General features: G+C 55.4%; 3 protein-coding genes and 1 long non-coding RNA gene across 4 annotated transcripts; 1 reads left to right on the top strand and 3 right to left on the bottom strand.

Moving 5' to 3' along the window:
- Window positions 1-21258: 21258 nt before the first annotated feature.
- RTN4R (reticulon 4 receptor) lies at window positions 21259-23079 on the bottom strand (the record flags this gene model as incomplete). Its single annotated transcript, XM_082667948.1, has 2 exons — window positions 21259-22721; window positions 23022-23079. The coding sequence occupies 2 exons, from the start codon at window positions 23077-23079 to the stop codon at window positions 21259-21261; spliced, it is 1521 nt and encodes a 506-aa protein (XP_082524074.1).
- Window positions 23080-72163: 49084 nt separating this feature from the next.
- PRODH (proline dehydrogenase 1) lies at window positions 72164-90818 on the top strand (the record flags this gene model as incomplete). The annotated part of the gene is made up of 14 exons (XM_082667573.1): window positions 72164-72436; window positions 76127-76335; window positions 80101-80135; window positions 80510-80659; window positions 82478-82542; window positions 82742-82858; window positions 83281-83360; window positions 83909-83990; window positions 85072-85164; window positions 85253-85399; window positions 85908-86083; window positions 86665-86763; window positions 90458-90546; window positions 90625-90818. The coding sequence occupies 14 exons, from the start codon at window positions 72164-72166 to the stop codon at window positions 90810-90812; spliced, it is 1803 nt and encodes a 600-aa protein (XP_082523699.1). The 3' UTR covers window positions 90813-90818.
- Window positions 90819-92064: 1246 nt separating this feature from the next.
- On the bottom strand, window positions 92065-100130 carry LOC309830782 (protein DGCR6). Its single transcript, XM_082667574.1, has 5 exons — window positions 99975-100130; window positions 99728-99888; window positions 93741-93841; window positions 92734-92874; window positions 92065-92202 (listed from the first exon to the last, which is right to left on the bottom strand). The coding sequence occupies exons 1-5, from the start codon at window positions 100082-100084 to the stop codon at window positions 92119-92121; spliced, it is 597 nt and encodes a 198-aa protein (XP_082523700.1). The 5' UTR covers window positions 100085-100130; the 3' UTR covers window positions 92065-92118.
- Window positions 100131-107402: 7272 nt separating this feature from the next.
- LOC309830596 lies at window positions 107403-119964 on the bottom strand. The gene is made up of 3 exons (XR_014297495.1): window positions 119791-119964; window positions 109959-110172; window positions 107403-108987 (listed from the first exon to the last, which is right to left on the bottom strand). It is a non-coding gene; the product is annotated as an uncharacterized lncRNA (long non-coding RNA).
- Between the last annotated feature and the right edge of the window lie 21140 nt (window positions 119965-141104).

Raw genomic sequence — 141104 nt, forward strand, 5'->3', positions numbered from 1 at the left:
AGAGCAGGGGTCCCATTTGAGGTTCCACAGCAGCTCCTGGCTCCTCGGTCAAGACCCCCATCGTCGAGCCTCAGTTTCCCCTCATTAAACGGGGCATCATCACTGTGTGCCCTCCACCCTCTCCAGGCTTCTAGCTTCTGCCTGTCCTGTGTTGTCACCCCCAGCAGGCAAGGCGCCCATCTGGGGATCCAGGACCTGCTTCACTGGTGGGCAGGGCTACTGTCTTCTGAGGTGGGGTCCTCCCTCAGACACAGGATGTACCTGTCCTTCCCCAAGTGACAGAATCCGTAGCTCAAGTGCTTCCCAGGGCCTGGTTACATCTGCCTGTGCTGTGGCCTCAAGCTTGGACTTGGGGTGTTGGATGAGGGGGCCCTGCCTGGCCTCTGTCCTCTTGCACCCGGGCTAGGCAGGGCGCCTTGCCAGTGCGGGGCTGCCTTGACCTCTGCCCACTTAGGAATCCGTTCCCACGATGCTCCAAGTATATGATGATACCAGGACCTGGGGACAGAGCCTCTCCTGGGGCTGGTCCTCAGGGCAGCCACCACGGTTCAAACGTCTGCACACCCACACATGTTCGTTCACATGCCTGTTCACACACATGTGCACACACGTGCATGTACACGCACACACAGGCACACACACTCACACACACGAGGGGCTGGTGGCAGGAAGGTCAGATGGGAACACTGGCCAGCGGTGCCCAGGGAAATCAGGCCTGGTGGTGGGTTGGGGCTGGCCTGGGCTGGCCTGGGCTGGGCCCGGCCCTCCCTCTGCCCTCCCTCTGCCCGAGGCGGTCTCTGCGGAGGCAGGGAGCCCATAGGGTCAGGATTTGGAGTCCGAATCAGGGATTTGAATCCCATCTTTGGCCTGGGGATGGCAGGGGTCCTTCTGCCTGCCCAGCAGGGGCAGAAGGCACAGAGGAAGTGCCTCAGGCCTGGTGGAGGATCCCCGAGCTCAGGAGGGGCAGTGTCTGCGGATGGACCTGGCCTGGGCCCAGCGAAGCCAGGGCTCTGAGGGCTGAGTGCCGCTGAACACAGAGACCCCTGGGCCACAGACTCAAGGGCCACCCCAGGAGTCGGACCCCACTGCTTGTCCACCCAGCCACCCTGTAGGTAATGAGGCCAGTCAGTGGGGTCTCCCTTGTGTCCACCAGGCCCAAGGACATGCTCAGCTCCTGGAGGTCCACCCAACAGCCTGCCCTCCTGGCCAGCCTCCCTGCACTGCGTCGGCTGTGCTGCAGGCGCCCCTCCCCCTGCCCAAGACCCCTCATGGGGACTGAACCACCAAGACCATGGCTCTGAGAGGCTGCCAGGGGCCAGGTCAGGTGTACCTGCGAGAGCAGCTTGTCCCCTGACCTCTCCTGCCCACTCACAGCCCGGCCTCCCTTCTGTCCCAGCTCTGGCCCAGCCCCACGCTGTCCTTGAGCCTGGGCCCTGGGCATCCCCCACCTCCTCGTCTCAGCCCACTGGGGCTTCGGGCAGAGTCCCCTGCTGTCAAACATGCTCCCATCCGGCAGCCTGAGGTGAGGGGGGAGCACATCCACACTTGCTCCTGCCCACCTCCCTCCCCAGCCCTCGGCCCCCAAGTGCCCAGGCTCTGCCCCCGAGCCTCCATTGGCCCTGGCTTCTCTGATGACTGACTTTCCCACCGATTCCTTTCGGCTCTGCCTTGGCTGCTCCACCCGCCTGACACTGTGGTGGAGACAGATTCTCCCGCCTGTCAAGCCCAGGATGGGGAGGCCCCCAGGGAAATCGAGGCTATATAGCCCCAATGGTTATTACTCTACTCAGCCCACCACGTCCTTGGCCTCAGAGATGCCGCCTGTGCCTGGCAGACATGGGAGGACCAGACCAACAGGGCAGCTGATTGGCGTCTGTCCCTGGAAGGTGGGGCGCCCAGGGCACATCATGGCCTCCACTCCCTCCCACACACAGACACCCTGCCTGGCAGAAGTCTGGGTGCCTCCAGCAGCCCCACGCCCACTGGCATCTGTGTCACCCTGGGGAGCTGGTGGTCCCTGGGAGGCCCCACCTGAGGGAGGAGCTGCCCCGGAGGGATGGGGCCTCCCATGCCCCTGCCCACCCCTGCACCTGGCTGACCCGAGAGTCGTCGTGGGCTGCCGGTTTCAAATGTAGGTCTTGTTATTAATATTATTTAGGCATGGCAAAGTCAACAGATCAGGAGACGGCCGTCATTGAGCAGAGAGTTGTTACTCACAGATCCCAAGAGGAGGGGCTACACCAGCTCCGGGGGCCACATGGGGAAGCTGCAGGGTCAGTGAGGCAGAGGGACGGGGGAGCTGTGGGCAGGACCCTGTCTTGCCGCTTCTGAGTGAAAGAACTGTGAAGCAGGTGAGCAGGCTCAGGGTCAGCTCTGGGGCACCGGCCCTGGGTGACTAGGGCAGGTGGGAAGTGGCCTGGAGTGTGGGAGCCCTGGGGCGGGGGAGGGCTGGGGGTGGGCTCTGGATCGGCTGGTTTGTATATGAAATGTGCAGACCGGGGCACGTTTGCTCTTTCCCAGGGCTGGGAGCTGGCTAGCCCAGGGCACGGGCAGTCCCTCCAGGGTCAGCAAGGACCAGGATGACAAAGCATCAGAATACAGAAAATAAGGACTTCCCTGGTGGTCCAGCGGCTAAGACTCTGAGCTCCAAATGCAGGGGGCCCGGGTTCAATCCCTGGTCAGGGAACTAGATCCTGCATGCCACAACTAAGGCCCGGTACAGCCAAATAAATAAATATTTTTTAAAAAATACAGAAAATAAAAGGCATGGAAAGCCAAGGGCAGGGAGTGGGGGTGGCCAGCAGTTGCTGACACCCAGGCTCCCATCTGCCAGGACCCCAGGGACCACCCTGGCTGCCTACCCCACTGAGCCACCTGGGCCTGTCACCCGCTAGAATCCCTGAGGGCCAGCGACCTGTTTGGGAAGGGGGGCAGGGCCTCACGAGGACTGGCCCCCTGTTTCAGGCCTGGTACCTCCTGGCAGCCGGCTGACCTACCTTCACGTGCTTTCTGGTTATTGTGGCTTTTCATTACAACTTTTGTTTGAGGAAATTTAAAAAGTATGAGAGAGCTTCCCTGGTGGCACAGTGGTTGAGAGTCCTCCTGCCGATGCAGGGGACACGGGTTCGTGCCCCGGTCCGGGAAGATCCCACATGCCGCGGAACGGCTGGGCCCGTGAGCCATGGCCGCTGAACCTGCGCGTCCGGAGCCTGTGCTCCGCCAAGGGAGAGGCCACAACAGTGAGAGGCCTGCGTACCGCAAAAAAAAAAAAAAAAAAAAAAAGTATGAGAAGGAGGAGCTGTCCCCTCGGAGGGCAACTCTCTGACGTGGGGCATTCCTGCTTCTTGGCCCCATCTGTGTCCCCCTGAGAATGTCTTGTCTGCCCCATTAGTCACTGTGTCCCGGAGCCTACCACGAGTGTGGCCGCAGAGGCCTCTCAGGATGAAGCCCCGCATGTCCCCCCACCAACCCCGACTCCACCGCGTGGGACCCTTCCCCACGGCAGTGCAGGCAGTGGGGATGGCGTTCCGAGGGCTTGTCCCTTCTGAGGGTGTCCTCCTTCCAGGAAGCTGCTGTGGACTGTGGTGCCAGGTCCGCTTTGGTCTCCAGTCCTGAGGGTCCCGTTTCATGCTCTCCCCCTTCAACTGAGATGACCCACGTGTTGAAAGATTGCGTAACCAGGACATTTTCTCTGCAGGTGATCCTGCGCAGTCAACCTCGAATGAAGCATAGAACTATTTTTACGTACTTTAAACGTTAATGTTTAAAATACATACATACAGACTTACAATGTTGGGGGTTTTTTGGAGGGAGGACATTCCTTTTTTCTTTATTGTGGTAAAATACACATAACACAAAGTTTACCATTCTAACCTTTTTTTTTTTTTTCTTGCGGTACGTGGGCCTCTCACTGTTGTGGCCCCTCCCGTTGCAGAGCACAGGCTCCGGACGCGCAGGCTCAGCGGCCACGGCTCACGGGCCCAGCCGCACCACGGCATGTGGGATCTTCCCAGACCGGGGCATGAGCCCGTGTCCCCTGCATTGGCAGGCAGACTCTCAACCACTGCGCCACCAGGGAAGCCCCATTCTAACCATTTTAAAGTGCACATGCACAGCTCAGCAGCATTGACATTCACACTGTCCTGCAGCCATCACCTTCGTCACATCCAGAACTTTTCATCTTCCCAAACTGAAACCCTGCCCCTGTTAAACGCTGAGTCCCCCTCCCCTCCCCCAGCCCTGGCAACCTCCATCCTACTTTCTGTCTCTGTGACTGTGAAGACTCCAGGGACCTCATACGAGTGGAGTCATGCAGCATTGGTCCTTTGGTGTCTGGCCTATTTCACCCATCTGTTTCATGCCTTTTTGCTGCCTGGCACCTGGGTTTTCTGGGTCCTGCAGCCACGGGTGGTGAGGCAGACAGATGTCCTGCTCTTAATTTCGAGGACTCAGGTCTCGGTTTTCAAACACACACCTGCCTCTCTGGTTCTTCAATTATCAGGCATGTGTAATGAGGCGATTCTTGCGACTTCCCACCTTGCAGACTCTGGAATGACATCCCAGACAACATCCGGATTGAGCCGGAATCCCTGGGCCCGGCACCTCTGCAGCCCAGCTCCCGAGTTAACAGAACCTCTGAGCTGACTCTCGTGGGCCAAGAGCTCAGGCTCTGCTGTGAACCCCCCAGGCCCAGGGACGTGTTTCAGGATGGTGTGGGCTCCAGGCGGCCTCAGGACACAGAGTGCCCGAAAGGTGCCCCCAGCCCCTGTTGCCACTTCCCTCCACGGTCAACCTTCCCGACTAGTGGGTACCCGTGGCCCCAGAAATGCCAGGCTTGTACCTCCAGACCAGGTGGAGAAAGGGTCTCCACCTCCTGCTTCAGTGTGAAAAATTCCAGGGAAGCATCTGACTCGGGGCATTTACTGCTTCTTGGCCCCGTCTGTGTTCCCAGCCAGCCTGGCTTGGGTCATATGACTCTCCCTCCACTCAGTCACTGTGAAGTGACCAGCAGAGCAATGGTTGTGGCTGGGCTGCCCCCTGCTGTCATCCCCTCGCTGGCCTGTGCCCAGCCGCATGCTGGCTCTCCCAGGTTCCCACCAGTCTTTCCTCCTCGAGCCTCAGGGCCACACAAGCCGGGCCAGCCCTGCTTCCTCAGCTGCCACCCTCTCACGTGTGGGGCAGGCCTGCAGGGATGGACCAGCCTCCTGTTTGCCCGTCGGGACCAGGCTGGGCGCCTGGAGCCGCGTGGAGCCCTTGGCCTGCAGTGCGGGGCCCGGGCTGCTCCTCCTGCCACCAACGGGTCCAGGTCGCCTCATTACAACCAAGTCGGCACCTGTTTTGTAAATTATGAACATTTGTGAGTGTTTGGGGAGCCCTGGTGTGACTTTGGCACGTGCCATTGATGATTCGGGGTTGGGGGGCATGTGGAAACGACAAGCCTTATGAATGGGAATCCGCTGGAATGCCCCGTTACGGAGATTTACACTGATCCTTAAATACTGGAGATTAATTTTTTGAAAACATCTATAAAATAAGAGATTTATACCTAAAACAATACCATACACTATGACAGGAAGGGATTAGAGTCAATTTATTCACGTATTAGTCAAAAATTCAATTTCATATATTGTGAAGAAAAATTAAACCCTTTCTGCATTTTATTACAAATTATGTATTCTCCATATATGGAGATAAATAATTGATAGAGTTACAAATACTTAATCTAGAAAATATTTATTAGGAACAGGCAACTCTTTTTTTTTTTTTAATTTTTGGCTGCGTTGGGTCTTCGTTGCTGCGCGCAGGCTCTCTCTAGTTGTGACGAGCAGGGGCTACTCTTCGTTGTGGTGCGCGGGCTTCTCATCGCGGTGGCTTCTCTTGTTGCAGAGCACGGGCTCTAGACACATGGGCTTTAGTAGTTGTAGCACGTGAGCTCAGTAGTTGTGGCTCATGGACTCTAGAGCACAGGCTCAGTAGTTGTGGCTCACGGGCTTAGTTGCTCGTGGCATGTGGGATCTTCCCGGATCAGGGCTTGAACCCCTGTCCCCCGCATTGGCAGGCGGATTCTTAACCACTGCACCACCAGGGAAGCCCCAGACAACTCATTTTTCATGTGTTTTCTTGAGGACAATATTGCACACTTTAAAAAATTAATGACGACTTTTTGCAAGAAAAGAAATATCTACATTCTAATTCTTTGGTTCAGCATCATGTTCTAGCTAAGGATAGGGAGCTGGGCAGCAGGATGAGGGTGTAGGCTGTGATATCCACCCCTTGACTCCGGCTGTGGGCAGGCCGAGGGGCTCCAGCGTGCTGGCACTCAGCCAGCAGAGCCTCAGACCAGGGAAGGTGCCTTTGGAGACTATTCTGCTGCCCGAATGCTCCGTGGTTTGTAGTTTAAGAAATCAGTGTTTCTGACTGAATCCCCGAGAAAGCATCAAGTAATGGCATTTGAAGATTGACTTGCAGAGCTGAGAAATCAACGCCCGCGGACTCTTGGCCCAGGATCTCACGAAGCTGAATCAACCAGGCCACCAGCTCCGGTCCCAGGCTTGGTGCGTGTAGGAAGGCAGGCCTCACACGTGGCGTGAAGCAGGGCTCGCCGGGGGGCCGGTGGCCTCACATCCCCAAGACCTGCTTGGCCCACGCTCCCCACACGTGCTGTCCTGCCAGGAGATGCCCAGCCCCCACCTGGAACTCTGCTGGGGCCACCCGGCCCTGGGCTCCCTCCACACACCTATCATCCCATCCCGGGCCTGCAGTGGGGGACATGAGAGGAACCGGGGGGGCTCTGGGAAGTGTGCACCTTTCCCGTGACCTCTGCCCTCTGCCCTCTGCCCCACTGTGTGCTCAGGAGGCTGGGCCAGTGGGGTGCGGGCTGACATTGCCCCTGTGTCAGGCCACCTCAGAGAGCCTAGGGATTGAATAAATAACTGCCGTGTTTATTAAAGAATAAATTTGGTGCCTAACGGAAGCGCTGTTTCTATACATAGAAAAAAAGATTTAAAATAAAAACCAAAAGAGTTTCAAAGGTGCTGTGGCATTAATTATTCATCTCTTGCTAATGAAAACATACATTTGCAGGCAGCATGCCCCTCATGGGGTCTCAGGGCTCCCAGATAAGCCTGGCCAAGGGCAAGGGCCCTGGGGCGATGGCCGCGGTGTGGCAGACATTTGGGGCCGGGGCAGGTGGCCTGAGACTCGGTGTCCCCTTGTGTAAAATGAGGGGACCAGGTACCCGCTCAAGGCTGTTTAGTGAACACCTACTGTGTGCCAGGCACGGCTGCTCTAGCACTCAGGACCCAGCAGGAGACAAAACAGACAGCCTGGCCTGGAGGAGTGAACAGTGGGTGCTAGTCATCAGGATCCCCACCCTTCCACAGTCTGGTCAGGGAAGCAGGGAGGGGTCTGACCTGGAGGGGGAGGAGGGAAGCGGGGATGAAGGCCGGTAGCTTCGTCCTGATCACATGATTCAGCCCCGAGGACAGTTGGGTGCATGTGCCACTGAGCTGGCCCGGCTGGGCCACGGGGCTGCGCCTCTTGAGCGAGAGACTGACCTCACTGAGCTGCAGCCCAAGGCCCTTCACTGCCCTGCAAGGCCCAGGGGACTGTGGCTGCAGTCCGTGCTGCTGGCCTGCCCATCAAGTTACCCCTCATGGGCTTCAAGTCTGCAGACTGCTGGCCGACCAGCTCGGACTTTTGCCTGGGAGGGGGCGTTACACCCGTGCCTCCCCTGGCACCCTCAGACCCTGCTTGTCACCTGTTTCTACGTCCTGTGCTTGTCCCTTGTATCCATCAGATGGACGTGTTAAGCTGACAAATGTAACAAACAGCCCCAAACCTTAAAGCAACAGAGGATGGTTTCCTTCTCACATGAAACCCATGGTTGGCGGGGGACCCAGGTCTACATCATCTGTTGGCCCAGGCTGACGGGCAGCCACCACCCGGGACGTCACTGGATCCCGGCCGAGGGAGAGAGGTAACCTGCAGGCCTTGCACGCAGCCCCGATGTGCTCCACCTGCTCCTGCTCACAGATTGGCCAGAACTGCACACAGGGTCACCCTGTCAGAAGGGCCAGCCTCCTGGGCAGGAAGGTGCTGATGGGAAATGCTTGGGGAGCATGACTCTGCCCTCCACAGGCCACACAGCGTATCCAGCCCACCTGGTACAGAGGGTGGACCCAGGAGGCCCCGGCTGCAGTGGCCAGCAGGTACTGACAGAAACCCCAAACAAAGCTGGGTTCAGGGCCCTCCACGGAGCCCCCACCTGTGGGGCCCTGGAGCTCTTGGATCCTGCTATCACCTAGGGCAGGATGATCCCTGGGGATTTGTTTTTTTTTCCCATTCATTCATTCACAAACACCCCTGAGCCCCCAGCACCACGCAGCCTGAGCTCACACTGGGTAGGTGGGTCCCCTGGAGGATAGAGGGTGCTAATCCCATTGGCCACCCCTCTGGGCCAAAGGGCCTGGGGGCCAGAAGAGGAGCATCTTCAAGCTGCACTCACAGCACAGGCGGTGCAGGTGGTGTCTATGGTGACGGCTCCCTGTGGAGATGAGATGTGGCCTTGGGCGGCAATGGAGGGGGACCCTGGAAGGGGCCTTTGAAGATCTGCCAGCCGTGGAGTGGGGGGGGTGAGGAGGGGCCTGCCAGGGCCCTGTCCTGGTGCCTCTGTGCTGGGGCAGGCAGTGGCGTGGTAGCTATGATCTGCTGCCTGCTTGCGAGGACCTGACCCCAGGGTTCATATGCCGGTGCCCCCCAAGGGCAGGTGGAGCCTTGCAGGTCCTGGCCCTAGGACGGCCCAGCTTAGTCTACAGAAAGCACGTCGGGCGCTTGCACAGACGCTTCCAGCCTATGAGCGGGTGAGAGTAGGCAGCCTGGCCCACTCTTCCTTCCGCCTCCCCCGCCCCAACCAACAGGTCTGACCTCGCTGGAAGCATTGCTCAGCCCAGTATGGATTTCCTGTCTTCGCCGAGGCAATGTGCTGTGAGCAGGCGCTGAGCTGATGGCCGGCCCGGGGATGGTTTTCTGTTCTTGAGGGGAGGGCCGGGTGGGGTGAGCTGCCCAGAACTCAGGCTCCTCTTTCTGCCCATGACTCGGGGAAGCCTCACCCAACATGGGCACCGAGCGCCACCCTGCAGTGCAGGCAGCTGTCCAGCCCAGACCCCTTCCCGGCTAGGACACTCTGCCCATCCCCAGGGCACCACCGCAGAGCCCTTTCCAGAGCTGGGGTGACCAGGACACAATCTCTGAGCTTGGCGCACATGTGGCCCCATGTGGGGGACAGTGCAGTGGCAGCTTGCGACCAGGCCCCTGGGGGAAGTGCCCCCTGCACTTGAAGGCTGGGGTGCTGCGTGGGGACACAGGGTGAGAAAAGGGAAACTGGGCAGATACCACAGTCGGGTGTCTGCCCAGGAGGGCTGACTCCACGACCTCACAGGTGTGCCCACTCACGTAGCGAGTTCATGGATACACACACAAAACTTTCTGTGAAGACTGAAGTGAGGACAGCAGAAGCCTTGGGCAGGCATCGGAGCTGCTGCAGCGATAATTGGTCCCTGGTAATTGGGCCTGACTCACCCTCTCCAAAACCAAAGGGCAACAACAGCCTGCAGCTTGGTGAGGGGGCTCTGAGAGCCCATCCCCACCCAACAGTGTTCTTGGGAGCTGTGGGGAGCCCCCGCAGCAGGAGCCTGGGACGTGGGACTGTGTGGTGTGGTCCCCGAGGTGGGGCATGCCCAGACCTCCCAGCTCCCATGTCCCCAGATCCCCCAGCACAGCAGTGGTGGGGTAGGGGTGTAGATGGAGGGGAAGAGAGGGAGCTGCAGGCCAGGACCATGTGCCCATGGCAGGGAGACAATAGGGCTCCAGGCCTGGCTCGGGCCCTGTGAGGGTCTTGGGGACTCAGCCTAGGCCTGGGCAGGATCCATCACTCGCTGGACAGGCTGACCCAAGGCCCCGAGGCTGGCTGGGCTGCCCCACTCTCAGGGGCGGGGCCAGGGCAAGGGCCAGCTAGCAGGGCGTGGAACTCCCGAGGCCCTCAGCCCCAAACTGCACAGAGAATAACGGCTCTGCTGTTAAAACAATTTATTTTGTTCTCCAAGAGACTAACAGCTGTTTACAGTCAGCATGTCTGAGCTGCTCCCTGGGGTGGCTATTCTACCAGAGCCAGCCTCCCCTTGGCTTCCTGGCTTCACGTGTGAGGAAGGGCCCTGATGGGCCTGAGGCTCAGGAGGGGTGGAGGATGCCACAGGGGGCCAGGCCATGTCCTTCTGAGCCACTTCCATGACCCTGAGGCATCTCAGAACCCCCAGGTCCACTTCCCCTCAGCCGAGGCCTCTGGGAAGCGTCCTGGCGCGGACAGCACTCTGTGGCTTGGACTGCCTTGGGGAGAGTGTGGGGTGCAGCTGGGGAGTCGGGGAGGCCCTTCAAGACAGTGGGCTGTGAGCACTGGCCCAGAGGAGGAGGGAGCTTGCGCCCAGAGGGAGTGCAGTGGGGGTGCAAAGGCCCGGGGTCCACGCTGGCCATGGCCAAGGCTCTTTTAGCTCCACAGCCTATACCTGCCACGAGGGCTACACAGCACCGCCCTCAACTGTGTGCATACAAGGTAAGTGCTCAAAAAATGCTTGCTGAATTTGGAAAGTGACAGTTGTGGAACATGGGACTGGGAAGCACGGGGCCATGCATGCGCGGGGTCTCCTGCTGCCTGGAGCCCTGGGCTGCTCTCCGGGTGAGCCCTGTGCGCAATGGCCCCAGGTCACTCCCACCGCACTTGCTCCTGAGCTCATCTCCGGAGAGGCCCTAAGCTCTCAGGAGGCTCTGGGTGTGGACACTGGCAGCTGGGCACCCGCCCCAAACCCATCCAGCCCCTCTCACCACGCTCCCGGCTCACTGAAGTGACTGCCCTTTGGGGCAGCGATTTGCCTGAGGTTCAGCAGCAGCTTGTAACCTTAATGCCAAGTGAACTGTGAACAACCCGCCACAAGGCAATGAGGGGCAAGTGAGCTAGGAGCAGAAGCCCTGGCCCCTCCAGGCCACCCTCGCTCCCTTAGCTGAGTGCAGGTACCCCACAGCTGGGTGGGTGGTTCCAAGGAGAAGGAGGGCGACACTGCAGACCCACCCAAGCCTGAGGGCAGCTGCTTGGGGTCAGGTTATGAGGTGGCCTCCCGCCCAGCACCGTGTCCCAGGGCTGAGCACCAGTGAGCGTCTGGAGCTGACAGTGCCCAGTGTGGGCTCGAGGGCTGTTCCCAGGGCTGCGTGGTCAGGCCTGGGCAGCTCAGGGCTTGGGGGGTCCCTGGGCTGACGATACGTCTGCTGTCAGTAGCTGCTGTGGGCTGTGGGGCGATGGGAGGAGGCCTTAGGCTGGACGAGGGGAGACGCGGATACGCGATCCTCGGAAGAGGGTGGAGAGCTGGAGGGCTGGGTGACGTGTGGGCGCTGTGCTCTGTGCACTGTGCACACGTGTGCATACATGAGAGTCCGTGTGCACACGTGAGAGTCCGTGTGCACGTTCGGCAGGCCCCTCCCGGGCACAGCCCATGCACGCAGTGAGTTCCTTGGAGAGTGTGCACTGCTGGGCTGAGGAGGGCAGGTCCGGGGCTTTTTGGTGATTCCCTGAGGAGGTCTCCCTATCACCCCATTTCGCAGAAGAGAAAACAAGGCCTGGGTTGGTGAAATGGCCCCCAGGGTCCCCCAGCAGCGGGAGGCCAGGCTGTCGGCCCCGCCCAGCCTCCTTGCTGCCCCCTGTGCTCCCTTCGGAGCCTTTGTCTGTGCTTTCCCCAGCAGGCAGGAGGGCAGTTGATCCTGGGGCCTCTCGTGTCCTGCTGCTCAGGCCAGGTGCCCAGAGACCATAACCGTGCACATTGGCTTGGCGCAGTGGCCTGAGCAGGGGAGGTCCAGGCAACGTCTGTGGCCCCAGGCTGTCCCCACCACACCTGGGATCCATGCCCCTCCTGCTCCGTGGCTCCCAGGGACCAGGAGCTACGGCGGCTGCACTGGCCTCTCGGCTCTGCCAGACTTTGGTGAGCAAAGATTGTGCCGACGTTGACAGAATGGGCACCAAGCCGCGCGCGTGGGCCCCGACAAGGCCCAATTAGAGGGGAAGTGTGGGGGCGAGGCAGGCCTGGCCAAGAGTGGGTGAGCCCTCAGCCCCAGCCTGCCAGGGGCGGCCACACGCGGCCACCAGCTACCAGTGCCAGCGGGTGCACAGCACACCCTGTGGTGACAATGCTGGGCACTGGAGAGGGAGCCTTTCTCCCCAGGAGCCCACTTGGTACCACGCCTGCCAGACCCTCAAGCCAGTGTGTCCGAGTGCATTCTGGGTGTGGGACCTGGGTGCACAGACTCCAGCCAGGTGCAGAGGGGAGGTGGAGGGTGGGCACGGCGTCCCTGGGCGGACACAGGAGGACCAGGACCTCCTGTGGGCAGCCGCACTGGGGGTCAGGGACCCCCCTCCTACCCACTCAGCATTGCTGGGAAAGCGCTCATGGGCTCAGAGCTCTCCCAGGTGCCGAGTCCCTCCTCATCTTGCTCCCTGGTGCCCCCGCCCAGCTCCCCTCTGGGCAACATGCACGCAGCCAGCTCGCCAGCCAGTCTCAGTGACAGAGCTGTAATTGGGGAATTTCCTTATAAATGAACAGTGGGCCACAGCGACCAGCCTGGACTGTGCCCTCATGGGCACGTGGAGCCATGTTGCTGGCGTTGAGATGTGAACGCTCTGGGAAGGTAGAGGCCTTGGCAGGGTCCCCAGCTGACCCCCTCCTCCCTCCATCCTCCTCCCACTGGCACCTCCCACAAACCTCCCACGCTGGAGGGGTGCACGAAGCAGCTCCTTGTGGCTTGTGGCCCCGACTCGGGCAAGGCCTGCCCTGCCCTGCACAGGGCCCAGGGAGGGGTCCTCACCCTGCCCCCAGCCTCGTGGCTGCAGCTTGTTCTGTGGAGACATCTAACCCTGATGCCCTCCACACTACCCTCGGGTCACTCCGTCTGTGTGCCCAGCTCAGCCCCTGCTGAGGTTGTCAGCTCTCTGTCCCCTCAGGCCCACCCTGCCAGCTCTGAGTCCCTATGGGGGACCCAGAAGGGGGGGGTGAGCTGCTATTTTCAGGACTGAGGACCACCCACACTCAGAGCCACAGCAGTCACAGCCACACTCAGAGCCACACTCTGTTGTGAGGCCCCCAGAGCCAAGATGGAGTATGGGAGGGGTCAGGCAAGAACCCCCACCCCAGACCCCTCCCACAAGGGCACAGGGAAGGGCTGGGCCTACTTAAGTCTCTGGGATTGGCAGGTGGGGCACTGTCCCTACAATTTGGGCTGCCTACCTACTCACAATACACTGTCCTTGGCCCTGAGCAGGCAGGGGCCGAGGTGACAGGCCCAGGGTCCCCTGAGCCCCACTTTCTCCATCCTCACGAGCACCCGGGCCAGACCTGGGTGTTCTGCCCTGATGCCTGGATTTCAAGTCCCTGCCCCCACCCCATGTGAGCCCGTCCTCTTATTAGCACTGTTTTGCCGATTTTGCAAGTCAAATCCTTCATTATTGAGTCCCTAGCTTGATATGCAGCCAGCTGAGCTGGAGGCTAGCTGGGAACAGGGAAGGCTTGGCATCACGTGACAGCAGCCGCCCATGATGGGGGCCTGGGGACCCCAGAGGCAGGTGCAGCAAACCCTCCAGACTCATCCACGGGTGCCCAGGGTCACCTCCCTCTGCCCTCAGCCTCACCCTGCCCGGCCTAGCACCCCTCACTGGGTTCCCTGGGGAGACCCTGCCCCCACCCCTCACGGGCTACAGGTAAGCCTGACAGGTGAGCCCAGGCCCCACCCAGGCTGCTCAAGCTCAGGGTAGGAGGTCAGCCTCTTGCTTTCCCGCACAGTCTGTTCCTTCTGCCAGGACCTGCTCAGCCAGGGTGGGTGTGGGGTATGAGGGGGAGAGCGCCCCTTCCACGGTGCCCTCAGGGACTGAGAGCTGAGACACAGCAGGAGAGGGTTCCACTGCCACAGCATGGCTCTCCACCGGGCTGAGTGTATTTTTAGTTTCTCCAGGGCCGGAATCTCCTTGACTGAAGGCTCAGCTGCTCCTTGGCCCCTCTGGCTTTCGGCAGCGTTGTGGGTGGAAGGTGAGGGGTTGGGGGTGCCAGGTCCCTGGACGTGAGCTTTCTCCTGTCCAAGAGGCATTGACCCCCACTGCCTTCCCCAGCCTTTCCTCCTCTGTAAGTCCCAGTCCCCTCTTGTACCCTACCGGTGACGGTGACGGTGACGGTGACGGTGGGGCCCAGCCCAGGGGCTGCAGGAGAGAGACCCTCCCTGGTCCAGGCAAACGGCAGGTACGGTGGTAGGCGGCTCCAGGCTGGTGGAGGCCAAGGCCCCCTCAGCTGTGCTGTCCGTCGTCGGTGCTCCACTCTGCCTCAGACTGCCCTGTGGTCCCTGGAAGGGACCAGGTGCTGTTCCAGGCATCACAGTTGTTCCCACGTTCCCTCTCCAGACCAAGGAAGCCTTTCTGGGGAGTGGGGGTCAGCCCATGCCTGATGCTCGCTTGTCACAGGCAGGAGACGGGGTCACCCCAGACCAAGTTTGGAGGGGTTGAGTCAAGACCTAACAAAGTTAGGGCTCTTTCAGGAGGCGAGTGAGGGCTCAGACTCCAGGGCTGGGTGGATGCAGTCTGGGCCGGCTTCCAGGAGGAGGTGGCCCCAGATCCAGGTGTTAGAGCATCCATAGGACTCATCGCGGTGGAGAATGCTGAGTGCCAGACACCGTGCTTGCTGCCTGGATGCCCACAACAGCCGGCGAGGACACAGAGGCTCGCTGAGATGCTGCTGTGGGGACAGCGGATGCCAGGCGCCCCCTCACTTCACCGCATGGCAGTTCTCACCCCGGCGCACGTCCTATTTCTGGAGTACAGAGCTGGGTGCTTCTGTGTGGTGGTGTTAATTAGGGTTGGTTTCCACAGAACACGCCTAATGTGTGGGAAACCTGCAAACGTCGCTGTGCTCAGTTCACCTGCACGGAAGGAGTGGGTTTGGGGGCCATCTCACTACTTGGGCACACCAGTCCCCAACAGACAAGGTGCATGTCCCCAGCCTGGGCCCCTGAACAGTCCAGATCCAGCAGTCGGCATGGGGGGCGGTGCACAGTCTTCCCTGGGCACGGAAGGCATGGGGGCGACAGTGACACTGCCCCGGCCTGGGTGGTCACTCTGAGTCAAGCTTGGCCCGGGACAGGGCTTTGGGGCCAGTGTGTCCCTCTGCAGGTCTGGAGAGGTCCAGGGCTGGAGCAGGGTGTGTGTCCTGAGTGACATTGACCTGGGGATAGGAGAGCCTTCGTTCCCCCACCCCACCCCACCAGGGCCTGTTGAGGGAAGAGCAGAGGAGTGTGGCTGGACAGAGTGGGACAGACAGAGAACAGGTGGACGGGTGTGTGGATGGGGCCTTCAGCAGTCAGGGAGAGTCAGATGCTGATGGGCGGGTCCAGTAGAGGGGAGAGAGCAGAGGGGTCCTGGGGTGGAGGGGCAGGATGGGAATCAGGGATGGGTGGTGGTTGAGAGCCTGGAGGTGGGCAGGTGTGGCTGCAGCCACTCCTGGGGGGCAAAGGAGCCCCAGGAAGGGCTCAGCCATGAAGTCCCCCTTGGTTCTCAGGAGCCCCAGTGGTCCTAAGACTGAGCCCCTTGAGCTCCTGAGGCCCTGAGACCCTCCTCCCCTTTGCGGCACAGCGACTGCATCCCAGAAGCCCCTGGTATCCTGGAGCCTGCAGCACCCCCCATACCCCCACCTCTGCTCTTTCTCTGTTCCATCATTTTTCAAAAATAATTGTGTGGCATCAGGCTGTCCCTGACCTGGGTTTGTTGGCTCTCGTCCCCAGGCCCACCCAGGCTGGCCTCACGTGATGTGTGTGTCAAGGTGTTTCCCCTGCAAGGCCTTCATCGTTCCCTGATTGCTCACATTAATTTTTCTCCCTCCTCGGTGATCCTCCCCTGTGCTGTGCTGGTTGGGAGGGGGCTGCCTCCCCCCATCCTGCCCGGCTGCTGCTCCTCTGCCCTCCCCTAGATGAATGTTCCTTTATTGTCCATAAATCTCTGCACAGCCCTTTGTGAAGACAGATCAGAGGCCTCCTGCTCCCCAGTGTTTGTCGGCGGTGGGTTTAATTAGCACTCCCCCCAGAGGAAGGGAAGGGGCTCTCCGCCGCCCCCGGGCTTCTTCTAGGGGACAGAGGCTGGGGCTCCATCTGTGTGGATTCAACACGCCAGACCACATAACCGGCCTCCCCACGTTCCATCCCAGGCAGCCCCATCTCCCTAGTGGCCCAGGGGGTGGAAGCCCAAAGCCCAGCAGCACCACTACCAGCCCCCAGCACACAGTAGGTGCCTAATAAACACACAATGAGTCGGTAGATGCCAGGATGAAAGGCCCCACCTTTCATCTGACAGTGGCTGCTGGCTGTGAATCTGTCTGCTTCCCGTTGCCCGGCTGGGGTGTGCAATAGGCTGCAGGAAGGAAGGGAAATTCTTGGGGTGCTCCCAGCCGCCAGCTCCAGCAGCCCCGAGGGCGAGGTGCACTCAGGTGGCCCAGCCTGGCCCCACAGCATGCCGCCCGGCCTGGGAATCCAACTGTGTGCTCTGTGCCGAGGTCTGAGGGCCAAGAAGACAGGCCTGTGGGGGGTAGGCTGGGGGGTTGGCTGGAGGGACGACCTCAGGATGGTGTGGCAGGAACATCCCATCCGCTTCTCCACCGGCGGCCGCAGCCGTCTCAGAGGCTTGGGAGTCCCTCTGGTGCTGGTCCAAGCTGAGAGCCTTTCTCACAGCGGCTCCATGAGCCACGGGGACCCGTGCCATGAGGGTTTACTCATTCCTCATGACAGGAAGGAAAACCGAGGACCAGTGAGGTGTGGTGATCTGCCCCGACCCAGGACCCAATCGTGGACTTCCCCAAACCCTGGCCGTGTAGGTCTGGGCACTGTGGATCCATTCCGTGACTGCCTGGCTGGGTGGGAATCAGCCTGGGGGGATCACAGAGGGCTTCCTGGAGGAGGGGTTTGTGTCGGAGTTGAGTGTTGAAATAAATAGAGGGTGCTGGGTGGAGGATCCTGCGGCACTTTGTGGCTGGGAGCTGGGGTGGGCAGTAGTGGTGGGGGGGGAATGGGGCAGGGCCCCTGTATTCCCACAGGATTCCAGCCTGGCCACGTGGGGTGGGCTGCATCCAGAATGCTGCTGTCCCCCCAGGGCTGCCCAGGCTTCACGTGCAGAGCCCGGCCAAGCCCCTGGGCTGTTACGTGCACCGGCCGGGCCAGCTGTCCAGGGCTCTAGGGCAGCTTCAGCCCAGCGCAGGGTGGGAAAAGAGGGGGGCAAGGCAGGACCAAAGGCAAGGCTGCCAGAGGGGCCAGGCACAGCGCGACACATCATGCCAGTGGGGTCAGGATGTATCCACGTGCCGTGTCAAGTGATGCTCTGGGCAGAGGGACACCCCCAGGCTGACTGGCACAAGGAGGAGAGATTTATGCCAGGCCTGTGCAGGCCCAGCACTGGGGTGAGGACACTGAGGCTCAGGAGGGAGCCACATGGCGCTCTGGGGCAGAGCCACACTGGCCGTGGGCGGCTCTGAGCGAGCACGGCCTCAGGCAGGTCTAATGCTCCAAACGTGTCATTTCACACCTCTGGCCTCAGTGTACTTGTGTGCGCGCAGGGGACGTCAGCAGCCTCTTCCTGCGAGGGTGTCGTGGGGGGTGAGGGTGGGCTGGGTCACCCTGGCTGTGAGGAAGGGCCTCTGCCCTGCAGCCCCTGGGCCCCAGCTCATCCAACAAATAAATACTTCCTTTCCATAGACACACTCCCGACACGTTCTCAGTCTCACTGGACATCGGTCTACAATCAGCTGCTGAATATACTGCTGCTTCTATTATTTCAGCACTAATTTAAGGATTAAAAAATAATTCTACCAATTACTGTGCAAAGCCCTGGGCACCAGATAGACAGGGGTAGATTTTCCTGTCCGAGGACTTGGGCCAACCCTGCAGGTAGATGGCAGGACAGGGTGGCCCCAGGGGCCCCTTTGTCCCCAGTGGGCATGCAGTCATGCCCCGCTGCCCTCCCAGGGCCCCAGGGTCAGGACTGGCAGAGAAGTGACCTGGGAGGAACCCAGCCTGAGCCCAGCACGCTGCTCACCTCCCATTCACCCCTGCAAGCACAGGCCCCAGGTGCCACCCTCCACTGACTCCTCTCGGTAGCACCAGCCTGGCCGGGCTTGTGACACAGATGGACCTGTGAGCTGGGAAGGATCCCGTGCACAGGCTGCCCTGTGGCTGGCCTGGCATCGTTGCCTGAGGGCCAGGAGCATCCTGGTAAACCAGCGGCTGGCCTGGGGAGGTGGGCACTCCCAATGTGCTTCTCGTGGTCTGAATTAGCTTCCTGCCCAGCCAGGTCCAAGGGTCCGGGAGACTGAGGCTGGACATCGGTCACCTCCTGGCTGGGTCCAGTGCGCCTGACCCCAGGGGACCAGCACGTCCGGTGAAAGGTAGGGGTCAGGGTTGGGTGGGGCAGGCAGGAGCTGAGCCTGCCGCCCCGGGCCCAGTGCCAGCTGGTGATGTCATCGCTTCCTGGGCTGTAAATATCACCCAAACTCACAACTCCCAAATTGTCCTCCAGCCCGGGCCCCTCTCCTGAGCTCAGCCTGCACAGCCCACGCGACACCCCCACCCAGATGTCTCCTGGGCCTTGACAACGGGGGCTGCTGCTCTGGGGGCCCCCACCTCAGGGACAGGCTGCTCAGCACAGACGCTGGGAGCCCTGCCCACCTCTGCCTTCTGCTGGGTCCAACTCAAACACGGCCGCAGCCCTCCTGGTCCCCCACCCGACCCTCCTTGGGCCTGGCCAGACCTGTGTGCCCACTCACAAGTCTTCACTGTGTTCGCAGAGGCCAGATGGGTCTATTCAGGAAATCAGAACCCATCTCTGCACCTCAGAACAAAGTCCCCGAGATCTGTACCCCACCCCACCCCCAGGTCCACCTGCTTCACCCTCAGAAGGCCTGTATGGCCCCTTGTCCCCATTCCCCACTGTGGCCTGGGTTTCTCTCTCCTGGGGGAGGGGAGGATGTGGGACCCCAAAGGACGGGCTGGGGCTCTGGCAGTGCCAGGAGGAGCATGTGGCCATGGAGCCATGGCATCTGGGGGTTAGCCAAGTCCCAGCTCAGCATGGGGCCCTGCAGCCTCCTGAGTTGCTGGGGTCTCCCAGGCCCCACCTGAGGGCCAGCTGGTGGTGACAGGCACAGTCAGCCTGAAAAGTGCCCTGAGGGCAGATGGGTGTCTCTCAGTAAGAAGCAGGCTCAATAGAGGTAGTGAGCACCCTATCCCAGGAGGTGTGCAAGCTGAGGAGCTCAGGTGTGCCTCAAAGATCTTCGCAAATGCGTGTCTGCAGTTTCCTGGCTGCCAGGAAGGTGGTGGGAGCCCAGGGGCCACCATGCTGAGCAAGAACCCTGCACCCTCTCCAGATTTAGCAGCTTGGCTGTGTCTTCTTGGGCATGGCAGGGGCTGCTCAGGATAAAACTGGATAAAGAAACTCCTGCCTACGCTCCCTCTGCCCACCAACGCCCAGGCGCAGGCTGGCAGACTCCCGGCCTGGCTGTGCAGTCACAGGGACGGTGTCCGGGGGTGCTGATGGTTGCCAAGGCTGCCCTATACCTCCACACCAGACGGCACGGAGCTGTGTGTGTGGAGGCTGTCCAAGGTGGTGATGGGGTCTCCTGGCTCAAAGGGGACTGCCCATGCTGCCCACTTGGAGCCTGGGGGCAGTGCGGCCTGGTCTTGAAACTCAGATGTACCCGCGTCCACAGTGCTGAGGGGCAAACTGCCAGGGCTCACACAGGGGGTACCAGGGGCCCCAGGCCCAAGGGTCCCTTACAAGAAGAAATGGGGCATGTGGGAGGACCCGGCTGAGGAGGGGGAGGGGCCGGACAGGAGAGGCAGCGACCCTCCCCCAGCAGTGCCCTGACTCTGCCCTGGGCTGGGGCAGGGAGGGTCTGAGCTCCCACCATGGGCACAGAGGGGCCAGGTGGGGGAGCGGGGCCTGGCTGCTGAGCACACTCCCTCCCCTCCCCCCTCCCCTGGGCTTCTGGAGCCCTGGCCGCCCCCACGGCCATCTGGCTCCACCAGCAACGTTCCCCCACTCCCTCGCCCAACTCACGGTGTGTTCCTCCCTCTTCCTGCTCCCCCAGGCCCCTGTCCCGAGGGGGATGGTGGGATGGCCACGTGGCTTCTTTTGTTACTGAGTCCTCATGCCCAGTAAGGACTGAGAAAATGTGCATGTGCATATGTTTGCCTGTGCTGCGTGTGAGCACGCATGCACATGCATTATGTGTGCACACAAGTGGTCCCTGCCCTGCCTGTGCGTGCATGTGTGTGCGGTATGTTGTAGGTATTCGGCACCCTGGGCACACGCCAGAGCAGGCATGGCCACAGCACTGGCATGAGACCACAGGCAGTGGTATGAAGGTGGCACATGGCCCCTGCCAGGCCTTGGAAGGTGGGGTCAGCCTCACCACCCAGCACTCCATCAGGACCACCCTAGCCCACCCACACAGGGTCCTCCTGGACCTCAGGCTCCTCCTGGGACCACCTCAACCCACATGGGAGAGGGGGGCAGCCGAAGCTGGGCTGGAAGGCTGGGACCTCTAGGGACTCTGTGTGACCGCAGAGCAGATGTCCCCACAGAGGCAGCCTTGTCTGGCTGGGCATGGTCTGTGCTGGACACATACCTCTCTCAGACACCGCTGTCAGCCCAGCCAGGAGGGAGGGAGCCAAGGCACACTGAGGTCAGTCTTCATGGCCACCACAAGTGCTGGGCTGAAAAGGGTCGAGCTGCCTGCAGCTCAGGCCATACCACCAGGCAGCTGCCTTCCCTTCCTGGGACTCTGTGCCATGACGGGGGCAGGGCTGCACCTCCAGGGCCCACCTGCCTCTCACGGCTCACAGCAACCCCTAGCCTGAGAGGCCACAGCTTAGGAAAAGAGCTCTTTATTCCACATCGTCCAATATTTTTACACAAGTAAAATAAAACGCATATCTCTATATATCGCGATCCAGGCGGGAGGCGGCGTTCTGGAACAAACGCCCCAACCACGCCCTGTAAACATGACGGGGTGGAGATGGGACGGGCAGGTGGGCAGGCGGGAGGCGCTGTCAGGGAGGGCCTGCCACCCGGGGCTGGCTGGCAGTGGGAAGGGACCCCGTATGTACACACACCTGGCTGTTGAGAGAGGCTTTGCGCTCAGTGGCTGGTCAACAGGGCCCGAGCACTGTCCACAGCACCAGCGCAAGGCCCAGGGGGACGAGGCCCAGGGGGGCGAGGCTGCAGGCGAGGCCAGGCAGGGCACCCGAGCCCTCCACCCCGCCAGCCCCGCCAGCCCCAGCACCCCCGCCACCCGCCTGGCCCAGACGGCACTGGCTGCGTGTGCGGTTCTTGCGGGAACAACCTGGCCGCCGGCGAGGGCCCGTGGTGGGGGGCTCCAGTGGCTGGGAGCCCTCAGGCTGCACCGCGGTCAGTGGGGGTTCGGCCGAGCCAGGCAGGGTCCCGAATGGGGAGTCGTTGATGTGTCGTGGGCCAGAGCCGTTGCCTGGCGGGCTGTCACCAGATGGCACACGTCCCTTTAGTGCGTTGCCAGCCGAGGCCGGACTCCCAGCCTCCAGCACCGAGGCCTTGTCCTCAGCGTCCGGCTGGCAGCACTTGGGCAGCCCCAGCAGCTCCTCATCGGCAGGCCCGCCGGTCCAGAAGGGACGGAACGGTCTGGCGGCCACAGCGCAGCCCTCCAGGTCGGCAGTGGCCAAGCGCTTGAGGTCGCGGCCAGCCAGGCGCGGGGGCAGGCTGCAGGGCAGCTCGGATGAGGAGCCGCGGAATTGCTGCAGCCAGGCCCAGAGCGGGCGCGCCCGGCAGTCGCACACCCAGGGGTTGTCATTGAGCCGCAGGTACTGCAGGGCCCGCAGTGGTGCCAGGGCCTCCGCGGGCAGTGCAGAGAGGTTGTTGGCAAACAGGTAGAGTGTCATGAGACGGCCGAGGTCCCGGAAGGCGTGCGGGTGCACGCGGGCCACACGGTTCTGGTGCAGCAGAAGGCGGTCGAGGCTGTGCAGGCCGCGGAAGGCGCGCTCGGGCACGCTGGAAATGCGGTTGCCGTGCAGGAAGAGGTGCGTGAGGTTGCCCAGGTCGCGGAAGGCGTCGTCGGGCAGCGCCTGTAGCCCGTTGTCCTGCAGGTAGAGGTACTGCAGGGCAGCCAGGCCGCGGAACAGGCCGGGACCCAGCTCCTGCAGGCCGCAGCGGTCCAGGTGCAGTGTGTGCAGGCGGCTCAGGCCCCGGAACGTGGCAGGGTCCACGGCATGCAGCTGCGCGTTGTCGCTGAGGTCCAGCTGCTCCAGGAGCGCCAGGCCAGCGAAGGCGGCGGCGTCGATGTGGGCCAGCGCGTTCGAGTGCAGCCACAGGATGGTGAGGTTGCGGCAGGCATGGAAGCTGGCGGCTGGCACGTATGTGATGCGGTTGCCGTGCAGGAAGACGCGCTGGCTGGCAGCCGGGATGTCGGCAGGCACGGCCTGAAGACCCTGCTGCGGGCAGCTTGTGGTTACCTTGGGCTCGTTGTAGCACACACAGGCACCCGGGCACGGCGCCGCCACACTCCATGCCTGCAGCCACAGCACCCAGGCCAGCAGCTGGCTCCCTGTGGGCAGAGCAGAGGGCAGTTCGTGGGCAGGGGCTCCTGCAAGGCTGGGGTTGTGCAGGAGTGGCTGGGGCTGGGCCCAGGATATGCTGCCGCCCCTGGGAACTCAGGTGCTGTGATCCTTGCCCCACCCGCCAGGTGGAAGCTGCTGCACAACAGCCCTCCAAGGGATCGAAAGCTCCACACCAGGAAACGTCGCCTGCAGACGCCCACGTCACCCTGCCTGGCACTCAAACACACGAGCTAACATATCCGCACCCGCCGCCACTCGGGGTTAGCAGGTCACCACCAAGGCCCAAGTGAAGGCCTCCTGGGATGGACATGCACACCTGCAGATACCTTCTCGGACTCCAGTGAACACCAAGCCCCCGTGGGCCTGCCCGCTGTCCCTGTCCATCCCAGCACTGACCCAGCCTGTCCCTGTCCCATCAGCCCACAGGCCAGGCAGAGAGAGAGGCCCCGGTAAACACTGGAGCACCAGGCCAGCTCCACTCATGCAGAGGAGCCCTGGGCCAAGGATCATGGCCAGGCCTGCCTCCTGGCAGCTTCCGCAGCAGCCCTCCCAGAGGGTCCTCTCGGGCTGCAGGAAGGGTGGGGCTGTGACTCAGACCTGGTGCCCTGCCCAGGCCCCCAGAGCCCCTGGGGCCAAGGCCTGCCTGGATTCTGAGGGAGCCTCCCCACCTCGGGGAGCTGTGCTTTAACCAAGAAATTGCAGGGGCCTTGGTGAAGCCGGGAGCCACAGCCCCAGTGGCCCTCCTGCAGGAGTCTTGGTCCCACCAACAGGACACAGGAAACTGCCACAGCAGCCCCAGGCTCCAGAGCAACTCTGCCAACACAGACCAGGAGCCTAGGCCCTGAGGGCAGGCGTAGCAGGGCAGGCAGGTCCAGGGCTTGGGGGCACTGCAGTCCTGCCCCGTGAGCCCCTCAGGCAGGCTGCTCCCTCCTGCACATGCCCTCCTCACTGCCGCTTACTGCTTCCTGGCCTGGCTCAGAACACCTCCTGCAGCCTCCTCCCCTCGGCCTCATTCTCTGCTTGGTCTCCTCCCTGGGCGAGGAGCTTACTCCTTCCCGGCCAATCTCTGCACAGTCCAGCTGCCCCCAACCCTCCTGCCAAGACACGCTCCCAGCAGGTTCCGCCCCAGCCCAGGGGGCTGCAGCTCCCCTCTTCCCTCCCCGGTCTCAGGGCCTCACCAAAGACCTAGACCGGGTAGGAGACCCCTCCTGGGGTGCTGTATCCAGGCTGGGCTCACCAGCAGGGCCACATGCCCAATACTAAGCTCCCTGCCTATCATCCCACCATTAGAGCCACTGCTTTGAATGCTGAAGGTTCTTTCCGCCTTCAGGAGTAAGTCTATTAAAATGTGAATCCCCCTGGGAGGGTTATGGCTTATCAGCTAACACTTGAGTTATCAGCTAACACCTTCGTTGACAGCTAACACCTGCGTTGACAGCTAACACCTTCCTTGGCAGTCAGCTGAGAGCAGGATTCTGCAGACATAAGGCCGGCTAAGTGCTGGGGCTGGAGCCAGGAGGGAGAAAGGAGGGGCCCACAGGCCACCTTCCCCAACCCAGAACCATGACCTTGGGCCCCGAACCCCCACTAAGTCCTCTCTGCCAGGGCCAGTGCAGACGCTTGCCCCAAGCCCAGAGGCCCAGCAAGCCGGGCATGTCCAGCGGTCACAAGGAATACGCCCTCCCAGACTCTGGTCCTCCGGGACTGGGAGCACCGTCCCCACAGCCTAGGCGCCTCCTCTGTCCCCTGTGCTCTGGTGGCCACTGAGGCTGGGCCATTTGTTGGCTGCTGGGGACATGACAGCCCCAGGACCACCCCCTGCCCAAGCCCTGGGTGCCCCTCCCTGGGCTGGCTGCACACAGGAGGCCATGAGGGGGCATCTCAGCTATTCTACTTAAACTGCTGGCATCCTCTCCTGGCTCTCTCCTTATGGGCCTCCTTTGGAAAGTCGGGCCTGATTAAGCCAGCTCCCACGGCATCTCACTGTTGCCACGGGATGTGACTGTGCTATGAAAACAGTACTTCCTGCTCCCGAGACCTTGTGGCAGAGGACAATCTGGGGCAGGGTGAGGTGGGGCTCCAGTTACTCATCAGGCCAGACTCTGGACCTCACCACCACGGGCTGGGCCACACCACCAACTTGGCTGCCAGCGGCCGTCCATCATGACCATACCCACCACATCACCGACTGCACTGTTACCACTGCACCCTGACCATTGGCTCCCAGGCCTGCAGCCATGGTCTGTGAGCTTGGCTGGGTTGGGGTCAGCTGACCACTGGAACCGGCCGGCTCCTCCAGCTTCCAGCCGTCGCTAAGCGGGGCCCCCGGAAGGCTATAAGCCATGGGCTTGGGGCCGTGCCCGCTCTATGTATGCCCTGAGATAGGTACCAGTGTTGAGCCACGCATGGGGGAAAGTGGCAGAGCAGCCATGTGGCTCGGCCCTGCCAGGAAGTGGGCAACAGGCGCGAAGACATGGCTCCCCTCTCGCCGAGGCAACTGCTTTTTGGAAACCAACTTCTGATGGTCGGTCCCTCAGCACAGGCCCTGCTGTCAGCATAGCGGCCGGCGGTGGGCTCACTCCTCGCCTCAGCCACAGTAATTGGCTCCAGCCTGGCCCCCTTGGGGCCTGCCTGCTGGTCTCCATGGCAACCCCTCTGCTGAGCAAGCAGAGGGGGTATCTTTCTATGAGATAATCAAACCCAACTTTGTGTCATGTTTTCATTCTCACAGCAGGGGCCTGGAGGCCCCACCAGGTAGTGGGAGGGTGTACCCTGGCCCAACCCCCTGGACCCTATCACTCACCTAATCCCTCCCAACCCTAAAAGTCCTCCCCATCCGTCCCCCCACCCTGTCCCCAGCCTGTCCTCCCAGCCCATCCTCTCATCCCACAGCCCCCACCCCCCAACCCATCCTCCTTGGCTTTGCAGTCCGGAGCCTGAGGCCTCTCTGGCCTGCAGATCTGCACTCGCTGGTCCTGCCCACTCATCAGAGGCCCCCAGGTTGCATCCTGCCTCACCTGTCTCTCCTTTCTCTCCCCCCCAACCCTCCCACTGGCCCCAGACAGCGGCCCATTCCCCTGGCCCCACCTCCCAGTCACGCCCAGCCTCACCGGGTCCAGTGGGAGCTTGCCTCCTGCACACAGGGTGAGAAAACAGCCCTGCCCCGCCCGGCTCTCATACACAGAAATCATCGCAAGGCACACCAGGGTCCTGGTCCCACACCAGGCCACCAGGCCCCCTCAGCTAGCTTCCTGCAAACCCAAGCCGGCCCCTCCCTTGCCATCCCTCCTCTTTCCTCGGGCCTCAGCACAGAATGGATGGGTCAGGGGTTTTCTCTAGTGCCCTCCCCACGGAGGGGACCCCTGGGTCATGGCTAGGAGCCCCCACCTTAGCCCTGGTCTGCTCTGGAGCTGGGGCAGGGGCACTAGGGCTATGGTTGGTGGAGGACCAGCCACTCCGGCCTTGGGGGTGGGGGCACAGCTACCAGACTCTGCTCAGGGTCTCTCCTCCGGGCCAGTTGACAAGGCCCAGGAGGCTGGGGGGCATCAGGCCTGCGTGTGGCCTCAAAGGCCATCTGCATTGCTCACCCTGATCCAGCTCCTGGCCACTGCAGGGGGCGGGGAGGAAGGTGGAGGGAGCAGGAGAGGGGAGCAGAAGGGAGGGGAGCCAGGAGGGGTGGAGGCTTCTGGGGAGTCACCAGCAGCCGCAGGAGCCAGTGGGCAAGTGGGCAGGCGGCTGCTGAGGTCAGCAGCTCAGAAACAGGGCGTGCTGGAGGCTGCAGGCACGGGGAGGTCTTCAGTGTGTTCCCTGGCCCCTGCCTCTCCCGGGGCCCCCCAGCCTGGGCTGAGGTTGCAGGAGTACAGCTCCCCTGAGGTCTCATGGGGATGCCTCTGCCCCTACAAGCGAGGCCGAAGAGATGGCACAGGGCTGGCAGCCTTGGAAGCCCAGAGCACGGGCTCAGTGCCCTCGGGCCTCTATGCCTCCCTGCGGCTATGGGGTGGCTGTAACACCCCCTTTGGGGGTCATTACAAGGGTCCACCAGCCGATATGATGAGGCATGAGTTGGAGCTGCATAAGAATCAATTTTCTTTTTGGTGTCGTGAGCCCATTTTACAGATTAGGAAACCGAGGCAGTGAGCAGTTAAACCATGGCCTGCTCCCACTCAGAGCCGGTCCAGGAGGAAAGGTGGGCAAGAGAAGGAGCCACAGAGCTGCCAGAAGGGGCAGGAGGGACATCCAGCCCAAGCCTGAAGAGCGGCCACTATGCGGCCACGGCAGGAGAGTGTGGGCAGCTCCCTCCTGTGCTCTTGGTGGCTGGGAGGGGACGTTTCCGGGAGGTTCTGAGCTGCTGCACACCCCCCTGGAGGCTGGGGTCAGCCGTCTGCGGAGGGGCCAGACCGCCGTAGCATAGCTAGGACATCAGTCTGCTCAGGACCCTCTCGAACACCAAGAACGTCCCATGAAGGGTCATGTCACAGATCGCAGTTACAAGGCAGAACAGGAGGCCATAGTCAGCACAGCCAGGCCAGAAATAGCTCCGAGCGGGGGTGGGAGCCAGTGGCGTCCACACACTGCAGAGGGTCAAGGCACCCGTCACGGCTGCACCCATACCCCTCCCATCCCTGCCAGCCCCCCACTCGCGATGGGCTCACCACCCACCCCCGTCGTCCATCTGTCCCCCCTTGGTCATCGTTGTTTCTCATACTCACCACCCACCTTCCGTCCGTCCTCCAGGCATAGACATGCGTGGCGGCAGCACACGTGGCCAGGGCGTTTCCTGGTCCCCTTCTCTGGCTCAGGTGCCAGGGAGGAGGGTGGCAGCCGCTCCCGTGAGGCAGCCCACCCTCAATAGAGCCCTGCGTCTCCAGGGGTGTGGCTACCAGCTCTCTGCCCGGCTGTGCCCCTCAAGGCCCCCTCCTTATTGATCTTTTCAGGGCGCAGCTGCGGGGCAGGGCAGGGCGGGCTGGCCAGGTGGATAATGGGCAAGGTGACCTACCGTGGCAGGAGGGTACTGGACACAGGGCTGAGCAGTTCCAAACACCAGGCCAAGCTGCGTGCAGTGGGGGAAACTGAGGCCCACTGTGGGCAGAGCCGGCCTCCTGACTGTGTTGTGCACGGGTGGACCCAGGGTGAGCAGGCCAGGTCCCTCTGTCTGGTGAGCTCTCCCAGGGGCTAGTGTATTTAGCCGTTTTACAGGTGAGGGAATGAGGCTTGGTGGGGGATGGCGGGCGTCTCTTGCTCACAGCCCAGGAGCCGGTTGGATTCCCAGCCCTGTGGTGTCCAGTTGCTGAAAAGCCTTGCTGGGCAGTAAAAAGTTAAAGCTCCCCCACCCCTACCTCACCCATCAGCCCCACCTGGAACCCAAAATTTCCAGCCGACACAGCACCTGGGAGGCAGCTCTGGGCCCTTACAAGGCAAGGAAACAGAGAGTGGCGGGGGAGGGTCTGGCCTGCCTGGGAGCTGGAGGCCCTGAATGCAGAGCCCACCCACTAGCGTGTTCCCCAGGGGGCGCCCTGTGGTCGGGATGTGGTCCTGGCTGTGACACCTGTGGTCCAGGAGCGGGCTGACCACAGGTGTCACGTGGGGGATTGAAGGGGCCAAAGAGCCCTGAGCTGGCCCCGGTCAGCAGGCAGATGTCAAGGGAGGAGCCCTGGAGCTCACTGCCAGGGTGCGGGTCCAAGAACACCCTCTGATGGGCAGGACACTGGGCCCAGCCAGCAGGCCTCAGGAATCCATCCTTGGCCAAGGGCAGGCTGCCAGCCTGGAGGCTCTGGAGCCTCACCGTGTCCAGTCCACATGCTCTTCACCCAGAGCCCACCTCCCTCGGCTCCCACCCAGGAGCCCCACATGGAGGGCTCATGACACCAGCATCTGAAGCCTCGTCCAGCCCCAGGACCCTGCCCATGCAGGCCACGCCCACACTTGCAGCAGAGACTCAGCCAGCATTTCCTCCCCCCAGAGGCTGGACACCCCTGTCCCCCCGACACCCAGCAAACCCCCCACTCCATCAGGCCACCAACAAACGCCCACTGCCTAATTACCTGGAGAATTCTGTCTCCACGACCAGCTCACCAGGGTCCTGAGGCTAATTCAATCCGGCAGCCAGTATAGGCTCGAGTCCCCAGAGGATGCTAATGAGAAACTGGACAGTGGCCGACATGCCCCTGCCCCAGGGAGGCTCAGAGAAGGGGCATTCCCTGTGCCAGGGCCTGGGACCTACCGTCACACACCTACCACTGTGCCCACCCGCCTGCCCAGATCCCCGTCCACTGCCAGCTCCTGTCCAGGACTGGACGCCTAGCCTGGCAGGGCCAACATGGGTCCTGCCCTCCCCGCAATCCATTCCACACTCCTCCCGGGACCCTGCATCTACCGCCAACACGAAGCTGACCATTCCTGCGAGGCCCTGACGGCAGCCTCCAACAGGGCAAACGCAGTGCAGGAGCCCACGCTTGGGGTGCACACTCGGGGTGGGGGTGTGCACGCCATGGGCACACACAATAGGAACGCACTCTTGGAACTTGTGCTGCTGGGGCCCGCGTGATCAGGGCACAGAGGCGAGCCAGCCAAACAGCAGAGGGGCTGCTGTGCAGAGGCTGGCAGACATGGGAGCCCCACCCAGGAGCCAGGAGCCAGGAGCCAGGCCGAGGGGTTCTGCTCTCCTCTGTGGCGGGAGTTGATGGGTGGGCACATTCCCAGGTGTTCCCGAGCCCTTGGCACTTGTCAACATCACCGAAAAGGCAGGCGGTGGCCTCTGCCCGAGCAGCATCTATTTGGCTATGGAAAGACAAATGCAGGTCTCTGGAGGCCCTTGACGGCTCACCCTTGGGGATCAGCCCATCCGGCCTCTGGGCCACTGCGCATTAGCCCCGTCTGGAGGGAGCAGCTGGACTGAAGCCCACCTTCGCTGTCCCAGGAGAGCCGAGTTCTCGCAAACACTCCCGACCAGGGTGGCTTGGGCCCCGAGAAGGGGTTAACGTGGGCAGGGTGCTTGGGGACTTTGAAACTGAGCTGGGAGAGTGAGGGTGGGGGGCAGCACTCGCCAAGAGAGACCGTGGGGAGGACCAGCATGGTCTGCTGAGCACCCCTGGCCAGAGGCAAGTGCAGGGCCCAGGACCCTCAGCCTGAGACGCTCCCATTTGAGTCACCACCGACTGAGGTCACTGCATCCAGGGGCCGTGGGTCCACAGGATGGTCCGGGGAAGCCTGTTGGCAAGGCGGCCTGCACGCCAGTGCCTCTCTCCTTTCCTGGACCGAGTTGTCCCACCTTTGTTATTTGTTCCTAAATGGGAAGAGTTGTCAGCCGAGGCCTGAATCCTAACATCTTGGGAAGTGCGTCAAAACTGACTTGCTGTGTACCCTCCTCCCAGCCAAGTGGACAGTGTGATGCTAGTGGGCCAGCGAGCCAACCCCTGTGTGACCTGGCCACAGAGCCAAAGAGGAGGGTGTGGGGTCCTGAGGAGGAGAGACCCCCACCATCCCAGAGGTGAGTGAGTGGGTGGACAGCGCTGGGCAGACACGAGACAGCCCTGAGCATTCCAGCAGCAGTGCCTTGAGGCCATGAGGGCCTTCTTGGTCGAGCTTGTCTCCCAGGGAGGCCCTGTCCATCCACCTTGACATCTCAGCCTCACACAGCACCAAGCACCAGTGGAGGGGAGAGCTGGGGGAGATGGGGCCCTCACCTCCCTGGAACGCCCAAGTCACAGATGCCCCTCCCTCCTGGAGGTTTCGCTACATCCCACAGCACAACGAGGAGATGACCATCAACCCCACTCCTCAGACAAGGGCACTGAGCCTTATCAAGGCGTGGTGACCACAGGGAACCAGCAAGACCAGGGAACGGGGTCCAAGAGCCCCCTCCTGCCACATCAAGTGACCAGGGCAGGCCCTGAGCCCCAAGTGACCCAGATAACAAAAAGGGGAAGCAGCCCCACTGCAGCAGGTGAGCTGCTGAGCCCCTCCCCCCAACACATGCTCTGAGCTCTCTGACCCCAAGCTTTCTGCTCCATGGGCTGCCCGAGGTGGACCCCAGGGTCCAGGAGCCCTGGGCTCAGATGCCAGCTCTGTACACCCTCACCAAGAGGCTGGGGAAGCTGTCTCTACAGCAGTGACATGAGGATGACAACAGGCCAGGACCCGCCTCCCCGGGGCCCCAAGATGCTTCCAGCCTGGAACCCCCCTGAGCACCTCCACCCAGGCTCTGGCTTTGTGGCCAACACCCTGCCTCCCCAGGGGCTGGTGTGGGGCCTCTGCCGTTCTGACCTTGGGCAGCCCTGTCTGAGGTGAGGACCCCAGGCAGGAGAGGCCCACAGCTCACAGGTGGCATCCGCAGCCATGCTGATCGCTCTACTTGTCTTGAGGCCCCTCCTGCCTGGCATGATAGCCCTGCTTTGTCCATGAGAGGCTGCGTCTGGGTGGGAGGAGGGCACGGCAACCAGGCCATGCTGCGAACACACCTAGGGCAACCTCCCTGCCTCCACCGAGCTCAGCCTCAGTGGAGGGAGGAGGCTCGGAGACAGGCGTGGAGCCCAGCACAGATGGAATGGCCTCACAAGCTGCTGCTGCTCCTCCCGCAGCACGGGCACACTCGGCGGGCCCCTCTGTGCCCACCCTCCACCCGTGTCAGAGATCTGTGTTCATCCCACCCCAGACCCAGGACAGTGATGCAGTACTTGCTGAGGGGTTAGGGAGCAGGGTGATGAGGCTGTTCCCCCGGAGAAACGTCCAGAGGAAGGATCTCCACCATGGCCTCCGGCGTGTCCAGAGCAGCTCCTGCCTGACCACCCACACCTGCCAGTCGACAAGCCCCACTTTCAGCAGAGCATCCCGCCACTTCCCATGCTTCCCTAGTAAACGCTACCAGAAAACCAGGTGTCTGGAAAAGGTGCCAATGCTGGCAATCACGGCAATGCCTCCAGAGGAAGCAGAGACAGTGCAGCGAACAGATAAAAATTAGGGAAAATCTAATCAGTGTCCTCGTAGGGATAGAAGAGGATTTAAAACAAGAACTGGGTGCTATGAACAAGGAGCCATCAGAAAACTAGAAGAGTCCCTGGAAGTTAAAGATAGAATTGCTAAAATTATCCCCCAAATCAATAGAGAGGTTGGAAAACAAGGTTAAGGAAGTCTTCCAGGAAGAAAAACAAAAAGAGACACAGGGAAAAAATGATGAGATTCAGAAGACAAATACAGATCCAACACCTGTCTTAGGTAATTCCAGAAAGAAAACAGAAAATAGAGGGAAAAAGTTATCAAAGAAATAATACCCGAAAATCTCCCAGAGCTGAAGGCTCTCCTGGGTGAGTGCCTGGCACAACACGTGACATTCACAGTGCGATTTCAGGTCTCTGGGGGTCAAGAGAGGAACAGCAACACGGCAGCAGACTTCTCCACAGCACACTGGACGCCAGAAGACCACAAAACTGCAACGGCTTCAAAACTCTGGGGGGAATCTATTTTCAACCTGGAATTCTGGACTGGGCCAATCCAGCTGGAATAGATTTGCTAACATTCAAGGGCTCATAGAATGATTCTTCACTGTGCCTTCCTTAGATGGTTAGCTGGGAATGTGCTTCACCTAAAACAGGACATAAACATGAACCCCAAGAAACACTGGGTGATGAAAGGCAGTCAGGGGCAGCCGTGAGGGGGCCCCAGCATGCCCAGCCCAGGAGGGGACAGCAGGACAAAGGCCTAGAGGGAGACTTCCCCTGGGGAAAACGAGACACCCAGTAGAATGCCTGACACAGAGAAGAGTAAGCACGTGAGGGTGGCATATGGGACAAGAGAAAAAAGACAAAGTCAGCTGTAAACTCCAGGAGAAACAAAAGGCCAGACGAGAGCGAGAGGGTCACCCCTGTAGTCAGGCAGTGACAAGCGTTCATGTGACCCGGATTAGGAAACACTGGTTATGAATTTAACTGTCGGTAGTGAGACAGCCACACTGGGGAGTGTGCTGGAGAAGAGGGGGCTGGGGTAGGAGACGTGGAAATGTGACGGTAACCACCTGGAAAAACAGGGAACACGGCAACAGCAGGTGGGTTGGACGAGGGCTACAAACCAATGCCCCAGACCAGCCTCTGAGGGCTGGGTGCAGGCTTTCACTTTGAGCAAGATATGGCCGACCACAGTGTTATCTTTTTAAAAAGACTGCATACTTGGCAATGAAATCTCAGAAACAGAGATAAATAAAAAGAAGAAAATAAAGCATATCTGCCAGAAGGTGAAGACGAACGTGGGTTAGCAGCAGGCGTCTCCAAGGTACAGGAAGAGAAAGCGGGACTGAGAGCTCTCGAAGCCTCCTGGTGCTCAGCCCAGCGTCTGGCTGCTCTTCAGCGGCTGCTCAGCCAAGGGTGGCCAAGGACGCCCCCAGCCTTCAGGGACGCTCCAAGCTCCTGGCTCCAGGGGCCTCTGAAATCCAGACTCCTGAAGGGACAGCTTCCAACCTGAAGATCCATGTGTGCCCTGGGCCTTTCACAGTCCTACCACCTCCAGGCAGCCCCTCCCACTGTCCCTCCTCAGCCCTGCCTGCTCCGGGGTCACAGATCCGACACCCTGACCCCAGACCGGGGACCCTCAGGAGCAGGGGATCCAGCGGATAAACCCGGGCCCTCGGGTAGGGGTCTGCAGCCCCTGGGAGGGCTCCCCTGGGAGGGCTCCCCTGACCTTGGCCTCTATGAGAGCCCCAATCGTGTTTCTGCATCCAAATGCATGACACGCAGGCAGGGGTGACGTGAATAAGTAATTGCTCTTTTATTAACGAGTGATAAATTATTCCTATATGATTGTGTGTGATAACTCTTCCTTATTTGAAATCAATTTGGGATGGAAATTGTTGGCGGCTTCTCACCAGTGAGGGTGGGAGGACCAGGCGCGCCGCTGCCTCCTGGAAAAGCAGGTCAGTGTATTTCGGCTACTTCCTGAGGCTGATGCACCAGGCGCTCCTGGCAGCAGAAGGGGGTCGGCTGCCCTGGGGGCGGGGCTGGGACGGTGGCCTCATTTCCTCAGCACCAGCCCCCGGGACAGGTTCCCAGCATGGCCTCTCCCACCCCACCCCCCGCCTCACGGGACCCAGGGCACCGATGCTCCTGGCAGAGGAACGGGCAGGCTGGGGAGGAGTCCCTGAAGGCCCAAGGCATTGCTGGGGACTGCCGTGGCCAGGCATCGGGAGGCAGGGGGCCATCTGCAGGCCACACTCCACTCATCCCCCCTGTGTACACCTGAGGACCCAGGCAGCCCAGCCTTTCACCCGACAGAGGACATACCCAGCGCCCAGCTGGCCTCCCTTGCCTGCCCACCCAGGCCGGCACGGCTTGACTTCAAGCCTGATGAAGGCATTTGCCTTTTCCCTAAAAATTTTCCTAACGAATTCACATCCTCATTCCCTTCTCACTCAGCCCAACACACAAGTGTCCCCAGCGTGAGCCCAGGCCTGGGTCAGACAGACTTGCTCCCCACCCAGTGCCCTTGGAAGGCCCTCGGCCTGCTCACCTGCAGATGGCCTGTGAGGGGCTGCACACAGCAGGTGCTCAATAACCACTGAGCCAAGGAAAGAAGGGTTGCACCCCGAAGGCCTCCCTCAAGTTGACCCCTCACCGCGTGGCCCCATGGGGCCAGGGGAGCCCGGTGTGGAGGAGGAAGCAGACGCGCGGGGAATGGGGTGCCCATGGCTGGTGCCCACGGCCCTCACAGGCCCCGCCTGCTCAGAGCAGCACCCCGTGGCCCAGGCCCCTGCACCTCTTCTGTTGATGCATCAGAAAAATCCAGCAACCCACTGGGCAGGCAGCCAGCTGCCTCTCGCCCACCCTCCTACTGTTCCCTGGTCACAGGCTTGCCCCCGTCATGAGCCAGGTCACCCCAGCCCAGACATGTCGCCCTGCTCAGCTCAGGCATGGCGAGCAACCTCCGCCTCTCAGAGCCGGGTCTGTCATCTGTAAAAGGGGGAGGCTATGTCTGAGAACTTGACAAATCACTCCCAGGGTCCGTGAAACCCCCACCTCTGTCCACTGCCAGGTGCCCCCTTTGCCCCACACCTCAATGGTCAACTTGGCAGGTTTACCTTGCTTGTTTCTGCACCCCCGGGCCGTGGGCTCCTTGGGGCAGGACTAGGGCTGGTGACGGCACAGGAGATGCTCCATAAACGTCCGTCACGTGAATGTAAGAAGTGTGAGGCTGTGGAGATGGCTGTCCCAAAGGTGTCCAGGCCCAGGAGAGTCCATGGGGCACTGACGTCCCCACAGGGCGAGGCAGCAGTGCCTGATGCCAAGGGCAGCTTCACTTCTGTTCCAGGCTGAATGTCTGTGCCCCACCCCCCAAATTCATATGCTGAAGCCTTCACCCCCAATGTGATGGTATTTGGAGGTGGGGCCTTGGGAGGTGATTAGGTTTAGATGAGGCTGTGAGGGTGGGGCCCCATGATGGGATTAGTGCCCTCATAAGAAGAGATACCTGAGAGACTGTTTTCCTGTGAGCAACGTGAGGAAGGCGGCCATCTACAAACCAGGAAGAGAGCCCTCACCAGAACCGACCCTGCCAGCACCCTGATCTCAGACTTCCAGCCTCCAGAACTGTGCGAAATACATTTCTGTGGTTTGAGTGTCCGTCTGTAGCATTTTGCTATCACAGCTTCAGCTGATTAGCACAACAAATTTCTTAAAACTCCGGTATATTTTTCCAGATTTTTCTACAATGCACATGAACTGGTAAAATCAGAAGAGTTTTTAGTTTGTTCCGTTTGGTCTCATGTGCTGACACTGGATGGGGAAGCTGGCCCAGCGTAGGGTGGGTGAGGCCGACCCCAGGCAGTGGGAGTCCCTTTCAAGAGCCCCGTGCTGTGGGGTCCCCGCCTGGTCTCCCAACCTCTACAAACCCGTTCCCTTGGCTGAAAAGTGCAGACGACAGGCCCTACCTCACAGGGTGTTGAAGCCACACAGCTCACGCAGGCCTGGTGCGCACAGTGGATGCACAGGAAATGCCCAGCCCGCCCACCCCACGGGAGCACCTCATGTTGCCCCTGGCAGAGGCCACGTCCCCCTTGATGGAGGGGAAGTTAAGCTACAGCTACCAAGGGCATGATGGCACCTGACCTGACCTGACCTGAGCTCAGGCAGCACCCCCTCCTTGTTCCCAGACACCCCCCTCGGAAGGCTCTTCTTCCCAGAGTCCCACCACGCACATCCTACTCCCCTCCCCAACCACAGCCCTGCCCCGAAACCTGGACTTAGCCCCTAGGGTGCCACTGAGGGAGCAGGCGAACAAGCAGAGTGCATGGAGCTTGGCCGGGGTCTCGGTCTCTGGGCTCCCACCAAGGGTTCTCGGCAGGGAAGGGGCCTCAGCTAGGCCTGAGGGGCCCTGTGCGCATGACATGCCAGGCAGGGCCTGACCCCACCTGGGCCTCGGGGCAACGTGGGGACAGTGAACCCACCAGAGTACACATTGGCCACCCGGCAGGAAATGAGCTGCGGGAGTCAAAGCATGAAGGCCTACAGCCCTACCTCCCTATTTCCCACCACCCACCCCAGGGACATACTGCCCCACCAGAGCCCCTTGTACTGACAAGGATGGTCCTGCTGTATCAGGCTTCCTGTGATCTGGGGGTCAGGGGAGGCAGCCACGGCGTCGGGAGGGCTCCGTAGAGGCACTGACACCCCCCCACGCCACCACCACACGCGTCAGGCCAGCCTGGGGGCTGGGCCACAACTCCAGCAGCAGGTGAAGAATAGAGTCCATTAGGGCCACCATCTGTCTCAGCCATGACGGGCCCTCTCGGTGACATCCAGGAGGTGTGTAGATGGAATATCTTTATGGGGAGAGTTTTTCTTTTGCCAATTTTCGAAAAGGAAGCCAGACACTTGTCACACCTGTCCCCGTGTCAGCCTCTGCCTGACAGAAATTGGGGCTGAGGCAGGGAGATGAAAGACAGCCTGGACATGGCCGGAATGCAGGGGCCACGTGTCACATGGCTGGAGCACAGAGCAGCGGGCTGGCCTCCTGCTGGGGCACGCCGCCATCCACCTCTGCGGCCCCCACCCCATCCTTCCAGCCCGAGCTCCCCAAACCTGTCCCTCTGCACCCCTCCTGGTCCCACAATCTCCTCATCTGAACCCCATCTCCCTCCATCCTGCTGCCCAGGGCCTCCTGAGCCCACCCCAGGGGCCCCGGCGCACGCACTGGGCTGTCCCAGAGTCTCTGGGCTTCTGCTCACACCAGGAGCCCCCTCCCCCTCAGCCAGCAGCTCCAGGGCCTCTTTAAGACGTGGGCCCAGGGTGGCCTCGGTGAGGGCCCAGTGGGGGACCCAGGCCTCAGGCTCCTCACCAGCTTGCCAGCACCCACGCCCTCACTTCTCTCCCCTGGGTACCTAGTGGGCTTTGGGGTGTCTCCCAGGGACCTGGAGGGCTGAATATGTCACAAGAATCTCGAGGTCCCTGCTGCCCGGCATGGGGCTGGCCTGAAAGTAATGCTAGAAAGCACTTGCAGGGGAACAGAGGTGGAAGGCGGTGGCCCTCGGGGACCTGTCCAGGGATCCCCATGCCCACACCTGGATTGTGCATTGTGGTGCACGGCTAACCCCACCAGGGGTGAGGAGGGCCCTCCCCAAGGGAGGGGGGTCACCTGCTAGGCCATACTCAGGAACCCCAGCCCCAGGACCCCCCTCCGCCCTCCATTAGTCCCCACGTATGGGATGGGGGTTGCTCACTGCCAGGGCTACATGACAGTCCTGCTGCTTCCTCAGATGGCCCTGGGGGCCACAGCCTCAGCCCCCAAGGAGATCTAAGAGCATGGTCCCCACCAGGTTCATCAGCCACTGCCTTACATGGCCTCATCCTCTGGGAGGCCCTGGGGAGCCTGGAAACTGGGGCTGGACGGGTGTGACTGGCTAGCTCTGTGTTCTCTGAGGACAAGTGGGGGCTGGACGTGTCCCGAGAGAGCAGGGAGGCCTCAGCCAGGCCAGAGGGAGGGAAGAGGCAGTGGAAAGCATGGGAGGGATCACAGCAGGGCTCTGGGAAGGGTGAGGGTGGCCCAGGACACCAGAGCCCACTTGCAGGTTCCTGGCTGGGGTGCGCTGTGGAGGCAGGTGAGAGAGCTGGGTATGGGGTGTCCTGTGTGACCTTGGGACCCACAGCCCTCCCGAGACCACTCTGATGCCCAGTGCGTCCTTGTGGCCAGCCAGGACTGGTCTTTCTCTGGAATTCTGCTTCCAACCACATCTTTGGGAACAGGAGATGCTTCTGGGCCAGAGGCCACACAGGGGGCAGATGGCCCACCCTCCCTCTGCCCGGTTCCCATCTTGCCCAAGGACCGGGCAGGAATACTGGCCTCCTTCTCGCCACACCAGAAGGCTGGTGCAAAGTGAGCTGTGGGGCAAGGCTTCACACCCACGTGGTGAAGCAGGGAGACCCTGAACCTCCTTCCAAGTCAGCACCGCAGCCGGCTCAGCATCCCCCTGCCCCAGGCCCCCGCTGGGCCTCCGCCTCTCACTGAGAAAGGCAGACACCCCATGAGGGCCCCAACTTCCCCTCCCCCAGTCGCTGGCCCTGCCTGGGGCCTGCACCTCCCACCCCCATCCCACTGTGTCCCCCCAGCCCCATTTCTCACTTGGGTCCCCATGGCATTAACTAATAGGTCACAGACCCCCCCTTGGGACGAGTGGCAAGGACCTCATGCAGAAGGGCTGGTGGGGGGAGGGAGGCCCCAACAGGGGCTCCTCCTATGCGCTCAGCAGAGGCTCCTCCTCCAGAGGGGACAGTGGGGCCCACACCCATCACACACCTGCCTGAGTGCCACCATGATGTCCCCAGGGCAGGGAAGGACTTGGGAATCTGAGGAGGCCCCTGGGACATGGGGGCCCCACGAGGCCCCATCACAGCCTCTATTTCCACGGCAAGTTCCAGCTCAGGGCAGGAGGTCCCACCTGAATGGGAAGGAGCCCCAGAAGCTGGGACAGTCAAGCCCTCACCAGGGGCTGTCCTGTGGGCATCATTCACCACTGACCCCCCTTCGCAAACTCCTGTGTGACATGGAGGCTCAGAGGGTGAGTGGCCTGCCAGGTGCACAGCTGGCTCTGGGCTGAAGTCCTGGGCTCCCAATGCAAGCCCCACTGGCCCTCGGCTAGAGCAACTCCCCCACAGGTTGGCACCTCTGCTCTCTCTCCAGACCTGTGCCCTGGAGGGGACCGCCCTCTTGAGCCACCTTGGGCAACTGGCCTGCGCCTGATGGCCAATGGCCAACCCTGAGGGCTAGGACCACCAGCTCCTGCGACCCTGGGAGCTGACTCAGGGCACTGCCTGAGGCCACCCTACCATTCATGGCTCCCTGCACACCGGTGCCAGGCCTGAGCTAGACTCAGGGACATGGACGTGGGGAGGCAGACACAGGTGTGTGTGCCAGGCACTGGAGCCAGGGAGCCAGAGTGGAAGAGACATTCCCAAACCAGACCCCCTGGTCCAGGCCTCATCGGGCGATAGACACAGGAGAGTTCAGTCAGGAGGGGCCTGGCTGGCAACATGTTTTAGGAAAGCATCTCAGAGCCTGAAAGGAGGATGAGATGGTGGACAAGGAGACATGGGTGTCTGAGGCCACAGGCCCAGGAGGGGGGCTAGTCCACAGCAGACCTTTGATGAGGGATAAAAGGGGACGGGCAGGGAGGGGTCAGACTTGATACTGGACTTTGGGGAAGGGTAGAGGGAGGTGGCCAGGACTATGGACCTTTGGCCAAGTTGTAGGGGGTGGAGGGGCAGGTGGTATAAGGGCGATCACCGCCAGACAGGCTGAATCTGAGGGACCCAGGACACCCAGTGGAGCAGAGCAGCATGTGTAGGGAAAGTGGTGTGGAGCTGCTGGGCAGGGGCAACCTAGGAGCCTGAGACCCCCACTCAGCTGCACAGGCCTGGCACACAGCCGGGAGGCAACAAACGTTTGCTAACCAACCACTGGGATGCAAGGGCCAGACAGAACTCCATGACAGGCCAGGCTAAGGTCTCAGAGCTGGCCCTGCCAGGCAGGCCAGGAGGCCAGTAAGTTTGGGGGCTGTGGATTCCCTGCCGGGCTTGAGCCCTCCCCTGCCTACCATGTCCACTCTTTGCCCCTCCCTATATACTGAGCACCTACTATGTGCCTGGAGCTGCCACAGGATGCCATGAGCCAGCCACCCACCCCCACCACCCCCAGAGCCCAGCACCCCACACACCTCAGACTCAGAGGGTTTTCCCACCCATGAAGGCATCGAGTGGGAATCCCACCTCTGGTCGACAGCCGTGGATTACGGACAAGGTCTCTGGTGACCAGGAAAGGGCAGTGCTGCCCAAGGTCACACAGCAAGCCGGTACTGCAGAGGCTGATCCAACGGCTGCCCAGACTTCAGGGCAGGGAGAATTCTGGCAGGTCCCTGAGCCCACCCCATCTGGGCTTGGCAGGAGGCAAATAAAGGCAACATCTCAACAAGGTCACAAGGGCTGGGACAGACCGGGCACATGGTGCTGGGCCCAAGAAGTTGAGGGGCAATCTGAGAGGGCTCCCAGGAGGAGGTGAGGAACTTAGAGCCTTGCCTTGGCCTGAGCCCCTCAGCACTCCACCCCCTTCCTCGATGGGCCCCTCACCCATCAGCTTCAGCCTTAGCCTGACATTTCCCGTGACATTTGCTGCAAAGAAATAGAGCCATAAACCCAAAGGTTAAATTTGCACATTGCCTTGCTGCCAGGAGAGCATGGTCCCTCCACCCACCAGGTACTTGGCTGCAGGATTTGTGTGGGATGGCCCACCCACCCTGGAGCCCTTGATGGACCCAGGTCCTCCAAAGGACCTCAGCCACTGTTTCCCAAAATAGGTTACTGGATACACTAGACCCTGAGTGTGTTACACAGGGGTGGTAAAGGAGCTCTGTCAGCACCTCTTACCCAGCCATTCCCAAATTCGCTTGACCACGAAACACTTGTCCAAGCCCCACCAACATTCCGTGGAACCTCAGTTCCATGGAGCATGATCTGTGATGGCGTTAGGCCAAAGAGCATCCCCCTGGGGCACCAGGAGGCTGCCTGAACAAAGTTGAGTCAGCTCTTGACACCCTGGTTCCTCCACTGGGCTCCCCGTGTCACCATCAGCCCAGCTCCACGTGCCAGGGCCTGGCCGGGGCTCACCACCTGCCAGGCACACCTGGGCCAGCCTTAGACAAGCACAGCTCCTCCCCATGGCCCCTCCCCCTCTGGGAGGGCTTCCAACAGCCCTGCCCTTCAGCTCCACCTCCTGCCCTGGGTTGGCGGCGGGGGTGGGGGGGGTGGGGGGGGCACTAGCAAGGCTGTAGGACTGGGCCGCCATGGCCCATTCTCTATCCCCAGGCAGGGAGAGGCAGCGGGCCCACTAGGAGACAGGACTGTCAGGACACTGCGGGGCTAGGGCGGAGGCTAAGTGAAGGGGGCAGGAGAGAGACAGCCCCAAAGCACCAAAGCACCGCCGCGGGCTGCACTAGGGCTGGACCAGCAGCAGAGCCGGATTCCTGATGAAGGCCAGGAAACAGATTGCTCTTGTGAGTAGCAGAAATGCAACCCCAGGGATGGGAGAGGCCCGAGGGCTCTGCCCTGCTCCACTTAAAAGGTTGGGAAGGGTTGGGATCAGGCCCTGCCTCCTACTGGGGGAGGGGCACCTGACCACGCCCCCGGGGGACATAGCAGGGTTGCACCAGGGACACTTCTCTGGTTGTCCAGCTGCACAAGCGCGGGCAGTGTGAGAGGCCGAGGCAGGTTTGGATAAATAAATGATGGCGCATCCTCGGGAAGGGATTCCACACACACCCGCAAACCCATGATACACAAGAACAGTTTCCGACGTGCAAAATGTTTAAAATACAGCGACCAAAGAAGAAACTGCAGCACAAGACACCCGGCTGGGCCCACACGATCCAGCAACGGCACCAGGAGATGCAGGGGTGTGGATGCTGCTCTGGCTGGGCTGCCATTTTCAGCTCCATGGCCACCTGTCCTTTAAAGCATTTAGTCCTATAAACTCAGGTGGGCAAGGACCACATCCCTTCACCTGCCTGGCTCAGAGGGAGTCTGACAGGCCAGGAATAAGTGAGTGAGTGAGTGAACGAACAGGTTCCTGAAAGCAAACGTGGCATCTGGGAATGGACCGCTGGAAGGGGCAGGAGCAGGCGGGCCACAGAAGGTCAGGCAGCCCGGCCTAGGGGTCAGAGGTCAGAGCCCTGGGCACAGGGCAGCCTGAACCTCATTGACTGTGCGGGGCCAAGAGCCGTCAGGAACCCCAGGATGGGGCCTGGGGGCCAGAGTGCCACTCACACCTATTCCCCATGCTCACTGAGACCCCCATTCTCCCATTCCTTTGGCTCAGTTCACTGGTTCTTCATGCTCCTGACCCCTCTCTGGATGCACAGACTGAGTCTCCACGGAGACTTTCTGGCTACAGGCCCAGGAGAGCAGGAAACACAGCCCTGGGGTGGTGGGGGTGAGTTCCTCCTGCCTCCACCAGCTGGGCCCCTCCTGGTGCTGCCCCAGCTGCCACAGGCCTCCATGCCACAAAGCCATGAATTCAAGGCCGGGGCAGGGAGCACTGAGGGGCCAGCCCAGCGTGCCGGCTGTCCTGAGGGCAGCGGAGGGAGGGTGAGGTCGGAGTCGAGAGAGTGGGGGTGGGGACAGCTGCACACATCAGGCCCCTCACCGCCCGTCACTCACAATGAACAAGAGCAAACAAACCCTGGGTCCCACCAAGGACCTGGGGCAGCCCTCAGCCTCCCCTGCCTTCCAGAGCCCGAGCACATCTCCTACGGACCCCCTACAAGCCCTCTTGGCTGTTGAGACCCCCTGGGCCAGGCTCTCCTCCATGACCACAGGGAGAAAGCCAGCTCTGACCTAAGGGCCCCCAGCTGACCGTTAGTCCTCACATAGGGAAACCAAGGGTCAGGGTTCTGCAGGCTTCCAGCTGGTAAGGGGCAGAGTAAAGATGCTGCCCCAGTGTGGGGGACACATCGGTGGCCACTTCACACCTCCCACAGGGCCCTCTCTCCCTCTCTGCCTCCCCACCTGCCCACCCCCTTCTCCAACTCCCCAGTGACCTCGATGGGCCTTTATTTCCCATCTGCAAATGGTTAGGAGGGAGGGTCCAGCTGGCAGTGCAAGGGTTCCAGGGGGACTTCCCTGTGTGGGAACCATTGAGTGGGGCAGGGTGGTGGTGTTTTCAGTATTTTGAAGGCAGAAGCACTGGGGTCAGAGCCCTGTGGGGGCCTCACCCTTTAAGTGTCCCCAACAACCCCTGAGGGAGGCCCAATTACTGACCATGTCACAGGTAAGGAGACTAAGGCATGGGTGAACTGCACACCCAAGGTCATACCACTATCGGTGGCTGAGCCAGGACCCACATCCAGGCCCTTCTTCTCCTGCCACCCCACACCCAGGAATCAGGGTCTGTGAACAGCCTTGCAGGGACCTGGTTCCTTCCTCACCTCAACTGGAGTAGAAGTGGGAGCGGTGATGATACCCACTTTAGAGATAGAAAGACTGAGGCTTAGAAAAGGGGAGTGGCCAGCCCCACTGCCCACCCCATCGTGGGACCCACCCCTCTGTTTCAAGCCTATAAGGATGACCTACTTGTCGTCATTCTACAGACAAGGACACTGATGGGTGCGGGGGAGAGCAGGTGGTGTGGCCCTGCCTCTCTGAGCCCTGGCCTGGGGTCCTCCTCACCACAGTGAGAGCGAGTCACCAATACCCTTACCTCAGACTGCACACAGCAACTGAGGCAGCTGACACACCACAGAACCTCTCATCAAGAAGGCTCTCGCCGTGGAGACCCCTAGGCACCGGGGGCAGAGCTTTCCTGAGGTCACCCTGGGTCAGCCGTGGGGTGGGCATATTCCTACCCTGAGCTGGACCTAGTGGCAGACTGCAGAGCATGCCGGGGGTCTGGCCTGTGTGTCACGGTGCTGACCTGGAGGTGTGAAATGGGCCTTCCCTGCCTAGGTGGGTCCCAGCCCCCATCAGCCACCACTGCCCCAGCCTGGGGGGAGGGGGAGGAATCAGACACTCCTTTGGCCTCACACCCTGGGCTGGGGCACTGGGCCCCCAACACACATTCCCTGGGCCTCTGCTACAGATTTGGGTGGAACCTGGCCACGGGCTGCCTGGGCACACAGGGGCACCCACGTCCGGAGGCAAAGAGACACATGCCGATATGCTCACAGGCACACATGGTCATGCGAACAGAGACACATGTGCAGACGCATACCGAGTTCACACATACACAGCCCCAGGGGGCTGGGAGGGGAGAATCCCGGACACGGGGGTCGGATCCTGTGGCCGGTTTCTCACCCTTCTGAGCTCCGGCTGCCCAGGGCTTCCCCCTTAACACACGTGCATGTAGGCACAAGAATGGGTCCCTCGGAGGGGACCCAGCGTGCGCCAAGCGTGGAGACCACAGCAGGCACGCTATGTGCACGCATGGCCGTGGGCGAGCAGGCGGGGGCGAGGACATGGATGTGCACCCACAGCGTGTGTGTGTGTGTGTGTACGCGTGCACACGGGGCAGCCTGGCATGCATGTGCACATGCGGTGTGCAACTGTGCAGCCCTTGTAGACATGTGCACGTGCAAAGAAACGTGTGCAGCCTGCGGCACCTTGGAAATAAGCAGGGCACCCTGGGGCAAAGGGGGGGTGGGGGGGGACGATGGGAGCACCCTCCAGGCAAGGCATGTCCAACTCCCCCTACAGGAGGTCACCCCCAGCACCTCACACCAGGTAGGGGGGAAGGGTCCCATGAGAGCTGCCAGGGAGGGGGTGCTTGGAGCCCCACCACCTCTGGTGCCCCTCAGCGGAGCCCGCAGGGGCTCTCAGGCACCCTCAGGCTGCGGATAGGGGGTGCTTGGCTGCGCCTCTCCTCGCCCGCCCCCTGGGGGGGACAGCTCTGGGCCAGCCCCGCCCCCCACGCCCTCTACTGTCGCCAACGCCCCCATTCATCCTGCTGCGGTCTAACCCCAGAAAAACCAGATGTCCTGAGCTGAGTCCGCGGGTCGAGGATGGAGGCGGCTGGACACCCCCCACCTCTGCTCGGTACCCGGGTTTCTTCAGACCTGCTTATTAACCCCTTCGCGGACGGGCGATCAGAGGCAGGACCCCACCCTTCCAGCCAGCAGCCCCCACACTAGCCCCGCCGCCGCCGCCAACTTTCCAGGGAAGCGGCAACTTTTCCTGCTGCCGCGGGCTCCGCCCTCCCGGGGCCGGGCAGCATTGCGGTGGCCTCGCGGCCGCGCGGTAACCCTCCGCAGCCTCGGCAGCCCGGGCGCGCCCCGCGGCTCAGGGAGGGGCGCCCGGGTCCCCGCCCGCCGGCCGGCCCGGGCGCGGCACTCACCTCCGGCGGACGCCCTCTTCATCTTAGGGGTCGGGCAGGGCGCGTCGGGGACCGAAAGTCGCTCCGGGGCCGGCGCCCGTCTCCCCGCGGCCGGGTCCGCATCCAGGCGCCGCAGCTCCGGCCCGGCCCCGGCCCGGCCGCGGGACGAGGCTGCACGCTCCGCCCGGTCGGCTGGGCTGTCGGGCGGCGGCGCGGAGGCGAGGGCAGCCGGCCGGGAGCGGATGAATGTTTTATGGGATCATGTGGTTTGACGCGCGAGCGCTCCGCCGGGTCCCCGCCGGCCGGGCCAGGCGGGGCGGGGGCGGGCCTGGGCGGGGCCTGGCGGCGGGCGGGGCGCCCACCTGAGCTCGCTGAGCCGGGCCGGGCCGGGACTGCGGGAGGGGCGCGGGCCGGGGGCGCGGGCCGGGCCGCGGGAGGCGCTCAGCCCGCCCGGTGCAGCGGCGCCGCGCGACCAGGACAAAGGCGGCGCGTTTCTAAAGAGGCGGCGGCCCCTGCAGGCGGCGACGGGAATGGCGGCCCGGCCCGAGTCGGCTAAGAGCGCGGGCTGAAGGCGTGGCGGCCCGGACTGGAGGCTTTTGGGGGTCCCCGAGCGGCCAGCTTCCGGGCAGGGCTTGGTCCGCAGGCCTGGGAATGCGGGGTGCGCCTCTGCCTGGCCCACGCCCTTCCTCTCCTCAGTAAACCCTGGAGGCCAACCCCCCTGCCCAGCAACCCTTTGCTGGGGTAGCATTGCTCCATTTTTCAGTTAGAAAACAGGCTTAAAGCTTAGGAGACTTCCCAGGTCCCCACCTGTCTTTGTGGCCTTCTCTGCACCACCCAGGGAGGGGACTCAGGCACGGGCCTGCCCCTACCTCCACAGGTGCCCCCCACCTGTTCCCTCCCGTGGGATGGGGTTTCCAGCCCAGGAGTTCCCCTCTGAGCCCACTTGTTTAGTACCCCACCCTCCTCAAAGCCAGGCCAGGCTCTAGTGCCAGAGAACCCAGTGACACACACTCACACCCCAGGCACATCTGCATAGGCGTCCCACCTCCCTCTGCTGCTCGGGGATCTACCTGGCCTCACAGGTAAGTTCTTGAGTCTTCAGCCAGCTGCGAGGCCAGCGTCCCTGCAGGCTGCCCTGCACATGGAGGAGGGCTGGGAGCTGATCAGCCAGATCTGGGCCTCTCCGAGCCTGCCCGGCAGGTAAGAGGGCCACGTGGATGGAGACTGGCTGAGAGAGTTGGTTCCAATCTGTAGGACCCTGTGCCCAGGGCAGGCCCTGAGCTGGCAGGCTCCCTGTGACTGGAGCATCCTGGCTGAGAGTTTGGTGGTCTCCCTGGGAGCCCAGCCAGTGTTCCAGTGATGTGAAGCTGAGGGACCTGGTGACTGGGAGGCCTGGCACATTCTGCCTCCCCATCAGGCCTCCTGACCTCAGATGTGGCTGGGAGACGTCAGCAGAGCAAAGGGATCAAGGCCTGCTGGCCTCACCAAGGGCAAGTAGGACCTCTCTGAGCCCAGTGCTCCCATCTGAGCACAAAATCACAGGCAGCCTCGTGGGCTGGAGACCAATAATGGTGCCCGTGCCAGGCCAACTCTCTGGCCTAGGGTACAGGCCACACTGCCCAGACCCCTCTGGCTGCTGCAGTGTGGCCCTGACCACACCTTTGCCTGTTGCGTCCCTGTCACCCTTGTCCTAGGATTGGCTTACCAGGTCATTGTGGAGTACATTCAATTCCCAGACACATGGGAGCTGAGGGGGAACCAAGACCCCCAGCTCCTGTGCACTTGCGCCTGCACCCGGCCATGCACCCAGAGCCACCTCCCCAGTGGGTACTGGTTGCTGGGTGCCACGAGTGAATCCCCCCCACAGCCACATGGAGGTGTGTCCCCCATTGTGTAAATGGGGAACATGAGGTCAAGCTCACAGAGCCAGCAGGAGGCTGAGGCTTGTGCCCCATGTCAGCTCTTCCCCCAAGGTCCCTGCATGCAGGAGCTCCCAGATGAGGAAGAGTTCTCCCCACAGGGCCACCTCAGACCAGATGACAAGCCATGTGGCATTGGCCATCATTCTCGGCTCAGGGCTAGTGTGGACCACGATCCCATGCTCCTGGGTGGCTATAATGATCTAGGACCCCGGGCTGGCCCACCACTGCTAAAGATTGTGCCCCGCCTGCCTGTAGGTTCAAAGCCCCCTCCTGCAGCAGCTGGGGGCAGCCGTTCTGGGGCACAGGCCCACGTGTTTCATCCATCAAGCCCGGATGTCCTGGCTGTTCTGGCCTGGGGCTGGGCCTACAGTTCTGTGTGGTGGGAGTGGGGCTGAGACCTGCAAGCCAGCCACTGCAGGCTGTGGGAAAGATTTCGTCTGCCCCCCGCCCCAGTCAGCACCTTGGCCAGCGCCCTCCTCGCTGGAAGCCCAGCCTGTAGGATGACTCCTGAATGTCTGCTGTGGGTGTTGGCTGGGGGGAGGGAGAGGTAGGTGTGGGCCAGCACTGAGGGGGCCCATGGCAGGCAGAGGAGGAGCTGAGCAGGGCTGGGTGGCAGGTCAGTTGGCCTCCAGCAGGATGCAGCTGTCTCCTCAGGCTGGAGACAGTGGCGGGGGTGGGGTAGGGGTATGGTAAGCCACGTTTATCAGGGTGTGGGCAGGTCCAGGAAAGCATGAGGGATGGGGCTGCAGCCTCTGGTCCAGGAGCACAGCCAGCCCTAGGGGTCAGTGCTCAGGGCTGGAGCCAGAGACACCGTGGGGAGAGCCTGGTTGCACACTGCTGACCAGTCCCTGGGTCGCCCAGCAAGGGTGGAGAGATGACAGGCCATTCGGGCCACACTGATCTGAGTTCTCCAGGCTTTCTGCACACATAGCTCTGGGGATCAGGAGTGGGTTTGGCCTGGAGACTGCAGACAGCTCTGCTCTTGGGGCTGAACAATCCTGTCACCCCTGCCTGGCCTGGGCTTCTGCCTGAATTGTCCCCCTCAGACCCACCACAATGGCCTTCTGTCAGCTCACCCACTACACCCATCCAGTAAAGCCACATACAGGGCTGCCTCACCCCCCTCCTCCTCCCTGGGGACCAGCCTCCAAGTTCAGCCTGTCAGGCATGAGCGGGCCCTCCCAGCTGTGTGACCTCAGTCCAGCCCTTTGCCCTCTCTGAGCTCAGGGCAGCATGTGGATGAGGCCGACACTAACACCTCCTGGGATAGATCAACTGGCCGCCGTCCCTCCTTTGCCCAACCTATCCTATTCCCTGAGAGGCCTGTACAAGGCCCTGAGGGGGCACGTGGATTCTCACTCAAACCTCCAGGTCCACTGGAGGTAGAATCCAGCTTGGACAAGGGGACCCTTCCACTGTGGCTGGTGCTGGGTGACAGGGACAGGAGTCAACCTGCTCAGATGCTCCCAGAGGCTTGTTTCCATCTTGGACAGAAAGGCCTGTGGTGGCTTTGCTTGGGCAGCTGATGTGGTACCCATGGGCATGTGATCCCTTGACACCCTCCCAGGGAGGGATGGGGGAATAAGGGCCATGGCCTCTGCTGCACACATTTTGGGCCACCCCAAGGCAGTGCAAGAAAGGACCTGTTAGCTCCAAGGGCATGCAGCAAACCTGCTTCCACCCAGGTGCTGCTCCAATGTGACCTTTCCCAGCACTCTGAGTGGGTGGCTGGGAATGTGGTCGCAGTTCCAGGGAGCTGGGGGGCGCCAGCCTGCCATCTGCTCTCTCTGCACAGGGCAGCTGTCTGCCCAAGGCCCAAAAGAACTCTGTGCCAGGCCTGCTAAGTGCATCATCCCATTCTGTCCTATGGTGTAGACAGTACCACCACTACCCATTTTACAGACAAGAAAATGGAGGTCAGGGGAACTTAGGTAGACCCACATCCTGGCAGCCCCTCCCAGGATGACCTTTGCCCACAGCCACTACTTCACCCAGAAACCCCCATCACCCCAACCTCAGGGCTGCAGAGGGTGTCTTGGCCTTCCGTCATCAGCCCTGTGCCCCTGAGGACACCCACTACACCCATCCAGTAAAGCCACATACACTACTAAGCCTGAGTTGGCCCAGCAGGAGCCTCTCTGTGACTTCAGAATGGGTCTGCAATGCCCACCCTGCCTTCCACTCCAATCTACTCCAGCTGGCAGCCATGGCCACGCCTAGGCCTGCCTGAGGAGTGCCTCTGAGGAGTCCCTCTGCCCACCTTTGGTGCATATTAGGCCATAATTAATCTGCTTCTTCATCTCTTATTCATCAAAGCCACACACAGCAGCAATGGGGGCCAATGGAGGGAAGGGGCTGACAGCCCAATCCCTGGCAGCATCCCCAAGAATCCCGCTGGGCCTGCCCATCTCCAAATGCCTCCAATCTCCACACCAACTAGAGGCTTCCTCCCACAGGATGGCATCCTGGATTCTGCTATGCTGGATGCTCTTTTTGCCAGCACCTCCCACCTCTGGGAGGCTGCCGGGCATGGTCGAGGAAGTGTGTGTGTTACACAGTGGTGGCCCTCACTGCACATCCCATCCCCGCTTCTAGTGGCCAGTCTCCAGGATGGGAACCTAAGCCTGGAGAGGGTAGGGGACTCAGGCTGAGTGGGACCCACAGCACTGGCACATGGCACCCAAGGCTGGATCTGCCCCTTCTGCTGACTCCCAGAAGATGCGGTGAGTCCCCAGGGCTCCCTAGTGGTCATTGGGGGGTGGGCTCAGGGTCCTGTCTCAGTGAGTGTAGGTTGGTGGCCTCTGTCTGGGCACTGGCTGAGACCGGGGCTAGAGCTGAGTAGGACGTTCCTGGTCCCTGAGGGCCTAGGGCTGAGTAGGACGTTCCTGGTCCCTGAGGGCCAAAAGTCTGGAAGGCAGGGTCCCCAGGCTGTGCCCAAGGCATCAGCACTTGATTCATGCCCCTCCCCCACCCCTGCAGGGAATGCGGATCCTTCCAGAGCCACCCACCCGCCAGTGACAGCTAAATTGGGAGCCACTGTTCACAGCAGGAGCCCAGCGAGCGGTCAAAACCGGGTCGGGAGAGGGGGGCACCTGGTTAGAGGATCCACAAGCACCCAGTGGGGTGGGGAAGGCAGGCCTAGGCGTGGCCATGGCTGCCAGCTGGAGTAGATTGGAGTGGAGGGCAGGGTGGGCATTGCAAACCCATTCCGAAGTCACAGTGAGAGGCTCCTTCTGGGCCAGCTCAGGCTTAGTGCCCAGTCTTGCTTTTCCCAGGGCTCCCTGGGCCCCTGAGACCCTCTCTGGGCTGCCATGATCCACAGGGCATGAAGATTTGCTCTATTTTTCAGATGGAGAGGCTGAGGGCAGAGAAGGGCCAGTCCAACTTGGAGCTCAGAAATCCCACCCAAAGTGTACTGTGGAGAACCCCCTGGCCATCCTCCCCTCAATGCCTTCATCTGCTCTCTTGCTCAGTCACTTAGTCATTCAACAAACACATTGGAAGACTGCTTCCAGTCCACGCTTATATGGACTCGACTCCTCTCATTCTCACAGGGTACAAATGGGGAAATTTAGCCCCAGGGAAGACAAACTTGTCCTGGGGTCAGTCAGCTAATGAACCCAAAACAAAGGGTGTGCCCATGCCAAGTGGTCCCCAAGAAGCCCACAGGGACTGATACAGTGGGGCAGGCAATTGGGACAGAGATGGCTTGGCACTCACCTGGTGCCCCACATTCTTCTGGGGTGGCTCAGTCCAAGGTCTTGAGGCTCTTCCCCCACCCCCCAGCAAGTGGCTCTGCACCCCAAGAGCCATGGGACAGAGAGCCATGCCCCATTCCCCAGCTTATCCTGGACTGAGCCTCACCCTGACCACTGTCCAGGGTCCCAAGCAGGGTGCAGGACAGGTGTCAAACCTGCCCTTTGAGTGAGACAGAGGTCTCTGTGGCCAGTCCTGGGGACTAGTGTCCTGGGCTGGGACTCACCAGGTGCAGGTTCTGAGTTTTCTCATCTGTTCATTGGGCCCTATCACCAGCCTCTTTCACAGGGGTTGAAGGGCACGTTTGCAATGCCTGGCGTGAGGAGGGGGCTCTGAGGCGGCTGCAGCAGCAGGCAGGCCTCTGAGACTGGGGTATTTTTAGCCAGGATTCCTGCTGACAGGCCAGGCTGGCCGAGGTTTGCTGCCAGCCACAGAGGCAATTCTCCCAGCCTGCGTCAGGACATTCAGGGTCTGCCATCCAAGTCCAGCCCGGCTCAGGGCCCCCGCCCCACCAGCCCATCCAGCTGCAGCCCTTCCCAGTCAGGTGGCTAGTTTCTCCCAGGGGAGGCTCTCCCAGGTCAGGCATTCTGGGAACTGAGCCTGGGCCCTGAGGGTGCAGCTGAGAACTGGTGAAGGGAGACTGGGAGCAGAGCCATCGGCTGCCTATGTGCTGAATCTTGGGCTCCCGGCCACCACTCTTGACCAGACTGAGAGCTGGGTTTCTGGGCGTCTCCAATCAATGCCCAGGGTCTGGGCTCCAGGGTCTGGGCTAAGGATGTGTAAGTTCGGCCTGAGGGCCCACTGTCTGCTGCTTCCCACCTGCCTGCAGGCCTCCTCTGGAATGACTGGTCAGCAGAGTGGCCATAGCCACCTGCCCCTGGCCTAGCTCCTCTCCCGGCCATCCCTGCCCAGTGCTCTCCACCTGCTCTGGCCACTGGGTCTCTCCAGCCCGTCCTACAGGGTGGGCTGGCTCTGCATATGAGCAGAAGGGCCCACAGCTGGGCCTGCAGAGCATCCCGGCTCGGCCAGGACCACTTCCTTTCCCATAGACAAGTGAGGACACCCAGAAAGAATGTCCTCCGCTTGGGCCACTCCCTTGGCACACTCCCTTTCCAAGGCCAGGGGGCAGAACCACTGTTCAGCACGCTGGACAGCGCCGCGCCTGCGCACTCTGCCGCAAGGGCGGGGCCGGGATGGGGCGGGGCCGCGGGCGCAGGTCAGAGGAGGTGGTCCGGGCGCTGGGCCCTGGGGCGCGTCCTGGACCTCGCTGGAGTTCTGAGTGGTGGTTCTCTGACTAAATCAAGAGGCCTTGCCAAAGCAATTCTGAGCAAGCAAAGAAACCCAGGCAAAATTTTAAAATAAGCATACCGAGGGAGACGGGCCATGTGGGATCCTAAAATATATTCTAGAACCACAATAATTAACACAGCCCATGGGCAGTCAGATGATGGGAAGGAAAACCCAGAAAGAGACTCCAATGCGAATATGAGAAGGGAGCAGGTGAAATTCAGGAGGAAAAATGGATTATTCAACAAATAATTCAAAATATATAACAAATACATCATCTTAGGACAGCTAAACAGACGTTTGGGGGAAATTTTTGGATTCCCTACCTCACTCCCGATACTAAAATAAGTTCCAAATGGACTAAAGCTTTAAAAAGTAAAAAACCATAAAACTACTAGAAGAAGAAAAAAAAAAACTGTAAACTTGAATCATTCTAAGAATTATACAAAAACCAGAAGCCATGAAGTACAAGATGGATATATTCAACCTCATAAAAATAAAAGGCAGATGCATGGCAGTGAGAGGGGGGCACAAAATAAAAAGATAAACAACATACTGTGGGAGTATCGGAGACATTTCACAAAAGGCCACTTCTTGTTACATATAACAAATTCTTACGAATCAGTGAGAAAAAGACCAACAAACCAAGAGAAAAATGACCAAGATATGAAATGAACCCATCAAAACAGGCTCAACTTCACTCAAAATAAGAAAGATGCAAATTTAAATTGCTGTAAGATGCAATACCCCCACCCCCTGACAGGGCAACAGATTTCATTAAGGTTGGGGGACTCACTCTGCGAGAGAGGGGACACCTGCAGGTAGTGATGGGGGCTGGGGGGGCCCACAGGTAGGGATGGGGGTAGGGGGACACATGAAGGTAGAGATGGAGGATGGGGGGACACCTGCAGGTAGGGATGGAGGGTGGGGGGACATCTGTAGGAAGGGATGGGGAGTGAGGGAGGGCACCTGCAGGTAGGGCTGTATTGTCAGATGGCTGGAGATGGGGTGAGAGTGAGACACACTCTTGTGCCCCTTTTATCTACATTACAGGTTGGGGATCCACTCAAAACAGGAAATAAAGCATTATTTACAAAGAAAACAAATGACCCCATCCCCTCCTGGCTGCCACCACTGACAAGGTGGCAGGCAGGGACTCTCCTGGTGCCCACCTGTGCGGAGCTGCCACCAGGCACCTGGAAGAGCCTCCCCCCACCCTCGTTTTCACTGACGCTGTGCTAGCAAGACCTGCTTTAATTAGTCTGTCGTCCAGCTGTCCTGCTTCTCGGCAGCAGTGCCAGAATAACAGGGGTGCACAGGGGCCCTGCTCCCCGGCTCCCACAGCAGCCCGTCACCAGAAGCTCCACTGCCCCTCCTCATGGGTCCAGTCAGCTTCACCCACATTGCTTTATCATACCCCAGCTATCCCCACTTGTCACAGGTCGCTAGCAGATCCTTGGCCTCTCACAGACTGGCCACATGTCCCTGGGCAGTCCCTTCCCCTCCCAGCCTCAGTTTCCCTGTTGGTGAAATGGGGTAAGACCTACTTCTTAGGAGGTAGAATTAACAAGAATAGGGAAGGCAGGAGTGGTGGGACATGGGAGGAGCATCCCTCCCAGGGTCCCAAAGTGGGTTGGGGGTCCCTGAGTTTGCAGGTCCTGCCTAGGCATGTCCATGTGGGAGGTGCAAAGACAACAGTCATTTGGAGAAGAGGTGGGTAATCCAGGAGGGTTCCCTGGAAGAGGCAGATAGCTGGTCCCTGAGTGCTGGGCCAGGGCAACCAAGGCTGACTGTCCACTCCTTAGGGACCCACTTGCCTAGTTTTGCCTCCCCGCCCCCCACCTGGACCAAAGAGGGGATGCTTGACCAGCCTGGGCTCTGGGCAGCCCCCGGGGCTGGGCTTCAAGGACCAGAGTGAGGCGGAAGCTGTTTTCACTGAAACAGAGCATGGGTCTCTCCTGCCCCATAACTCACCAGCTTGTCTTGTCCTGGCAGAGCTTTCTGGGGAAAAGGTCATCTTTTCAGCTGAGGCTGACTGGAGGTGGGAGGATGGCAGCAGGGCCGGGTGCGGAGGAGTGAGACTTGGGGGGTGAGAACTGGGGGGAGGCACCTCCAGCAGCCACTCTGCCTGCTGGGTCAGGAACGCCTCCTGTGTGCCCCTCAGGGAGCAGGCTATGCTGCCCCTGTCCCACCCAGGTCTTAGGACAGGGAGACCCCATCTGGGGGACCCAGGCTCCTGAGAGGGGGGCGTCCAGCCCCGAGAGCATCTGGCCACAGTTGGGGAAAAGGCTCTTCCATGTGCTTGTCGGGTGTGGAGCATGATGTGGACGTGGCAGCAGCTTGGGCCCATGTCACAGATAAGGAGACTGAAGTCTAGGAGGGTCTCTGTGGTACAGGAAGTAAGGAGTGGGGAAGGGCCACAGCCAGATATGTGGTGGGTCACTGTCTCCACCTTGTCCAGGCCTGACTCCTGGGTAGTCCCCTGGATGCCCGGTGGGCTGGGTCCCAGGTGCCAAACCACACCTCTGTGTCCCTTTGTTCTTGGGAAGTTTCAATGACTAAAAAGCAGATCCTACAACAGAAAAAGGACATCAGGTAAAAACGAAGGAAAGAGGAGTAAAGTATGTGCTTTAGTTGATAATAATAATTTATCAATATTGGTTCATCAATTACACATACTAAGTAAAATGTTAACAATAGGGGAAACTGGGATAGGAGCTCCCTAGGTTATCCTCTCAATTTTTCTGTAAATATAAAACTGTTCTAAAATTTTAAAGTTTATTTAAAAAAAAAAAAAGGAGAAGAAGAGATGGATTTGTCAGCAGAAGTCTGGGATATACAGAATGGAACAGGAGGACACCCTCCCTCCAGTGACAACCCAGGCCGTGCGTGCCCATTTCACCCCGTCGGGCCAGTCCTGTGCTGCCCTTCCCTGCTCTCCCCTCACCGATGCCTGCTGCCGCCTGGGACACCCTCTGAACCCCTCTTCCTGGCCGTGTGAGGCCTGATGGGTGTAATCCATGAACCCCACACGGTTGGACGTGGCAGTGGGTTCTGAATTAGGCAGGCTCTTACTCTGCAGAGAGTATCCCTGCACTTAGGACCTGGCCCTGCCACCTTTCCAGGTGGGACGAGGGGGTGGCCCCATCTGAGCTCACAGGGTGTGGGGGCCATGGGCTGGGGCCCAGCTGGCCCTTTCCCATGAGGCTGTGGCCCCCTTCAGTTTCTTCTGCAGAAAAGAGTGTGGTGGGTGATGCCCAGGCCTGAGGGTCAGACAGGTGGGGTTCAACCCCAACCCCTGTAGCCCTATCCCTCCCTAGCTGAGTGACCTCATTGCCAGGCTGGGGCTCCTGTGATAGAACAGGGACCAGTTAGCTCCCGCTAAGCTCCGGGGAGGTGGCACATGGGCAGCAGTCCTCAGCTAACTGTGCCCACCCAACGAGGGGCCAAGCAGGGCTCTGCCTGTGGCAGGTGTTTCCTCTACTGGGCTGGGGAGCCCAGATTAGTCCAAATTAGGTGATGTCCATGTGCTCATCTCCAGGAGCGACGAGGGGTTGGGGATGGGGTGGAGGACCCAGCTCTGTTACTGACCTCTGTGTGCCAGGCCCTGCACCCACCACGCCAGAGGCTCCATCAGTTCCAGCCTCTGCCCCTCCTTCTCCTTACGCAGCCCAAGGACTCACCCGGGGCTCATCTGGGAGCCTGGAGCCCTGACCCAGCCCCAAGGCACACACATCCACTAAAACCTCCCATTTGGGGACACTAAGGGGCAGCACCTAGGGGTGGCCATGGCCCCTCCTCTGCTAAGATTTGGTCCAGATATGTCACTAGATCCCGCAAACTTGCGTCTCATAGCTTCTCATGGGGTGTGAGGACGCTGACTGGTCATGGGAACTTCTCTACTGAAAAGGGACACCAGACCATCGCCAGCATCTTTCCAGAAGGGAGTACCCGCTCCCAGGAGTTTAACGTAAAACATAGAGGGACACCTAGATGCTGTGCTGGGGCAACACCTAGTGAAGCTGTCCGGCTCCTGCTGTGCCCTGTCACAGGGCCCTGGCCTGTATACTCTTTCTTTGTGTTCACAACACTTGCCTGCTCCAGAAACCAGGACCATGGCTCCATGGGCACAGCCCGTGAGGGTGAGGGCTGCCCTGGGCCAAGCTGCTCAAGTGAAAAGGGGTCCAGGCCAAGGAAGGCAGGTGCAAAGCCTGGGCCTCATGGAGCCAGCCTGGGGTGCAGCCAGCCCTGCTGCCTCTCCCTGGCTTCCGTCCCTCCATCAGGAAACTCCCAGGAAGTCCCTCACTGGCCCGGCCTGCTCTGAAACGTGGGCAGGGGAGTGAGGTCTGGATGGGCTGCCCTCACCAGAGTTCCTGGATTGGAACAAAGGGTCTCCCCCAAAGAAATGAGGCCCCCAAAGAGCCCAGCCCCCCAGACATCTGGGGACACGTGTTAAAGAGCAGGTGGCTGCTTCCATTAGGCAGGAGAGGAAACTGAGGCTCAAAGTTGTTCCACACGCCCCCACGCGCCACAGTGAGTGGGTGACACCCCAAATGGTCATCTCTCCTCTGCCACACCACGGGGTGGGAGGGCAGTGGCTAGGCAGGAGAGGAAACTGAGGCTCAAAGTTGTTCCACACGCCCCCACGTGCCACAGTGAGTGGGTGACACCCCAAATGGTCATCCCTCCTCTGCCACACCACGGGGTGGGAGGGCAGTGGCTGCAACCAGAAGATTCTGCTGTAGACTTTTTTAGTTGCATGAGTCTGAGATGATTAAAGGGTGGATTATGGGGAGATAAAAAGCGTGAGTAGTGCACAGGGCATAGAGAAAGCGCAAGAGCCTCAAAAACTCCGCGACACCCCCAGTGGGGTGACTCAGAGACAGACACCAGACGGCGGACGTGGAGACAAGGAGAGGATGGACTAGTACTGGATCAGGAGCCCCCTGCAGCACCCCCTGCCTGTCAGTCCCAGGGCCATCAGGTGCTGTGGGTATGGAGGGAGGGGCAGCATCTGCCTGGGCCTGGGTCCCAGAGGCTCAGACGCCCTGTGGGCACTCAGGCTGAGAACAGCCCACTGCACAGATGGTGATTTTGGCCGGGGAGTGGAGAAGGCACATGCAGAGTCTTGTGGCCGCCGTGTAGTACGCTGCAGCCCTCATGTACCCAGCACCACACTGGGCTGCAGAGAGACCAAAGGAGCCAGGGGCCACCAGGCCTCAGTTTCCCTCATTATATACAACTTCAAATAAGATCCCAGTAAGAGTGCACCTGTCCCTGGGTGAGAGGGAGTGGGTGCCAGTCCTGGCTGAGCCTGGCGTTTAGTTGGACGGAGAGAGGAGGCAGCACCTGCCACCAACCGTCCCAGCTACCCCCGCCCAGCCCGCCAAGAGAGGAGGGAAGCCTTGAAGTGCCAGGCCTTTGAATCGCCGTCTCCATGGCAACGTGTGGGCACAAAGGGCCGGGCCTGAGCAGGCTGCAGGCGGCTGTGCAAGGCTGGGAGGAGGAAGGGAATCTTTTATTTGTGGGGACAGGGCGTCGGGGAGCTGGGCTGCACCCATGCCTGTGGCCAGACCGAGGTCTTGAGGCCTCTGCCCTCTGCCCCATAGCCAGGGCCCCTGAGCCAGCACCTGCCCGGCACCCCCGAGCAACGTGGTCAGTCTGGGAGGATGGAGCGTGGGCAAATCGAGAGCAAGGCTGGAGAGAGTCCAGCACACATCCAGCCTGAGAAGCAACCCCAGAGGCCCCCAGGGGTGAGGGAGCCTCCTCCTTCCCCTGCACCCCAGTCTGTATGGCACACTTGCTAGGACAGGTGCATGCCAGGTGCTAGGGCAGGTGCAGGCAGTGAGGAAATGTGGCCGAACTCAGGTGCTACCAAAGGTCCTCTCAGAAGAGGAGACCAGAAAGAGCCAGGCATGTGCAGAAAGAACCATCAGTGCGAAGGCCCTGAGGCAAGACAGACCTGCGGGAATCTAAGGGTAGGCAGGAAGCCAGGAGCCTGAGGGGGCAGACCGGCCCCCTGCAGCCTCTCCCCCCACCCACCTGGCCATGGGCGCCAGGCCTCTGACGCTGGCTGGGGCCGCCAGGCATACGTTCTGCCTGCTTCTGGTGCCGCCACCGTCCACTCCTGGCTTCCAGCCACCAGCCCCGTCTCTCCCGAGCTCCTCCCCTCAGTGCTGACACCCTGTTCCTTGAGTCCCCAAATGCAGGGAACTGCACCCAGGGTGCACGAGGGGGAGTCTGACCCCAGAGACCTGGAAGCAGTGCAGAAACCACCATCGTGAAGCAGAGATTTTATTTCCCTTTTTAATATATCTGAGCCAGATTGAAGAGAGAGAGAGACGGGCGTGAATGTCAGAGCCCTGCGGTTACTTCCCCCAGACCCATCCCACAACAGCCCGTCGCGCCTCCCAGCAGCACGCCCTTTCCTTGTAAATGTTGAGATTGGGTCAATATTTTATGAAACTGGGAGAATCGAACTGGAAATTCAAACCCAGTATGTTCAACAAGTCACCCGCATGTCCTCTGAGGCAAGGGAGGGATGCTGGAGTGCCCACGACCGCAGTCCTCAGATGTTAACGAGCAGCCAAACCGCGGGCTGAGGGGGCTTGTGGGAAATGCCGCGTTCCCTCCACCCGAGATCTGGGCGGGCCTGCCTGGGAAGCTGCAAGCCCTCTGTCCCCAGGAGCCTGGGGCCCGTCCCGAGACCCACACTGTACGTCTGCGTTTTTGTCCCCTGCACGTTCCCACAGCTCCTGGCACCCCGTGCTCAAGCCTCAGGGCAATTTAGGGTAGTTGGTGCTGTTTCCTCCCATCACATCTTAAGACAACACCCCGTCACAGCCACCTCTGTCCGGAGCCAGGCTGCCTCTCTCCTGGTGGGGTCTGGCTCAGTTTTGTCTCCCCCAAGTTCAACTTTGGGTTCTGAGCCCAGAGACAGGAGAGTGAGGGCTCCAGGGAACCAGGTAGGACTGAGGGTAAAGGGAGGGGACAAGGGCTGGACCAGCACAGAGCCACACACAGTGGGAGGAAGGGGGCCCGGGGGGAGCAGGTGGCCGGCTCAGAGCTCATTCTCCCCAGGGGAACCATGTCTGGAACAGCCCCGGACCCCCCATTCCAAAGATGACCCTCCAGCTCAGGGAGCCTGGATGAGCTTGTTCCTCAAACCACCACCCCCTCCAAGACCACGTTGTCAGGGGCAACAAATGGCATGTTCCGCTGCGGCCACTGCCCACCACTGTGGGGCTCCAGCCCAGACAAGCCCCAGCTCCTCCTGATGCTCAGAAAAAGGGCTGGGGGCTGCCACCTGCTCCCCCCATCCCCATCGACCCTCTCCGACCCCACTGGGGACGTCCTCTCCCCAGACGTGTCTCACGCTCCCATTTCATCCACATCAGCTCCCCTGCAGAGATGAGGGGCAGCAAAGTGAAGTTTGGGCGGGGGGAGACGGAGCTCAGGCCAGGCCACCCAGGGCCTGCCACACCCCCGCCGACCTTTGTGTGGCCAGACTCTCCCCGGACACAGCTTCAGGCCCCCACATGCTTCTTTTCCTCCCTCAGAGGCTGGGAGTAGTGACCCCTGTCCTACACCTTGATGAGAAAGGGCACAAGGCTACTGGAGACCCCAGTGCCCCCTTGGCAGCCTGAATCAGTGGGTGCCATGGAGCAGGGCACAGCGGGAGCCACTCCCGGGGACGCTGGAGGTGAAGACATCGAGGAAACCCAGTCACAGGATGGGAGATCCCAGGCTGGCACTGGTGGTATGGGGGACACATAGCCAGATGGGGCAATGGCAGGGTTACCCCTGCCAGAGAGCTGGGCCAGGTAGGAGGCCTCTGTTCTGAATGGGAAGGAGCTAGGGGCTGTGGCCTGGGGAAGTGGCTCTATTCAATGTTTTTTTAAAATTTTTATTTATTTATTTTTGGCTACTTTGGGTCTTCGTTGCTGCGCGCGGGTTTTTCTCTGGTTGCGTCGAGTGGGGGCTACTCTTCATTGCGGTGCGTGGACTTCTCACTGCGGTGGCTTCTCTTGTTGTGGAGCATGGGCTCTAGGCGCGCGGGCTTCAGTAGTTGCAGCACGTGGGCTCAGTAGTTGTGGCTTGCGGGCTCTAGAATGTAGGCTTAGTAGTTGTGGTGTGCGGGCTTAGTTGCTCCGTGGCATGTGAGATCTTCCCGGACCAGGGCTTGAACCCGTGTCCCCTGCACTGGCAGGCAGATTCTTAACCACTGTGCCACCAGGGAAGTCCCTCAATTTTTTTTTTAACTTTTTATTTTATATTGGAGTATAGACAGTTAACAACGCTGTGACAATCCATTCAACATTTTGTGAGGGGGTTGTTGCTCCTATTGATCATCAAACACTTTCGTTACAAAATGCCCCATCCTCGAAGACAATGTGCTTCGGGAGGAGAAACGTGAGGCAGGTTCAAGTCTGTCCTCGGTGGAGTGGGCCTAAGACACCCACCCGGCCAGCCCTCAGCCCCTGGGGCTGCTCCTTGAAAACAGTGCCCAGAATTGGGCCGCCCCCTGGCCTACACGGGGCCTGCAGTCACCAGGCCCAGGGCTCCAGGCTGAGCCCCCACGAGGGGCAGCTCAAGGCTCATTCGCTGGTTCAGGCTGTCACTCACTCAGCACCCGAGCTGGTACCCTGGGCAGGTGTCTGTCCCGACACTCTGAAGAGGGAGACGAGCTTTGGAGTCTGGGCCCGTTCCCAGCGGGAGCTCATAGGTCTCACCAGCTTCTCGCCCGGCCAAGGCCACGGCCACACACCCGGCTCTGCACATAGGGCACGTCAGACCTAGCCCATCTTCCTGGTGCCTCTGTGTCAGGTAGGAGGCTGCGACTTTCAGTGTGGGCTCGGGGGGCTGGACAAAGGGCACCGTGGGGCTGCGGGCACTGGGGGACTGCAGGCCCCAGAGGGTGAGGGTGTGGAACCGTGTGGGGCAGTGGGCAGGGCTGGGGCAGGAGACCCTGTGTGTGGACATGGTGTGGGGTTTGGAGAGGCTGCAGGCCTAGGGGTGTTGGGGTGGGTTGTGGAGACAGCCCCCCAGAGTTCAGACCAGAGTGTCCTGGTTGGGGGCACTCTCCTCCTTGGCACAGTGACCTCCAGGGAGCATGCCCTCCACCTGTCTGCCCCTCCAGATGGGCATTCTGGTTGGCTCGCCCTTGGCCCTTGGGGGCCACCGGGTGTCTCTGTCTCTGGGGCTCACTGTGGGCCAGCGTGACTACTCTGCGGTAGGTGCCACCCAGCCTGCTCCTTGCCGGCTTCCTCTGGAGGCGGAGGGCCTGAAGAGGGGCTGCTGTGGGGACCCAATCATCCCCAGGCGAGCCGGCCACACATACCTGGAAGACTGTGGGGAGAAACTCTGGGCTGCAGTGGGGGCGAGGTGGGATAGACAGTGGTGATACACCCACAGTGAGCCTTTGGCTTCAAAGAACAGAAAACCCACTGCAAACTGGGCTGGACTGTGAAGGGAACTCATGGGCTTGTGTAACTGAGAAGATTTGCAGCGATGTAAGCTTCAGGTGCCGCTCTGCTCCTAGAGGTTCCCTCGGCCATGCTGCCCTGTGTGCCTGCTTACCTTCCTGGAAGCCCACAGTGCACTTCTCACCTCAGCTGTCCAGCAGCCACCCTTGGCTCCACCCTCATTGCCCCATTTCCATGCTCAGGGCAGGCCACAGCCTGGTCCAGATCAACCTCTGTGGCAGGTACAAGTCTGTGCTGACAATCTGAGCCAGCCAGGCCCCAGTTTTCACAGTGGGAATGGGCCAGGCCCAGCCAGGTCACAACTGCCGGGGGTGGGGTGGGATTCTTGCCAGTGTGGCTGGGGAGGGGTGGGGGTGGAGGGTAGCCCAGACTGGTTCTGAGTGCATGGAACAGCCGTGGGAGGTTTCTCAGGCATGGCTGGGGGCAGGAGGGCAGTTAGGAGCTTCTGTCCAGGATGGGGCCAAGCAAGTGGGCTGGGGAAGGAGGGAGAGGGAGACAGAAGTTGGGGTGAGTGAAGAAGAATGGGGGGCTCGATGTCCTAGGGCCAGTGGTGCCATGTGGTGGCTGGGGGGATGGGGTCGGGGCTTGTTTGAGGAGGGTCAGTTGTGTGGAGCCTACAGTGGGAGCCTGGGCCCATGGGTGGGTCCTGGGAGTGGCTGGGCTGGTGGGAGGACCATTGTGGTCTGTAGTTACAGCCAAGACACCAATGCATTCACCTGAGAAAGAAGGTGGACAGTGAAGGGAGGGTCCCAGGCCAGAGGCCGGATCTAGCAGTGGGAGGAGGAGGGCTTGATGGCAAATTCAGAACATCACCCATGGGGCCGAGGGTGTTGATACCACCAAACCTGAGCTTATGGGAAGGAGCTGTGGAGGTTCTGGAACCAGCAGCCGTGAAGGGGTGAGCTCCCTGTCACTGGAGGACACAAAGAGACTGACCACCCACTGAGGCAACAAGGCTCTGCAGCCTTCAAGATGCTGGGTCCAGGGAGCCTCACGTTGCTGCAGGGTACAGCCACCTCTGTCGGGACCCCCAGTGGGAGAAGTTGGCCCCTGAAGATGCTTGGCCAGACCCTGGAGGCCCAGTCTCGCTCCCTGGAGGTGCTCCCTATCTGTGGCCTCAGCAGCTGGGTGCACGTGGGGTCTCTGAGCTGCTGGGAGGTGGGTTTTTCAGGATGCGTGGTGCAGAGGCAACACAAACGTGCTTTATGGCCCCTGGGCTGCGGCCTGGAATGTTCTGGGGCCTCACCCGGTCCTTGGGGGCCCAGGGGTACAGGAGGCAAACCCTGTGCTGGGCTCTGGGATGGGCCAGGACAGTTTCTGTGGGTGACCCGTGCGTGGGGGCTGGTGAGAGCAGTGGGGGAGAGCTCTGTGCTGGGGGCAGGCGGTAGGATAGAGGCCTGAAGGAGAGGTGGCCTGGGGTGGGGGAGGGGTGAGGCCTGATCTCCCTCTGCAGATGAGGGTCAGGGTCTGGGTGTTCTAGAGGCGGGATAAGGCCCCTTGGGGGGGCGGGGTGCTCTATAGAGGGGGCTCCATGGCCCTCTGCTGCCCTCTGCTGGCCAGCTCTGTCACTGCGGGCCTAGCCCCTCAGCTCCCCAACACCCCCAAGGGCATGGACCCCAAGAGACCAGGCCAGGCGGTGCCAGGGGCAGGCACGGGGTTGACTTGCTGAGGTCTGAGGGGGCTGGGAGCCTGTGCCGACCCCTGTGCCCAGCGTCAGCTGGGGCAGGAGGTCCTGGGGGACTCCATGGGACAGCCTGGGGTCCGCCACCACTGTCCCACAGTGGCTCGAGAGGAAAGGGCTCAGAAAGGCTGGGCTGCCACCCAAGGTCTCAGGACAGCAGGGGCCAGCTTGACAGGTGCCCTGCCACCAGGAGGAGGACCGGAAGCCCCACCCCAAGCACCTGGCACTGTGGCTCCCCATCTGGGCCCTTGGTGGGAGATCTAAGGAGAGGCTAAGGGCAGGGGATCCACCCCTTCTGCCCCTAACATCACCCTGAACGTGGCCTGACTCCCCCAGCCCCTCCCAGAGGGCGCTCACCACCCAGACGCTCTTCATGGCAGACCTTCCTCTGTGTGCCCCAGAGCTCTGTACACAGGTAATGAATTCCATCAATCCTAATGGAGTTTGATACGTGGTTAAAACAGGCCAGTGGACTGTTCTGGATGGACAGTGACTTTGGTGCTGACCCTGTGCCCAGCCCAGGGCTGAGCTGAGGCCAGGTCTTCACCTGTGATCACCGGGGGCTGTGAAGGGCTCAGGGCCGATTCCGTTTGCTAAGAGCCCTCAGTGCCCCGGGGCCTCCCCCTACACAGCCCCCTTCCTTCAGCGCCCCCGAGGCTCCGCTCCCCCGGGACATCACTCAGAACCTGCCCTGCTCTTCGGGGGGTGGGGGTGACAAGTCTCGTGTCCTCAGTGCTGCTGCTCCTGAGTCCACCCACCCTCGCAGACTGCTGGGGGGACAGAGCTGAAGGCTTCTGTGGGGCCTCTACACCCACTGAGCTGCTGTGAGCTGGTGCAGGGCCGTTGGGCGCCTAGAGAACTCGTCCTGAGGCACCACGTGGCAGGTCCCTGTGTGGACACGGACACTCTGAGAGCACCGGGAGCACGGGAGCCCCGAGCCCTGCGGGACAGGAAGTTCCAGAAGGGAGGGTGGGTGTGCACACATGAACACATGCGTGGGGTGGGGCCAGTGTGCCTCGGGTACAGGTGCACGTGTGCACACGTGTCACACCTGCAAAGAAGAGATTGGAGAGAGACACGCCTGAATTTCAGCCCTGGCTTCCGGCCCTGGGTTTGGGGTCTCAGACAGTGCTGTTCTGTCTGTTGACCTTCCATGTGTTTATCAAGATGTCTACAGAAAGCACAGGCTAGCTCTATAATCAGAAAGGAAACCAGCTTTTTCAAAACATCAGGCAGTGTTCAAAGCACATGAAGTTCTCTGAGAGGCTAAGGGTAAGGTCAGGTGGTCCAGAGAGAGGCTCCAGGAACCTGGCAGGGCAGCTAAGGCAGAAGCGGGGCTGCACTGGGACTCGGGGGACCCACAGGGCTCTGTTTTAGTATCGTTTATGTGTGTGTGTTTGTGTGTGGGGGGGTTGCATTTCTTTCTATTTTTATTTATTTATTTATTTATGTATTCTTGGCTGCGTTGGCTCTTCATTGCTGCACGCAGGCTTTTCTCTGGTTGCGGCGAGCAGGGGCTACTTACTCTTTGTTGCAGTGCATGGGCTTCTCATTGCGGTGGCTTCTCTTGTTGTGGAGCACAGGCTCTAGGCTCGCGGGCTCTAGAGCACAGGCTCAGTAGCTGTGGCACATGGGCTTAGTTGCTCCGCGGCATGTGGGATCTTCCCGGACTGGGGCTCGAACCCGTGTTCCCTGCATCGGCAGGCAGAGTTTTAACCACTGTGCCACCAGGGAAGTCCTGTGTGCTGCATTTCTCACCAGCCACCCTGCACCTCTGGGCCCTGTCCTCACCAGGCCCGCCTGGCTGATGTCCTTATGGCCTGGAGGTGGGGCCTTCCCACTGTGCCCCACAGTCTGCTCTGCCCCAGGGCGCCCAACCTAGTCCTTCCAGACCCACCCCTGGCCCTCAGGGAACTTGCTGGAGCTCGCCTGGGATGGGCACCCTCGTTCCCCAGGCTCAGTCCCCAGAGAAGGCATGTAACCCCCAATGCCCACGGCCTCCTGCTTCCCCTTCAGCCTCAGCAGGCAGCAGCATCTGAGTGGACAGAGGACACAGCTCTTCTCCCCCTTGGCCCCCTGCCCCGCACCACATTCCCCCACACGTGTGTTTAAACATTAATCAGAGGAGGGGGAGGCCCGTCTGCGCTGCTCTCTGCAATACGGGGTCTAACGTGGACTGCCAGGGGGCCGCGTCGTCCGTGCCTTGCCTCTCCAGGAGGACGGCAGGATGCACAAAGCAGCGTGCTCTGCTGAGGGGCAGGCCAAGGTCAGCATGCTCTGCTGAGGGGCAGGGAGGCCAAGGTCAGCATCACTGAGCACCTGGAGGTACAGCTCGTACCAACTTCAAAGTGTGGCCGGAGCAAGGAAGGAAAATCAATGTTGGGCTGAGGGACTATTCGCAGCTGCAGGGATGGGGGTGGGGGCGGAATGGGGACAGGGTTGGGGGTAGGGCTGGGGGCGCCAGATCCACCCCGGCTCCACAGGCCCCTGTGCCTTTCCACTTCCCATGGGAACCCGGGGAAGGGGCGGCCAGGTGAACAGCACTCCGGGAGCCCGTCCACCTGGGCCCTGGATATCCCCTGGGGGTGGTCGGGCTCTTGGCCCAGCTGGAGCAGAACTGCTGACCACGCACTGGGGCGGATCTGGAGAGAAGCCGAGGGCCTTGAACAGCGATCCAGAGACGCCCTAGGCCAGCTCCAGCCACACCAGCTGAACCAATCTCCAAAAAGTCCCGGCAAGCCTGGACTGGGTGAAGGACACTGGTGAGGGGTCAGCCTGGGGGCCTTGTCTCCGTCTCTGACTGGCCCTGATTATTACACGTTACAAAGTAAACTGTAAGGTTATTTTACGACGTTATAACTTTTGAAAAAGAATGATGGCAACTCTTTATAAAAGAGCAGTTGATACAAAAACATTACTGTAAAAGACAAGAGTCACTGAGTCTTGGCCTCCTCGACTCACCTGTTCTTGCCCCACTCCCACCCCCTTCTGCGGCCTTTGTGGGCACGCAGCCTCACCTGTGCAGGCCTTCCTCACCCCCGTGTACTAGGGACATGTGTCACTGTGGCCAACACACAGAGGACACTCATTTATCATCATGTGGATGCCCCAAGGTGCTCCCAGCCCTTCAACCCCTGTGGTGACATTTAAGGATGTCCCAAACCTTCTTTATCAGGGGGCTCTGTGAGAAATCCCAGCCCAAGACCTCATCCAGGACCCAGTGTGCCAGGCCGGCCCTGCCCCTGCCGCCAAGCAACCCCCAGCAAGACCTTGGGCCGAAATGCCTCCATGCAGCCCAAGGAGATGGCTCTGCAGGAGGCCTGAAGTCCCCGAGAGGTGCTGGGGCAGCAGGAGGAACTGGGGCCCTCAGTCATGCTTTGTGAAGCCCCCATCTGTCCCCGACCCCTACCGAAGGGAACCCATCTTGGGGACCCCAGTGCAAGTTCTGATGTAGCTACTGTTGGGGGAGGGGCAGGGCAGGGAACCCCCGACCTCCCCCCATGCCGAGACCCCCAGGAGAGGCTGTGGTTTGGCACTAATTCGGGAGCTGGGACTGATGGGAGCTGGTGGCGGGGGCTCATCCCAGTACTGCTGAAGGCAGACAAAGGGGCGTGGGGGCACCCGTGGTGAAGGGTCAGAAGTCAGAAGCAAAGGCTACAAGCCGACCCCAGGAGCCCCGCAGGCTGGAGGATGCTCAGGGTGCATCCAGCTGGTAGAGGAGGACTGCAAGCCTCCGCATCTCGGGCCAAGTCTCACTGTGACCCCCTGAAGCCCCCAGCTCTCCCTTACCAATCCAGCGTCCTCCTTGTTCCAACTTAGCTGTCACCTCCTCCAGGAAGCCAACCAGTCATTGCGTGGGTGCCCAGGAAGCATGGCCAGCGCTGAGGCCGTTGCTGGTGGCCGGGTTGGCACACGTAGCCAGGCCAAGCCCTGGGGACTCTGGACAAGCTCATCCCTGCATACCAGGGCCTCCCACCTTGGGAGAGACACCGCCAGGGACAGGGAGCTGTGCAAGTCCCACATGTGCGAGGCACCTGGCAGGGCCAGGGCCATTTCCACCTGTGTCCAAAGGCATGAAAGGCCAGTCGTGTAACCCTGCCTTGAGCCAGCTCCTCACGAACATCCAGGGCTTCAGCCAGAGCCCCTGCTTTGCCTTTTCTTTCTATGGCTATTATTTACACACTTTAAAAATATTTTTTTAATTACAGAAGTCACACCTGCTTGTCGGGATTAAAAAGCTCAAAGTAGACAGGTGTGTAAAGGAACGAGTGACTGTGTCTGTCCCACCGCACTCTCCTGGGAGGCCCTGCTGGGCCCGTGGCACGTGCAGAGACCACAGGCATCACCCTGCATCATGCCCCATGGCCTCAGGGAGAAGCCAGGTGGATGCCCCAAAGGAGCCACATGGGGCAGCTGGCTCCTGCTCCCCGGGGAGGTTTCCACCTGGGCTGGGGTGCCACCATCACCAGGCTGGAGCAGAGAGGGTATGGCTGGCCCAGTGTCACCAAGAGTCCTGGCTTCTAGTTGCCTGCAGAGGACCATGGGTGACATGTCTCTCACATCCCACCCAGACTCACAGGGTGTGTGTGGGTCACCCAGGGAGGGCTGTGGGCAGGAGGACCAAAGTCACAGCTTCCCAGGATGGCCTTGCTTCTGAGACTTGGCCCAGGACCCGTTGGCCATCCTCAATGTCCAGGGCCCTGGTGACCTGCCACCGCCCCCCGAGGGAACAACCATCATGCAGGAAGCTCTTTGTGAGGGGACTGCCATGTCTGTGTCCCCAGGACAGATGCCAGCAGGGTATCCGCTTCCACACGGGATCCTTGCCTGCAACCTGCTCATTGTCAAGTCCTGCGGTCCCCTGGGGCCCCCTTCCAGCCTGTGGGAAACCTGGTCTCCTGAGGCTTCCCCGCACCTCTCAGGTGCCCCGCGCAGCTGGCGAGAGCAGAGCTCTGGTTTGTCAGGAGTTTGGTGGGTGCCAGGGCTCGTGCTAAACGCCTTCGGTGCCCATTGATTGTTGGCAGTTACCCCTGGGGGCGATTACTGTTGTTCTCATCTCCCCATGGAAGAGGTCCAGAACTCTCTCTGGCCCAGAGCCACAGTCTGTGGCCTCCCTCTGCAGTCCCTGCACTCCAGGGGTGGGTGTGCCCAGGACACAACCTGAACTGGGTTGCCGTGGGCTGCTGTTCCTGTTGTTGTGTCATTCTGGCCTTCACATGACATGTGCCTGCTCCGTCCCGTTAAAGGCGTCTGGAGACCCCAGCCAACTGCCCTCTTCGTGGGCAGGATTCCACTCCACTAACCTCAGATGCACAGGCTTATTTAGCCTCGACTCTGCTGTCATGCCCTCCCTTCTGTCACCAGGGGCTGCGGGTCCCTTGGGCTTGGCCCCTTTTCAAGGCCTGAGCCCAGGCCGGGGTCCCCACATTCCTGCCTCCTTGGCCTGCAGGTCCCCAGCCCGGTGCCGGCCACGTGCGTCACCGGGGGTCGTGTGCTCCGCAGACCTAGTGCACGCCTGACAACCAGAAAAGGTGGAAGAAGGCTCTGGGGACAGTGACCCAGGCTTCCAATCCTGTAGTGGGCCCTGGGCAGGTTGTTCCTCCCCTCTGGGCCTCAGTTTCTCCTGCATAAACCGGGTCAGCAATCATAGCTCCCGAGGGGGAAGGTTGTGACAGCCACGCTTGTCAGCACACAGAGGACACTTTGATTTTACAGAGAAAGAATTGGGGGGGAAATCTGAATGCCTTTCCTCACATGTATTGAAAGTCACCAGACAAAGCGGCCTGTGTGGTGAAGAGTGATGGCATCCACGTAAACACAGCAACGTGTTCTGCGATCGAGCAGACAACCTTAATGTCAGGGAACGCAATCATATTTTACTAGCTCTGAAAAACAATGACTAAGATCACAGAGTTAAACAGAGCTCGGGCAGAGTCTATGAACACTGGCAGGGAGTGGATAAGGGGATGATGTGCCCATGAGGGAATTTACGCTCCGGGGGGGCAAATACTGGCCTGTGTTTGGTGCAGGCTGATAACAGGAAGACAATCCCCAAATTAAACAAATGTGAATGAATTCCTCTGTGTGTAGACAGAGCAAATATATCAGTGAAAATGGGTATAGAGCAAGCAGCAAACTGTAATAAATTAGAATGTGTTCTGACAGGGAGCCACGATTCGGGCAGACAAATATTTCAGGAAATACGGCCCATGGCAAAATAATAACTTTGACAGAGTTCCAATGTCATGCTCACCAATGAGGTGAAAACAAACATTTTACCGGGTATCCGTAGGAGACAAGGTGCAGGGGGAACTCAGAGGGTGTGCTCTCTGGGAAGAACCGGGCCACACGACTGTGGCAAAAGTGGGTCAGTGACTGTTCTGAGATGGATCAGTCCACTGAGTGGGACAGACCCGTCCACTCGTGTCTGCCGCTCAGCTGCTTCCTCCTCGGAGCCCTTGCTGACTCGCCGTCATCCAGGTGTGACCAGCAGGTGACTGCCACATGGCAAAGACCCCAGAGGTCTGGCCTTCTCAGATCTGTCTCAGTCTCCTGAGCTGGAGGACAGGAATCCAGCGCTGATGTGAGGCAAGGAACCCAGTGTGACCTCCCACACAGGAGGCAGGGCTGAACATGCCCCTGGGGACTGTCCCTGGCTGGAGTGCGGTACCAGCCTGGGCTCAGCACTGACCACGACTGTGCTGCTTGGTCTGTGAGATTTGCCTGGACCTTGCCTTGACCTTGTCAGCTGTGTTTTGGCTTAGACTCCACCCTCTATTCCCTGAGTCAGAGCAGGGCTGGAGATGTCGGAGGACAGGTGCGTGGGAAGGTCAGCCCACAAGCTGACCTGGCATTTCACATGCACAATCATTTTGCCAAAAGTGTGTGTGACGTGGATGATTACCAGCATTCTTCACTATCAGTGCAGTGAGCCGTGGCACAGCTGGGGCTGCTGTGGTACCCCCCACCCTGGCCCCTTATACGAGTGCATTAGAGGGAGATCACTGGCAGGGGCAGATGAGATCAACAAGATTATCCTGAAGATGGGCCAAGCGCAGTACTGGCTGCTGGTGGGAAGGGTTGGGGTTAGGGTCAGCTCCAGCGCTGTGTGTCAGCTGGGACCAAGTACCAACACCGATTGGCGTGTGCGTCACCAGGTGCCCACAGAACTGCACTTTGTCCTGACACATGATGCTGAGGGCTGGGAACCTGGGTCCAATCCTGGTAACCAGGTGCATACGCTCTTGGGGGAACGCAACCCAGGCCAGCTTTGTGTGCCCAGCAGAGGAGAGACATGGCACCAACAGGGTGTCTGCCTGTAAAGCAGGAGCCAGGGTGCTAGGCAAGGGCTGGGTGTGGTCCAGGGCGACTCAGGATTCAGGGCGGGGCCTGGAGGACGTCTCCAACCCAGTCACCAGCCTAGAGCTTGGCATCGAACTTCCCACATCGAATGTGTTCCTTCCTTTCTTCATTCAATAAAGACACATCAAGAGGCAGTTGGGGAGGGACACAGCAGGTGGCTGGGAGTCAAGTGCAAGAAGAGGGAGCTGTGGTCAAGCTGGTGCCCAGCTGGGAATGTGCCCACCAAGCCGACCCTGAGGAGGAGGAGGAGGGTGGGGGCTGGGGTGCAAGGGGAGGGACAGGTGCCCCAGAGCAGCGAGCAGTGTGCAAATGACCTGGAGCTCAGAGGAGGGGCCAGCAGATTGACTAGCACGGTGAGAGGTAAGGTGGGTGTAGGCGGGGCCTGGCCACTGAGGGCCCGATGAGCCAGGCTGAACCAGCAGCCTTGTCCAGATGGCAGCGGGGAGTCCCTGAAGGGTTTTCAGGAGGAGGGAAGTTTATCCATGACAGGAAAATGGGAGAGTCTGGTGGCCATGGCCAGCTGTCAAGGCTGGCCTACTCTTGGGGAGCTAAGTTTCTGAGCTGCTGGAGGGACCCCCAAGTTCCTGTCCCTGGGCCTTGACTCACCTGCCCCCTGTGTCTCTCCCTTTTTCTCTTCAACTCCAATAGGGGGCAGGGGGGCAAGAGGCCCATGACAATGTCAAGAAGCCTCCCTCAATATAGGGCGTGGTGATGGTATCCCCCAGGAGACATGAGCAAGGTCTGGGGGAGGGGTGCTACTGCCATCTGGCAGGTAGAAGACTGGGATGCTGATAAACATCCTTCAACGCACAATTATTCAGTCCCAAGTGCCAAACAGGTCAGGGTGTCCAATGCACCAAGATGCGTGGAGCACCCAGAGAACCAGGTGAAACAGGTGGGCAAAGTATGGCGTGAGGCTGCCACACACAGTCAGACCCAGCACCCGTGGGTGTGCAGGAACATCTTGAGGAGATGCAGGTGTGGGGAGGGGGAGTGATGGGGAGGGTGGTCAAGACATGCTCCTCCCAGGAGGTGAAATCTGGGGGTGGGACAGCAGGCCTAGCATGATATTGGAAGGAAGGGAATCCAAGGCAGAGGGACAGAGGGTGGGAAGGCCCTGAAGGTCCTTAGGAGTGAAGGGAGGCCGGTGGAAGGGGAGAGGACGGAGGGCTTCCCAAAGCCCCTTTACACGAAAGGAGCAGCATCGAGCTCGGCCTTCCCGGATTCTCCGCAGCCCGGCCTCAGCTGTGAGTTCCTGCAGCTCAACGCCCAGGGAGGCGCCCAGGTGTACAGGTGTGCGGGGGGCGGGGAGGGTGGGGCCTCCAGCGGAGCAGGCGGAGCTAGGGTGGTCAGCCAAGTAGGCGGGGTCTCCTCGGGGTGGGGGGGGCGGCCACTAGCTGAGAAGGCGGGGTTCAGGCGCACGTGGCGCCGCTCGGTGGGCGGGGCCTTCCAGGGGACCCACACTTTTCAGGAACTCGCGGGTCGGAGCCTCCGGGGGAGAGGGCGAGGCTCGAGCTCGGGGTGCGGTGGGGCGCGACCGAGGGCGGGGCCAAGCGCGGGGCAGGGCCTCTCGGGAAAAGGCGGGGCCGAGCGCGGGGCGGGGCTGGCGGCGCGTACTTAATCAGCCCAGGGGCACGTGCACAACAGCCATGAGTCTTAGGCGAGCCTTCCCCGTGCTACGCTCCGCCCTCTCCCGCCGAGCCCCTCTGTCTACAGCGCCGGCGACCCGCGAGCAGCACGCCGCGGACCTGGAAGCCGTGCGGGGGCGCGGGGCGGCCGAAGACGCGCGGCCGCCAGTGCCAGCTGTGGACTTCGGCAACACGCAGGAGGCATACCGGAGCCGGCGCAGCTGGGAGCTGGTGCGCAGCCTTTTGGTGCTGCGCCTTTGCGCCTCGCCCGCGCTGCTGGCGCGCCACGAGCAGGTGTGCTGGGGCTCGGGGACGCTGGGGGTGGGGTGCGGCCAGGGCCCCGCGGGCCTTCGCCGGTCCTGGGAGCCGTTATGAAGTTTCAAAGTGGAAAGCGGGGCCTCTGGAGCATCGCCTGTGGCCGGGAAGTCAGGAAGGAAGGTGTATCCTGCACGCCCTTTCGGGCCCGTGAATTTTACTACGTGTCAGTTACTGGAAGCTAAAAACAAAGATTAGTTTAAATATTAAGCTATATGCTGCTTGCAGTAATACACAGTGTTCACCCGAAATTTAAAATTGAGTGTCGTCTATGTTGCCCAAAGGGAAGCCTGGCCGTACTGAGCGGCTCATAGCCTGGGACCCCGGAGTTCTTGGACGCTGTGACCCAGGGGATCCCCAGACATGGTCACTCTGAACAGACAATGTTGAGGGAGAATGGGACGCTTGCTGCTCAAATTTCCGACTTTTGAAACTTTAACACAGTTACATTGAAAAGTGTGAGGGCTTTGGGGAAGTGAAAAGCAGAAGTGTCTTAGCCGCTCTTGGTCAAGGTGATCCTGGGAACAGTTTAAAAGCAAGGGTCCAGTTGGTGCTGAGGGTCCTGAAGGCGCTTCAAGCAGGTGGTGTGGACTTCTCAGTGAGACTGTGCTGAGCGCACCTTAGCTCCGGGCAGAGGCTAGGGAGACTGGACCCAGGAGGAGCACCAAGCCACACCTTGGGCATACATGAAGGTGAGGACACCAAAGATGGGTGGGTGATGAGGGCAGAGTTAGAGTTGGGTGGCTCTGAAGGGGCTAGGTTCAAAACCAGCAGAGAAGCCAGCAGAGCTGTGGGTCTTCGGGTACTATGGGCAGCAATGGGAGGGACATGTCAGCTCCACCGTCCCTTGGGTGCCTGCCTGGGGCAAGTGCCAGTGCACTGTGACTGTGCTGTGGGTGCCTGGAGGAGCAAGGAGGCTTCTCCCACGCTCCCCTCGTGTTCTACCTGTGCCCTGGGGACATCCTTAAGGAGCCCGGTAACTGTGTGGTGTGCTCTGCCTGTCTTCCGTGGGACCTGTTCCCCCTGTCATCATTGCTGGTGGTCCCACTGGTGACAGTGGCCTTGGTGCCTGGTGCTGGAGGAGACGGGGCAGAGGCCAGACTTCAGAGTAGTGGGCCGCTCACCAGAACCTGGTCCTTCTTGTGCTCTGGCCTGCAGCAAAAATTCCTCCTGCTGAGCCAGTGCAGGTCTGTGCAGCTCATGCCCCAGGGAGTGTCAGCCTGCAGGAGCCCAGTTTGAGCTGTGGCATTGGCTCAGGACCCAGTGGGGGCCTGCACTTGCCCGAAGGCAGGCCTTTTTGAGAAGGGTTTAGAAAAGTAAGGTCTTCCATGATGAAAGCCTCTGTGCTTGGGTGTGAGCCAGTGCAGGAGAATGTGGGGGAAGGGGCAGTCAGGGAGGGGAGAGAACCGGCTTTACCTGTCCTCGCTCTGCAGACATGTCTTTGAGTCTTTTACGGTGTTTGTGTTACTGGTGCAAGTTTCTAAATCCACGAAGGATGTTCCTACCTGGGGAAGAGGTGGGGCTCTCAGGTAGTGGCACCCCAGGGCACGCCTGATGCCAGGATGGTTTTAAAGGGGCTGTTTTGCTCTGGAGTTGGCTTAAAACTGCCAGCCCTGCACCATGTGCTTCCATAGCCCTCTGTGACAGGCTGGCCTCCCCTTTGCCAGGGTGAGAGGGTCGGTGACCAGCTCAGGTTACCTGGGTGGCCTTCACTGTTGTTCCCTCTGACAATAGGGGAACAGGAGGGGAGCGGGAGGTCACCAGCCCATGACCCCTGGACCACATCTCAGCATCAGCCTTGCTCCTGCTCCTTCTATGAACATTGGCTGGAGCTGTTTTCATGCTAGTTGGGTAGTTATGACAGAAACTGGGTGGCCCGCACAGCCTAAATTATTTACCACGTGTTCCTGGGCGGGAAAGTTTGCCAGCCCTAGAGTAGACAGTTGGCCCACTTCCACACACACTGTGTTTCTGACAGTCCTCAGAATTGACGTGTATGATGTCCGGGTTTTTCCAGAGCTGAATGCTGGTTTTCAGGTCCCTGTTTCTGCCTCGCCTGCCTCTGGGGTGAACTTTGATATATCCAAGACCTGGCTTTTCCTCCTTCTAGGGTGCTCTGACCCACAGACTCGTGACTGCTGGCTAGGGCTCTTGTGAGGTGGAGGAGGCCTGCCCGTCTCCCGGGTTGACACTTCCACTTTCCATTTCTCTTCTTCTTTATAAAAATGATGAGATGCAATAAAATCAGACACGGCACAGACAGGTGATGGCCTGGAAACCTTCACCCTCCCTCGTGTTGCCGCATGGCTCCTTAAGAATTTCCGTCTGTGTGCCAGCCACGGTTCAGGTGTGTCGGCCTTTGAGAGGCTTGGGCTGTTTGGGACTGGTTTGTGGATGAAGGTGTGTGACTGACTCATGCTTTTGCTTAGACTAGTGATTGCTCCCTGAGACCCTGATCCCAAGAGATGTTCCTCACAAAAAAGTGGGGTTCTGTTATTCACTGGGTTTGAGAAACCTTAGACTGTTCCTGCCTTGGAGCTGGAGCCGGGGATAGTAGACACACGGGAATTCCCAGACAGATGGTGGGTGTGTCCTCCCAGTGGTCATCCCCCTGCCCCTCCTTGACCTCATTCCTTCCCACCACTGTCCCCAGTGCAGGAGCACCGCGTCACCTCCTAGCCAGGCAAGCCCTGCACCCTGGATCTAAGTTAGCAAACACCTCCCGCCCTTGCCCTGGCCGGCACTCCCTCACCCCCATTCTGAATTCCATGGAGGTACCTTGCCCCTCCCTCCTTCTGGGTCTCCTTGCCACTAGGATGGGAGCCCTGTCATCTGTTTTGTTCACCCTAAAATTGTGTCGGGCAGGAGGCAGTTGCTTGGGACATTTGAATGATGATGGCAGAAATTTGGGGTGTGGCGAGATATGATTGGAGGAGAAAGCTGAGTCGTTTGGGAGGCTGTCTTCCCCTGGGGGACGTACTCTCGGGCTGCCGGCCTGCTGCGGCCTGGATGAGTGTGCTGAGTCCCCGCTGGTCCCGGGTGGATGGTCATCTCCCAGACCTTTGTGGGTGGTTACCTGGCTCACTTTTAGCCTATGCTTTCTCCGGCAGAACTCATACTCACTCAGAGTTTTGTGTGTTCATCTGTTCAGCACCCACTGGAGGGCCGGCCCCTTGCCAGGCACTGTTTTAGGGACTTGGAATAAGCAGTGAACAAAACATTGAAAAATCTGGGTTCTCACCTTCTAGAAACTCACACCAAATCCCCCTCTTCCCCAGCATAACCTGCAGAGGTGTGGATACAGAGAATGTTATGAACACGCCCACTGCTGTTCCCAGAGAGAGCTGCCGTTCACTTCTTTATCCACCGAGCGGTAGTCAGGCGACTGCCATGTGCCACTGGGGTCACCCATGAGCGTGAGGGCAGGGAGGCAAGAGCAGCGCCTAGGACTGGCCACCCTGCATGAGGAGTGGGGCATGGACAGTCACTGTGAGCAGAGAAGCAGTCTGCTTCGGGTGGTGTCACCGTAAAACCAAGGCCATGAGCCGAGTTTGGCCCTGGGGAGAGCACGTCAAGGCTTTGTGACGGGCGGGCGGGGGAGCAGGAGTGTCCTGCTGGGGACATGGGAGGCCAGGTGGCCCAGGATAGCCGCTGCCCTTTACCTTTCAGTTGCTCCGTCTTGCCAGGAGACTTCTGGGGCAAAGGTTGTTCGACAGGCTGATGAAGATGACCTTCTACGGGCAGTTTGTGGCTGGTGAGGACCAGGAGTCCATCCGGCCCCTGATCCAGCACAACAGGGCCTTCGGCGTGGGCTCTATCCTGGACTATGGTGTGGAGGAGGACCTGACCCCCGAGGAGGCCGAACGCGAGGAGATGGAGTAAGGCCCACGTGGCACCTGCTGGCAGCCCCAGCACACCGGGGCTGGGCTGGGCCTGGCTGGGAGAGCTCTGCCCACCTGACTAACGGCAGCCCTCCTGGGTCTGCCTGGGGTTGTGTTCTTGCCCCGTGAGGATGACAGCTCTGGGCTTCCACCGAGGCCTTGTGTGCCGAAGCTGGAGGAGGGGCGAGGATGGGGTCAGCAGACTCTGGTCCCCTGCCCGATCAGCCTGGTTTTGTACAGTCTGCAAGCTAAGAATCATTGTTGTATTTTTAAATGGTTGAAACAAAGCAAGAGTAATGTTTTGTGACACGTGAAAATTATGTGAAATTCAAAGTGCTCTCACCCTACAGGGGCAGAATTGAGTGTCCGTGACTCAATGGTGGCCGCTGGGTGCTACCCAGCAGTTTACAAAATAGGATTGCTGACACTGGTGTTGGAGGTGCTCTGGCTTCCTGATCTCCTGCAGCATCTCTTCTGGGGATTCTGACCTACTGGGCAGGTCCCACGGTCCCACCCTTGCCTGGCCCCTGAGATGATTTCCTGATTAGCAGGTGGGCCCCACCTGGTGGGTGTGGAGACTGCCTGGGGGTCCGAGGAAAAGGGAATGTGCTGCCAGGAGCACACGTGTGGCAGGCGAGCCCAGCGGCTCCTGCCGAGGTCACCAACTGGCTGCAGGGCCCGTTCTCTGGGCAGTGAGTATGGGGACAGATGGGCATCCCCCGACCCACCCTCCTGGGCCATAGGACAGAACTCGAGGACCATTTCACCCTCTGCTTCCTGAAGTAGGAGCCTTATGGGAGATCCAGGCAGAACCAGCGCTTTCTTTGCAAAACGCCCAGTTCCTGGGCTGGTGCCTGCACCCCTCCACCCTTCACTGGCATCTGGGCCTCTAAGTCCTGACAGCAGCCGCGCCTGACCCTGTGAGGCTTGGGAGGCTTGCTGAGTAACCTGCCCTGTCTCAAGCTCTGGTGTTTGCTCTGGCCTGGGGAGGGAAGGGGAGGGGAGGGGCACGGAGGGGAGGGGAAGGCGTCACATGAGGCTCCTGCCCTGGGAACGGAATGTCCGAATGTCCGAGCTGAGCTGCTGGTGGATTGGCCTGGGGAGCCAAGCCCCTGCCTTGTGATTTGCTGTCTTGAAGGCAGGGTTCTCCAGCTCAGCGCCCCGGTGTTCCTAGGGGGGCTGTGGGCTGGGGCTGCAGCCTGCACTGAGGCTGCCTGTTGAATAACTAATGGGCTGTATCCCCGCTGGGTCTGGGTGAGGGCTGGTGGTTTCACAGTGGGATTTTCTCTCTCTGGTATGAAAAGACTTCCTTCCCAGGGCGATCCGCCTGGCTTCCTCCCTGCCCTGCAGGGGAGCACTGGGAGGAGGGCCGGCTTCGCCCTATCATGGGCACTGGAACCTGTGACCCTGGGCCACTCTGCTGTTGGTGCCCCTTGTCTTGCAGGAGTCCTGCTTTGTGGGCTTTGGGACGTGAACGGCAGTCCCTTCCTGTCCTAATTTGGTGGCCGCCGTCCGATGCCAGTGGCAGGGCTGCTGCTAGGCAGCCCTGTGTGCTCCGTGGAGCCTGGCTGAGGGTGCAGAACCAGGCTCATAGGCACTGATCGAACATCCACGCCGTCGAGATGCCACACATTCTCCATCAGGAGCCCCTGTGTGGGGAGCGGAGCCCCTAGACCCTGCTCTGGGGAATGATGTAGAGGCCACTGCCCCAAGTTAAAGCCACAGGAGTGGAGTGGGGTGGGGCGGGGAGCGAGCACAGGCGGTGGGGCCCTGCCCCAGGCATAACCATAAGAGGCACAGAAAAGATGGGGGCGTCTGAACATGCAAGAGGCCCAGCAGGTGCCCTGAGGACGTGGCCCTGGGAGGAGGGGGTCCGTGGGGCTTCCCCAGGTTAGGAAGCTGGAGGTAGGAGGCCAGAGGCGCAGGAGGGAGAATAGCCATCCAGGGAGGGGGTGGGATGGTGTTTCCCAGAACACTTGTTAGAAGGCAGAGGCCAGGAACCTAACTCTAGGAGAGGAGCCTTGCAGGGTCCCCCCAGCAGGCTGAGGGCCGTGGGGAGAGGGCGCAGGGCTGGGTTCCTCTCAATGATTGGCTGTGATGAGGTTGTGATGAGGATGGCTGGGGACAGTGTGGCCAGCAGGTGTGTGTGTCCTGGCTGTGCAAACCCAGGGCTGGCTGGGGGCGAGGCCTGGGCCTTGGTCCCCAGGGTGGAGGCCGCTCCTTGGGACTGGTGTGCGCAGCGTCTTGGGTGCTGCCTGGAGCCAGGGCCTGGGGTACCACAGGCTTTTCTGTGTTCTTCTCTTGCCTCCTGCATTTCACTAGGGGAGAGCTGGTGTGAGGGCGGCCGGCGTGGTCACCCCTCACTTTTCACTTTTTTCTAAAAGGTGTCCAGCCAACAAATTACCTGATGCAGAGCTGAGCTTGGAGGTGGCTGAGGGGATGGTTGGGGTCTTCCTGCCACTCCTGCAAGCCCCTGGGTCGCTCCTGCGGTCCTCTCCTAACCCCCTGCCCCCGGGGGCACTCCATTCCCTCCTCCACATCTTGGCCCGTGCACTTACATGTGCACGCATGTGTCTGCACGTGTGTGCATGTGTGCACATGTGTCTGCACGTGTGTGTGTGTGTGTGTACAGAGCATGCTCTTCTCTTCATGGTGACACGACACTCCCCTTCCCCCCAGCCTGGTAACTGCCATCTTTGTCTCCTCGTGATCCACTCACCGGGCCTGGTCAAGAGTGCAGCCCCGCCCATGCTAAGTGCTGTCTGCTCTGGGATAGGCCACTGCCCCTGATCACGTGGCTGTGTGGCCGGCTGGCTCCCCTGTGCCTTTGGAGCTAGGCTGGGGCTTGGAGGGTAGAAGGCCAGCTGTGGAAATGCTAATTGGGACTGTCACACGGCCCCGGGCCCCTGGGGGCCTCTGGGTAGTGGTGTCCCCTCAGTGGAGGGCAGTCTGCCTAGAAGGTGGATACCTGCAGGTTATGGGCTGTGTGGTGACAGAGCAGGCCCGAGCCTTCCTCAGCTGCCAACCTCGGGATGAGGCCCCTGCCTTGGTGCAGATGGTGGGTGCCATGTCATGCCTCCACCTCAGTGGGCCACAGCTGCAGGGCGGCCTGCGTTGGGCCTTACAGGTGCCCTCTCTGTCCTGTCCTCATGAGGACTGGGTATATTCAGGTATGATGGCCAGGGGAGGCCAGGGGAGGGTTTGCATTAAAAAAATAAATTGTGGTTGCTGGTTTGAAAATAACCCTGAGGAGCGCGGGTGGAGGTGGGGCCGGCTGTGGGCAGAGGGCAGAGCAAGGGGACCCGCTCCTTGGCTCTGGGGATAAGGAAGCTGGTGGTTTCCCTCTCTCCACCATCCTCAGCCCTGACTGGCCCGTGCCCCGCCTTTTCCTCACAGGAAGGAGTACCCCATGGCTAGCCGGCCTCAAGGACCTACCCACACCCTGGGCTGTGTATTGCTTTATTTCCTCCTCACCCAGTGTAGGGAGGCGGCCTCACCCAGGGGGAGACCCAGGTTCCTCCGGAGCAGGGCTTGTAGGCTGCCAGGCTCAGAGAAGGTGACCCCGGAGGCTGGGGGCGGGTGGGGTGGCATGAGTCACTCTTACCTGGCCAGGTGACCCTGCCTTCCTCTTCAACCCTCCTGGGTCAGGGTCAGGGCTCAGCCTCTACTTCCTCCCACCTGTGCCTCCTCAATGGGACGCGTTTGTCACTTGTACCTGAGGTGGCGTGACCGCGACCCTCTCCCTCTTCTTCCCTCCTGCAGGTCCTGTACCTCAGCATCGGAGAGGGACGGCCATGGTGAGTGGGAGGCAGCCATTCAGGAACGAGCCCGCTCCCCACCTGCACACACCCCCGGCTCCTCCCCGTGTCCCTGGGCACCCAGGCCGTCATTATGAGTGGCTGACACATCCTTACGGCCCACCTGGGGGGCCGGTGCACTCGGCCCTCGGTGGGTCTGGGCTTTGCCTTCCTGCCCTGGGTTTGCCACATGACTAGGGTGACCCAAGGAGAAGGAAGAGTGGGCGCCAGGATGGGCGGGTTTGGGGAGCAGCACAGGCAGGGGGCCGTGGGCTCGGGGTGGGATGGGGCTGGAGCTGGAGTGCGGCGCTGGTGGCGGGGTACGGGCTTGGGGGTGTGGGGAGGTGGCTCAGGCCGGATGCCCACCTCTCCAGGCACCAGTAAGAGGGAGAAGCAGTTCCAGGCCCACCGGGCATTCGGAGACCGCAGGGATGGCGTTGTCAGCACCCGCACCTACTTCTACACCAGCGAGGCCAAGTGTGACAGCCACATGGAGACGTTCCTGCGCTGCATCGAGGCTTCAGGTGGGGTCCTGCTTGTCGCTGGCCTGCCACCCGCCAGGCCCAGCCTGGGCTGACCTCCACTCGAGGAGATGCTGGTGTGGGAACACAAGGCCGGGCCTGGAGTGTTTGCTCAGGGCTCCGTTCCCATCTCTGTGGCCTCGGTCCTGAGGATGACCTGGGCTCACACCTGAGTCCAGCCCCTTCCTGAGGAGCCTGGCTGCCTACAGGAGGGCGCCTCCCCTCTCCTGGGTACCAGGTGTCCAGATGTGGGCCTGTCAGCGGGCCAAGTGGCCCCCAGTCCCAGGCAGGGGCTTGACTCTTGTCACATGACCCCTGGCTCTGCCGAGGGCCACACCATTCCGGGAGCTGGTGCCACGTCCTCTTTAACAGAGAATTCTTCCCCGCGTGGCCTCTGGGTGGGAACACCAGCTACGGAGGTGAGTTAAGCCGCGAGGTCACAGAGCCCTCAGCGTCCATCAGGTCTCCAGCAGCCCTCCTGTTAGTAGGTCCCACACCTTCTGAACACTTTAAGGAGTGGGAGTGAGCAACGCCCAGAGGCAGCCTCCTAGGAGCAGCGCTGGGCACCCCGGGCGGTCAGGCAGACACCCGGCTGCCCAGTGTCCAGTGCCAGGGGCGTCTTCTTGGTTCCCTGCCCACTCTGCCTGGGGGCAGACAGACGGGGAGGGCCCCACAGAAGCAAAGATATGTGTCGTGGGCTTCCGGAAGCCAGAGGAGAGAATGGCGGTGGTGGTTGAGTGCCTCCTGCCTCCAGCTTGTGCTCTGCTGGGCGTGTCTGTGTTCGGTGAACCCCTAGGGGCAGCCCCGGGTGCCGAGGGTATTGGAGAGGAAACAGGCAGGGATTGAGTGGGCAGGCATCACCAGCTCCTTTGCCCACTGCATTCCTGGACCCACGTGGCAAACTCAAACCCTGCTGAGTCACCAGTTCCCACCTGCATGGTGGGGCATCTGGAGCAGCCGAGTGTAGGGTGTTTGCGGGCTGCGTAGGGTCGTTGTTCTTCTGCCATGGGTGGTCAGCCAGCCCAGGCGTCTGGGTCCTCGGTGGGCTCTCCCCTCCTGTTGCCACGCCCCTCGGCCTGAGATTGCCAGGCAGCCACCAGAGCTGCTTCTGATGGCCAGGCAGCCTGCCCGGGAAGCATGGCCACTGTGGGCCTGCTTGGGCCTGGTGGGCAAGGGAGGAAAGATGCGCTGGTGCCACTGCACCGTCTCATCGGGTGGCTGGATTGTTCGTGCTCTGGGGGGGTCTCAGGGCCCAGGTGCAAGGTAGACCCAGTACCATGTGTTGTAGGTAACTAATAGGAAGAACGGCCACCGCCTGCCTCCTGAAGTCTGTCATATGTGGATGAGAAGTATCCTAACTCTTTTTTTCTTTTTTTTTTTTCTTTTTCTCTTTTTGGCTCCGTTGGGTCTTCGTTGCTGCATGCGGGCTTTCTCTAGTTGCAGCGAGCAGGGGCTGCTCGTCGTTGCGGTGCGCAGGCTTCTCATTGCAGTGGCTTCTATTGTTGCGGAGCACGGGCTCTAGGCGCGCCGGCTTCAGTAGTTGTGGCGCACGGGCTCAGTAGTTGTGGCTTGCGGGCTCTAGAGCGCAGGCTCAGTAGTTTTGGCGCACGGGCCAAAGTTGCTCCGCGGCATGTGGGATCTTCCCGGACCAGGGCTTGAACCTGCATCCCTTGCACTGGCAGGCGGATTCTTAACCACTGTGCCACCAGGACGTCCCAAGAAGTGTCCTAACTCTTGAGTGGCACAGATTCCGGGCGCAGGCTCAGGGTCCCCCCCCACACACCCCCCCGCACTGACGGCTCTTCCTGCGGCTTCTCATAGGTGGTGCCAGCGAGGATGGCTTCTCAGCCATTAAGCTCACTGCACTGGGGAGACCCCAGTTTCTGGTAAGTGTCAAAACCTTCCACCCACAGGGAGTTTGTAAGAACTTGGGGCTGCCGTGAGCGTTAAGTGAAAGCTCGTGTGCTGGTGCCTTGGCCCTGGGAGCCAGGCACACGGGTGGCATGGGGTGGCTCGGGCTACGTGGGGGTCCTGGGAGGGGGCTGGATGTGCACCTGGGATGGCAGCTCAGGCCCGCATCCGCAGCTGCAGTTCTCAGATGTGCTGACCAAGTGGAGACGGTTCTTCCACCAAATGGCCGCAGAGCAGGGCAAGGCCGGGCTGGCTGCCGTGGACACGAAGCTGGAGGTGGCTGCACTGCAGGTGAGGCCGCCACTCCGTGGTGGGTGTGAGAAGGTGGGCCAGGGAGGAGCCCTGCCCAGAAGGCATTGGCCAGGCAGTGTCCGAGGTGGGTTCCCAGGGCCTGCTGCCCAGCCCCCAGCTGCTGGGTCGGTGGGGAGGGAATCTGAGCAGAGATGGAGGATGTGCTGGGTGGGAGGCTTGGAGCGGGGCTGGCCCTGCCAGTAGCCGAGCTCTGTGGACCTGCAGGGATGGGCAGGTGTTGGGGGGGTGGGCAGCGGGGAGAGACTATCTCTGGAGCAGAAACCCAAGGCAGAAGTGTAGCCAGTCTCAGTACTGGCATAATAAAGTCAGCCTAGCATCACAGGCCAGCAGGCAGGGGCAGGAGATCTTCGTGAGCAGGCCTGGGAGATGGCAGTGGGACCAACACCCTCTTGCTTCTGAAGGAAAGCGTGGTGAAGATGGGCATCGCGTCCCGGATGGAGATTGAGAACTGGTTCACTGTGGAGACCCTTGGCGTGTCTGGGTAAGAGTAGCCCCCAGGCTGAGATTTCGGGAGCAGCTGCCCTGGTTCAGCCAAGGTTCTGGCTTAGCCCCAACGCCTTCCTCCAATCCTGGTCGCCCTCTTCCAGGGCATGGGCCCCCTTGAACCCTAGGGCTTCTTACAGAATTATTTGGGCTGTGGAGTAAGGGTGCCACACCCAGCCGTCCCAGGACCCATCTGGCAGGCGGGTGAAGGGTGAGGGCAGCTGAGATCCCGGAGGGTCCCAAGCCTCATTGTGAGGAGCTGGGGGCTGGCGGCAGTGTGCCGTCCCCTCCTGCCTGGTCTCCCGTGTCCAGCTCTTCCGCGAGCCTGATGTGGCCTGGGTGGTCTCGGCCCTCATGTAAGAATATTCATGTTTTGGTTTCTGTTTTTTAAACAGAGGACCATGTTTACATTTTACCAGTCTTTCAAAACTGAGCACTGAGGCAGGTTCTGTGGGGTTGGGTTTGGGGGTGCTCCTGCAGGGAGGGGGCTGGTTTGGGGCCGTGGTGAGGCCGTGTGTCCACATGCTGACGCACCTTCTCCCACAGCACCCTGGACCTGCTGGACTGGGGCAGCCTCATTGACAGCAGGACCGAGCTCTCCAGGCACCTGGTGGTCCCCAACATGCAGGTGACGCTGTGCACGTCTGTGCCCCCCACCTCACCGTTCTCGCAGGGTCGTCACGGAGGGTCCCCGCTCACACCGCCAGGGCTTCCTCAGAGTGGCGCTGGGTCCCCAGGATGAGTGTCCCCACAAGCCAGGCGGAAGCTGTTACCTATTCTAGTCGAGCCTCAGGAGACCCACGCCGTCCCTTCTGCCCAGTGTTGTTTGTTAAAAGGGAGTCGCTGTTGTTTGTTAAAAGGGACTGGCCTGTGTTAGGGGGAGAAAAATGAGACTCCACCTGCCCCTGGGAGGGTGATCGGGCATTTGTGGCCGTGCTTGAACGCACCACTGAGCTGGGATGGGAGGAAGCAGCAGAGGTGCCTTGGGAAACACCGCACAGACGCTGCCTTTAACAAGCTCCAGCCTGGCGATGGAGGGCCCAGGAGGGGTGTGCCTGAGGCCTCGCCGGGAGTGCCCTGGGCAGTATTAGTGGGCAAGCGGGGCGAGCAGAGGGTCCCCCGTGCTTCACGGACCTGCAGGGTGGGTGCCTACTGCTGACCTGCCCAGCGCCCTGAGTGCCACCATCTGGGGCCGATGCCTCCGTCCCCCTGTTGCATGTCAGTCTGTGATGTGTGGCCAGCCAAGTCTGCCTGTAGGCACAGTTCTTCTTCCATGTCCTCTGCCTGCTAGGGGCTGAGTCTTTCCAGGTGATTGGGTGGGTCAAGGGTCACTTCCTGAACTTTGCACAGGAACAGAAGGGGGACCCATCGTGAGGATCCTGTGCAGGCCGTGGGAGCCGACTCCTTGGGTGCAGGCTTGACCTGGGGCAGCCAGCCCTGTGAGGAAGGGTGTGCTGGTGGGCAGCGCGGTTATGGGACGCTGTGTGGCCGGCGGGACCCTGGACAGGACACTGACCTTAATGCACAAACAGGGTGGCAGGTGGAGAAGGGGGCGCGGGGATGAGGCCCACTGGTCCCGGGTACCAGGCACTGGGTATCGGTAGGCCCTGCACCAGGGGCGAGAGGCTGCCCACGGGAGTGGGGGGAGCGCTGGCCTCGAGAGCCCAGGTCTGGAGCCGTGCCGTGGCCTGACTGCGCTGCCCCCTCAGACAGGACAGCTGGAGCCTCTGCTGTCGCGGTTCACTGAGGAGGAGGAACGGCAGATGACGAGGATGCTGCAGAGGATGGACGTCCTGGCCAAGGTCGAGGACCCTGGGATGTGCCGGGGTGGGGGGGCACCCGTGTCACCCGGGCCCCAGACAGACCCTCTCTCCCCGCTGTGCCCCTCAGAAAGCCAGCGAGGTGGGCGTGCGGCTGATGGTGGATGCCGAGCAGACCTACTTCCAGCCGGCCATCAGCCGCCTGACACTGGAGATGCAGCGCAGGTTCAATGTGGAGAGGCCACTCATCTTCAACACGTACCAGTGCTACCTCAAGGTGCGCCCAGCGTCTGCTGTGGGGAGACAGGCCCCCAGGACCAGCTGCCAGCGGACCCGTCCCCTGGGCCTCAGACCCCAGACAGGGTGCTGAAGGAGCTTTTGGAGTCCATGTAACGTGCCTTAATCGCCAGATTTCGAGTGACTGTTTACTCCCGCCCTTTTTAGCTTGGTTCCCTCTAAGGGTCTGATGAAGGCTCTGGGCCCCTCCCCAGCCTCGTGCGTGTGCCTCAGGGACCCTTGAGCACAAACTCTGGCGGCTGCTCAGGGACCAGCCAGGTGTTTGGAGGACTCAGGGTAGGGTGGGTGTAGGGGCTGCGGGGACAAGGGGAAGTGGGTGCGTGGGGTCCAGGCAGGTGCTGACAGCCCCCAAGTCACCACAGCTGCTGGCCCCAGTGCCCCTGCTGACTACACACTGGGGGGCACCCAGGCCCCAGGGAGGCCCTATGGGACGCAGGCTGGAGGGGGGCCCATCCTGGTCATCCTCAACTTTCGGCTCTGGCCCACAGGACACCTACGATAATGTCACCCTGGATGTGGAGCTGGCTCGCCGAGAGGGCTGGTGTTTCGGGGCCAAGCTGGTGCGTGGTGCATACATGGCCCAGGAACGTGCCCGCGCCCTGGAGATTGGGTATGAGGACCCTATCAACCCCACCTATGAGGCCACCAACGCCATGTACCACAGGTGCGCTGCCCTCTTTGGCTCCTGGAGCCTCAGAGCTTCCCGGGGGGGTGGGAGGAGAAACCGGGAAGGGGCTGGAGCTGACCCGACGTGACCCTGTCCAACGTGGGAGCAACCCGGGGGTCAGAACCAATACCTCCTCTGCCTTTGTTTTACTTTTTCCAAAACCATTAAGGTTTTCTTTTTTTTAATATAAAAGTCTACTTACTGAACTGCCTGGGTTGATAAAGATGAAAGCTGTACCCCGGCAGCCCTCCCCAAATGGCACAAGGCCTGTTTGCTTTTTTTTTTTTTTTTTTGTGGTACGCGGACCTCTCACTGTTGTGGCCTGTCCTGTTGTGGAGCGCGGGCTCAGCGACCATGGCTCACGGGCCTAGCTGCTCTGCGGCACGTAGGATCCTCCCGGACAGGGGCACGAACCCGCGTCCCCTGCATCGGCAGGCGGACTCCCAACCACTGCGCCACCAGGGAAGCCCCTGTTTGCTTTTTAATTCCACGCCAGGATCGTCTACTGTTTTGCACCTGCTTCTGCCTCTGCCCCTGCAGGGGCTGTGCAGACCTGACTCACGCGTCACCCTCCCCAGGTGCCTCAACTACGTCCTGGAGGAGCTGAAGCACAACTCCAGGGCTGCAGTGATGGTGGCCTCGCACAATGAGGACACCGTGCGCTTCACGCTGTGCAGGTTGGCCCCACCCCCTTCCCGCTGGGCGCTCCTGGTGGGCAGGAAGCGTGGGCAGGCAGTGGGTTTTGGGGGGACATCTGTGGAACGAGCTGAAGTGGCGGCTTTAGGGCCCCCAGACCCCCTGAGGCTGGCTGGGCGTTGTGCTGCAGTAGCCAAAAGGCTGTTTGCAGTTACTTGGGTTTTTAACATTAATACCAGACTTACTAAAGTTTCAAATTAAAAAATAAATTTCATTAGGTGAAATTTAAATGTGAAATGTTGGAGCCCTCAGATGTGTTGCCTCATTTATAAACAATTTCTCAACACTTTAAACTGTTTAGAATTTAAGATAGTCTGTTTTCTCTTTAAATGCCTGTCCCATGGAGCATCCTTATAAGTCAGTTATAGGAATGAGGTGAAATAAATATACATTTTTTTCTTTTGGCCGTGTTCTGGGATTTCCCCGACCAGGGATCAAACCCAGGCCCCAGGCAGTGAAAGCGCCTAGTCCTAATCACTGGACTGCCAGGGAATTTCCAATCACCACGTTCTTTTATCTCATATCTTAACCCAAACTGGACCACAGCAGGGGTCCTAGCTCCCCCCCCCCCCCGCCCCGCCACAGGAAGCTGGGCGGGCAGTGGCCTTGCTGGCCCTTGCCTTCCCCAGGAGCAAGGCAGGGGCCCCCCTCCTACAGTGGGCACCCCAAGCCCAAGGCTTGGGCCGAGTAGTGAAGGTGCAGGGCGTGCACCCAGAGGCACTTGCAGGCTCTGCCTGGAGGGTGACTCTGGTCGTCTTAAACCATTCATTAATGTCGTGCTTGTCCTTCTCATGCTGGGGCTGCTTTTTCATGGTGTGAAACTGCAACTAAAGGCCACGATTTCTAATGCTCTGCATTTGCAGCTGCTTGGTTGTGAACAGGAGCGCTGAGGCCAGCAGGGCTGCCAGGTGGAGGTCAGACTGTGTCCAGGCTCCCTCTGGAGTCCTGCTAGGCTGGGGTCAGGCTGTTTCCTTGCTGGTGGTTGGCTCTGACTGGCGTCCTAGCCGGGTGGATTGTTTCGCTTTCTTCCCTCCATCCCTGGGGCCTCCTTGGACGCCCCATCCTACCCCTGGACGTGGGATGGCCAGGGACACCTTTTGTGCTTGGGGAAGATTAGTTTTGGTTTCTTTTTTTTTTTTTTTTTAATTTATTTTAAAAATTTTTGGCTGTGTGCGTTGGGTCTTCGGTGCTGCGTGCAGGCTTTCTCTAGTTGCAGCGAGTGGGAGCTATTCTTCGTTGCAGTGCACGGGCTTCTCACTGCGGTGGCTTCTCTTGTTGTGGAGCATAGGCTCTAGGCGTGCGGGCTCAGTAGTTACGGCGCACGGGCTTAGTTGCTCAGCGGCATGTGGGGTCTTCCTGGACCAGGGCTCGAACCTGTGTCCCCTGCATTGGCAGGCAGATTCTTAACCATTGCATCACCAGGGAAACCCCAGTTCTGGCTTCTTTGACTTTTGAAGGAACACAGGGCTGAGTTGAAAATTTTAAAAGCTGGCTCTCACTTAGGCTTAAAAGTACAATTCTGTGATGGAACTGTGATCAGAAGTGGTCCGTGCGGCACCAGGGTGCACCCCAAGACGATGTGCACAGAGAGGCCCTGGCTCCTGCCTGGCAGTGCCGACCTCCTGAGGTTTCCATCACCATCTCAGCAGCCTGTGGTTGCCCCGTTTTAGGTTTTTGTCACAGGCTAGTCCACTCAGCCTGACTAGGCAAGGACAGTGAAACGTCTAAAGGTATAACCTGCCCTCAGAAGGGCTTCCTTTCACCTGATTTCTGGATCTTGCCACTGGGAGCATGTGTGGCCTCCCCATCTTGGCTGCGGTGGCCTCCTGCCCTAGACACGGCTCCCGCCATGCTGAGTGCCAGCTGAGCGCTTGCCCGTCTCACAGGCTCCGCGGCCCACGCCAGGCCAAGGTCCTGTGCACCTGCTTCAGGGGCCACAGAGCCTTGAACACCTTGGGCTGGTCTTCCCAGGGGCAGCAGTGTGGGCCTCTGATGCCACACATTAGAGACGTCAGTCAGATTAGCTTTGGCTGAGTTAACAAACCAACCCAAAATTCAGACGCCTGAACACAGTATGTTCTGTGAGCCAGCAGTGTGGGCTGGGCTCTGCTTCGGGCTGCTTCTGCTGGCCTTGCCTGGGGCCTATCCTGCATCCGTGGTCACATGGTGTCTGGTTGGCCCTAAATGGCCTCATTTGTGGCTGGGACAGCAAAGCGCACTGTCCTACAGGCCAGCTTAGGCTTCTCCACAGGTGGTCTCAGACTACCAGAAGCCCTGGAGGGGGCAAGCCTCTGCCCATGTCACATTTGCTATCGTTCTGTTGGCTAAAGGAAGTCATGCTCAGCCCAGATATTGCCGTCCAGATGGAGAGAACCTCTTTCTGTGCTGGGCAAAGCTACAGTCACATGGCAGCAGGCATGGACACTGGCAGGGAAGGGGCAGCAGCAGGGGAGGAGTCAGTTTTTGCAGGACGCCACATGAGTGTTCCCACCACCATCAGGCAGCAACACAGTGGCAGCCCTGCTCTCACGGGGGACAGAGACATGTAAGCTGGGCAACACTGGGCAACACTGTGCAGACTGGGGCCCCAACCTTGGAGCCTAGCCCTGGGGGAAGGAGAGAAACGGTCTGGGATGCCCCTCACGTGGAGGCCCAGGGTAAGAGGCGCTAAGTGCTCTGGAAGCCTGGGGTGGGGTCCTGAGACAGTGAGAAGGGAGGGGGGCTCCAAGGGCAGGGATGGGGACCAGCAGGCCCAGCCTGTAGCCTGGGTGAGTGTGAGGACCCAGGTGGAACACGCCCCTGTGGGGTGGAAGGATGGGGGCAGGCTATAGACTGCTGGTGCTGATAGGCTGAGTCTGTATCTGCACGTGCAGGAAGCCAGAGGTAAAAACGTGGGAATCATTAATGCACAGATATTTCAAACCCTGGGAATTTTTTAAAGATCCTACGAGGGGAGGTGTGAGGATAGGAGAGGGTGTGGACAGATTTGGGGGCCCCCACCTCAACGTCTGAGTAGCACTAATAGAAATTCGAGCCACATCTATTAACCCCAAATGTTTCATAGCCACGTTAAAAAAAATGAAGTTAATTTTGATATACATTTTAATTAACCCCACATATCCAAAATAGTACCATTTAAACATGTTTTCAGAAAAACAGTGAGATATTACATTCAGTTTTCACACTGTCTTCAAAAGCCCATATGTTTGACACTTGCAGTGCACCTCAATTCAGACCACCCGCCTTCCAAAGGTTCAGTTGCCACCAGTACCTGGTGACTGCCTTACGGACAGGGCAGGCAGCAAGGGGAGGATGAGAAGCTGGAGGTGGGGTCGCAGGGCTGGAAACAGAGGCAACGTAACTCTGAGGGGTTTGAGAACGGGATGGTGGGAGGGCTGAGAGCTTCCCAGGCCACACCAAGGGCTGGCCACTGGGTGAATCTGCCTTGCTGGGTCATAGTGGGTAGCAGGGAAGGGGCCATCGGGGAGCAAGCACAGCAAGAGGGAGGCTGGCTGGGGAAGGGGGGCACTTGGTGGCCTTGGGTTGAGGCAGCGGCAGCAGCAGCAGGGAAGAGGCCTGGTCTATGCAGGAGACAGCCTATGCCCACGCCCTACCCTGTGGGTGGGGATCTGGGGGTGGAGGGAGGGTCTTACCCACCACCCTGCCTGTTCACAGGATGGAGGAACTGGGCCTGCACCCCGCCGATTGCCAGGTGTACTTTGGACAGCTTCTGGGTATGTGCGACCAGATAAGCTTCCCACTAGGTGAGCTGGGCTTCCGGTGGGGGGGCAGGGGGCAGGGGCGGAGGTGCTGGGACTCACCGCCTCCACCCCTGTGTGCAGGACAGGCAGGCTACCCCGTGTACAAGTACGTGCCTTACGGCCCTGTGATGGAGGTGCTGCCCTACCTGTCCCGCCGAGCCCTAGAGAACAGCGGAGTCATGAAGGGTGCCCAGAGGGAGTGGCAGCTGCTTTGGCAGGAGCTCAAGCGGAGGCTCCGCACGGGCAGCCTCTTCCACCGCCCGGCCTAGTGCTGTGGCTGCGTCCCAACGCATCCTCACCTGGGCTGCGACCACCCAGGGCTACAGCCCGACCCCAACCTCACACACAACACCTTTTACATCCCAAACTGTGAGACCCCGCTGGCCCCTGCCCGTGGGCACCCAGGTGCGGGCTATTTCCGTTACCTGCCAGAGCTGCTGGGAACTGTCAGAAACCGCCCTCCAGTGAGCGAGCATGGCTGCATCTCTGCCCACCCCCACGACCTTGGGCCTGAAGAACCACCTACTGCAGGGTTCAACCCATGGGCCCTGAGCCCCACAGGTGGGCAGTGGCTGGCTGGGAAAGGTGGCCTGTCAATAAACCACTGTTTCTGCAGCTAAGAGCCCTTGACTCCAGGCCCACGATGTTCTTCCCTGCAGAGCCCTCATGTGCAGTCAGTGGCAGAGGGAGTGGCTCCGATGGCCCGAGAAGCCTCATGCTCAGCCTCTCCTGTGTCACGCGCCCCCGGCACACCTTGGGCAGGGTGGACCCACCAACACCTGCCTTCAAGCTGTATTGCAGACCCAGCCGCGCAGGGCACTGGATACCCTCACCTCCAACCCCACAGCTGGGGCTCAGACCAATGCAGACAGCGCACTCCCCAGAGTGGGCTTGGTGCTTCCCCATCCTCAGTCTCTTCCTCCCTCAGACCCTTCCTGCTGCTCTGTGCCCTTCACCCCAGCGGCCCCAGTGACCCACACCAGGCTCTGGCTGCTCTGACCGCCCCACAGAGCAGACTGGATGTGGCCCTAGTGCCCTCAGACTTGCCCCAGGGAGGGGCCTCTGTGACATGGGGGTGGGGCCATCTTCTGCTGATTCCCCTGTAGGCCACGGAGCCCACAGGCAAGGGCCCTAGCTAGGCCCTGGTCACGACAGGCACCACAGAGCTGTCATGCAAGCCACGTGCAGGCCATGCTGAGGTGTCTTTATTTCTCGGGGTCACATGCAGCTCATGAGCCTTTCCTACTCGGGGGCTGCACCTGCCAAGGGAGGGGCCGAAAGCAGAACACATCGGAAGCCTGGGGCAGACAGCCGGAAGGCTGGGCCCACTCTTCCCTTTACCTTCCCACCCTAGCTTTGGATAAAAAAGCCCAGGTGAAGGTGGGTGGCAGACGCAGCCCAGGTCCACCTAGCTTCTCCTCACGGGGTGCCCCTCCTGCAAGCAGCTGGGAGGGTGGTGGCCAGACTTCAGGAAGATGAGCGCCACTCAGCTTTCTGCTGCCTTTGGTGACTGTGGAACAGGGTTGTCTTCCCAGCCAAGATGGGCAGCGGGTCACTGGCAAGAACCCTGCCTGCTCATAGTGCCGCCTTCCCCACCTGGCAGCCCCTCTGCTGCAGCTTCCGGATGAGTTCCAATAGGTTCATCTGTAGCGTCAGCTCCTGGGATGCAGAGGGGCCACTGTGAGGTCCCCTTTAGCCCTGGCAAAGGCCCCAGGAAGCAGCCTCCTTTACCCAAGGACCCAGGGCAGATACCAGGACCTAGAGAGCACCAGGCTTGAGCCCATGGGGCTGACTTCCAGTGAAGCCTGGCTACCGCCTGCCAGAAAGGGGCAGGTGTTGGGACTCCACCTGTGGCAGGGCCTGCAGTTGCCCTGGCTTGGCGTAAGTGGAGGTGTGTGCAGGGATGTAGGGGAACTGCACACGAGGCCCTGTAGGGCATAGCGAACCCGGGGAAGGTGGGCAATGCCCTGTGGTCACGTGGCTTACCCTCCTGTGGCGGAGGCAGTGTGACCAGCCTCCATGCTGAGCACAACGCAGAAACCCTTCCTGGAGCCTCCCTAACTCACCATGTCCCCTGTGTCCACACACCCTGGGCCTGGGCTCCCAGCGACCAGCTAAAACCCCATATGGAATCTAGCCTTGGGGACCAACATCCCCTGGGCTGTGCCGGGGCAGGCCTGTGCCACTGACCTGCGGGTTGGTGGTCACATAGAAGCCGGCGACCCCTGCCTTCTCCAGTGTGCTCTGCTGGTCCGCCACCTTCCGGTCCAGCTCCAGGACAATCTTCTGGTCCATCGCCCGCTGCTCCTCACGGATCCGGTGCTCCACCGCCTGCCACGGTGAAGGCAGCTCAGGGGCTCAGCCTCCTGCCCATCAGTGCCTCACACACACATTCCTGGCCTGTCACCTCCTCTGGCCCCTCCCCACCTCCCAGTGGATCCAGCTCCCAGACTATGGATGGATCCCGTACTGCACCCAGGTCCGTCCCTCCTTAGCCACACAGAACCCTGCAGAGGGGCTCAGATGACCTGCCCCAAATGCCCTTCCTCCAGCACCTCCTGTCAGGTGTCCTCCCTTTGCTGTGCCAGGCCTCGACCAGCCCTGACAGCTCGGGACCACCATGAGCTGGCCAGATGCTGGCTCCACCTCTGCTGACTGTCAAGCTGGCCACCATCTCTGGGCCTTTGCGTATGTTTCCTCCCCACTGGAGCTGCGGCCAAGCCCGGCTCAGCACCTCCTCCCTGCATGCCCTGGCTTGGGGCTGCCTTGGGACCCTGCACACGCCTCCACATGCACCCCACCACTGGTGGCTTCTTGGTTATGGGTGGGCCTCTGCGTTGTTCCCAGGCAACGTGGGAGCAGGACTTGCTGGCTCCATCATCCCACCACTGCCCTCATCCCCAAGGCCATGGGGCACAATGGCCCCCACTCACACCTGCCCTGTACAGGCCCAGCCCATTAGGAGCTGCTGTCTCGAGGAGCAGGAGGAGGGGAGTGGGGGGATCACACACTCTCCATCCACTCCAAGCACACCCCAACCCCCGACAGTGAAGAGCCACATGTGGGCACATGGAGCCTTCGCGGCCCACCCCAGGCTGAGGCCCAGGCTGGCCAGTGGCTCCCAAGCCACCCGGAGCCCCTCCTCTACGGCCCTCTCAGCAGAGCTCAGGTGGTGCCCACCCTGCCCACACCCCTACCTCTAGCTCGCGCTGCTGGGCCGCCTGGAGCACAGGCAGGTTGTGGGGCCGGCAGGCCTGCTGGGCTTCCTGGTGTTTCTGCCGCAGCGCCTGCCTGAGCACTGGAAGGGGACGAGACCAGAGGGGTTATCAGCAGGTGGCAGAGGGGTAAGGAGGGGGCCTGCTCCAGCTGTCCCACCACCACAGGGAAGCAGGGCAGAGGCGTGGACGTGAGGGAGGCCTGCACTGGGAGCTGGGTGGAGCTCTGGACACCCAGCCCCCAGCCCACTCAGGCGGGCCCTCACCCAGGGTACGGCCCTTCTCCAGCAGCAGGGCTCCAGGGCACTAGAGAAGGGTGAGGCCAAGTGTATGGTTATGGGGGTGGAGCCAGGGCTGCAGCCTGAGCTCAGAGAATTGTGGATAGGGAGGGAGGAGACTGCAGTCTAGAGGTTTCTAGGCTCAGATGCTGGCTACAGGCCAGGAGTCCAGCGTGACCTGCCATCATCCAAGGGACATCCACTGAGACATCCAAAAGACCACCCAGGCAAAGGCCTGGGAAAGGAGGACGAGGAGAGTGGCCTCTGCCCTGGGGTGTGGCAGTCACTCCCCCTCAGTGCTGCCCTTGGTGGTGGTGAGGGGTGCAGAGCCACCCTGTACCCTATCCACAGCTCCTAGAGGGAGTACAGACCCTGAGCACAGACCCTGAGGGGCCCAAGGATGTGATGAAATAAAATTCATATTTTAAGTTAAGACACGCAACATTTAAATAAAATTTTTTCTCTGCTCATTTGAGCCTCCTCCCTTCCCTCCACTGAACATTGTGCATCTGCATTAAGCATGAACCAGACTCCCCAATGGCAGAAATACCTGCTCAACCACAAAGATCAATTTTTCTCCTTCTGGTGCCAGCCATGTAACTCCTTAGGAGGTAACATTCCTTTCTCAGTCCTCTAAGGGGTCATGATGACCCACCACTGGCCTTGTACGTGCAGATGTCTTTGGTGGACTTTATGGACAAGGCCACAATATCATTTCCCTTAAAGACAGCGATTGGTGCAGAACAGACTGGTCAGACGACCTGGGGAGACACTGGGCTGGAGTTCTCAGCTTAAATATTTACTGATGACCTTATTAATGTCACTAGCTATATTTCTGCCTATTTTACAAGATTATTGTTTCTTTAATGACCAAATGTGTGGCTGAGCCTCCAATAAAGATAATGATGACTATAAGACCTGAAACAACTGACCAAATATATAGTTCTGTAAGATCAAGGATTGTAATAGTGTAGCTCTAGATGTGGGAAGAAGCAACAACAGGGCAATAACAGACTAGTAGGACAGGCAGCCCGGAGGCCTTGGGCTACTGTTAGTTAACGGGGTCTAGTCTGGTAACAGCACATTGAGTGGCCTATCAAGGAAATCCTCGCCTGACCTGGGAATGAGCATTCCTAACACCGTGGGACAAATTGGTCATGAAATGCCTCCCAAACCTTGGTCGAAATTAAGACTGAAAGAGGGGCTTCCCTGGTGGCGCAGTAGTTGAGAATCTGCCTGCCAATGCAGGGGACACGGGTTCGAGCCCTGGTCTGGGAAGATCCCACATGCCGCGGAGCAACTAGGCCCGTGAGCCACAGCTACTGAGCGTGCGTGTCTGGAGCTTGTGCTCTGCAACAAGAGAGGCCACGACAGTGAGAGGCCCGCGCACCGCGATGAAGAGTGGCCCCCGCTCGCTGCAACTAGAGAAAGCCCTCGCACAGAAACGAAGACCCAACAGAGCCAAAAATAAATTAATTAATTGTAAAAAAAGAATAAAGTAACACTGATTTAAAAAAAAAAAGACTGAAAGAGAAGGGACTGTAACAGAGAGAATGTTGCCCAACACCCAGTTCTACAAGAATCAAGTCATTAACCACTGCAGTCGCTGACCTACCTGAAAGGAATTCAGGGTGAAGATCGGGATGAGGCACTTTGTGCTCTGGGAAAACTGGCAGAACTGGCCCTCAGACACTTGGATATTTTCAGGAGAAAATTTTATGAATACAGTTTGTTGCATCTTCCCATACTTAGAAATGCACTAAAACCATTAACTAAGCTATCTGTTCCTCGTGAATAGCAGTAACCTTCTACCAAGCTGCATGCTTGGTTACATGTACCCCTTCACCAAAATCACATATATACTGGCCTCCCTCCTCACCTCTTTGGAACAGTCCTCAGAGCTTTCGGAAAGACTGTCTCCAGGTTAGAATCCTCAGGTTGGATCGACTATAATTTTCCATTTCTTTCTTAGATTGACTATTGATTAATTTTTCAATAGATGGCATGAGCCGGCAGAGGCCATGTGCCAGGGAGTCTGTGTTGCTCCAAGAGGGGCCACCACGACCACCAAGGAAAGCTTCCACAGTCCCCACTAATTGTACAGGACTGGACAGAAGAGAAAGGTAGCATGGGATGGAAAGAAACCAATCACAAAACAGAACACTCAACACTATGCAGCCAAAATCCTAGACTAGTAAGTGTCAAGTGGCCAGATCTCCCCTGTGAGGAGGGGTCCCGGCTATAAGACACAAGGCCACCACTCGGTCCTCGGCAGAGACCTCACGTTACAGCCCTTCTCTGGAGGACCCCTGAGGTTCCCCAATCTCCTGTTTCTTCGCAGTGCGTGCACATCTCGACTATGGCATTTATCACACTAAGTGAGTCTGAAGCTGAGGGCCACCCTCAAGACATTTCCATAACAAAGAGATGAGAAAGACACTCCCCAGTTAACATTTACAACGTGTGGAGGCAGGATGCAAGAAAACAGATAAATGCAGGGAAATGTCATCTTCACCCCATTTATCAACGTCGCTACAAATCTCAGGTCAACTTCCAGATTCCACAGGGCAAGCAACCAGAGGCAAAAAGAGAGCTGCACCCACTGCCCGGGCGGGGGCCTGGCCTTTGCAATGACCAAGGAAAGCAATGGCAGCCAACCACCACCTGCTAAGTCAGAGGAAGGAAAAGCAGAAAGTCACAGGCACTTTCCCGCTGCTGACAGCACAAAACCTTCCAAAGGACAAGAAGCGAAGTGTCTGAAGAGTTATCAAAACTCCCCACTAAAAGGAACCAGGGCTCCATGGAGACATGGCTTTTTCCCTTGCTGCCCCCTCTCCCTTTAAAAAAATTATTCTGAGTGCCTGATTTGCTCCCTGAGCTACTAAGCTCTGAAGATAAACAAAAATCACCAAAACGAGAGCAAATACTACTTACTGACAGCCTGCATTTGGCACAGACCCAGTCAAAGGCAGGAGGAGTGGGAAAGTTTTACGGAGGCAAAGGGGAAAGGTCCATCCTGATGGAAGGTTGTTGGTGTGGGGAAGCTGGAAGCAGGCCGTCAGAAGAGGGGCTGAGGCTGGGAAAGAACAAGAAAAGATGAGCCTGAACACCTTCCTGTACCAGAAAGCAAGAAGTGCTCCAAGAATGAGGGGGACACATCAAAAGGACACAGGAGCCAGCCCACTGTTCTTCCACTGGCCAAATGTGGCATGATTTGAGCGTTAAAAGGCATCAGCTATGTACTTTGGATTTGTGAGTATGCATCTCATTCCTCAATAACAATGTGTACAGGGACTTCCCTGGTGGCGCAGTGGTTAAGAATCTGCCTGCCAATGCAGGGGATACAGGTTTGATCCCTGGTCTGGGAAGATCCCACATGCCGCGGAGCAATGAAGCTCATGCGCCACAACTACTGAGCCTGTGCTCTAGAGCCCACGAACCACAACTACTAAGCCCTCGTGCCACAACTACTGAAGCTCGCGCACCTAGAGCCCGTGCTCTACAACGAGAAGCCACCACAATGAGAAGCAAAGGCACCACAACGAAGAGCAGCCCCAGCTCACTGCAGCTAGAGAAAGCCCGTGCCCAGCAACGAAGACCCAACGCAGCCAAAAATAAATAAATAAAATATAATTATATTAAAAAAACATGTACAAAGACAACCATCCAAACATTTAGGGAAGAAGTATTACCAATTATACACAAATTCTTCTGGAAAACCAAAGAGAACACTTCCCAACTCATCCTGTGAAGCGAGTATCACCCTGATACTCAAACCAGACAAAAATGTTACAAGAGAACTACAGGCCAATGTCCATCACTAGCATAGAAGTAAAAATTCTTAAGATTTTAGCAAATCAAACCAACACAGACAAAAATAATAGTTCATCATGACTGAGTAAGGTTTATCCCAGGAATGCGGTTTATCCCAGGAATTTAAAAAATCAATGTAATTCACCGTGGTAACCAAAAAGCCACTTGATCATCTCAATAGATGCAGAAAAAAGATTTGACAAATCCCAACATCCATTCCTGATAGAAACACACTAATCCTGGGGCAGATGTCTATCATGTGTGTATCGTCATGTTGTCCAGTTTACAGAAAACACAGAAAGTGGAGGAAGAGGTAAAATGTCAACACGAGGAGGCAATCCAACAGATCCACAGTGGGGACGTTCTAAGGCAGAATACCCTGGACTCTTCAAAAAGTCAGCGCCACAATAAATGTTGGGAACTGTTTCAGAAGCAGAGACCAAAGTAACCAATGGCAATGCATGACCACACACTGGATCCTTATAAAGGGACTGACAATTTGAGACAAGTTTCGGTATGTGACCGTGGACTCAATGTCAGAACACACCCTGGAATGATTCATTTCTATCCATTGTGGTTACAGAGGAGAGCGTTCTTGTTCTAGATCGCTGGTTCTCAGTACTGGACCAAGGCTGACCTCCAAGGATGTCTGGAGACATTTCTGGCTGTCATTATTGGGGGAAGGTGCCACTATAATCTAGTAGTTAGAAGCCAAGGATGCTTTTAAACATTCAGCAAAGAACCATTAAGACTTGTCCAAGGACTGGCGCAGTGGTTAAGAATCCACCTGCCAAAGCAGGGGACATGGGTTCAAGCCCTGGTCCGGGAAGATCCCGCATGCCGCGGCGCCCGTGCACCACAACTACTGAGCCTGTGCTCTAGAGCCTGCGAGCCACAAGTACTGAGCCCGCGTGCCACAACTACTGAAGCCCGTGCGCCTAGAGCCCACGCTCCACAAGAGAAGCCACCGCAATGAGAAGCCCGCGCACTGCAACGAAGACCCAATGCAGCCAAAAATAAATAAATAAAGAAGAAGGAAAAAAAAACCTGTCCAGCCACAAATGCTAACAGCGCTGCTGTTGAAAACCCTGGTCTAGAGGAATGCTGAGGACCCCTGGTGAAGCCCTGTGGTGTTGCACATACTTACGGACACAAAGAACTTTGTCAAAACTTCAGTTACTGAGTGTAGCTGGAGAACGTATAAGTATTCATTATATTATACTTCCAACTTTTCTAAATACTTAACCTTTTTCAAATAAATAAAAAGTTGGGAAAAAATAAAATAAGAAAGGTGGGAAATCTGAGGGGGCGGGAAGAGCTGACCAGCATACCTCGCAGGAAGGGGCTCCGGAGGCCCCTCCCATTCCCAGTAGGGATGCCTGGGAGGGGCCAGGGCTCCCAAGGCTTTGGCCAAACGCGTGGCTCAAGTGGAAAAGTTTTTGGATTCTGGAGGGTGCCTCAGGGATCAGTGCAAGGGAACTTGATGCGCTGCGGAAAGGAAACTGACACTAAAGGGCGCTGCAGAGCTGTCAACACTGCGGGGCATCACTGCGGGCGGCCAACCGCCAACACCAGACCTGCCAGTGGGCTGACCAAGCACAGAGGCCTTGGGCCATCCTGCCTGGAAGGGGAGTGAGGGCACGCGGGAGCGCGAGCAGGGAGTTTCTGGATGTCCTGCGAAAATATGACTTTGCAACTGACAAAGTAAAACCGACTTGACCCATTTGTCATCAATGGCCCCGCGCCCTCAATCCGGTCAATTTCAAGGGCTTCTTTCGAACGGTATCCGCGGAAGGCCTCCGCCCGCAGAGACCGGAACTGCCCGGGCAGGCCGAGCTCTCGCGCGGGGAGCTGGGCCGTCCCGTCGCCCCCGCGCACCTCGGTGCTCGTTCTGCAGCCGCAGGCGCTGGTTGTACAGGCTCTTCTCGGTGAGGTGCTGGATGTCCAGCAGCCCCTGCACGATCTCGAAGACGGTGCCGTCGAGGAGCGCCAGGGCCAGGTCACTGAGCGTGGTGTAGGACAGGCGCTGCTGGAAGGAGCTGCGGGAGGAGGGCGCGGTGAGCGGGGCGGGGCCGAGCCGCCTGTCCGCGGCCCCGCCCACCCCGCGTGCCCCGAGGCCGCGCACCTGGGCAGCTCCTTGACCAGGCCCTGCAGTGCCGACAGCAACTGGTAGTGCCGCTCCTGCTGCCGGGCTCCGTCCACTGCCTCCTCCAAGGCGCCGGAGTACCGCTCCATGGCGCCCACACCCCGCCAGCCGCCGCCGAAGCGACGCGCGCCTCTACGTCAGTCCACAGCGCGGCGCGCCCCGCCCCCTTTCACGACAGTTCTGAGCACAGCGCGGCCCGCCTTTGCGTCACCCAGAAGGAGGCTGTCTCTGCCCCACCGGGGAGCGTCCCGCATTGTCCCCGCCCCTTACCCTGCCTCCCCGCCCACGCGACCTCGGAGGCGTTACTCCACAGCCTCAAAATCGCGAGATTTCTGAGAATTCTCCCCCGCCCGCGCGGTGGGCGTGGACCTACGCCCCGCCCCCACCCCCGCCCTACATTGTAGACCGTGCTATGGGCAGCCTGTGCTTTTTTTTGCTTCAGTTGGCTATTTTTCTGGAATCAAATTACAGTAGTGATTAATAGATTTTATTTTTTATATCTGGAGTAAAGGATTTGTTAGTTTTATAATTTTTCTTAAGAACAAGCATATGTATTTAGTAGCTCCATTGCATTAGAACAGTTTTAATTCACAGTGACTTGTGAAATCCACCTTCTTCAGGCCTGTGTTGAGAGCTTCCTGTTTTGTCAAGTCATGGGTGGAGAAGAAGAGGCTGTCCAGTTAGGTGGCAGGATGTTTACAAGTGACACTGCTTCTTCTAAAACATTGGTTCTTTTCAGACTTTTCAATTTTACACAAAGGCTAGAGTAAAATGGTAACAGTAAACCCGCCAACTAAAAATTGGCACTTGCCATCTACCTCCACAAGGATTAAATCCCAAGCCTGTTGCAAAAATCTTGGCTCCCTGTGCACCGATGCCAAATAAAAATATGGAGACAGAGGTTTGGAAGTTAGGAAGTAGCGAGGCTTAATTTTCTTTGCCAGGCAAAGGGAAGACAGTAGGCTAGTGCCTCAAGAACTGTGCCCCATCCCACCAACCTTCCTGGGGAATTACAGGGATTCTTATAGGGGAGTTCGCAATCCGAAGTAAGTGACAAGGATCAAAATGGTGAAGGTCATACATTCTTCTTGCATTATTTCAAAACAGTCACCGCTGGAGTCAAGCAACCCGGTAACTGCATCCCCCAGCCCGGGTTATCGGTCTGCGACCTCCTTTCTGAAATGCAAACAACTACAAGGGGTGATTTGCTACAAGAGGTTACAGGGGGAGCAAATACCAGGTGCAGAATGTAAATTACAAAGGATTGGGGTGACAGGTTAGCTTTGTGAAGGACAATTCTAACTACAGACACTACAGATTAGTAACAGTTAAAATAAAACTAGGATTAACTCTTTCAGGCCAGGTTATGTTTCTTCTCTAGCCTGTTCACTGTTCCCTTTATTTTCCTTGTTCTTAGGAGAGGCAAAACTTCATTTTTAGTTTTGCTGCAACAATCCTTACCCTAAAAAAAACCTCATGATGTCTTTTTTCTTAAATTTATTTATTTATTTTTAATTATTTTTTATTTTTGGCTGTGTTGGGTCTTCGTTGCTGCGTGCAGGCTTTCTCTAGTTGCGCGAGCAGGGGCTACTCTTGGTCGCAGTGCGCGGGCTTCTCATTGTGGTGGCTTCTCTTGTTGTGGAGCACAGGCTCTAGGCGCGTAGGCTTCAGTAGTTGTGGCGCACGGGCTTCGTTGCTCCGCAGCATGTGGGATCTTCCCGGACCAGGGCTCGAACCCTTGTCCCCTGCATTGGCAGGCGGATTTTTAACCACTGCGCCACCAGGGAAGTCCCCAAGACTCGTGATTTCTTAAGGACAAATATTTTCTTACTCCCGCCAGAGTCAATAACAATTATTGCCAGGCAACTTTTAACAACCTTGTGTCTTTTTTGTCTTTATAAGCCCCTGACCCTTTCTCTTCCCTAGAACACTTTTTAAGGGTTACCTGAATCTGTGTCTCCTGCCAACTAAAAATTGTCACTCGCCATCTGGCTCTGCAAGGATGAGGTCACCAGCCACTGCAGTCTCAAAACACACCCTGAAAGGAGTTCAGGGTAGAGATCAGGAATGAGGCACTCTGCTCTGGGAAAACTCGCAGAACAGGTCTTCAGACAGGAGATTTTATGAGCCCAATTTCTTGCATTTTCTCATATCGAGAGAAGGGGACTTCCCTGGTGGTCCAGTGGTTAATAATCCACCTTCCAATGCAAGGGACACGGGTTCAATTCCCTGGTCGGGGAACTAAGACCCCCACACGCTACAGGGCAACTAAGCCCACGCGCCGCAATTACCGAGCCCCTGCTCTGCAACTAGAGAAGCCCGTGTGCTGCAACGAAGAGCCCACATGCTGTAAATGAAAGATCCTACGTGCTGCAACTAAGACCCCATGCAGCCTAATTAATTAATTAAAAAAAAAGAAAAGCACTAAAATCATTAACTGAGACATCCGCTCCTTGTGACTAGCAGCAACCGCCTCACGACCAGCTGCAATCTTCTGCCAACATGTGTGCTTGATTGCACGTATCTCCCTTCACCAAAATCACATATATACTGACCCCACCCCCACCCCAACCTCTTCAGAGCAGTTCCTCAGGGCTATCTCAGAGGCTGTCTCCCAGGCTATAGTCCTCATTTTGCCCCCAAATAAAACATAACTCACAACTCTCACGTTGTGCTTTTTTTTTTTTCCAGTGGACACTCCCAAACACAATTCTTAAGATCCCAAATAAACCCTTTTCCTGTTTGCAGTCTCCTGCAATTTTTTTTTTTTTTTTGGTTGTCACACTTAGCATTATACATGTAAGATTCATCCATGTCTTTGCATAGGGTGATGGTTCATTTCTTTCCATTGCTAAATAGTATTTAATTGCATGTGTATGGGAGGAAAAATAATTTTACTTCTATATTTCTGTGTTCTTAGTTGAGATCACTCCTATAAGATACATTAACAAAAGAAAAACAATCAGAAGCTTAATAACGTACATACATCCTGTGAATTTGGGAGATACCCAGGAAAACTGAGTAAGTCCCTGAAATGGCCCAAGCCAGCTCCTCAAATGCCATCCTCCGCTAAAAGCAAAAGAAAGGTGTTAGGCGAGGGGGGAACCCGGTTAAAGGAGGTTATCAGGCAAAGCACAGTAAAAAAAGAGTATGGTTGTTATGCAGATTTAAGTCCGGGCCTTCTCCACTGATAAGAGTTTCTTGAGATAGTCACCCTTCTATTCCTGGTACTGAGAGGGAGACACCTTTATAAATGTAGATTTCCATTATAAATGTAAATTTCCCTCCCCAAAAGGGTAACTTCTACTCGAATTTCAGAGATTCTCCTGTGTCTGTTTTTTTAAATTAATTGGTTCAAAATAATCCTTATGCCAAAGAGGCATATATGTGGTGTCATATTCCACTCCCTTAACATGGATGTGCAAGTTTTTGTTTGAACCCTTGTTTTCAATACCTTGGTGTCTATAACTAGGAGTTACATTGTTGCACCATATCGTACTGTACATTTACCTTTTTGGGGAAATATCAAAATATTATACATATAGCCTGCACCATTTTACATTTCCACAAGTAATGGTTAAAACTTCCATTTGCAAAAAAAAAAATGGGCTTCCCTGGTGGCGCAGTGGTTGAGAGTCCTCCTGCTGATGCAGGGGACACGGGTTTGTGCGCCGTTCCGGGAAGATCCCACGTGCTGTGGAGTGGCTGGGCCCGTGAGCCATGGCCACTGAGCCTACGCGTCCAGAGCCTGTGCTCCGCAACGGGAGAGGCCACAACAGTGAGAGGCCCGCGTACAGCAAAAAAAAAAAAAAAAAAAAAATTCCATTTGCTCTACCTTGTTGCCAATATTCATTATTTTTTATTTTTCTTGACAATAACAATTCTAGTGTGTTTGAAGGGGTATTACATCGTGGTACTCATTTGCATTTCCATCATGACTACTGATGTTTGACATCTTTTCATGTCCTTGCTGACCATTTGTATATCTTGTCTGGAGAAGAGTCAGGTCAAGTCCTTTGTGCGTTGTAAAAATTGAGTTCTTTGTGTTTTTGTTGTTAAGTTTCTTTTTAAAAAGTTAATTAATTAATTAATTAGGTTCTTTTGGCTTGTGTTGGGTCTTTGTTGCTGCACGCAAGCTCTCTCTAGTTGCCGTGAGCGGGGGCTACTCTTCGTTGCAGTGTGCGGGCTTCTCATTGTGGTGGCTTCTGTTACTGCGGAACCCAGGCTCTAGGCGCGAGGGCTTCAGTAGTTGTGGCACGCGGGTTTAGTTGCTCTGCAGCATGCGGGATCTTCCCGGACCAGGGTTCGAACCTGTGTCCGCTGCATTGGCAGGCAGATTCTTAACAACTGTGCCAGGAGGGAAGTCCCTGGTAAGTTTCTTGATACATTCTAAAAATAGACTTTTATTAGATATAAAATGTGCAAACATTTCCTTCCATTCTGTGGGCTGTCTTCACTTTCTGGATAGCATTTTTGATATGATAAAGTTTTTAACTTTGAGGAAATCCTATGTATCTATTTTTTTCTTTCATTGCTTGTACTTTCGTGTCAGATCTAAGAAACTATTACTAAATGTAAGATGATAAAGATTTATTCCCTTGGTTTATTTGAGAGATTATAGAGACATCCCTCAGTATCCACTTTGCTAGGGTTTAGGTCTGTGGTCAGAGTCAGTGTCAGGGCTTAGGGGTCAGGGTTAGGGTTAGGATTATGGTCAGAGTTGGAGAATCAGGATAGAGGGTGATGGTTAAAGGGTCAGGGTCAGAGATTAGAGTTTAGGTATCAGGATCGAGGGTCTAGAGTCCAAGGTTAGGGTTGTTAGGTTTAGGGTTATAGGTTAGGGGTTAGGGTTATAGGCTGTGGTGTTAGGGTTAGATTTAGGTTTAAGCATAACCCACCCTCATCCCCCTTCTCCTTCTCTGAGGCTTCCAGGATGGACATTATTCTCCCAAGGTCACACATTAGTCAGGTAGGTGAGCTGTATCATTGTGTTTCTGCCCCCCAGTCTTGGGCTCTGAGAGAAGAATGAATGTCTGTACTTGTCTCTGTTTCGAATCCAACTCAACCTCAGTCAAGGGTTGTGGAGGGCATCAGAAATCAAGCAGTTTCTGTCAGCCTTCCCTCCTGCCTGGAAAGGATGGTGCTGGCCCCACTCTGCCTGGGCAGACCTAGGTTCCAGCACAGCTCTGACGTGAGGGCACTCAGAAGACATGTGTGGATTTATTCAGGACTGGGTGCAGTGACTGGCTGGCCCTCAGGTGCTGCCTTTTTGAGGGCTACTGAGGCCCTCCTGGGACTTGATGAATCTTTTGTCCCATCTGAGTGGGCATCAGTAGAAAATCAAGTCTCAGACAGGATAGCCCTTGACCTCTGAGCATCCAGGCAGGCATCTGTGGTTCTCCAGCTCAGGCCAGCCTGGGCCCTGTCAAGCTCTTGTTGCCAATTACTGAGCTGACCATGCAGCTGTGCAACTGAACAGCTACCTGGGCAGCGTAGACATCCCCCTGGATGTTTCCGTTCCCTACATGCATGTGATTGAGAGAAGTGTCTCTTCCCTCACAGCCTCGTAGCCGGCCAAGAGAGGTAATAACCCTCCGAACATGGAGTGTGGCCCTGGTCACAACATCCAAACAGCAGACTATTACCCTAAAATTATTTGGCTTTCCAGTTGTAATAAACTTTGACACTCATACTCGTTAAGACTCAAAGATATGAGGGCCACTGGGCCTCCCAATGGGCAGTTTCTCACTGAGGCCACATGGTCTCAGTGAGCCATGTAAGTTTAGGGCTCAGCCCCTGTGTCCTCCAGAAAGCTTGCCAACTGTGGATTGTGTGGCATGGAATAACCCTTGAAGCTCCCACTGCTTCACTGAGCAAGAGTTTACTTACCACCCAGCATTTGGTCTCAGCTCTTTGTAAAGGAGAGAGAAGAGACTGGAACATTAGCAATTTTGTTCTTCAGGAATGGGTGACTAATGTGGCCAGGGGGCAGGTGTGACTCCTGGGCTCCCACCACCAGGGACGTGAATGAAGTCTGTGTGCCTTTTGAGGCACACGGGCAACCAGGGCCAGTCTCTGATGTGAGGACCCGATGCCCAAAGCAAGAGCCTGGAGTTTACCACCAACAGCAAAGTTGCTATTTTAGCAAGTAGAAGAGCTTCTTGCCATCAAGGGAGGACAGCAAGAGCCGTGGATGGGTGGCTGCAGCCCCTGACCCTAACTGAACCCCTTCCTTCTTTGGGCTTCAGATTCCACAGCTGTGCAGTGATCTGTCAGTGATACAGAAGCAGCTGCTTTCCCCGACTGGGTATTTGTTCTCATGGCCAAGTCCAGCAGCTCAGCTTTCCTTGGGGGAACTGCTTGTTACCCGCTTTCAATCCAAACATTTCCAGAGGGCAGACCCCACATTCCACCCACATTGAAGATGGGCTTCTGATCCACATCTAGCCAATCCTATGTTCTAATCTCTTGGTGCTCTGATGGGTTCAAGAATGAGAATGTGACCCAAGCCAAAGGCATTTTAGACCATGGCTTTTCATGGGAAGGCGAGACCCTTTCTGGTAAAATGGACATTGAGTGGTATCAGCCTGGAGTTGCTCCAGGAGGCCCTGGATGCAGTGAGAGAGACTGTTCCTGTGAATGGGGCCACCCCAAAGCAGGACAAAGGATTGGCGAGAGACCAGATCACACTGCAAGAGAGTGTTTTGTACAGAATTGTCACAATTAATGAACAAATATCGATACCTTATTATTAACTGAAGTCCATATTTCATTTAGGTTTCCTTCATTCTAACTTTTTGTCTTCCGGGATGCCATCCAGGGTATCACGTGACATTTACTCATCATGTCTGTTTAGGCCCTTCTGGGCTTTCACAGTTTCTCAGACTCTCCTTGTTTCTATGACACTGACATTGGTAAGGAGGTCTGGTCAGGTATTTTGTAGACTGTCCTGCGCTGGGATTTACTTGGTGTTTTTCTCATGATTAGGCTTGAGTTATGGGTTTTGAGTAAGCAGATCACAGAGGTAAAGTGATTTCTCATCACTTTATATCAAGGGAACAGGCTCTCAAGGCAACTTATCACTGTTAATATTAACTTTGGTTACCTGCCTGAGGTAGTGCTTGTCAGATTTCCCCACAATGAAGTTAATTTTTTTCCCATTTCCATACTGTGTGTCTTCCTTAGGAGGAAGTCACACTGGGAACCAGCACCTATGGAGGCAGGAGTTAGCTCCACCTCCACACTCCGTGGATGGCTGAGCGTCTACATCAATTATTTGGAATTCTTCTACATAGGAGATTTCTATTCAACCCCATTCATAAAAAACCCTATGCAGTTACTTATTTTTACCAACATGGACACCTATGGATAGTTTTTTTATTTTTATTTTTTAAACTTTGTGTTATTATCCAGCAATCCAGATTTGGTTGCTAAGTTCATTCCCACTTTGGCTATTGAGAGCTCTTTCCATTGTTTTCCTTTGACATCATTTCATCCTGTGGATTTGTTTTCTTGGTAATTCTTTTCTGATACAAGATTCAAGATCGGCCTGGCTCATATATTTACTGTCTCAGTCCTAGTGTCAGCCATTTCTTCGAAGAGCTCTGGTTCCTTTTACTAGAAAATGGTATTAAAAAGTTACATATAGCTTCCCGGGCGGCGGGGACGGAGGTGGGCTTGGCGGGTCCGCAAAGCCTTGGGGCCGGGGCCAGAGCCGGGATCCCCGCCGGCCCCAGCGCCCGCCCCAGCGCCCGCCGCCGACCGAGCGCTGCGCCCGCGTCTCCGTCCAGGGTCGCGGTGGCCGGAGGTGCGCCCAGGTCCCCGGGACAGGTGGGCGCTGATGTCGCTTGTGTTGGGGCGGGGAGTGCGGTGCGACGAGGTTCCGGCGCCTGCGCGGTGCATCGCAGGTCCCGGGATGGGGGCGCCGCGGCTTGCTACGCTCTCCGCACTTTCCCGGCTCTGAAGCCTCGAGAACACGGCTAGGCAGCAGTAGTTTAGTGGGGAATTTGCCTGCTGGGAACTAGGGGCCTGCTGGGGTCTCAGTTCTTGGCTGGCCCCGGAACACGAGGTTGCCAGGCGTGTGACGGCAGCAGGTAGGAGTGAGCCGCTGGTGCAGTGATGAGCAGGAAAGGAAGGACACTGGCTGTTGGTCTGTGAACCTAGGCAAGAATGACCAGTCAACACAATCCAGACCAAGGTCCGTGGTCCCAGCTCGGTCCTGTGCGGCTGGTCAGTGGAACAGACCTGCAGGTGTGGCTCTTGTCACTCTCGGACTGGCTTCAGGACAGATCCTGCTGATGAGCCCAGGGCACTGCCCTCAGTTCTCCAGGAGAGTGCGCCTGAGTGGAGCTGGGGTGTGTGCCCGACTCAGCACCGTGACCAAGCATGCCCAGTCTGCCGGCAAGGGCAGTGGGGAGCTGGGGGAAGTCATGGCCTTGGGAATGTCCTCTGATGAAAAAGAACCTGCAGGCTTATAAAATAACTTTTATGTGGAACGTTGGTGTGCTGAAAAGCAGTTCTGTGTGCTTTTCCCCCTTGGTGTGGATCAGCAGTGCTGAGGCAGCAGGTGTGATGCAGAAGTGTGAGCAGAGACCGTCTGGAATCCCCAAGCTCCAGGGAAACTAGAGGTGACAGCAAGCCAGTGAAGAGGACAGGAGTTAGGGGGCTGGTGCCAGTGGCGGCAGCCCAGCAGGTGCTCCTCGTCTCAAGGCCCTAATCCTGGCTCCAGCCGGGTGGTCAGGGGAGCTGCAAAGTCTTCTGGGCGAGCAGGGCTCACAGTTCTGAGCTGTTCTTTGCTGTGTTTGGGTCATCTCCCCCCATCCAAGGGGAGAAATCTAGATGAGGTTTAAGAATTAGTGCTTTAAGAATGTGGATCTCATAGTTGAAAACTTGGAACACGTGTTTTCAGCACAAGGTGTTAAAGTGAACGGAAGGATTTAACGCCTTTTCAAGGAGGGTGTCTCCCTGTGGCAGAACTAGAAAATAAATGGGTCTTGAATAAAAAAAAAAAAAAACCAAACATATGGTTACCAAAGGGCACACAATGATTCTCTAACATAGTATCCTAAGTGAAAGAAGCCAGGCTCAAAAGGATGCATACTGTATGACTCCATTTATATAATATTCTTGTAAAGATAAGACTATAGGGACAGAAAATAGATCAGTGGCTAAGAAGTGGGGGAGGGACTGACTACAAGTGAGTATGGGAGAATTTCCTAGCATAATGCAATTGTTCTATATCTTGATTGTGGTGGGTTTTACATAACTATATACATTTGTCAAAATAGGTAGAACCATGTAATAGAATAGGTGAAATTTATAATTATATAATTTAGAGTTATGCATACCTTAAATAAAAATACAGTAAAAAACCTTTCCAAGAAAACCGTAAAAAAAACAGAAGCCAAGGGATAAATTAGGATGACGGGATTAACAAATACAAACTATTTCATATAAAACAGATATTCAACAAGTATCTATATACACAAAGTAAGGGCTATCAATGCTCTCTAATAACCTACATGGGAAAAGAAGCAAAAGATGCATAGATATATGTACATGCATAACAGAGAAGATTCTCTTTCCTACAAAATACACAACATTGTATATCAATGTTACTCCAAATAAAATAAAAATTAATCTAATTTAAAAATGATAATGAGAGAGACGATTTGGGTGTATGTTCTGGTACATTCCACTCTAACTTACAAGGGCCAAAGAGGATTTTTCCTAAGGCTCTGGTTGCCGGGATAAACACAGTTGGGCCTGAGGAAATCCTGCTATTTGTGGCCGTTTCCCACAAAAGCAACCTCAAAAAGATTGTTTATGGGTAATGATATTCACAAGGACTGCTGGGCTCTAAATGATACCTTCCCTAAGAAATGTCCAGGGGTAAGTGTTCAAAATGATTGAAAACAGGGCAGACTATCAAAAAGGCAATTTCAAAAGGTAAATTCTACTCACACTGTTTTTTTTCTTTTGCGGTACGTGGGCCTCTCACTGTTGTGGCCTCTCCCGTTGCGGAGCACAGGCTCTGGACGCGCAGGCTCAGTGGCCATGGCTTACGGGCCCAGCCGCTCCACGGCATGTGGGATCTTCCCGGACCGGGGCACGAACCCGTGTCCCCTGCATCGGCAGGCGGACTCTCAACCACTGCACCACCAGGGAAGCCCTCGCACTGTTTTTGAAGAAAAAAAGCCCATGAAAATATGCTCAACATAGCAGTTAGCAGACACATGCAAATCAAAACTACAACGAGGGCTCTGCTTCCACTGGTCTAAAACACCATCACCAAACTTTCCAATGAATAAATGGTGGAGAGGTCATGGAGAATAGGAAATCATTTTATGGTGCTGGTGGGATGTAAACGGTAACAGCCACTGTAGAGAACATTATGGAAGTGCCTTGAAAATGTAAAAAAAAAAAAATCTACCATATGATCCAGTATTGCTACCCCTAAGAATATACACAGAAAGAAACGGAATTCCAAAAGACACGTGCACGCAAGCGTGCACTGCAGCACCAGTTACAATACCCAAGATGTGGAGACATACAAAATGTCCATGGACACATGCACAGATAAAAAAGACATGATACATGTACACAATGGTATATGACTCTACCATGTAAAAGAGTGAAATAATACCTTTTGCAGGAACATAGAGAAAACTAGAGATAATCATACTAAGTGAAGTCAGTCAGAATCAGAAAGACATATTATATGATACCACTTATAGTTGGAATCTAAAAATACATATCACTGAAATAATTTAGAAAACATAAACAGACTCAGGGACTTAAAAAGCAAACATATGGTTACCAAAGGGGACAGAAGGGGACAAGGGATAAATTAGGAGGACGGGATTAACAAATACAAACTATTACATATAAAACAGATATTCTACAAGGATCTATGTATACCAAGTAAGGGTCATCAACATTCTCTAATAACCTATATGGGAAAAGAAGCCGAACATACATTGATATACGTATATGTATAAATGAAAATGATTCTGTCAACCTGCAACGTACACAACAGTGTATATCATTGTTACTCCAATAAAAAGTAAAGATTAATCAAATTAAAGAATTGGTAATGAGACACAAGATTTGGGTGTTTGTTCTGGCACATTCCTCTCCAATTTACAAGCCACAAACAGGGTTTCCGCTAAGGCTCTGGTTGCAAGGGCAACCAGAGTTGGGCCCCAGAAATTCTGCTGCCTTGTGGCCGTTTCCCTCAAAAGCAACCTCAAAATGACTGCTTATGGGCACTTAATATTCACAGCGACTGCTGGGCTCTAAATGATACTTGCCCTCCTAAAAGATCCAGGCCTAAAAGTTCGAAAATAATTGAAGACATGGCACTCTTTCCAGAAGGCAATTTCGACAGGTAAATTCTACTCAACACTGATTATGAATCAAAACAGCCCATCAGAACATGCTCTACATAGCAATTAGCAGAGACATGCAAATCAAAACTACACGAGGGATCACTGGCACCGGTGTAAATAACCATTATCAAAAACTGACAATGAATCAATGGTGTAGAGGGTATGGAGAAAAGGAAAGCCTTTTATGGTGATGGTGGGATGTAAATGGTAACAGTCACTACAGAGAACATTATGGAACTGCGTTTAAAAAGTAAAAATAGTGCTACCATATGATCTGGCAGTGCTGCCTCTAAGACTATATGCAGAGAATACTGGAAATCAAAAAGACACATGCACCCAAGCATGCACTGCAACACCATTTACAATACCAAACATGTGGAGACATACAAAATGTCCACGGACAGATGAACAGATAAAAAAGATGTGATACATGTACACAATGGTATCGTTCCGCCATGTAAAAGAATGAGATAATGCCATTTGCTGGAACATAGATAAACCTAGAGGTAATCATATTATATAAAGTAAGTCAGAATCAGAAAGATAAATATCATGATATCACTTATAAATGGAATCTAAAAATAAACACCATTGAAATAACTGAGAAAATATAAACACACTCAGGGATTTAAAAAGAAAATATATGGTTACCAAAGTGGACAGAAGGGGTCAGGGATTAATTAGGAGGATGGGATTAATAAATTCAAATTATTTCATATAAAAAAGATATGGGGCTTCCCCGGTGGTGCAGCGGCTGAGAGTCCGCCTGCCGATGCAGGGGACACGGGTTCATGCCCCGGTCCAGGGAAGATCCCACATGCCGCGGAGCGGCTAGGCCCATGAGCCACGGCCACTGAGCCTGCGCGCCCGGAGCCTGTGCTCCCCAATGGGAGAGGCCACAACAGTGAGAGGCCCGCGTACCGAAAAAAAAAAAAAAAAAAAAAAGATATGGAGGGCTTTCCTGGTGGCACAGTGGATAAGAATCCAACGCAGGGGACACGGGTTCAAGCCCTGGTCTGGGAAGATCCCACATGCTGCAGAGCAACTAAGCCTGTGCACCACAACTACTGAGCCTGCACTCTAAAGCCTGTGAGCCACAACTACTGAGCTCACACACCACCACTACTGAAGCCCACACACCTAGAGCCCATGCTCCGCAACAAGAGAAGCCATAGCAATGAGAAGCCCGCACACTGCAACGAAGAGTACCCCCACTCGCCGCAACTAGAGAAAGCCTGAGCACAGCAACAAAGACCCAATGCAGCCAAAAATAAATAAATAAAATAAATAAATTTAAAAAAAAGATATGGAGCAAGGTCTTATGTATACCAAGGAAGAGCTATCAACTCTAATAACCTATATGGGAAAAGAAGCCGAACAGGCATAGATATATGTAAATGTTTAAAGGAAAAAGATTCTCTATACCCACAAACAACACAACATTGTATATCTGTGTTACTCCAATAAAAAATAAAAATTAATGTAATTTATTATTTTTTAAAATAAATTTATTTTATTTCTGGCTGAGTTGGGTCTTCGTTGCAGTGTGCGGGCTTCTCATTGCGAGGGCTTCTCTTATTGCGGAGCATGGGCTCTAGGCGCACAGGCTTCAGTAGCTGTGGCTCACCGGCTCTAGAGCACAGGCTTAGTAGTTGTGGAGCATGGGCTTAGTTGCTTCGCAGCATGTGGGATCTTCCCAGACCAGGGCTCGAACCCATGTTCCCTGCATTGGCAGGCAATTCTTAACCACTGCGCCACCAGGGAAGCCCAATTAATGTAATTTAAAAAGTGGTAATGAAATATCACAAAGACAAACAAACCAATCCAAAAATGGGCAGAAGACCTAAATAGACATTTCTCCAAAGAAGATAAACAGATCGCCAGCAAACACATGAAAGAATGCTCAACATCATTAATCATTAGAGAAATACAAATCAAAACTACAATGAGATATCATCTCACACCAGTCAGAATGGCCATCATCAAAAAATCTACAAACAATAAATGCTGGAGAGGGTGTGGAGAAAAGGGAACCCCCTTGCACTGTTGGTGGGAATGTAAATTGATACAGCCACTATGGAGAACAGTATGAAGGTTACTTAAAATACTAAAAATAGAACTACCATATGACCCAGCAATCCTACTACTGGGCATATACCCTGAGAAAACCATAATTCAAAAAGAGTCATGTACCACAATGTTCACTGCAGCTCTATTTACAATAGCAAGGACATGGAAGCAACCTAAGTGTCCATCGACAGATGAATGGATAAAGAAGATGTGGCACATATATACAATGGAATATTACTCAGCCATAAAAAGAAACGAAACTGAGTTATTTGTAGTGAGGTGGATGGACCTAGAGTCCGTCATACAGAGTGAAGTAAGTCAGAAAGAGAAAAACAAATACTGTATACTAACACATATATATGGAATCTAAAAAACAAAAAAAAGGTCATGAAGAACCTAGGGGCAGGATGGGAAAAAAGACACAGACCTGCTAGAGAGTGGACTTGAGGACATGGGGAGGGGGAAGGGTAAGCTGGGACGAAGTGAGAGAGTGGCATGGACTTATATACACTACCAAATGTAAAACAGATGGCTAGTGGGAATAGCATAGTGCATAGCACAGGGAGATCAGCTTGGTGCTTTGTGACCACCTAGAGGGGTGGGATAGGGAGGGTTGGAGGGAGGGAGACATAAGAGGGAAGAGATATGGGGATAAATGAATATGTATAGCTGATTCACTTTGTTATAAAGCAGAAACTAACACACCATTGTAAAGCAATTATACTCCAATAAAGATGTTAAAAAAAAAAAAGAAAGATAATTTTTGTAAAGAAAACAACTCTTTGTAACATGAATAAAAGCCAATCAGTTCTATGCAACCAAAAAAAAAAAAAGTGGTAATGAGACAAAATATGGGTGTTTGTTCTGGCACATTCCACTCCAATTTACAAGCCCCAAACAGGATTTCCACGAAGGCTCTGGTTGCCGGGGCAACCAGAGTTGGGCCCGAGGAGATTCTGCCGCCTTGTGGCTGTTTCCCGCAAAAGCAACCTCAAAACGATTAATTATGGGCATTTAATATTCACAAGGACTTTTGGGCTCTAAATGACACTTGTCCTCAAAATATGTCCAGGCCTAAATGCTTGAAAATAATTGAAAACACGGCACACTTCCCAGAAGGCAATTTCAACAGGTAAATTCTACTCACACTGTTTATGAAGAATAGCAGCACAAGGAACATGCTCAACATAGCAGTTAGCAGACACATGCAAATCAAAACTACAATGAGGGATCAGCTTGCACTGGTCTAAAACACCATTACCCAAATTTACAATGAATAAATGGTGGAGAGAGCGTGGAGAAAGGACATGGTTTTATGTCGCTTGTGGGATGTAAATGGTAAGAGCCACTATAGAGAACATTACGGAAGTGCCTTTAAAAGGTAAAAAGGGATCTACCATATGATCCGGCAGTGCTACCCCTAAGAGAATATGCGGAGAAAACCAGAATTCGAAAAGACACATGCACCCAAGCGTGCACTGCAGCACCATTTACAATATCCAAGATGTGGCGACATACAAAATGTCCATGGACAGATGAACAGATAAAAAAGATGTGATACATGTACACAATGGTATCTGACTCCGCTATGTAAAAGAATGAATTAATGCCATTTGCAGGAACATAGAGAAAACTAGAGATAATCATACTAAGTGAAGTAAGTCAGAATCAGAAAGACAAATATTATATGATATCACTTATAGTTGGAATCTAAAAATATGTACCATTGAAATAATTTAGAAAATATAAATAGACTCAGGAACTTAAGAAGCAAACATGGGGCTTCCCTGGTGGCGCAGTGGTTGAGAGTCCGCCTGCTGATGCAGGGGACACGGGTTCGTGCCCCGGTCCGGGAAGATCCCACATGCCGCGGAACGGCTGGGCCCATGAGCCATGGCCTCTAAGCCTGCACGTCCGGAGCCTGTGCTCCTCAACAGGAGAGGCCACAACAGTGAGAGGCCCGCATACCGCAAAAAAAAAAAAAAAAAAGCGAACATGGTTACCAAAGGGGACCGAAGGGGACAAGGGATAAATTAGGAGAAAGGGATTAACAAATACAACCTATGTCATATAAAACAGATATTCAACAAGGATCTATGTATACCAAGGAAGGGCTAACAACACTCTCATAACCATTATGGGAAAAGAAGCTGAACATGCACAGACATACGTATATGTATAAATGAAAATGATTCTGTATACCTGCAACATACACAACAGTCTATATAAATGTCACTCCAATAAAAAAAGTTAATCGAATTTAAAAATTGGTAATGAGACACAAGATTTGGGTGTTTGTTCTGGCACATTCCTCTCCAATTTACAAGCCATAAACAGGGTTTCCCCTCAGGCTCTGGTTGCCGGGGCAGAGTTGGGTCTGACGTAATACTGCCGCCTGGTAGCCCTTTCCCAAAAAACAACCTGAAAGCGATTGCTTATGGGCACTTAATATTCACAAGGACTGCTGGGCTCTAAATATTATTTGCCCTCAAATAATGTCCAGGCCAAAGTGTTCAAAAATAACTGAAAACACAGCACACTTTCAAGAAGGCAATTTCAACAGGTAAATTCTACTCACACTGATTATGAATAAAAACAGCCCATAAGAACATGCTCAATATAGCAATAAGCAGAGACATGCAAATCAAAACTACAACAAGGGACCACCTGGCACCGGTGTGAATAAACATCATCAAAAATCGACAATGATAAATGGTGGAGAGAGCATTCAGAAAAGGAAATGTTTTTATGTTGCTTGTGGGATGTAAATGGTAAGAGACACTATAGGGAACATTATGGAAGTGCCTTGAAAATGTAAAAAAGTATCTACCATATGATCTGCAGTGCTACCCCTAAGACTATATGCGGAGAATACCAGAATTCAAAAAGACACATGTACCCAAGCGTGCACTGCAGCACCATTTACAATACCCAAGATGTGGAGACATACAAAATGTCCATGGACAGATGAACAGATAAAAAAGGTGTGATACATGTATACAATGGTATATGACTCCGCCATGTAAAAGAATGAAATAATGCCATTTGCAGGAACGTAGAGAAAACTAGAGATAATCATACTAAGTAAGTCAGAATCAGAAAGACAAATATTATATGACATCACTTATAGTTGGAATCTAAAAATACACACCATTGAAATAATTTAGAAAAGATAAACAGACTCAGGGACTTAAAAAGCGAACATATGGTTACGAAAGGGGACAGAAAGGGGCAAGGGATAAATTAGGAGGATGGGATTAACAAATACAAACTATTACATATAAAACAGATCTTCAACAAGGATCTGTGTATACCAAAGAAAGTCTATCAACACTCTCTAATAACCATTATGGGAAAAGAAGCCGAACATGCATAGATATATGTATATGTTTAACAGAAAAATATTCTCTAGCCCTACAACAAACACAACCTTGTATATCGATGTTACTGCAATAAAAAATAAAAATTAATCTAATTTAAAAAGTGTTAATGAGACACAAGATTTGAGTGTTTGTTCTGGCACATTCCACTGTAATTTACAACCCCCAACAGGATTTCCCCTAAGGCTCTGGTTGCCGGGGCAACCAGAGTTGGGCCCAAGGAAATTTTGCCACCTTGTGGCCGTTTCTCACAAAAGCAACCTGAAAGCGATTGGTTGGGGGCACTTAATTTTCACAAGGCCTGCTGTGCTCTAAATGATACTTGCCCTCAAACAATGTCCAGGCCTAAGTGTTCGAAAATAACTGAAAACACGGCACACTTTCAAGAAGGCAATTTCAACAGGTAAATTCTACTCACCTGATTATGAATAGACACCCCATAAGAACATTCTCAACATAGCGGTTAGCAGAGACATGCAAATCACAACTAAAATGAGGGATCACCTGGCTCCCGTCTGAGAGGCCATCATCAAAAATCGACAATGAATAAACGGTGGAGAAAGCATGGAGAAAAGGAAATACTTTTATGGTCCTAGGGAGATGTAAATGGTTACAACCACTACAGAGAACATTATGGAAGTGCCTATAAAAGATGAAAAAGGATCTACCGTATGATCCGGCAGTGCTACCCCTAGAGTATCAGGCAGGAGATAGATGGGCTCCAGGCTAGACATTTACAACTGGCCTCCTGTTCACAGTTCTTGGGGTGAGAAGAAGATGGGCTCCAGGCCAGACATTCATACCAGCCCCCTGTTTACATTTCCTGAAGCAAGAGACAAACGGGCTCCAGGACTACAGATTTATGACTGGACTCCTGTCTATATTTTGAGATCTGCACCTCGAAAAAACCAGCAACAGAAATAGGGTAAATAAATGGACATTGGACATTTTTATGGCAGGGACAGAGTGGGACTAAACCCTGTTAAAAGATCAAGAAGGGCTTCCCTGGTGGCGCAGCGGTTAAGAATCTGCCTGCCAATGCAGGGGACACAGGTTCAAGCCCTGGTCCGGGAAGATCTCACATGCTGCGGAGCAACTAAGCCCGTGCGCCACAACTACTGAGCCCGTGTGCCACAACTACGGAAGCCTGTGCACCAAAACGAAGAGTAACCCCTGCTCACCACAACTGGAGAAAGCCTGCACGTGGCAACAAAGACCAACGCAGCCAAAAATAAATAAAATTAAAAAAACAAAACTATGCAATGTATTGAACAACTGTAAAGGTGTGAAGTAAAAACACATGATCATATCAATTATTGCAGAAGAAGCTATAATCAAAATCCAGTGCTATTTCATGACACAAACAATCAAGAAAGTAGGAATAAAAGGAAATTTGTTCAATATGAAAAAGAGTAGTATACAAAGCCACAGCAAACATCACGCTCAATGCTAAAAACTAAAAGATTTACTCCTGAAATCAAGAACAAGCCCAGTAAGCTGGCTTTCACCACTGTTAATAACGTACTGGAAGTTCTACCCAGAGTTTTGAGGAAAGAAAGAAAAGGCATCCATGTGTGAATGGAAAAATTAAAACTGTCTATTCACAGAACACAGATCACACCATCTTATATATAAAACTTCCTATAACAACAAAAAATTATTTGACTAGTCAATAATTCAGCAAAGTTATAGGAAAAAAATGTCAATTCACAAAAATCGTATCTTATACGTATATACTAGCAATAAATAATCTGAAAAGAACTTATGAAAACAATTCCATTTAAAATAATGTCAACAGTAATATTTAGGAATATATTTAATCAAGATACAAGACTTGCTTTTATGTATCTAAAGTTGTCTGTATGTTTGAAATTATTGGAAAGTAAATTACTTTTCAAAACACTATGTCAAAACCATGCCAGAAAAGCAGAGAAAACATCGAACTTCCATATAGAGGCCAAGCCTTACCCAGATCCAGTTCACCCAAAGTCCACATGTAATTTAGAAACTATATTAGGACTTCCCAATATAAAGGACTTCCCTTTCTTCCCTGTTGTGGATGACCTGGATGTGGTAGAAACAGTGGGATTTTGGAATTCCAATTTTCCACATCATTCCACCAAAAAACTATTAGAAATAATAAATGTAAAGATGCAAAATCAACACACAAAAATCAATTGCGTTTCTAAACACTAATAATGAACCATCAGAAAGAGAGAAAAAAACCCTATTTACAATTGCATCAGAAAGAACAAAATACCAAGGAATAAATTTAACCAAGGATGTGAAAGACCTGTACACTGAAAACTTAGAGACATTGATGAAGAAATTGAAGAAGACACAAATTAATGGAAAGAAACCCCGTGGTCATGGAATGCAAGAATTACTGTTGTTAAAATGCCCATTCTACCCAAAGCAATGTACACAGTAAATGCAAGCCCTCCTGAAATTCCAATGGTATTTTCCACAGAAATAGAGCAAATCCTCCTAATATTTGTGTGGAACCACAAAGGATCCCGAATAGCCAAAGCGACCCTGAGAAAGGAGAACAGGCTGAAGGCATCTCCCTCCCTAACTTCACAGTCTATTGAGAAGCTACAGTCACCAAAACAGTGCAGAATTGGCACAAAAACAGGCACAGGGACCAGAGGAACAGGACAGAAAGCCCAGAATTAAACCCATACGGGTGGGGTCCATTAATTTATGACAAAGGGCCAAGGACACACCAAGGGGAAGGACAGCCCCCACAATAAACAGTGCTGGGAAAACTGGACACCCCATAACTCATACCTGCTACACTGCACACCAAACCGGCTACACTGCACACTGCATACCGGCTACACTGCACACCCGCTTTCCACATCAAGCCCCTCTGGGTCGTCTGTAAACAGACCCCCGCCCCTCAGCAGTCAGCCACCCACAGGAAGCTTCTCCTCACTTCTCAATTTTTCTCACCTTTTCCTCCCAGCATCGTCTGGGTCGTCAGGAAACCCAGCTCCCGTCAGCGTGGACGCAGCTCCACTTTGTCCTGAAGCCGAAACCCCAGCAAGTCCTAAGGAGACTGAGCTCTTATCAGCAGAGAAGCTGACCCCGTCGCCCCAGCCAAAGCTCCCGTGGTGCCTGCGGAGACACAGCTCCTCTCCGCTGCGCTCAGAGCCGAGCCGGCAGAGAGCGCGCATGCGCTGTGGGTCAGAGATGCGAGCTCAGCGCCACCCTGTGGTCAGTGGGGGAAGTGCAGGCCGTGCCTCCCTCCCAGGTCACTGGCAGAACTGCCACCCCCTGCTGGCAGAACGGCTGAATCCATTACACTGTGGAAATTCAAACTGAAACGGAGACAATATCCCATAACTTTTCTAAAAATAGTTAAAGAACAATGAATTGGAAACCATATGGAATGAAATAAATGTAGACGCAAACTTTACAACTTATACCAAATTCACTCAAAATTATTCATGGACAAATTTTAAATGCAAAACTATTCAAAATTATAGAAGAAAGCATAAAAGAAAATTGACATGAGCTTGGGTTTGATCATATAGTTCACAAGCTTTGTGGTTTTAACACACAACACAAACAAGCAACCCAGAAAGAAAAACAAGGGATTCTGTGGATTGCATAAAATTAAAGATTTCTACTGGGTGGAAAACCTCATTCAGAAAATTAGAAGAGGGACTTCCCTGGTGGCGCAGTGGCTAAGAATCCGTCTGCCAATGCAGGGGACACAGGTTGGAGCCCTGGTCGGGGAAGATCCCACATGCTGTGGAGCAACTAAGCCTTTGCACCACAACTACTGAGCCTGTGCTCAAGAGCCCTTGTTCCACAACAAGAGAAGCCACTGCAACGTGCAGCAACAAAGACCCAACACAGCCAAAAATAAATAAATAAATAAAATAAATTTATATTAAAAAAAACTCAAATTACCAGTGTCAGGAAGGTAGAAGGTCATCACTACAGTCCTCTCAGACATTAAAAGGATTATAAAGGAATATATACTTATAAGTTGAAAAACTTACATGATGTGGACCAATTCTTTGAAAGATATAAATAAAAACTCAAAGGAAAATAGATAAACTGAATAGTCCTATATCTATTAAAGAATTTAAATTCACAGTTGAGAACCTACAAATAACAACAACAACAAAAAACGCCATCTGTGAATTCTGCCAAGCATTTAAAATAGACATAGTATTAATTCTACAAATCTTTTCCAGAACATAAAAGAGGAAGAAACACTTCCTATCTCATTCTATGATACCAGCATGACTTTAACACCAAAACCAGAGAGCAATATTATAAAAAAAAAAATCAATATCCCTCATAAACACAGACACAAAAATCCTCAACAAAGTATTAGCAAATTGAATTCAACAATGTATATAAAGGATAACACATCATGACCAACTCAGGTTTATCCCAGGAAGGCAAGGCTGCGTCAACATTTGAAAATCAATCAATGCAATTCACCATATTAATAGACTAAAAAAGAAAAACCATATGATCATCTCAACTGACACAAAAAAGCATGTGACAAAATTTAACATCCATTCCTGGGCAAACTAGGAATAAAAGGGATGGCATCACAGGAAAGGAAAAGAAAAAAGAAAAACAAAACCCAAAACATGGCGCCTGCCAGCTCCCATTCCTGGAGAGAATCCCACCAGGCCTCTGCCCCTCAGACCAATGCTTTTAACTAGGGAATGAGTCTCCTTCACACCCAAGTCTGGGCACTGTTCAAAGGGCTGCCTCTGCGCTGGGCCCTGGGGTGCGGGAGTCTGCACGCGGGCCTGTAAGAGCCGTTCCTCAGCTGGCTGGGCCCCGCCGGTCTTCAAAACCAGATGCTGGGGGCTTTTCTCTCAGGAGCCCATCTTAACAGTTGGGCTGCCGATGTCGGGTAGAACTCTCAGCTCCCCAGGGAGAAGCACCAGGTTTTGAGTTCCCTCCCGGTTGTGGGTCGCTGGGCCACAGGTGGAGTTAATGGAGAGATCGTGTCTCTGCATTTCCTACCCCCTTCAGTGTGCCTTCCCTCTCATTTGCCCGATGGGAAAGGGTCGATCTGCCAGTTTTTAGGTTTTTTTCAGAAAAAACTTCTCCATGTACAGCTGTAGAGTCGGCGTGTCTGCAGGAGGAGGTGGGTTTAGGATTTCCTACACTGGCATCTTGAATCAGATCCTAGATAATTCATGTTTCTTATCATTTTTGAGCCACAGACAGATCCCCAGATAATCTGATGAAAGCTCTGGGCCCTCTCACAGGAAAATACATACACACACATATGGAGGGTAGTTCACAAACAATCTCTGGAGGTTATGAAACCCTCGAAGGCCTTCCAGGGCCTTCCAGGAACCACAGGGCCCAGCATGAAGCCTCATCCCAGGGACTTGGCGCTGCATTCCCCTCATGCCTTTCCACAGAACTACAACGCTCTAGGGCCTCCTTTCCACCCTTTAAAGCCCATGCCTCTTCCCACCTTCCCTAAACCTTCTAACAACCCCACTCTGAGCTGATCTGCCCCTCTGCAGAATCCTTTGTCTACACAAGCCATGTGGTTCTAGGATTATCGTAGACCCCCTGCTTTTCTTGTCCAGGACTTAATGTTGTCTCTAGAGGATAAACTTTGCACACAATAGGTTCTCAGTTTTGTAATCTGTCAATATTGTTTGGCTTAACACCCCAGGTATACCTCACAGAGGCTAGTCTTTGAATATCCCTTAAATGGCATTTCTCATGCACCATAGAACATGGTCCTGAGCTTCGATTACTCTGGGAAAATGATATTGGGGCTCGGCACAAAAATAGCCTTTGGGAGGAAAGTTAAAACAACTGGGTAGGGAATCACATCTTCTTTAACATATCAGAGGTAAGCATTGCCTTTAACCAAAACACAGACTATTTTTCTTGTATTTTTCCTTTCTTCTCACTGATATACAAACTGAGGCACATAGATATTTGCTCCTAGTCCCATAACATATCTCTGAAGCCCAAACTGGATTGAAAGTGGACAGCAGTGGCCCTTTCAGTTTCTAAAATGCTACTAAGTAAAACAATACAAAATGTCAAACACCAAGAAGCACATCACAGCGTCTAGGTAAACCCTTCCTCGATGTGTAAACGGAATTAAAGCTGAGGGGTCATATCTGACTAAAGAGAAAGTACTCACCTGGGGCACATGGAGCCAGCAGGAAGGAAGGTTTACTAGCTCCGGGATGCAAAGCAGGAGGGAGTCAGGAGCGTTCCCCTGACAACGAAGAAAGAACTTTGGAGAAGCGTGGGATCACTCTGCTTCACTCGGTTTGGGGACAAGAGCCCCAATCTCCTAAGTGCCTGAGGCTAGGGTAAACTCAAGGTGAAAATAAGAGCTGCTGCCCCCCCAGGAACCTGACCGAGCTTTAGCATGAGGCTGAGCTGTCTGCCAGGGTCCCATGAAGGCACAGATTGAGATTAGGGCTTCTAGGATGAGGCAGGTCTGGATTTGAGTCTCATTTCTACAACTTCTAACTTCTGACCCTAACCCTAACCACCCTGAATCCTCCCCCTTGCGATGTCAGAGTCGACGGGTTCTGTGACTGTGGGAAGAGGAGCGCTGGGAGGGGCCATCCTGCAGGAGGCACTGAGGATGCTCCCAGCCATGAACGGAGAAGACCCCTTCCTGCCACATTTGCCTCCAAGACAACCAGCTCTGTCACCATGTTCCTTCCTCTCCTCACTGCTAACCTGCCAACCACAGCCTGTCCTTCCTGCCTTCTGAGGTCTGAAACATACCCTCTGGAGGACTGGAGCTGTGACACCTGCAGGCCCCGGAGTGAGGGACGGGGACGGGGCAGGAGGGGTGGGAAGACGGCACCGATGCCCATGACCAGGGTGCTTGGCTTCCACCATCCTGCAGGGAAGGCCAACCAGAGCTGTCCCCATGGGAGGACCAGCCTGACATGGAGAAGACGGCCTGGTGTGTGGGCTGCCAAAACGTCCCTGGATTCCTGGCCCCATGAGGCCAAGGAGGACTGACTCGCACAGATTTGCCCCCCAGGAAGGTGTTCAGGTGCAGCAAATGAAACACCCTGTTGGCTGCGAGATTCCATGGACCATCGAGGCACATTGCAAGTTGGTCTCAGACCCTGCTTTGCCCTTTCCAGACCCTGACTTCTGTTCATCAACCCAGACTCAGTTCACCTTGCCTGCAGCCCTGCAGGTGGCTATGGCAACCATTACTGCTCCACCAGCTGCCTGGAAACTGGCCCAAGCTCACCCTTATCAGCAGCCCCCTTCCTTCCGATCAGGACTCATGTGAGCACTACTGAAGGTGGGGGAGCCCTCCCTGGCCCCAGCTCAGCGCGGTAAGCCATGTCTTCCACCCCGGTTGACACTGGCTCACCTGCATTGCCTCCAACGCTCAGGCACAAGATGCTGAAACCCTAAAGCACTTACATTTCCAGGTAAGAGAGAAGCATGCCGCCACATGCTGTGGTTGGTTTTAAAGGCTATTGCTGCCAATAGAGCTTGTCAGAGGAGGCCCTGAACCTTGGGATCTGGTCCTGAAGAAGACCAGTGAGGCTGTAGCTGTCCTGCTGTCTGGTCACTCGCCAAGAGAGCCACCCCATCCTGCTCAGACCGAGAGCAGCTACAAGTGCAAGTCCCAATTTTCATCACATGGTTCTTCCAGAGGAAGACACAAGGAAGAAGTAGAAAATTAGGTCAGGCGGGGAGACAGGCAAGATATTCCAGCTAAGAACATCCAAGGTGCCACGAAGAGAACACAGGAAATAGCACAGAGGGAGAAACCTGTGAAAACCAAAAGAGCAGACCCGGAAGCCTGTTAGATGCTGGACAGAGACCTCAGCAGCTACCCCTCTGGGAGGGACAGCCCTTGGAACGGGAAAACTGCCTTCCCTTCCATATCAGTATACAAGATTTACTCATTTTTCACTCAAAAAAAAATTTTTTGTTTTTGCGGTACGCAGGCCTCTCACTGTTGCGGCCTCTCCCGTTGCGGAGCACAGGCTTCAGACGCGCAGGCTCGGGGGCCATGGCTCATGGGCCCAGCCACTCTGCGGCATGTGGGATCTTCCCGGACTGGGGCACGAACCTGTGTCCCCTGCATCGGCAGGCAGACTCTCAACCACTGTGCCACCAGGGAAGACCTCAACAAATGTTTTGAGTAGATACTGTGTGTAGTACATTGAGTTTAGGCACTGTTATTAAATATATGTGTGTTACATGTAAGAGTAAATATACATATATGTACTGTTAAATATGTACATTGGTCATTTGTCATTATCAAACGCATTTACACATTTTTGTGAGTTATTCTGTGAAATAAAATTCTTCATTAACTAACCCACATGCTTACAACACAGGAAAAACAATGCTCATAACAATGATATTAAGGCACAATAAGATGTAAATATTAATGGTACCTAAAGACTATCAAAGGAAGATATAACACCTTATATTTTAATGCATTATATGCATTACATATTAGTCTGCTCAGGCCACTATAACAAAATATCACAGACTGGCTCAAACAACAAATTTATTTTCTCTCAGTTCCAGAGGCTGGAAGTTCAAGATCAAGGTGCCTTTAGGGTGGGTTTCTGGTGAGACCTCCTTTCCAGGCTTGTAGATGGCTGCCTTCTTGCTGTGTCCTCACGTGGCCTGCCCTCTGTGTGGATGGGGAGAAAGACCTTTGGTGTCTCTTCCACTTATAAGAACATGAGTCCTATTGGAGTAAGGTCCTGCTCTTATGGTCTTATTAACCTTAATTATCTCCCTAAAGACCCTATCTCCAAATACAGTGACATTGGGGATTAGCACTTCAACATATGAATTTGGGAGGACATGATTCAGTCCATAACACATAATACAAGGAAAGTCATAATCTATTCTATACAAAGCATACATGGGAAGGAAATTCGTATCTATGATGTGCCATTTATAAGACAGGTTTAGTTATGGCCAACTTATCCAAGGTGATAAAATTAGTAAAGCAGAGAATAAGTGATCAAATATTGATCTGATTCCAAAATCTATGTTGTCTTCATTATACAAACTAGGATAGATTTATTGTAAAAACAGTGGCAATTCTTCTATGCCCTTTGCAACGTGACTTTGAAGCTCTTCTTTTCAGGAGGTAGAGACTGTTCCCCCATCCCTTGAATCTGAGTCATTAAGACTTACTGTGGTCAATAGAATGTGGGAGAAGTGATGATGTGCCAGTTTCCAACTTAGGGCCAAAAAACCTTGTGTACTTTTGCTCCATCATCGATGGATACAACTTACTCTGACAATTCTTCCTGAAAGTCAGTCAAAATTTTAGCTGCCTTCTAAGTAACATGTTACAGTCCTGGAGCTCACATTCCAGGGCTTTCTCCTCCTCCAGGTCCACCATCAGAAAGTAGCCACAGTAAAGCAGAGACTAACAAGACACAGCACCCAGCCCCAGAAAATGGAGGCCCATATACAGCAGTGGAACATCTGATATCACGGTCCTGTGTTGCATCCCTTTAGAAGTGGACAGTACAGACTTGGTGGGAGATAAGGACAATCATCCAGAACCTGAGCCGAGCTGTAGTTCTAGCTCTGCCCCCACCAGCTCTGTGACCAAGGGCACCTCACTCTAAGTTCTTTGAAGCTTAAAAATGAAATGGTTGAACTTTTCTAGGGACTTTTTCTATTTTAATGTGCTATAGTTTCTAAGTCTTTATTCTAAATTGTCTTTTAAAAATATTTAAATTTTCCACCAAACTTCCCTATTTCACAAAAGTTCTCTTTGTTGCCTCCTGTATTTTTCTTGCACAAATAAAAGGGTGGACATCTATGGGTTGCTTACAACAGACACCATTGCAAACACTTCACAAGACCTATTTTCTTTAGTCCTCACAACAACCCTTGGAGATCAATACTATCATTATTGTTTCTATGTTATAGGTGAGGAAACTGAGGCTTAGAGAACAAAGTAATTTGTCCAAGTTCTCAAGACCACTAAGTTGCACAAATATATTTTTAAACAAATTAGCATGACTCTAGACCCCAAAATTCACCACTGTGTTGTGCCAACCCTCTCTCCATATTGCCCCTATTCAAGCCACCCCATAAACATGCAGGCTGTACCTTGGGCAATTATTTGTCTATTATTTTATAACGTAAGTAGAAGAAACAAGGAAAATGGAAAATTTCAGTAGAAAGTCTCTTTCTTATATGGCTGGAAGGAGATATAGTAAGAAAAGATGATTAATGAGCAATGGGATAACCAGTCCTCAAGCTCTAAAAACAATACCCAGGTAACGATCTATATTTTTTGTTCATGACCTTTGCTTTATCAAATATTTATATACATTTAAACATCATTCTTAACCATATTAGAAAAAATGATATACTTATAACTCATCTGACAATGAATGCTTGGGGCAGAGAAAAATTGCACCCTGGCACCAGGCACAGTATCTGGTACATAGATCCCGGTGAGCGCTGGTTTGATGAATGATTCTTTAACAATGTTCTTCACCTGACAATAGGGAGACTGTGCATAACTACAGCTTCTGCAGCACTCTTCTTATTCCCAATCTTCAGGGCCTCTAGACCCACAACTAGCGTGGGAACTTTTCCACTTACGAAAAGAATTTACCAAATGTTGACCATTGTCACTGCCACCACCCTGCTGCCAAGGCCAGAGTTCTCCACACTTTTGTGGGTTTTTTTTTAATGGATTTTATTTATTTATTTATTTATTGGATGCGTTGGGTCTTCCGTTGCTGCAGGCCGGCTTTCTCTAGTTGCCGCGAGCGGGGGCTACTCTTCGTTGCGGTGGGAGGGCTTCTCATTGCGGTGGCTTCTCTTGTTGTGGAACATGGGCTCTAGGCATGTGGGCTTCAGTAGTTGTGGCTCGTGGGCTCTAGAGCGCAGGCTCAGTAGTTGTGGCGCACGGGCTTAGTTGCTCTGAGGCATGTAGGATCTTCCTGGACCAGGGCTAGAACCCGTGTCCCCTGCATTGGCAGGCAGATTCTTAACCACTGTGCCACCAGGGAAGCCAACCCCCACACTTTTGGTTGATGGTCCCTGCATTTGGTTGCCATTGATAATTAAGATTTATGGAGTTCCCATATTCACTCCTCATTCCTTATTTTACTGTTAAAAAAATCATTGGAAATTTTATAACTATAAGCCTTTGGGGTACACAGTATATAAATAGGTATAGTTCCTGCCAAAGTGAATATTCTAAATCCTCAGTACAGAGTCCATGAGGGAAGACAAGTTTTAGTCAGAACCCTCAAGGCAGGTGTCCCGCGTGAGTGAGGGTGGACAGTTTGCTACTGTATGAAAGTGCATGTCCTCCCACACACTGGCTGCCGGGCAGCCCCAGACACTCCCCTCTCAAACTTGGCAGGACATCTGTTTGTGAAATCAAGGACAAAGATCAGGTCCACACAAGACAATGGTTCTCAGTGATTCTAAATTACATCAAATTGGGGTAATTATGAAGCCAAATTATTTTCCATTGTCTGAAGGGAGTTAGAGGGTTTGGAGAGAATAAGACAAGAAGGAAATTGGTTATTCCAAAAGTTATTTTGCCATTTTTCCAAGAGTTTCATCTGGAGAACTTGACTCATACAAAGCAAGAATAAGTGTTTCTCAATGAAGTTGTGAAGGCACTTGGAGAGGCGGGCGGCACTAGGCGCTGAGTTAAAACACCCTCATCCCCAATTATACGAATATGTTAGTTTTCTGCCAAAATGTTCACCTTCTTTTGGCCCTGGCCTGGGTGTAGAAGTGCTGAAATGCATCCCCATAAACCTTAGTTTCTATGCAGTGGGGATGTTGATCGTTCACTTTCCGCTTTATCCCAATGTGTAAAATGAAAAGAGATCCCTGTCCTTCCCGTAACTCAACACTTGGTTGATTCAGCCTAGTTTCAGAATCAACTATGAACATAACCAAAATGAGCAGATTTTGCTTTGCTAAGATTACAGTTTGAACTAACACAGAACCATATGCATTGAAATAAGAAAAGTACTCTCAGTTCTGGATCCGACGCTATCAGTCTCTTCCATTCTCTGGGTTTGTGATTTATACTCAGTGAAGACCTTATATTTTGCATGTGTTTTCTTTCAAATGATAATATTTCCCATACTTTTCAAAGAGTTTTCCTTTAAAATGAATCACAAGTCTCAACCTATCAAATTCAGATTTTACGATTTTATATTCAACATTTAAGAGCTCCAAAACATATTCTGCTCTAGAACCATACTCAGACATGCCTCTACCTGCCTCCATTCCTTAGTTGTTTTTAAATCTAGTTCTCTTTGCAATCTCCTTAGTCATCAGTGCTTTCCGTTTTTAAATCATTGTTGAGAATTTCTAGCAATAAGTGAAATTCTCAGAGAGAAATTTACTTCTAGTGTAGGTTATCTATTGCTGTGTAACAAACCATCCCCAAATTTAGGGGTTGAAAACAAAAGGAGTCCTTTATTTGCTCATAGTCTTGCAACATGAGCAGGCATAGTGGGGACTCACCTTTGCTCTTCTGGCGTCAGAGTCTCTTGACTGGGCCTGTAGCGGCCGCTCCAGAAACAGCTCACTCCCGTGGCTGGCAGGTCAGCGCTGGCTGTGGGGGAGTCAGCGGGGCCATGGCGAGGGGCCTCACTTTTCCTTCACATTGGCCTCTTCAAGTAACCGCCAGAGCCTCCCTCCTCCCAGTATAACGGCTTTCTCAAAAGGCAAGAAGCTGAAGCTGCAGGTATTCTTTAAATATTAACTCCAAAATTCCGAAACTCCCTTCTTCCATATTTTTATTGGTCAAAGCAGTCACAGACCCACCCCAGAATCCAGGACAGAGACATAAGCTCCCCATGAGAGAAGCACTGTGTGCCCATGGGGAAGAAAGGACTTTTTAAGGTTATTTTTGGACACTAGCTCCCTCTAGCCACAACAATCCAAGTCCTTCCCATACAAAAAACACACTAACCCCTCCCAAATCCCAGAAGTCTTGCCCTCATGAGGCGTGAACTCTAATTCCAGGATCTTGTGATCCAAATCTCAAGATAAATCTCTTCCTTTGTGGTTCCTTGGATGCAACTTCTTGGGTAGTTTATCTTAATTTGAAGACCTGAGAGCTAAGGAGACAAACTGTCAATTTCCCAGTGTGAGAAAGGCAGAGGGTGTCCCATTCCAAAGGGGACAGGGGGAGGGAGGAAGCACATAGTCCAGAGCCACCCTGAAATCCATCTGGACTCACGGCACCAGTTCCTTGATTAGGACCCAGTGCTGCCGCCCAGGGGTGGCTCTCTGTCATTCTTGGCTCCATTCTCTGAATCATCCTTCCTTTCCCATAAGAAATGGCCCATGCTGTAGCCGAGAAATTTCTCAGCCTGCTTCCTGCTGATACGAGCTTGAGAGCCCAGAGTCCCCTTTTTATTATAAACTGTATAAATTTTCCCTTTCAGTCCAAGATGATACAATTTCTTCAAAACATTTGTTCATTTCTTATGTATAAAATTAGACAAAAGTCACAACCACACTCCATTAGACAGAGGCCATGCCACATTTTTTTCTGAGAAAGGTGCTTTTCTACCTTGAGCTCCATGTAAGACTGATATGGAAGATAGACCTTGAGATTCTTAGAAGCCCGTTTGTCTAGCTGACAGCTGTACAGGCATGCCCTTGATATTCTTAGAACTTTGGTGCAGTGTAAAGGCACCACTTTAAGTCTCTTGTGTCTGATCTAAGGCTACTTGACTCTGAAGGTATGTTATGCTGGAGGTGCTCTGGATTCTACCTCTTCCTTAAGGCCATTTATTACTTTCAGAATATCTTACTATCTGGAGAGGCTGAGCATGAGAAATTGTTTTATTTCCAACATGGTAAATCCTGGCTCATTTATATTTCTTCTAAACTCTGCTTGAAAGGTAAACAGTTGCCTCTGCCCATCTAGCTATCCCTGTACTTTATTACAAACAGCTGAAAGGAGCCAGTCAGCGTTTTCAAATTCCTCCTTAGTCAGATCCATGAGCTCATTCAGTATCTATTCTAACTTCCTTGTTGCTGAGGCCCACAATTTCAGCAAATGTTCCACCACCATATCGCGTGGATCTCCTTTTCCCATTCTTCTTATAAAAATTTTCTCCCTGTCCTTCAAGCCTTCACTAATAGTCTCTTTGGAAACTTTCAGCCCTCTGCCCACTACTCCGACTGAAAGCCACCTTTTTTAGGTTTCTGTTACTTGAGCACCCCGTGTTTAGCTATCAAATTCTTCAATCGGAGTTGGAAAGCCGTTATGAGTATTAAGGAGTATTATGATGTGTTGTAGTAAAAGAGCCTACAAAATTTCAGAAAAAGCTGGAGAAGCAGGAATCTGAAGGGGAGTCGGAGACCAGAGTGAAGTCACAAGCAGCCCTCCTGAAGGCTGCCAGGGTGGGTCACCAAAGGGAACAGGCAACGAGTCTAGTAAATGGTAAGCTTGGCCTCTGTATCTGGCCTGACCATGTGCCTGGATCACTGGGGGAGAGCCAGACCAGCAGTCAGGATGAAGGCCTGACACCAAGGGAGAGATAAGGCCAGGACGACCTTCAGAACAGTCCCTGCCTACTTCTCAATCCCATGTAACTTTCTCCTTTAGCCAACTCTGACCTGGAGTCACACAGTAAAGGGGGTTCTGAAAGACACAGTTCCAATTTAGCCCAGTTGATGTAGTGCAAAACCACCACACTTCACTTTTAAAACCAAAGAGACCTGGATCTATGTCAAAGTTTCAAAATGTTCTCTGGATTATTCTGCATATCAAAAGTGTTCGCAGTGGTAACCAGTTTGTTTCTGTTTTTTCACTTTTGAAATGAGGTGATCCTTGGGAAAAGAGCCATCTTGACCAGCAGATGAGAAACACAAACTCTCTCGGATGTGCTGAAATGTGTGTAGAAAGTTGTCCTTCTTGAAATTTTGTCACTGCCATAAACTAAGCAAGACAACATTTTCATATGATGATCTTAGGCCAACTTATGCTTTTGTGGTCCTGTTTTTATATTATACAGCAATCTTACCAAAGGAAATTACAGTGAAGTCGGGTGACAAGACAGGAATGGTGCTAGTTATATTTTCATTATTCTTAAATGCAGGTTGGATCACAACACTTTCTCACCAAAAGTCTTTCAGTGACCACCCTCGCCTTCCGAGCTCTGTCCAGCCTTGACCTTCAGCCGCAGGTGTACAGCTCAGAACCGCTGGGCTCTCTTTGTGATCCAGGCCTCATGCTCTGTCCATGCTCCTTCCCCTTCCTGGTGCCCCTTCCCATCCTGTGCAACACCCCCCCACCCCATTTATTCAATGCACCCTTCTTTCTGCTTGGAAGTTTCCTACTCCTCATTCCAGATCCTGCACCACGTCACTTCCAGGAAGCTTTCCTGGATCCCACAGCCCTGTCTGGTCTGATTTACCCATATCTATTTCATGATGCATGTTACATTCTAGTAGAGAACAGACTCTGTCTGACTCAGACCTAGCTAATGAGTGCCATGGGGCAGATATAGGTCTTATTCTTCATTACAACTTCAGCCAGAGGACAAGACTGGCACACAGATCTTCATAAATATTGGTCAAGTATAAATGTTCTGATACGTGGGTAGTGGGAAGGACAAATAAATGAATAAACAAGAAAATCGATGTGTAAATGAGTAAGCATTTCCTCTGAGCCTTGCCCTGTGCCCTAACTGCCAAAAACACCAGCCAGAATTAATGTGAAACCCTGAGATGACCAGCAGAGCTGGGCTAAGGAGGAGGGCTCCATGACTACCCAGATTCCCTGAGCAGCAGTTCCTGGGAAATCAGGAGGGGCTGACAGGCAGACAATGACAATCTAATGGCAAAACCCACAATTCTACCAGAAAGACAGATGTGTGAGTGTTTCCTTCCCACCCTGGATTACTTCTGTGCCATACAATAAATGTACTGCAATTGTCATCCATGGGGACTGAGCTGTTTCTTCCACACGGCTGGCCCCAGGGAGAGCTGCATTTCCTTAAATACACCCGTGAGAAGATGGGGCCTGTAGAATCTGACTCAGACGTGACTATCTACTGTACCCCTAGTCCCAGCCATGTACCCACATGCACAATCACACCCAAACATGTCCACACAGCTTGGTCCTCCCCCTACATCCACCCGGTCAAAAACTGGCAAACCAGAGGATGAAACTCAGAAAATTCTGATGCAGACAGAACTCCTAAGATCTTAAAGCCAGATGGGAAACTATGAGTCAAGACAAATCCCACTCCTCACTATTGATTTTTTAAATTTATTGCAAATGTAACCTGCTATCACTGTGAGGAATAAAACCTTTAAAACCTGTATGAAATCAACAGAAAACTTATTTCATTACCTGCCTCCATAAACGATTATTCCCTGGTGTCCACCACTGCTGTGTGGCATCTTTCACCACACCCCATGTGTGTATTACATACACATAGATGTGTGTCTTGAGTGCAAACATAAGCAAATTGTATATACTGCTATGCAGCTTGCTCTTTCCGAATGTTACAGATTTACAGAATTCTTTTATTTTCATTCCCTTCCTTCACACCCTCTTCAGCACAGTCATACACTCACACAGACACACACAGACACAGACACAGACACAGACACACACACACACACACACATGCATATGTTTAGTTTTTCCATTGCGTGCTTTACCAATTTGGTGTTTTCTACATCTTGCTTTTCTGACACAACAATATCAGGAAATATCAACTAGTTTAGCTGTAGTTCATTCTTTTTAATAGCTGGGTTATTCCATTCCAAAATGCCATAAATATTCTGTGATGTGGACACACCATAATTTTAAAAATCATTTCTCACTTGATGTACGTTAATTTTCTCTTTGTTGCTACTGCAACCAATACTGCAATCGATACCTTAGATGTTAGATTGTTTTCTCAAAATGATGTAACAATTCTAATTTCCTCCAGCAACACATGTGACTGTCCTTTCCACATACTCCCAACAGGAATAGTAGTTATGACCATTTTTATTTTCACCAATCCAATTATGCCTTTATTTTCCACTTCCCTGACTGAGGCTGAACAAAACATTTTATATATTTACTGATTTCTTAGGTCTACTCCTCTGCGATTGGCCTGTTCACAATCTTTGACCTCCTTCTTATTACATTGTTTGTCTTTTTATTACCAGCTTGTAAGATACTTTTATATATTTGTTCATCCAACTGTACTTATTAAATACATACTAGAGCAGGCACTCTTCCAGGCACTGAAGAAACAGACAAAAACCCCTGCCTGTACGTGGCTTCCACTTGGATGTGGGAAGACAGACAGACAGATGGTCAGCAAATTACCTCATGTCTGATGGAGTTGTGCTGCAGGAAAGGCAAGGCCAAGAAAGAGTTGGGAAATGCCCAAGGCAGTCTCTACCTGACTTAGGCTTTAAAAAAATTTTTATCTGAAATTATAATTTGTCATTTTACTTTATGGGATCTTTTTCCTTACAAATTTTAAAGAGGTCAGATGCTTTTTAAATATATTTATACCTTCCAGGTTTCTTAAGTTGATTAAAAAAAAGCTAGCAAAGTAATTTCACACTTAACCGTTTTCTTGATTACTCCCAGATATTTATTATTCCACATAAATTTTATCATTATTTTATGCAATTCAAAAAAATTGGGATTTTAATTGGAATTACATTAAAGTGATTTATTAGTTTGGGGGTCACTGATAAGCTCACATTGTCTTCATATCTAAAAACATAGTAAATATTTTTATGTTTTCATATCTTGCTTTATCCTTCAAAAAGATTTTATTTTCTTCATATAGCATCTATAATTTAGTATTAAATTTAATTCCTAATCATTTCCTCATTTTTTATACTATGAATTGGAATTCTTTTTCCTATCTCAATTCATTACTTATTTTTCCTGGTTAACCAAAAAAAAAAAAGTGTTTCATATTTATTTTTTATCCAATCACCTCACCAGAATTCCATAATAATTATGTAAGTTTTTATTATTGAATTTTCTCTGTATAAAATATCAGCAAAGGCAAACTACTGATATTTTATCTCTTTCAATACTTTACTATCTTCTCTTATCCCATTAACTAGGCCTATGGAAACAGCATGGGAATATAAAGAAGACAGTTGGCATCTTGTTCCCAAAGGAGAAGTTGCAATTATTGTGCAAAGAGAAAGGTATGTTGGTGGAACCAAGACACAGATTGTAAAGCTGTCTCTTAAGCCACACGTGTCACTTCAGCTCACATTTCATTGGCCAAAGCACGTTATGTGGCCAAGCCGGACTTCAGTAGATGGGAAATACATCCCTCTCTTAGAGAAGAGTGACTAGGGGATACCGTAGAAAGGGTCCTTTGCGGGGGGGCAGAAAATATTTTGAACAGTAATACAATCTACCACAATAGTCTATATCAGATAGCAAACTACAGCTGTAGCCAGATTCTATTTTTGCATGGCCTGTGAGCTAAAACTGGTCCTTATATTTTTAAATTGTTGGAAAGTGGTAAAAAAAAAAAAAAAAGGGAAAAAATGGATCGTTCATAAAACATGAAAATTATATAAAATTCAAACGTTTGTGTCTATAAATAAAGTTTTATTTGAACACAGCCATGCTCATTCCTTTGTGTCTCCTGTGACTGCGTTCACATCACAACAGTAGTTGAGGTGAGTAGTTATGACCTACTTCAAAGCTACCAGCTGCTCCCTGCTGGTGGCCCTTCGTTCAGGGCCTTCTCTCCACATCCGTTCCGCCTCCTTCCCAGGCACCTCCCGTGAAAACCATATTATGTCCCCTGAGGTCCACTTCTCTCAGGACATAAGTAATGACATCAAACTGCAAACATTCCCATAGGGCATGCCACAACACCCATCATGGCTTGGAAGTAATGTGCCATTGCTTTAAGACCCTAGACACCATCTTATTACCACAGGGATCTGAGGTTGTCCAGTAACTACACACATATGTAAAGAACATGTACACCTGCACGGAAAGAAGGGCCCATCCCCGAGTCAACACCACCAGCTATAGAGCTGGAACTTCAGAGATGCAGGGTTCAGTACCTCCAGACAACAATCCACAAACACATTTTGTCACCTGAGTTTACTCCATTGGATGTTAAAACATAAATGCTTCTTTGCTTGGTACCTTCAAATAAGAAAATCACCCCCCCGTGGTATGTGGAATTTCCATCCAAGTGTAGATCTTTGTCTGTGGCTGGCTGGGAACCTCTTTGTTTCCAGCTTAAGGAGTGCCTGACTAATCAAAGATTAGTCAGAGATTTTGCAGAGGCTGGAGCACACATGCCAACTTTATTATGGACATTCAGCAAAAGAAATACTTTCACACTAAAATTGATTACTTCGACAAATGTGCAGTACATCTTTTACACAGAAACATAGAAAAGTGACAAAGTGTGATGTATACTGATATCTTAGGAACTAGAAAAACAGAGCAGCCACCAGGGTGAATTGAAACTGGTTACTGGATAATTCAAACAAAAACACCCACAGGTGAGAGGGGGTGAGATGAGGAGGCCACAGCACCTGCCCTTAAGGAGCTTATAACGGAGTCAAGAAAACTTCGGGCAAATCATCACAACACAGGGAGGTAAGTGCTGTGTCCCATGTGGCCGGGGTGCTCCCCTCCCTCCAGAAGGAAGGAGGTGGCCACATGGAAGCTTGCACAGGAGCAAGGAGAAGGTGGGAAGAGAGCATTTCAGGGTGGGTGGAGCTGGGTGACTGTGCCAGCCCCAGGCCCCGGAAACTGGAGAGGGAAGAGAAGACACACCACAAAGGGCATTTCCATGGAGAAGCGCAGCTTTCATGCTATGGATCAGTAGTCTTGGAACATTTCTGCTCACGTGCCCACTGAAAGGACTTTGAAATCCTATATCCCCATGTGCATTTCTCATGGGACATCAAACATTTTTCATCATGTGCCTAAGGAAATGCAAAAGGTATAATTCCTGGCATATTGTACGTATTGACATTAAAAAACCGTTACATCACTTATATCCAGGAATGTCTAAATGCTATACAATTTGATATCTACCCTGTGATCCCTTTTCAAAAATACATGAAAAATGTGTTCCTAAAAGTAAGAAATTTTACATCATTTTTTTTTTCTTTGCACTTACTGAGGGTAACTTTTTTTCCTTTGGGAAACACTTCATTGGATCCCTTGCTTATTTAATGAGAAGCCCAGGCCTGGGAGGGGCATGAGGCTGAGACAGGTGGGGGTCAAGCTACTCTGCAGCCGTAGTTCTCAAAGCTTCAGGACATCAGGACCAGCTGGAGGGATTGTGAGACTCGGGTGGCCGGATCCCTGCGTCCCTGACACGTTTTCAGGTCATGCTCGTCTGAAGACCAGCTTTAGGAACCACTGCTTGACAAAACCAAGCAAAGAGGGGTTTTCTTGGACAGATTTTTTTTTTTTTTTTTGGTTGTTCAAGGAGATTTTCTGTTTTTCTCTGACCCACCGAGAATAAAAGGAATTTGGGGAGGCCAGGGATCCAAGCTGCAAAGAACGTAACATAAAGAATTCTACTCTGAGGGCTCAGCCCTGCACCAAGGTGGTGTCAGGCAGGGGAAGGAGAGACAAAGGGGTCTTTTGGGTAAAGGGGACCAGCCCTAGAACAGAAACTCCACAAAGGTGGCCACTTTGTTTGTTAATTGCAAACTGTCGGCACCCACAACGTTGCTGGTCACACAGGAAGCTCTCAACAAATGAGTGAATAAATAGTGCAGCCTGGCTGATGAGCTGAGCTTTCCTGCTTCCATTCTGCTCTTCCCAAGCCTTGCGTCCCACACAGGAGCCTTGCACTGGGGGGTGAGGACTCGCTGCCTGCCCTCTGCTCCCAGCAGTGCAGGAGAGTTCGGCTCGAGACGGGCCGAGGCAAAGGTGAGATGCTGGAGGCAGCAGCTCAGAGCAAGTGGAGGCTGGCAGCAACCTTGGGAACACTGGTTACGAAATCCCAGCAGGAACTGGGGAAGGAGCCAGACTTCTAACAGTATCGCAGAATGGTAGCTGAAGTAATTTATTTGTATATTTAATATTATTCAATATTTTATATTTGGACCTCCAATCAAACACGTTTTAGGTATGAAAGATAGCTTATGGCCTAACAGAATGACACTGGAAGAGTATCTCACCTCCCTGGGCCTTGGTTTCCTTAACTGCAAATCAAAGTTTCTAAACCAAAGGACCTCTGGGTCCCTTTCCATCTCTGAGGTCTGGGATGTGTGAGAGGTTTTTCATTAAAAGCAACAGTGATTGGCCCTGGGCATGTGGACTTGCTCTGAAGCAAAGCCAAATGCCTACTTTTTCCTTTTCAGGGGAAGATCCAAAACCAAAAGTGATTGACAGCATGCCCAAGCCAGAACCAGGCATTACTAATTGGGGAACCATATTGTTCTTCCCTATAAAGTAACACAGGTAGGTTGTGCTTTCTGATAGGAATAATCTCTCCCTGGTGAAGACAGGTAGTGCTAAGAGAAGCATTTCAGACAATTTGGCTAAGGGCAAAAGGAGCACCCTGGGATGCTGTGCAATTTAAGCATGAACACTCTCCAAACATCCTCTAAGAGCGGAAACTGCCCTAGTCCCAGCTGCAGACCACTCAGGCGCCATCCGCGATGTTGAGCTAAAGGATCAAAGAGCATCCTTGTTACAGAACCACCTGTTGCTGTGTGATGAAAGCGAGACACAGACACACTGAGCTTCGCTGAGTGAAAGGGGGCACCAAGAAAAGACAAGTGAGCCCTGGACACGGGCTGAGATGCAGGTGCAGTGCTGGGAGGCTGGGCCGGTATGGCCGGGGGCACGCACCTGACCACTGCAGACTCCTCCCAAGCCGGCTTCTTTTGGACCTGTGTGTCTGTGAAGGAAAGCTTCCGTGTGACCCCTCCCCACCCCCCTTCCATCCCTGGGCCCTGAGACCCAGTAGTAGATCAGGGAGGAGGAGAGAGGGGGATGGGCCAGCTCCTCCCGTGGGGTGGTGACAGTCACCACATCCTCCGCTCTCCCCTCAGACCCAGGGCTGCAAACGCACAAGCAGGCATGTGTGTCCCCAGGGCCTGTGCTTCCCCGCGGTTCCCTACATGCTCTGTAAACAGTCCTTTCACTCAGTTCTTCTCAAATAGCCCATACGATGGAGCCTCCATTCCAGGACCACAACAGTTTCCCTGTCTAACGGAAGCTCCGTAATCTGGGAGGGATGTGGGAATACCAGAAAAGTTCAAGAAGAGGAGAGAATAAGTGGTTACTGGGATGAAGTGAGAGGTGGGACAGTGGAGGGCTCCTTGCAGAAAAGAAGGTGGGGAGACAGTCATCAGGCCTGGGCCCCTTGAAGACTGAGCCAGGGGGCAAGATGAGATGCAGATTGACATCCACTTGGCCTTGGGCAAGTCAGCCTCTCTGGGGTCAGTTTCATCCTCTAGGAAACAAGGAGGGCTCTAACTTGATTCCCCAGTGCCCATGCCGCTGCAGCTATGACCTACTCACACTTCACTGTATTCTGTGAAGTCCCCCACCCTGAGGGCAGTGCCCTGCACCTGGATGGGCTCAGGAACAAATTTCAAAAATAGCCACCGCCCTACATCTCCCTCCCCAAATCAATCAACGTGATCCTTCTTACACTCTTCAGTTCAGGGTGTGACTGGTACCCACCCCCTGCCAGCCCATACACACCAGTCAAAGAACAGGACACGACAAACAAAGGCCAGTCATGAAGGATTCGCTATGCAAGGCACTTTTTATTCTTGCTACTCATGTTGTCAAAATCCTTACCTGCTTTTAATATGCTCCTCTAAATAAAAAATCAAATTCCTTTATATGGCATACAAGGTTTTTCATGATCCAAGTATTTTCCTGCATAATTAGAGGGAGATGAGCCAAAAAAGAAAAAAATGAAAGAACTAAAATGGCAAAACCTCCTCTCTTTCCTAGGGCTTAGCAAACCCTCCCTGAAATCTCTCTTCACTCCTACATGGAGCCGCCCAAGCCTCTACACGGAGGGGACACCCCCAAGACTTGCCTTCTCCAACACCGCTCCCTCTGCCAACCTGCCTGGGGCCCGCTCCCTGACCTGCCACCAGCTTTCCCAACTAGCTAATCAGATCTTTGGCAAAGGTTCTGGAAACAGCAGGTCTGAGGGTTGAGGACAGGTGTCTCTTCTTTCCTAGGTAGCTTTCTGGGGGCACTGCCCAGCTTTTACATACTGTTCAACTGTGTGGCTCTGATGGGAAAGAGGCCCGCAGAACAGCCTCGTGTGGGCCCCAGGGCCATTGTGGGGCTCAGGACTGTTCACAAATGCTCTGAGGCCTAGAATGACCCTGGTGCCGGCAGCGCCCAGGAGAACATGCTTCACCTCAGGGACAGGCCAGAGGAAAGACAGTTTATAAAAATGTGTTTCCTGGGCTTCCCTGGTGGCGCGGTGGTTGGGAGTCCGCCTGCCGATGCAGGGGACATGGTTCGTGACCCGGTCCGGGGAGATCCCACATGACGCGGAGTGGCTAGGCCTGTAAGCCATGGCCGCTGAGCCTGCAGGTCCGGAGCCTATGCTCTGCAATGGGAGAGGCCACAACAGTGAGAGGCCCGCGTACCGCAAAAAAAAAAAAAAAAAAGTGTTTCCCTGCCTGGGAAATCAAACTCAGACCTCTGTCCTCAGTCCTCTCCAGACCACTCACGTGGGGACATCATTCAGCTCAGGGCTGGAGCTGCTGTTTTCAGAAATGGCCACTGTTTTGGACTCAGCCCCAAAGCCCCAGGTCCACCCTGACTTGGCCCCAGGCCACATTTAAATACTCACATCAATGTGCCTGATACCAACAGGAGTCCTCCCCTGCAGGCACTGGCAAACAGAAATCCAACAATGTTGTACCCTTAAACTGAACAATTTTGATTTGAATGATGGAGCTCTGGATGGTGGATTCTGTGAAGTTTAATGACAGAGGAGAATCGGCAGCACACGAGGTTTTCTTCTTGTGGCAGCCCATGCTCTGCAGGGCCTTGGGCACACAGCCCCTGTCTCACTGTTTGGTCTTGTGAAACATGGATGATGGGCTTATTCCCCTCTTCTTAAAGAGATTAATGAGCTAAATGTTTGCAAGATGCCTTGAGTAGTTTGCTGAAAATTTTAAAACAAATTCTTCCAAAACCATTTCCTCAAAATCCAATTTTATTGAATTCCTTGGTTGAAAACTAACTCTAAAATGATGTTAAAAAGGAGCAAGGGGGCTTCCCTGGTGGCGCAGTGGTTGAGAGTCCG

Source organism: Grampus griseus, assembly GCF_964374135.1.
Source record: "Grampus griseus genome assembly, chromosome: 12".
NCBI lineage: Eukaryota > Metazoa > Chordata > Mammalia > Artiodactyla > Delphinidae > Grampus > Grampus griseus.

Excerpts from the sequence above, each read along its gene's own strand:
- LOC309830782 (XM_082667574.1), bottom strand. The coding sequence starts at position 100,084 with ATGGAGCGGTACTCCGGCGCCTTGGAGGAGGCAGTGGACGGAGCCCGG. Across the intron at positions 99,889-99,974 it reads CTGGTCAAGGAGCTGCCCAG|CTCCTTCCAGCAGCGCCTGT; the intron begins GTGCGCGGCCTC and ends CTCCTCCCGCAG. Across the intron at positions 92,203-92,733 it reads ATGTGACCACCAACCCGCAG|GAGCTGACGCTACAGATGAA; the intron begins GTCAGTGGCACA and ends TCTGCATCCCAG.